The sequence below is a fragment of the Loxodonta africana genome, chromosome 24, assembly GCF_030014295.1.
Source record: "Loxodonta africana isolate mLoxAfr1 chromosome 24, mLoxAfr1.hap2, whole genome shotgun sequence".
Lineage (NCBI taxonomy): Eukaryota > Metazoa > Chordata > Mammalia > Proboscidea > Elephantidae > Loxodonta > Loxodonta africana.
In genome coordinates, this window is record NC_087365.1 from 42,922,068 (window position 1) to 43,052,076 (window position 130,009).

The 130,009-nt window shown below is 45.5% G+C and overlaps 3 protein-coding genes and 1 long non-coding RNA gene across 7 annotated transcripts; 3 read left to right on the forward strand and 1 right to left on the reverse strand.

Moving 5' to 3' along the window:
- Positions 1 to 1,415: 1,415 nt before the first annotated feature.
- Positions 1,416 to 42,792, forward strand: L3MBTL1 (L3MBTL histone methyl-lysine binding protein 1). 2 transcript variants are annotated; one of them, XM_064276100.1, is made up of 21 exons: positions 1,416 to 5,316; positions 5,476 to 5,702; positions 7,831 to 7,972; positions 8,277 to 8,427; positions 8,563 to 8,686; positions 9,354 to 9,438; positions 14,956 to 14,961; positions 19,248 to 19,330; positions 19,844 to 19,948; positions 20,915 to 21,050; positions 21,404 to 21,495; positions 22,986 to 23,137; positions 23,521 to 23,597; positions 24,189 to 24,274; positions 24,448 to 24,558; positions 25,025 to 25,139; positions 26,147 to 26,246; positions 26,420 to 26,617; positions 26,729 to 26,778; positions 32,992 to 33,149; positions 39,955 to 42,792. In XM_064276100.1, exons 1-21 carry the CDS (start codon positions 5,181 to 5,183, stop codon positions 40,087 to 40,089), a joined length of 2,469 nt encoding a protein of 822 aa, XP_064132170.1. In that variant the 5' UTR covers positions 1,416 to 5,180; the 3' UTR covers positions 40,090 to 42,792. The 2 variants fall into 2 exon arrangements, with proteins under 2 accessions (XP_064132170.1, XP_064132171.1); XM_064276101.1 differs by lacking the exons at positions 1,416 to 5,316; positions 5,476 to 5,702 and adding an exon at positions 33,586 to 33,648 and having other exon boundaries at positions 7,438 to 7,972.
- A 10,406-nt stretch (positions 42,793 to 53,198) lies between these two features.
- On the forward strand, positions 53,199 to 68,744 carry SGK2 (serum/glucocorticoid regulated kinase 2). Its single transcript, XM_023550262.2, has 12 exons — positions 53,199 to 53,256; positions 53,884 to 53,933; positions 54,622 to 54,679; positions 54,914 to 54,997; positions 55,965 to 56,096; positions 57,383 to 57,495; positions 57,782 to 57,818; positions 58,828 to 58,914; positions 60,958 to 61,053; positions 62,247 to 62,402; positions 64,668 to 64,757; positions 68,473 to 68,744. The coding sequence occupies exons 1-12, from the start codon at positions 53,221 to 53,223 to the stop codon at positions 68,635 to 68,637; spliced, it is 1,104 nt and encodes a 367-aa protein (XP_023406030.2). The 5' UTR covers positions 53,199 to 53,220; the 3' UTR covers positions 68,638 to 68,744.
- Positions 68,726 to 72,468, reverse strand: LOC104846051 (uncharacterized). Its single transcript, XR_002786209.2, has 2 exons — positions 69,548 to 72,468; positions 68,726 to 68,913 (listed from the first exon to the last, which is right to left on the reverse strand). It is a non-coding gene; the product is annotated as an uncharacterized LOC104846051 (long non-coding RNA).
- IFT52 (intraflagellar transport 52) lies at positions 72,466 to 119,132 on the forward strand. Of its 3 annotated transcripts, XM_003411718.4 has the most exons (14): positions 72,467 to 72,606; positions 75,812 to 75,936; positions 76,401 to 76,488; positions 81,819 to 81,948; positions 82,240 to 82,315; positions 85,414 to 85,485; positions 87,247 to 87,373; positions 93,038 to 93,124; positions 94,354 to 94,422; positions 106,421 to 106,575; positions 111,261 to 111,348; positions 114,169 to 114,277; positions 116,331 to 116,476; positions 118,858 to 119,132. In XM_003411718.4, exons 1-14 carry the CDS (start codon positions 72,586 to 72,588, stop codon positions 118,903 to 118,905), a joined length of 1,341 nt encoding a protein of 446 aa, XP_003411766.2. In that variant the 5' UTR covers positions 72,467 to 72,585; the 3' UTR covers positions 118,906 to 119,132. The 3 variants fall into 3 exon arrangements, with proteins under 3 accessions (XP_010589993.1, XP_010589994.1, XP_003411766.2); XM_010591691.2 differs by lacking the exon at positions 111,261 to 111,348 and having other exon boundaries at positions 72,466 to 72,606; positions 106,421 to 106,567; XM_010591692.2 differs by lacking the exons at positions 106,421 to 106,575; positions 111,261 to 111,348 and having other exon boundaries at positions 72,466 to 72,606.
- The last annotated feature ends 10,877 nt before the right edge of the window (positions 119,133 to 130,009 follow it).

A 130,009-nucleotide genomic window follows, 5' to 3' on the forward strand; every position in this document is an offset into this window, starting at 1 on the left:
TCGTGGTCCCCTAACTTCTTGAATTACATAAATCCATGTGAAGGTACAGCTGTGATGTGTCTAATAAAGACAGGGGTATTTTGTGTACGAGAACCAGTAACAAGATTTAGGTACTCAGAAAGCCATGTTGAGGCAGTGAGATTAAGGAAATTGAAGCACAGGGTACCAGGGACTTGCTCAAGGCAGCACCAAAATAGGAGCCGTTATTAAAAACAAGCCATTTGCCATGAAGCAAAGTGATAGTCACTTCCAGTTTACAAACGGAGAAATGGAGAACCAGAAGAATAAAACGAAGAGCCCAGGCTACACCACCAGCTAGTCGTAGCGGAGTCCCGGAACCCAAAAAAAACCCCACTGCCTTCCAGTCGATTCCGACTCATAGCGACCCTATAGGACAGAGTAGAACCGCCCCATAGAGTTTCCAAGTAGCGCCTGGTGGATTCGAACCGCATAGAGTTTCCAAGGAGCGCCTGGTGGATTTGAACTGGCAATATTTAGGTTAGCAGCTGTAGCACTTAACCACTAGGCCACCAGAGTTCCCTCCCGGAACCCAGGGGTGGCTAATGCAGCTCTTTATGGCAGGAAGGGCCAGGACCAGAACCTACACCGCGCTGGGCCTGGTTTCCTCTGGTCGCAAGTGCCCTTCAGCCTTTTATAAGGCAGGTTTCTAACCCTTCTCAGCTCTCCTTTTCCAGGTGGGGCCAGGCGCGGTGGAAAGGCGCTTGACGGCGCAACCACCTAGCTGGGGCGTGTACGGAGGTGCAAGCCACGTCTTTAGTCATTCACCACTCAGCTGTGGGGGACGGGGTCCCACGGGGCTCTCTCCAGCCTCGGTGGTTCCCGCGCCTCACTGCGCGCTGGTGGCTGTGATGCAAGGGGTAGAGGGCAAGAACAATCTCGATCCCCCTCGGCCGCGGAGCAAACCGGCCCCAGGAGAAGGTGGGGAATTGGCCCCACGCGGCAGTGACCTGATAGGAAGGCAAGGGGACGCAGGCGCCGCAGAACTCCCGGGCCTGCGACCCCCAAATCTGCTCCGCGCCAGCTCCGCGCTGAAGAGTTCCGCAGGGAGGCGGGTCCGCCCCCCTGTGCGCGCAGGCGCGCGCCGTGCAGGGCTCGGACCACTGCTCAGCGCGGGGCAGCCACGGACTGGCATTGCAGGTAAGGATCACTGGGCGAGTGGACTCGGATCCTGGGCCAGGACGCCGTGGCACCCGGCCCCGCCAAGCGCGGCGAGTGCTCGAGTCCTTGGTCCCGGTGTCTCCCTCCTTCGGAGCGCCTCCGCGGGTAGGGTGTTCAAGAAAACCGGAGTGGAGGGGTCTGGGCGGAGCGCGGAGGGGGCCAGGCGGGTGCGAGGCTCCGGGAGAACGGATCTGGCCGAGTTGCTGCTGACCGCGCTCTGAAGGGGTGGAGGGGGAGGAGGCTGCTGCCTTTTTTCTTTTCTAAGAGAAATGCAGTCAATTAAGAGTTTTTCATTAATGGAGGGGAGGGTGTCGAGGGCGGGATTTTGGTTTCCTTAAGAAGTGGATCATTTGGCAAACTTTTTCTTTCCCATTTTTATTTTTACAACGAAAAATGAGATTTTTTTCCCCCATAAAGGGAAAGAATAAAAAAAATTCCGCCATTTTGGCGTTTTAAAAAGTAACCGCTTTGCGGAGCTGAGGGATCAGTGGCCACCGCGCCCGCCCAGGTCTTTGCCAGTCCCGGGAGGACTCCCGAAGGCTGGCGGCGGATCTAGATCCTCGAACCCCGTGCGCTGGGCCGCAGTACGGCTCCCGGGTCTCGGCCGGCGCTGCGGGGGGCTGGAGGGGTGAGGCCGCAAGTTTGTGCCTCTCAGTCTCACTGCGGCTGCGTGTGTGTTGGGGTTGCCGGAGTATATGTCTGGAGCGCTACCTCTCCACCCAGAACCTAAACAGAGGGCATTTATCAGGCAGCAGTTGTGTACAAGGCTTTGAGGGGCACGGAATGCGGGGGCGGGGGTACCTTGGCAAACTAGAAAAAATACACATGGACGTATCCATTCGAGAAATATTTATTGAGCACCTATTATGTGCCAGACACGGTGCTGAGCATGCAGTGGTTGTTTTAGGTCGGGTTCCCTGGAAAGACTCAGAAATTGACTGTAGGAGGTTTGTTGGCAAGTGCCCTCAGGAATGTCACCTGTAGGGGAGTGACGACAGCAGGCCTGGGCAGAGGGAGAAGTTGAACTGCTGGTGTAGTCTCAATAGAGCCTGCAGCCTGTCCCAAGAGGAGTTCTGGAGCTGGGATGGCGGCTCTTCCTGGAACAGCCAACCCGCTGTCGTGGAGTCGATTCCGACTCATACCGACCCGATAGGACAGAGTAGAACTGCCCCCATAGGGCTTGCAAGGGTGCAATCTTTAGGACAGTAGACTGCCACATGTTTCTCCCTAGGAGCAGCTGGTGGGTTCGAACTACAGACCTTTTGGTTAGCAGCCGAGCACTTAACCACTGCACCACCAGGGCTCCTTCATGGCCCTTCCGATGTCTCATTTTGAGGCGAGGGGGCAGGCCTTTGTACCCTATATCAACTAGTCTTTGGATGGTTGTCCCCAGAAGAGGGCACTAGGGCAGGGCAGCTCTCTTGGCTGAGGGCAACTCCAAGAGAACAGGGAACACTGAGGGCTGCCACTGACAACCTCCCCAGTAGTGGGGGGTGGGGGGCTTCCCACTTTATCCCCTCTTGCCCCCAGCCTCTGAATAGAAGGGGGAAATAATGTTCTTGCCCTAAAAGCAAACGTGGCTAAGCCACTTATGGCTTTCAATACCATTTGTGTCTTCTTATATTATTGATCATTCTCTTCTCTCAACTGTCTGATTCATTCATTGAGTGACTGTTGAGTGCAATCTCTAGATCAGACTCTTTGCATGCTGGGTGCTTTGGCCACAGGCCTGCAAGGTACTTGCAGCCTCAAGTAAGTGCAAGGTTAGATTGTGGTGGAATGTAGCAATAAATGAATACCACAAGAACACAGAGGGAAGGAGACAATGCAAGAGGGCAAGAGAGAGACAGCAACCACTGCAAGCCAGTTTTTCAAGCAAGCAGCTTACATGTTTTTTCAGAAGCTGCCAACCAAGCTCCCTGGAATTTCTGTTAAGAGGGAGCGGATTGGTATTTGATGAGGGCCTGCTGGTGTCAAAATTTTACATGCATTTTCTATTTATTCTTTACCCTAGCCCTTTGAGGTAGATAGACACCATTACTACCTCTATGTTACACATGAGGAAGCCGAGGCTCAGAGTCACATAGGTATTAAGTGGGGAGCTGAGATTCAAACTCATGTCTGCTGTAAGCCTAGGCCTATGTTGTTTTCTTTAACCTGTATGCCAGAAGTCATTGTCAAGTAGTGCTAATACCTTCAAGCAACCAAATATCAATCACTCATGAAGTGCTTTTTTAGTAATGGAGGGAACGGTGTCAAGGGCGGGATTTTGGTCTTTTTAGGGTATGGGTCATTTGGCAAACTTTTTTAAGCTTGAATTACTGAAATCCAACACAAATATTTATTGAACACCTACTGTGTGCCAGCCTGTTCTAGGTGCTGGGATATAGGTGCTGAACAGGTCTTTGCTCTCATGGAACTTACATTCATGTGGAGATGACTGACAAACACAGAAACTGATAAATGAAGATCAGTGCTGATCATGGTAGAGGATGTGAAGGAAATAAACACAGTAATGAGATAGAGAGTGATGGGGCGTAGTGGACGGTGTGTTGCTTTAAATTAATGGTCAAGAAATACCTCTCTGAGGAGGTGGCCATTGAGCTGAGCATAGATGATGGGAAAGAGCCAGCCAAGCAGAGAGTTTGGGGAAGAGCATTCCAGGAAGAGGGAACAGCAAGGGCAAAGGCTCTGAGGTGGGATTGCTGGTCAAGCCACAGAAGGAAAGCAGAGTCTGTGGCGGGTGTGGTCAGAGAGGAAGACAGGTCAGATTCTGTAGGGTAAAGCATTGCAATTTCATTCTAATGGCAATGCAGAGCCCTTGAAGAATTTTACTAATGCTTTAAATGGGGAAAAGATGTGATTTGGTTTATGTTTTTGAAGCTGTGACTGGAGAATAGACTGTAGGAGGGCAGAGGAGGAAGAGGGAGATGGGCTAGGAGGCAATATCAGAAATCCAGGGAGAGCTGATAGTGGTTGGGACTAGCATGGTGGCAGTGGAGATACAGAGAAGTCAGACAGAGATGTGTTTTGGAGATAGTAAGTATAAAGCTGTGTTGTCCAATACGGTAGCCACTGTGGCTATTAAAATTAAATAAAAATTCAGTTCCTCAGGCTATTGGCCATATTTTAAGTTCTCAGTAGCCACATGTGGCTAGTGGCTACTGTATTGAACAGCATAGGCATAGGACATTTCCATCATCACAGAAAATTCTATTGGACAGTGCTAGTGAGGCATCTAGCACAGTGGCTGAGACATTTGAGGAGCTGAGTAAATGGTAGATATTAAATATATTTGATACGTCATTAAGCCATTTTTTCCATATATTTACCTGTTCAACCAATTCTATTAAATGCCTCTACTGTCCCTGCTTTACTAAAGCAAAATCACGTACTTCCTGGGTTCTCATACACTACCTCGTTGCCCTTCAAATGCATACATTCGTTCAACAGATGTTTGAATGCTTGCTTGGTGTTGGAGGGAGTGGTGGGCAAAGAGTGTAAAAGAACAGGATCTGAAAAGATCCCAATTCCCAGGAAGATAAATTACGCACAGGTGGGGGAGAACCTGATACTTGAAATGCTCTGAATCCCCAGAGGGAGAAGGAAATGATTCTAGTGGGGGTGGGGATCCAGAAGGAGGTGAGTTTGGACTTCGCCTGGGCAGTGTCATGAGGACAGCTGGCCAGACAGAACCGTGTCCTGAGCCACGCTTCCTAGAGTGAGTTCTGTACATCCGGGTTTACTAAGCACCCTCACATATACCACTGCAACCATCTTAAAGAGGAGGGTGGGGGAGACGTGCAGGCCTAGCTGGAGACCTCCCAGTGACCACGAGCCAGACATGATGCTGGTCTCCTGAGACACCCTACCCCCTCGGGGCTGAGGTGTTTCTCTGCAGGTTGCTGGCATGGGGGTGGCCAGCTCCCCCTCAAAGAAGCCCTCTTATTCTACACTTTCTGATTCCCCTGGGGCTGTGTTCGGTTTGTAGGCTTTCCAGGATGGAAGGGCATGCTGAAATGGAGATGCTGAGGACGCTGAAGGGGCCCTCCACAGGGGAAGTCAGCGTCCACTTGGTGGCCAGAGACAGCCCAGGTTCCGGCTCTCGCCTGCCGGCTACTGCCTTCATCATCCCAGGTGGGCTAAGCCAGGGCTCTAGGGAGGAGGAGCATACTTGCTCAAGCAGGTGTGGATCCTGGGGAGGGGATGACTCTTTTCACCTCCCCAGATATGCATGGCAGGATTGGGGCAAGGCCACCAGGCTTACCTGTGTCGTGTCTGCCCACGTATCTGCAGCCAGCTCGGCCACCCTCGGCCTGCCCACCAGTGCCCTGGATGTGTCCTGCTTCCCTCGAGAGTCAATCCATGTGGGCGCCCCGGAGCGGGCGGCCGGCAACGAACCGGTCACGGCCACCGTGCTGCCTCAGCTAGGTGCGAGGCCAGCAACCAGCTCCAGCGTCGGCACCGGGCGGTTACTGGAGTGGACCGAGGCTGCGGCCCAGCCTCCTGGGAGTGGCCTGCGGGTCAGTGTCTGCGGGGATGGACTAGGTCCCCAGAGCGGCATGTACGGGGCGGGGCCTGAGGTGGAGCGGGGAAGCTGGCTGAGACAAGGAACCTGGGAGTGGGCCTTTAGCGGGGTACTCCAGGGGCGTGGCTTATGGATGAGGCACTGTGGGACCGAGGGTCTCTGGGGGCGTGGCTTGGAGGGAGGTAGTTTGGGGTTGGGACCTGAGGCGCTATAGGGGACCAACCAGGCACTTGAGGCCCTAAGCGTGTGGTTGGGGGCATGGCTTCGGGTGGGGCGCCCAGGAGAGAAGGCTTGAGGGCTGCTGGGGCCGTGACTTGGAGTGAGGTGCTCTGGGGACCTCGCGCTTGGGACCCTAAGGATGCGGTTGGGGAATAAGGTCTGCGGCGCTCTACGGGCGTGGCTTGGAGTGAGGCGCTCCGGACCAGGACTCGGGACTGGGGGCGTGGCATAGAGTGAGGCGCTCTGGGACCTGGTATGTAGCGGCTCTGGGGTGCTGGGTGTCTTGGCGTGAGGGGCTATAGGACCAAGGCCTGAGGGGTCCTGGGGGTGTGGATTGGAGTGAAGCACTCTGAGACCAAGGCCTGCGAGACTCTGGGGGTGTGGCTTAGATCGAGGGGCTCTGGGGACAAGGCCTGCGGGACCCTGGGGGTGTGGCTTAGATCGAGGGGCTCTGGGGACGAGGCCCGCGGGACCCTGGGGACGAGGCTTGGAGCGAGGCGCTCTGGGGATGAGGCTTGGAGCGAGGCGCTCTGAGACCGAAGCCCGCGGGACCGTGGGGGTGTGGCTTAGATCGAGGAGCTCTGGGGACGAGGCTTGGAGCGATGCGCTCTGGGACCGAAGCCCGCGGGACCCTGGGGGTATGGCTTAGATCGAGGGGCTCTGGGACCGAAGCCCGCGGGACCCTGGGGACGAGGCTTGGAGCGAGGCGCTCTGGGGATGAGGCTTGGAGCGAGGCGCTCTGAGACCGAAGCCCGCGGGACCGTGGGGGTGTGGCTTAGATCGAGGAGCTCTGGGGACGAGGCTTGGAGCGAGGCGCTCTGAGACCGAAGCCCGCGGGACCGTGGGGGTGTGGCTTAGATCGCGGGGCTCTGGGGACGAGGCTTGGAGAGAGGCGCTCTGAGACCAAAGCCCGCGGGACCCTGGGGACGAGGCTTGGAGCGAGGTGCTCTGGGACCGAAGCCCGCGGGACCCTGGGGACGAGGCTTGGAGCGAGGCGCTCTGAGACCGAAGCCCGCGGGACCGTGGGGGTGTGGCTTAGATCGAGGGGCTCTGGGGACGAGGCTTGGAGCGAGGCGCTCTGAGACCAAAGCCCGCGGGACCCTGGGGACGAGGCTTGGAGCGAGGTGCTCTGGGACCGAAGCCCGCGGGACCCTGGGGGTATGGCTTAGATCGAGGGGCTCTGGGGACGAGGCCCGCGGGACCCTGGGGGTGTGGCTTGGAGCGAGGTGCTCTGGGACCGAAGCCCGCGGGACCCTGGGGGTATGGCTTAGATCGAGGGGCTCTGGGACCGAAGCCCGCGGGACCCTGGGGACGAGGCTTGGAGCGAGGCGCTCTGGGACCGAAGCCCGCGGGACCCTGGGGGTATGGCTTAGACCGAGGGGCTCTGGGACCGAAGCCCGCGGGACCCTGGGGACGAGGCTTGGAGCGAGGCGCTCTGGGGATGAGGCTTGGAGCGAGGCGCTCTGAGACCGAAGCCCGCGGGACCGTGGGGGTGTGGCTTAGATCGAGGGGCTCTGGGGACGAGGCTTGGAGCGAGGCGCTCTGAGACCGAAGCCCGCGGGACCCTGGGGACGAGGCTTGGAGCGAGGCGCTCTGAGACCGAAGCCCGCGGGACCGTGGGGGTGTGGCTTAGATCGAGGGGCTCTGGGGACGAGGCTTGGAGCAAGGCGCTCTGGGACCGAAGCCCGCGGGACCCTGGGAGTGTGGCTTGGAGCGAGGCGCTCTGAGACCCAAGCCCGCGGCACCCTGGGGACGAGGCTTGGAGCGAGGCGCTCTGGGACCGAAGCCTACGGGACCCTGGGGGTGTGGCTTGGAGTGAGGCGGCGAGAGGGGACCGGTGTCGGTTCAGCGGTGCTCCAGGGCGGGTCTGGGAGTCAGCGTCCTCAGACCCTCCTGCGCTCCAGTTCCGGATAAGCGAGTACGCGCCGCTGACCATGGTGGGAGCAGAACAGCCACCGAGCCCGGAGCTGCGGCGGGAAGGCATGGCTGAATACGAAGATGGCGAGGCCTCGGCGGGAGGTGGCGAGGCGGGCACCCAACAGCCGGGTAGGAGCCCCTCTCCCCAGGTCCTGAGCTGGGCCCCTACACGCTTGTATGTCGGGGCCTGAGCTCCCTGAGGAGCCTTGGGCAGGGAGCAGGGCGTGAGGGGGCGGGGCCGGAGGTGTTCCTGCAGGTGTGTCCTGGGGGTAGGTCCTGAGGTGGGGAAGGCTTTGGGGGCCTGGCGGGCTCAGAGCCTGAGGAGGTGGGACCAAGGTGGAGGCAGAACCTGAGGGGACACGGCTCCAAGGTGAGCGGAGCCAGAGTGCGGTTGTGATGTGTGAGAGGCCTGAGGTCACTTTGGCCCCCACAGCGGACCTCCCTCAGGACCCTCCAGAAGATAACTCTCAGGACCCCCCAGAGGATGGCGTCACCTGTCAGTGCCAGGCGTGCGGGGCTCAGCCTGGCCCTGCCCCAAACCTTGATTCCTCCAGTGATGACTGCCCCCAGCTGTTCCAGGAACGGTAAGGGGGAGAGGATTGCGGCCCTACTTGCCCTCCTTTTAGTTCCCCAAAGCCCCATTTCTGTTCAGGGCTTAAGAGGTGGGGCTGGGTGGTACAGGGCAGGTGGTTCTTTCCCTCAGGCTGCCCCTCCCTCAGGTCAGTCATTGTGGAGAGCTCCTCAGGAGGCACCAGAGCTTCTGAACTGCTCAAACCTATGAAGAAGCGGAAGTGCAGGGAATACCAGAGCCCATCAGAGGAAGAGTCAGAGCCAGAGGTTATGGTAGGAAGAGGGCAGTGAGGAGGGAGGGGGGTGGCAGAGGATATTCCTCAATTCCCACTGCTCCTTCCATCAGTCCAGGTCATCTGAGGGACAGGACCAGATAAGACAGCCACAATGATTCATTCATCTTATTTTGGGGGCCCATCCTGAGTCAAATCCTGTTCCTGGTTGGAGAGAAAGTAATAAATCACTCCCCTGCTTTTTGGGCACTCTCATCTCAGTGTTGTATCAGAGCTAAACCACAGTCACATGAACTGGCACCCAAGGTAGATCGTGTGGACAAGGTGGAAGTCTTCATCACTAGAGCCCAGAAGCCAGGTAGCACAGGGCTCTAGCTGCAGAAAGGCTGGAGGAGATAGTGCATGAAGGTTCCAGTGGGCAGGTAAAGTCAGAGGGCAGGTGTTTGTGTCCTCAGTTTCCCTACCTGGGAGTGAGAAGAGTTGTAGGCAGACTGTATAACTAGGGTGTGTGTGTTTTTGTGAGTCTGGGCCCAGATGTTAGGGGGTTGTCTCCTGCAGCTGTGTTCCTGCCAAGGACCTAGGAGAAATTCCACCCATTCAGGACAGAACACCATATGGCCAGAGAGCCAGACAGGAGCCAGAATCAGACCAGGGCTTCACTTCAGCCTTCAAGGGCAGGAAGCTGAGATCAACCTTGCCCTCTGCAGGAGAAGCAAGAAGGAGAGAAGCATCCAGAGGGACAACCCATCCCTAGCACCCCAGAGAGTGAGGAGTGGAGCAGCAGCCAGTCTGGTATGTTGGCCTGTGTGCATATATTCATGTGAGGTGTGTATATATCTAATGATGTGAGGCTGGGAGTATGGCTAATGGCTGTGATGGTATGTTGTGTATGTATAGATAAGCATGGGTTAGTGCATGAGAAGCAGAAAGGGGCAGCGTTTCTAGTTTGTGCATTAGTACATGTATGTTCATGGGTTTATATATGTGTTTGTGTATCCCCTTTTGTCAAGTTGTGAGTAGGCCCCATTGCCAAGAAGGTCACGGCTCAGGATCTGAAGACTTGATCAGCCTTTCCTGGAACCATATGCATTACCTCCCTTTGGTGGTGTGAACAAGCCTTCAGTGGTCTGACCTTCCTATTTGAGCCCCCATTCTGACCCTTTAGTTCTAATCAGAATGAAATGGAGGTCATTCATAGTCAGCTCTGGCCATCCAGCCTTCTCCATTGCTTTCTCCACATTCCCATGTGACAGCAATCAGCTGGAGCTATGTAGCATTTATCATAGTTATAATCACCTAGATACTACGTAGCAATTTGTTTATTGTTTGTCTTTCACTTTTAAGACAAACTCCATGAACACAGGGATGGAAACCATTTTATTAATTATTATATTCTTTGTGCTTAGCACAGAACACGTGGAGAGTAGGCATTTAGTAAACACTGTTCAATAGATGAATGGATGAGTTGAATGTTGATGGTTCCCCTTGGACCCTGACTCAGCTGCACTATCTTTTCTGTCCCAGAGAGAACCAGAGGAAAGATCAGTTCTTAGGGCATCGTCCTCAAATGGATGGCTTGATACCATCCAGTGGAGCCAAATGAAACCAGTGCCAACCAGAAGAGCCCAGTCTGCACCCTGGGCTCAGAACTTTATAGCGCCTCTTCCACCATCTGCCCATCACAGCCAAACAAGACTTGCATTGCTCTTTCTCTATCCCAAGACTATCATATGAGAAGTTAAGGGTTTAGCCCTCATTGATTTATGGCTTCTTAGGACTTGGCAGAGGAACACTCACAATGACTCTGGGAAGTAGTCATTATTATACCCATGTTATCTCCACTTTGTTGTAGTTAGATGCCATAGAGTTAACTACTAGTGGTTCAACTTCACTATATTAACTTAGGGAAATAGATTCATAAATCAACATTCTCTTAGCTAGGTCCTGTTGACCAATACAAAGTTATCTTTTGATTCGTGTCACTGGCTTCAACTGTGGACATTAGTATGGTGTTGGTTTTTTGTTCTTTTTTTTCCCCTCCCCAAGGGAAGAGAAATTATCAGTGGACAGAAGAAGGTTGCATTTATGGCTAAAATTTTTTCACACATTTTCCATGGGTCATTTGAGCAGAAGACTCTGGAATGTGTCAGAGTTGCTTGAGTTCCCTGTGTGTGTGGAGAATCTGTGTTTTATCTACACTCTATTTGGCAGTTTGATGGCTTTCTATTGGATTCACATATCTAGTCATGGTGGAGTGTTCCAGTTTTTGTAGAAACATGTACCACTGGGGTACTTTTTTTTATTTCTTAGGGAAATGTATAGAAAATGCTCAGCAAAGTGGTATCCTGTACTCAGTGAAGTCCTTGTTTTATCATTTGGTCAATGATAGAAACCTCATACATTCATTCAAGCCTTCTCCCTTATTTAACTCCATCTTGTCAACAGCCTTTTGTTTGAATGATCAATTTCTTGCAAAAATTGTTACAATTTATTTGTTAATAGCTGTTCTGGTCATTTAAAGAGTTACCAATATTCTCATGTCCTCTCTCATTCTGCCCATATCCAGATCAAGGATCTATAGTGGCACTCTTCAGGATCAACTTGCTATAGTCTTTTCAGATTCAGAGTAATCCTACAAGAATCCTGTTCTGTTCTTGTTAAGTTATTTTAGGTAAACATTGTTGCCCACTTTTATTTGGGTTGTTTGTCTTCTTAATTTTTTGTTGCCTTAGTTATCTAGTGCTGCTATAACAGAAATGCCACAAGTGGATGGCTTTAACAGAGATTTATTCTCTCAGTCTAGGATGCTAGAAGTCCAGATTCAGGGCACCAGCCACAGGGGTAACCATTCTTTCTTTGTCGGCTCTGGGGGAAGGTCCTTGGCATCAATCTTCTCGTGGTTTAAGAGCTTCTCAGTCCAGGAACCCCGGGTTAAAAGGATATGCTCCACTCCCAGCTCTTCTTGCTTGGTGGTATGAGGTACCTCTCCTCGCTTCTTTTGTATCTCAAAAAGATTGACTGAAGATACAACCTAATCCTGTAGATTGAGTCCTGCCTCATTAAGGTAACTACCTCTAATCCCGCCTCATTAACATCATAGAGGTTAGGATTTATAGCACATAAGATAATCACATCAGATCACAAAATGGTAGAAAGCTACATAGTACTGGGAATCATGGCCTAGCCAAGTTGACACACGTTTTTGGGGGACACAATTCAATCCATAACATTTATATATTTTAAATACAAGTCTTTTGTCAAATATTTATATTGAAAATATTTTCTCCCAGTGTATGCTGGTCCCCCATCACTCCACACTAAACAATTCTTTTGAAGAGCATAAAGGTTTAATTTTTGGTTGTGTCCTATTAAATTTGTTATAATTAGTGCTTTACATGCATAGTTTTATAGGGCACAGATTTTATATTAAAAGAGGAGAGCTATATGGAGTTAGGGAACAAGTTGAGAATGAGTGTGTAATTCCATTCAAGAGGAGGTAGTATGCCTCTGACAGCAAAACTTTCTTAAGTGAGGTCCATGAATCTAAATATACGTGCAAAATTTTATTAATTGTTTATTTTTCTGTGGAGATGGACTGAATTTCATTAGATGTTCAAAAAAGCCCACTTATACTTCCTAGAAGCTGTGATAGCAGCTTTAATGGGTTTCACCAGGTAAACAATAAACCAATGCGTACGGAGCCCAGCCTTTTCAGTTGGTGATTCCCAGGCATGGAACCCTGTGAGATATAGGCTCTAGATCAAACTTTTGTGTATTAAAATGAACTGATTATGAATATAAGAGATAAACAAAAATACCGAGATTTATTTCTTTAGCAAATTTAAAACAACCAACATACTGTGGCACCTTTATGATTGTTTGTAATCCGTTATTCTTGAATCTTGGCATTCTGTTCTTTTCTTTACAATGTCTTTTTCTCCTGTAGACCTTGTAGTGAAAGGTCTGAACTAGAGACGTTATTTTGCCAATTATCTGTACTGAAATGACCAAAGCTATACTAAAGGAGCCTCTTGAGGGAGGAGAACAGAAAAAAGAGAAGATGAGAGAAAAGTAATGTATTGGTTTTGGGAATCCACCATTGAGGAGCAGGGTTGGAATGGGAGGAAGAAGAATCAGTAATGGAAATAGAAGAGGAAGAAGAGAGCTAAGAGAGTGCAGTGAGAAGGAAATTTTAAGATGGAATGGTGGTTGGTGGTACATGGAGGTCAAGAAGGTTGAGGAATGAGGAAAAGTCTTTGCATTTAGACACTGGTGACTCAAAAGAGCAATTTCAGTAGTGCATAGAGGTAGGCATGGGATTGGATGATAAAGAAGGGTATTTGTCAAATGAGAGTAGTTATTCATAATATCCTCTTGTATTTTTAGTGTCTGCAGGATATGTAGTGATATCCCCTTTTTTATTTCTCTTACTTTTATGAGTGCCTTCTTTTTCTTTATCAATCTGTCAGTCTTGCCAAGGCTTGTAAATTTTGTCTTTCCTTCTTGTTTCCTTTCTTCTGTTTTCTTTGAGTTTATTTTGTTTTTCTTCTTCTTACATCATGGGACAGATGTTTAGTTCATTAATTTCAGAAGACAGCTTAGCTTTCTTCTTTTCTAATATGTTCATTTAACACTATTATTTCCCTCTAAATACTGCTTTAGATGCATCCCACTGTTGTTTTTTTTTTAATTAATTTTTATTAAGCTTCAAGTGAACATTTACCATTCCAATCAGTCTGTCACATGTAGGTTTACATACGTCTTACTCCCTTCTCCCACTTGCTCTCCCCCTATTGAGTCAGCCCTTTCAGTCTCTCGTTGCGTGCCAATTTTGCCATCTTCCCTCTCTCTCTATCTTCCCATCCCCCCTCCAGTCAAGAGTTGTCAACACACTCTCCAGTGTCCACCTGATTTAATTAGCTCACTCTTCATCAGCATCTCTCTCCCCCCGACTGACCAGTCCTTTTCATGCCTGATGAGTTGTCTTCGGGGATGGTTCCTGTCCTGTGGCATCAGAAGTTCTGGGGAGCATTGTCTCTGGGATTCCTCTAGTCGCAGTCATACCATTAGTTATGGTCTTTTTATGAGAATTTTTTTTTTTTATCCCATTGGTCTCCTGCTCCCTCAGGAGTTGTCTGTTGTGCTCCCTGACAGGGCAGACATCGATTGTGGCCGGGCACCAACTAGTTCTTCTGGTCTCAGGATAATGTAGGTCTCTGGTTCATGTGGCCCTTTCTGTCTCTTGGGTTCTTAGTTGTCGTGTGACCTTGGTGTTCTTCCTTTGCCTTTGCTCCAGGTGGGTTGAGACCAATTGATGCATCCCACTGTTTTTGATATGTAGTATTTCCATTATGGTTCTTTCCTTTAACAAACACTAAGTGCCTCCTGTGTACCAGGCACTGAGCTAGATGCTAAGAGTTAAGGTTAAGCGAAGCACAATACCAGCCCTTAAGGAGTTCAAAGTCTAGTTGCAGAATTGATAAGTAAATAGGTAGTTATTATATAATAGTGTAATTAATGTTGCAATTGAGCTGTGTAGATACAAGGAACTGTTACAGGACACTCTGCCTCACAGAGTCAGGGAAGGCTCCTTGGGGGAGGTGGGATGACATTCCTTCTGTCCGTTCACTCATTTTTTCTGTCATTCATCTAACAAACATTTGTTGAGCACCTATTCTGTGTAAAGCCCTATGCTAGGTGCTGGCGCTTGAAGGATGATGACATGGATAGTCAGGAGGATGGGACAGGGTGGGGGCAGGATCTCTGAGGAAGTGGGATCAGCATGTGCAAAGGCACAGAAACACAGGAGCGTGAGAATGCATGATGAGGCTGGAGTGATAGGGAGTGGCTAGTTCACAGAGGACTTTGTGTGCTGTGGAAAGGTGTTTGGATTTTTTGTCTTGGTTGGAAATGAGAAACCAATCTGGAACTTAAAGCAGAGAAATTACTAGCAAGGTTTTTTTTTTTTTTTTAGAAACATTCTGAAAGTATATTTTGATCAAAGAGATTAATGAAGAGGCTGTTGAATGAGGTTCAAAGCAAGAAGGATGGTGAACATGGAGAGGTGGAGATAGATTCAAGAGATATCTGGGAGTTAGAATCAGCAGGACTCAGTAACTGTAGTATCCTGGAGAATAAAAAAGAGGAATCAAGAACTGCTGCCAAGTTTCTGGCTTATATGACTGAGCAGATGGATGGTGGTGCCATTGACTTTGATAGTAATACCAAAAGGAGAACAGGCTTTGGCAGAGAAGTTACCAGTTTGGTTTTGGATAGAGTGATTTTGCCAAAGACAGTGCTAGCCAAGAGCATCTGGTTTAAGCAAACAGGAATAAGCAAAGGAGCATTTCTAGAAGTCAGGAGAGGATCAGTGCCATAGCTAGCCTATGTTGTGCCTTTGTACAAGTTGTAAAAAGGTGCCTCTACTGAGTAGACCAAGTAGAAAAAGGCAACCTTTCCTCATAATAGACTCAAACACATTGCTTGGCAAGCATTTCAGCCCCAACTTTCCCCATTGGTTGGGCATCTGTGTTGTTGTTGTTGTTAGGTGCCATCAAGTCACTTCTGACTCACAGCAACCCTATGTACAACAGAATGAAACACTGGCCAGTCCTGTGCTATCTTCACAATCGTTGCTATGTTTGAGCCCATTGTTGCAGCCACTGTGTCAATCCATCTTGTTGAGGGTGTTCCTCTTTTCACTGACCTACTACTTTACCAAGAATGATGCCCTTCTAGAGGGACTGGTCCCTCTCAATAACATGTCCAAAGTACATAAGATGACATCTTGCCATTCTCCCTTCTGAGGAGCATTCTGGCTGTACAGTAAATTCCCAGATTGCCAAGTTACAAACAACATGTACTTGCCCTTTAACGTTATATAAATTTGCCCTCACTTGGAAATGATTGAACAAGCCCCACCTGGCAACAAATTCATCACAATCACCTTCACTTGCTTCATGTGCAGCTTTTAAATCATTGAAAAGGTTTCAGGCCGTTTCTTGCACTAAAGTAAGGCTAAACAAGAACCTTATGGACCTGTTCTGGTTTACTTACAATTCAACTTAAAGACAGGAACAGGTCTTGTTTGTAACCCGGACACTGCCTGTACTTCTTCCAAGACAGATGGTTCTTCTGGCAGTCCATGGTATTATATTCAGTATTCTTCGTCAACACCATACTTCAAAGGCATCAGTTCTTCAGTCTTCCTTATTCATTGTCCAGCCTTTGCATGCATGTGAGGCAATTGAAAATACCGTTGCTTGGGTCATGTGCACCTTAGTCCTCAAAGTGACATCTTTGCTTTTTAACACGTTAAAGAGGTCTTTTGCAGCAGATTTGCCCAAAGCAATTTGATTTCTTGACCGCTGTTTCCGTGGGCATTGATTGTGAATCCAGGTAAAGTGAAATCCTTTACAATTTCAGTATTTTCTCAGTGTATCATGATACTGCTTAGTGGTTCATGTCTTACTCATCTACTGCTGCTGTAACAGAAATACCACAAGTGGATGACTTTAACAAACAGAAATTTATTCTCTCACAGTCTGGTAGGCTAGAAGTCCAAATTCAGGGTGTCAGCTCTGGGGGAAGGCTTTCTCTGTCAGCTCTGGAGGAAGGTCCTTGTCATCAGTCTTACCCTGGACTAGGAGCTTCTGTGTGCAGGAACCCTGGGTCCAAAGGACACACTCTGCTCCTAGAGCTGCTTTCTTGGTAGTATGAGGTTCCCCTGTCTCTCTGCTAGTTTCTCCCCTTTATATCTCAAAAAAGACTGGCTCAAGACACAATCCAATCTTGTAGATTGAGTCCTGCCTCATTAACATAACTGCCGCGTATCCTACCTCATTAACATCTAGAGGTAGGATGTACAACATACAGGAAAATCACATCAGATGACAAAATGGTAGACAATCACACAATACTGGGAATCATGTCCTAGCCACATTGACCCATATTTTGGGGGGACACAATTCAATCCATGACAGTTGTGAGGATTTTTGTTTTTTTTATGTTGAGGTATAATCCATATTGAAGGCCGTGGTCTTTGATCTTCATCAGTAAGCATTTCAAGTTCTCTTCACTTTCAGCAAGCAAGGTTGTGTCATCTGCATAATGCAGGTTGTTAAGCAGTCTTCCTCTGGTCCTGATGCCCTGTTCTTCTTCATATAGTCCACCTTCTCGGATTATTTGCTCAGCATACAGATTGAATAGGTATGGTGAAAGGATACAACCCTGATGCACACCTTTCCTAATTTTAAAACACGCCATATCCCCATGTTCTGTTCAAATGACTGAGTATGTCTAATGGGAGGTAAACTTGGAGTTGAAGAGCCGATGGTACCTGAGATGAGTAGTCTAGCAAGCATTCAGCCTTTAGCTTATGTTATAGCTTGGGAAAAGTGAGGCAAAAAGAAAATCATCATTCAGGGAGGAAGAAATGGTTATTGTGAAGGGCTTGGTAATTGTAGCAGTGATTTGAAGAAAGTATATTTTTTTTATAGGTATTAGGAGGGATAATGTGGAATTCTATTGTCAAGAAACATAAAGATGATAAGCCCGGCATCCTGAAGTCTTCCCTGTCTTCCCTTTCCCTACTCAGTAAGCCTAGATGAAGATTGAGTAGAAGTGGAGGTTTTTTTGAGGGAACATAGTAGTTGATGTGTTTTAAGGGATAATTTAGATTTCATTCAGGACAAAGGATAGAAGGAAGAGATGTGCCATAAGTTAGTGTGTCAATGTATGTCTCAGAGATTTGATGGCTCAGTTGATCAGTTGGTGAAGAAAACCCTTGCTTTGGCCTAACTACATCAGATGGTTGGGATTTCAAGGTGCTGTACAGTGACTGGGGAATTCAGGCACCTCAAGATGGCATGCTCCTAGTCACTTAGATTCCAACTAAGAAAAAAAGCTTCTTTCCATGTGACGAATCATTTCAAGCCTGAATGATCCAAAGCAGTGGCCAAGTGAGCTAGAATTCAAATTAGAAAGACTTAATAGAGACTTAGAACCAGTAACATAAGTCCAGCACTTTGTATTTCGTAAGGATCTTTTATACACAGCATCTTGCTTAAATCTTACAATGACCCTGTGTGGTAGATAAAGTTACCTACATTTTACAGATGACAAAATTGAGCCAAAGAAGTTTCTAGCAGAAACTGGAGCTATTCACCCAAGAGATATGAATTGATTCTTGCGAGTTGTTATCTCTTTAGTTGTCTGTGGTTGGCTGTAGCCTTCAATTGAAGGCAGTTCAGGCTGACTGGTCAGCCTAATTCACATGTAGCCAGCTCTAGCCTTTAACAGGTTTTTCTTCTCTGGGTTGGAGGCTAGGCCTCCATCTCAGGCTAAATTGAAGGTCCTGCAGGGGACTTCATCTCCCCTTCCCCAGGACCCTGAGACTCCACGATATGCACAGGACCCAGGCTATAGGGCACTGATCATAGCGTATGCGTGCAAGTGTGTGTGTGCAGTGTGAATGTCTAGGAGGGCTGTGGAATCAGTCTGTGTACTCTGTGGACACAGCTAGTACACGTATGCACATTTGTGTGTCTGTGGGCCTATAAATGTTCAGGGGATAAAAAACTGAAAAAGTGTTTTTTTTAATCTCTGTGTGTCCCCTCTCCCATTTCTTCCTTCCTGTTTTCCTTCTCGCTTCTTTTTATCCTGTTCGTTCCCTGTGAGCTTGGGTGGAGGTCTTAGTTTTTTAGTGCTCCTATAACAGAAATACCACAAGTGGATAGCTTTAACGAACAAATGTATTTTCCCACAGTTTGGGAGGCTAGAAGTTTGAATTCAGGGTGCCAGCTCTAGCGGAAGGCTTTCTCCCTCTGTTGGCTCTGGAAGAAGTCCTTGTCTCTTTGAGCTTCTGCTCCTGGGCGGTCTTCATGTGACGTGGCATCTCTCTTTCCCCATCTCTGCATCTTTAGCTTGCTTGTTTTAATCTCTGTGATTTAAGACACACCCTATGTTAATTATGTCTCGTTAACATAACAAAGACAACCCATTCCCAAATGGGATTATAACCACAGGCACAGAGGTTAGAATTTACAACATTTATTTTTGGAGGACAAAATTCAATTCATAACAGTGGCATTGCAAGTTAGTCACCTGGCTCACTACCCCCGTGGCTGAAATTTTAACCTCAGATCATACCGAGCAGGAGTTAACCAAACCAGACGAAGCCCGTTCCCGTCAAGTCCATAGTGACCCTATAGAGATGATATACGACAGAGTAGAACTGCCCCATAGAGTTTCCAAGGAGCAGCAGGTAGATATGAACTGCTGACCTTTTCATCAGCAGCTGTAGCTCCCGGTAGCTTCTAACCACTCTACCACCAGGGCTACGAGCAGTAGTTAGTTGCTATATAATCCAAAGTACTTCTGCTGATAGTGGCCTGGGGGTGGGGGTGGGGCTGATAGAGTTTGGTGTAACCTCAGGTCAGAGCCCCCTGTGTCTGGCACCATCATGACTGGATGGGGCTGGGGGCACCATGTGAGTACAGACAAAGGCTTGTTTCAGGAGCTGGATCAGGGGAGGCAGAAGAAAGTAGTACATCAGGAGCAGCCCGAGGGTCAGCATTTCTGTCTCCTCTTTATTGCGTCAGGTGAGAAGAAGGAAGGATGGTCGTGGGAGTCCTACCTAGAAGAGCAGAAGGCCGTTACTGCCCCTGTCGGCCTCTTCCAGGACGTGAGTTGGACAATTTCCACCTAGGAAGAACTTGTCTTCCCAGCACAGGGACCGTGCACCAAACTCAGGTCTTCCGGGGTTTTCTGTGCCTGACATCCCTCATGGACTGCCAGTATGGAAAGGGGGCAGATTGTTTAAGGGCCCAGAGTAGAGAAGGGCACACTGTAAGGGGCTTCCAGGGTAGGAAGAATCACAGAGGTGGAACCCAGACGTACCAATATCACTGGATCTTTTGAATTCCGGGGCCTTCTACTCAACTCTGTACACTGATCTTCCCATTACTTGGGAAAGAGGGCACCCTTAAGTCCATCCTTGACTCAGCCCACATTTTTCAAGGGATCTGGGAGCTGTTCTGTCCCTCTCTGCATCCCTGCATTAAAGGTCCCCAAATAAGCTAACCCCTTGGCAGTACCAGGCGGGGTGGGGCCTAAAGGCAGCTCCTTCACCCTAAGCCCACTAGGCAAGGATAAGACTGGATGGAAGCTGTGTCCTCTCCAATCTGTGCGTTGACAGTACCAAGCAGTCACTCATAACAAGAATGGCTTCAAACTGGGCATGAAGTTGGAAGGCATTGACCCTCAACACCCGTCCATGTACTTCATCCTCACTGTGGCTGAGGTGAGCTGAGGGTTGGTACCTCCATGGTAGCCTCTCTGAAACTTTGCAACCTCAGATCATACTGTATATGATAGATGATGGTGTCTGTTGGGGCCATGGAGAGCATGGACTCAGATAAGGGAGACACTGCCCTGTCCTCCAAAAGCATAGTCTAGTAGGGGATTAAGCTGGTGACACACAGAAAACTAAAAAATAAAGAACAGTTGAAGTGTTGTGGGGTTGTGATATTACTGAATGAGTATATATTAGTGCTGGGGGAGACTGAGGCGGAGAGAGCCCAAGAGCTGGGAATGTTGGTGTGAGCTGAACAAGGTCTTCGCCCTCTAAGAGCTCACAGTTATGTAAGAAATCAGCCAGATAAACACATAGGTGATGTACCACAGGGGTGGTGACAGATGTGAGCAGGGAGGCACAGGGGAAAGTGGTTAGTTCTGCCTGAGGGGTCAGGAAAGGCTTCATAAAAGAAGAGCCTCCTTTAGAGTCTTGAGAGTTAAATTGGGAATGAGCAAGGCATTCTGGGCAGAAGCAGCAAAGGGGGCTCTGAGGAGTAGAACAGGCCGCCATGTTCAAGGAACTGCCGTTAGTTTAGTGAATACAATGTATGCATGGGAAGCAGAGAGAGAAGGTAGCAGAAGGTAAGGTTGTCAGGGGCCCTGAGCAGCCTCGAGATCTAGTTGGTGCCCTTGAGGTTCTGTCCAGGGCTGAAGGATGTTATAGAGAGTCTTGTACCTAGAACTCAGGGCTCACAAGTATGTGAACAGTTGGGTGCTGTCTTCATTGTAAGAAGGGAGAGAGTGGGGCAAAGTTCAGGATAGGGGAAACCTGGGAGTGAAGAAATGTGGAGATGGGGGAGCCTGCTAGCTTTAGAGCCCCTCAGGCCACCAGGCTGGGCCAGGAGAGGTGAGGGCTAGGGAGTGGGGCGTCTGCTGGCATTGGAGTCCTTGTGATTCCCCCTCATGGGGCCAGGTGTGTGGCTACCGCCTACGTCTGCACTTTGATGGGTATTCTGAGTGCCATGACTTCTGGATCAATGCCAACTCCCCTGACATTCATCCTGCTGGCTGGTTTGAGAAGACTGGGCACAAGCTGCAGCCCCCCAAAGGTAAGGCCTAGCTGGAGTTGGTCATGGTGAGGCAGTGAGTCCTCAGATCCCATCCTAGGTCCCCCTCCTTCCAGCTCTGTTTTCTGATCCCTTTTGCCCAATCCAAAGCCAGCCTTTTCTTCATCGTATCCTGATAGGACCTTGCCCCAGGGCCGCGTTGACCAGAAGTCTCAGGGCTTCTGCTTTGGCCTTGCCTTTTGAGTGTCCACCCAGGTCCTGTCCTGCATCTGCAGGGGGTTTCTGGGAAGGCTCTTGAGGGGTTATAGGGTCCTCAGGACTGCCTGATTCTGCTACTTCAGTGTGGGGTACCCTCTATCTGCACGGCGCTTTGTTTGTCCCCCCGAGGGGCCTAGGTTACAAGGAGGAGGAGTTCAGCTGGAGCCAGTACCTGCGCAGCACAAGAGCTGAGGCTGCCCCCAAGCACCTGTTTGTGAGCCAGAGCCACGTGAGTGCCCCTGAGCGAAAGTGACATCAACCGCCCCGGACTGAGTCACTGCAGCCGGCCCGGCCCAGAGTGTCCAACTCATCAGATGGGAGCTCATCTTTTGGTGCTCTCAGCTTTTTTATGGTCTCTCATATCAAATGGGAGACCAGCTAGGCAGGAGCTGGCCACAGGGAGGAAGCTGGTTACAGGTTTTTCCCGTTTGTCCTTCCTTCCCTACTGCAGAAATCCTCTCCTCAACATATCTTTTCAGTATCCCTTGCCTACTCTCTCAGCCGGGCATGGAGATGTCATTGTTCACATATTCTTGCTTTGCTTTGTTCTACCATTCTGTGGTGTAAGGTCAAAGCCTCTTTTCTGGAGGCTTCTTTTTCCTTCCTCCTGACCAACACTGAAGCTTTTCCGTTCATTCCCAATAACTCACCTCATTTGTTTCTCTGTTCAAGACAGCTGGCAGCTTTTTCCAGCAGTTAAGTTATCCCCCATTAGAAATATTAACATATCAGAAGTCCACCACCCCCTCAGGCCAGGGACTCCACCACGCTGTTGAGGCAGGGCCAATCACTTCCCCACCCCAAACCAGCCCAGAGGTCACACTTGTAGGTTCCCAGGTGGCTGGTGGGGTTCCACCCACTGTTGTGACAGGGAATACAGACTTTCAAGTCAAACTGTTCAAACCCTGTCTGTACCACTGACTAGCATGTGATCCTGGGCAAGTTAATTAACTTATAAAATGGTGGTGATAACACCTGTCTCAGAGTGTTGTTACAAAGATCAAGTAAGGTGATGTCTCTTGAACCTTATGCCTGGTACATGGAGATGCCCAGTTATCACCATTCTTCTACGCCTGCCCTGCTGCACACTTCGGCCTTCCTTGCCCCCCACCCACTATTGACCTGATTGCCTCAGGCCAGGGTAGGCGAGGCTTGTCCAGGTGGGGGAAGACTTGTGCTCGGCCTCCCAGATTCTTTGGGTAAATAAGTAGCTGTCTGCCTGTGGCTTTTCTTCTGTCACAAGTAAGGCTTCCTCAGAGTGCACCTTGGTGGCCATAAGTTTCTGAGTGGTTCAGGATTATAATCCTGCCCTGAAGGGACCCTCTCTTCCCAGCCTATTCTCACCTCCCTCCTCTCCCACCCCCACTCCATCCCCCAGTCATGGCTTCTGGAAAACTCTTTGCTTTGCCAGGTGAGGTCTGAGCTAGCACTAGCCAACCTGGCACTGGCCGTGGCAACCCCTCTTCTTTTTTTTTTTAATTTTACTTACATATCTTTAAAATTTTATTTTGTTGTTATTGTCGAGACTGTACATAGCAAAACATACACCAGTTCAACAGTTTCTGTGTTTACAAGTCAGTGACATTGATTACATTCTTCTAGTTATACAACCATTCTTACCCTCCTTTTCCAAATTGTTTCTCCTCCATTAACATAACTCACTGCCCCCTAAGGTTCCTGTCTAATCTTTCGAGTTGCAGCCCCTCTTCTTGCCCCCAGAGTCCCCCACCCCTGGGCTTCCAGGTGGGCATGAAGCTGGAGGCTGTCGACCGGATGAACCCATCCCTCATCTGTGTGGCCAGCGTGACCGACGTGGTGGACAGCCGCTTTCTAGTGCATTTTGACAACTGGGACGATACTTACGACTACTGGTAGTGAGAGGGCCCAGTCTTGAGCTAGAGGGTGAGGGATGGCAGGGGCGGGGCAGCTACTTTCAAACCTCAAATACCCTGTGTCCCCGGCCCAGTCTTGACATTCATATCTTGTGGGGAGAGTTGGGAGCATAGTTGACTGTTCTATGGACTTGATCTATATCATAAGAAACACAGCTTGGTATTAGATGTTTCATCTACAAATAGAAAGGTTAAGATGAGCAAACCCCTGTGACTCACGAGTTTCCCTTAGGTATTATAGTAGTGTCAGAGTTTTCAGTTAATGCTGAAACTTTCTTGTCAGTCATCTCAGTCTGTCATAGGATGGCAGGCCCGGGGCCTCGGAGTTTCACCTGGGTCAGTGAGATATTCTTGGGTTTCAGGTGTGATCCCAGCAGCCCTTACATCCACCCGGTGGGCTGGTGCCAGAAGCAAGGAAAGCCCCTCACCCCTCCACAAGGTGACACTGAAGCCTGAGCAGACGCCCTTTTCCAGGCTTGGCCCCACCATCTCTCTCTCCTGATATTTCATTACCTGGGGGTTTACAGTTAGGACGAGGGGACAAGTATGTCCTGGAGCCTGAGCTTCTTTGCCTGGGAGTTGAGAACCCCTTATATATTGAGGGACTATTTTAGGAAAGTCCTGTCAAACCCAGGCCTCATTGAGGTTTAGGGGAAGAAAGATGATGACTTCAGCAAGGAAGCTGAGAGTCCACAGCTAAGAAAGGTGTATCCTTCCCTACAGGAGTGTTACACTGACTCCAGAATAACAGGTTCAGATGGGGCTAGGGCTGGAGTGGGAGCAAGAAGGATAATGGGAGCCAGGGTTCCCAGATGGCCCTTTGAACTGTTGGGGTAGTGATGCTGCTCGTCTCTGATTAGTGCCCATCAGGAGCCCAGTGCAAGGAGCTGGCTGTGGTGATAGGAAAGGGGGAAAGTACTCCAAGGGCCTCTGTCCATCCTTGCTCCTGGTGTTACTTGGAGGCACAGAGCTCCCCCAGCAGCACAGTAGCACCGGGGTGGCTAGACATTATTCTCATCCTTTCCTCCAGACTACCCAGACCCTGATAGCTTCTGTTGGGAGAAGTATCTGGAAGAAACCGGGGCCTCTGCTGTGCCCACTTGGGCCTTCAAGGTGGTGAGTCGGCTCTCTCTGCAGCTAGACCTGAGCTCCAGAAGGCATGGTGCACTGAGGCAGCCAGGATGGGACCCTGGGCTCCCCCTTTGGGCAGACCAGTTTCCCTAGGCAGAACGTGTGGGCTCCTCCCCTTTTGATCTGGCATTGGCCTGAAGACAACTGTTTCCCTGCAGCGACCTCCCCACAGCTTCCTGGTCAACATGAAGCTGGAGGCTGTGGACCGCAGGAACCCAACCCTGATTCGTGTGGCCAGCGTAGAGGATGTGGAGGATCACCGGATAAAGGTGGCCCTGGGGCAGGAGTGGACAGGCCAGTTGGGAAGGAAGCTTGTAGACTTGTTAGAGAGGAAGGACTAGCATGAGGCAGACATAAGAGAGGCAGTACATTTGTGGGGGAAAGAGCTTTAAACTGGAGGCCGAAGATCCTGGCTCTTGTGCTAGCCTCATCTCTTATTGACCTTTGTGGGCGGAGGCAAATCATTTCCCACTTTCACTTCTGTAAAATGGGGCAAATAATCCTTGCCCTGCTCAAGAATTAATGGGAGATGCCAGTAACTTAATGAGTGAAACCCGTAGAAAACATAGTGGCCAAGAGGGGTTATTGTGGGGTGGGCCCCTTGGTTCTTCCAGTCCAGGGTCTTGCTTCTGACAGGCCCCAGGGATGGGGAGAGCCTCCTGGAGCCTGAAGGTGCTCCTGGCTGAGCTAGGCTCCACAAGGAACACCTGATCTCCAAGGGCCTTTCTTCCCTAGCTCCACTTTGATGGCTGGAGCCATACCTATGACTTCTGGATTGATGCTGACCACCCAGACATCCACCCCGCAGGCTGGTGCTCCAAGACAGGACATCCCCTGCAGCCTCCTCTCCGTGTGTACCCCTAGGGCACTCTGACCTCTTTACCACTGAGGTCTGGCACCCCACCCCTCCCAGCACTGATCACCCCTCTCCCTTTCTATAGCTTTCCAAGGGGGTCATGCCCAGGTCTGAGAGAAGGCTATGGTGCCCACAGTGAGCTCGGGCACACCCCATCCTCCTCCCGCTAGGGAAGCTTCTGTCTCCCCCGGTTGTTGGGTTTGGGGAGTTGAGGTATGAACGGGCAAGCTCATTGAGAGCATATGCTTAGGGGAGGTAGTTATACACCAGGGAGTTCCCTCAGCATCTAGCAGAGCCACACAGACCATGTATTGTGTTTGCTAGGAAATGCTGGCTCCCTTAAATCAGTTCTGGTCCTCTCCTTAGGCAGGGATTAGAGTTCACATTACTGGACTGTTCAACCCCAGTTCTCACCCTCAGGATTCCCCTTCCTTATTTCCCACCTGCCGCCATGTTTGTCTCACATGGGGTATTGTTCTTTCTCTGATGTTCTCCTCCAAACATGGGCAGAGCCTAAAGAAAATTTAACAAAGTTTTGGGAGTGAAAATAGGAAACAAGCACAGAATAATATGAATCTGCCAGATACAGCTTCTAAGGTACAGATGTGCTCATACCAGCTTTGGGTTGTTCTCTCTGAGGACTCTCTTCCTCTCAGAGACCAAAGGCATGGCCTGTGTATAAGAACCAAGCCCTCATTCCTAAAAGAGGGGCAGATATCTAGTAGCAGGAAATGGTGCACAGCCTAGCACAGGACCCCTGTACCTGGAGAACTAATTCCTGGGGCTGACCTTTCCCTTAGAAGCTTCCTTCCTTGCCCCTCTATTCTCCCCACCCTAAGAACCCAGAGCCCATTGTGAGTTCTGGTACATCGCATCCTCCCACCCTAGGGGAGCTTCTGTCTTCCCCAATTGTTGGTTTTGGGGGATTGAGGAGTGAGCGGGCAAGCTCATTGGGGTCATCATATGCTTAGGAGGTGACTCTTTGCTTTCTGCTTCTCCAGGACCCAGAGAGCTCAGCTCTGCCTCCCCTGGAGGCTGTCCCCTTCTCAGCTGTAAGAGCCTGCCACACACTAGGACCTCCAAGTACAGCTTTCATCATCGGTGAGTGAAGGTCTCCCTCAGGTATTGTTTAGGGAGGGTCTGTCTGACATATGCTTTGTGCTAGCTGATCAGGGTTCATTCACCAGGACACCTTGAGTGGGGCCAGGATGAGGGAGGGAGGGCTCAGTGGGGAAGAATGTATCCAGCCCAACTGATGAATTATTCTTCTCCAGGAAGTGCCCTACTCCTGGTTGTGATGGCTCTGGCCATGTCACAGGCAAGTTCACAGCTCACCATTGCCTCTCAGGCTGCCCACTGGCTGAGAGGAACCAGAGCCGGCTGAAAGCAGAGCTGTCTGACTCAGAGGCTTCAGCCCGTAAGAGGAACCTCTCCAGCTTCTCCCCAAGGAAGAAGCCTCGTCATCATGGCCGGTGCAGAGGGCGGGGAGTCAGGGCTTGGGCTACCTTGGGCTCAGGGTCATGTCTTCTTGGGAAAGACCAGGCACTTATACCCTGCCATGGACCTGGTCCCTCTCTTTCCAGAACTGGACGCCCTCCAAAGTATCAGAAGATCCCACAGGAAGATTTCCAGAGTAAGTCCCTGGTCATCTCCTCACATACTGGGTGCACGGTAATTGATGGGATGAGTGATCAGGGATGCCCAGAGGGGGAGAGGATAGATAGGGAGCTGCCTCTTCGTTTGAGATACGTTGGGAAATAGAACAATGGCAAGAGCATGGCTTCTAAGGTACAGCCATGCCCATACCAGCTCTCTGGATCTCCCTCAGGATTCTGTTTCTCTCAGAGGCCAAGGGCATGGCCTGTGGATTTCAACAAAGCATGTGAAAACCAAGTTCATCTCTGGCCTTGCTGTGAGACTGTGGGAAGTACGCAGAACCTGTATGGGCTTCTGGTTCTCCAGTGTGAAGCAGGGTGATACCTCCTGGCAATGCTTTTCTCTGATTCTAGGATTCCTGGGAGGGAGGCCATGGCTGGTACTTCCTAGCTGTGTGACCTTGGGCAAGTCACTTAACATCTCTGAGCCCTAGTTTCCTCATTTGAAAACATAGATAATACCTGCCTTTCAAGTGGCAACTACCTGAAATAATAGTAGGTACTGCTACCATTTACCAAGCACTTACGATAGATAGGCCAGGCACTGTGCGAGGTGCTTTATGTATACTCTGTCTGACTCTCAAAAGCATCCTGTAATGTGGATATTATTCTTTCCAACTTCTTGATGAAGAATGTGAGGCTCAGCAGGTGAAGTCACTTGCCCAAGGTCATTCAGCTTGTAAAGGGCAGAGCTGGTATGCAAACTCAGATCTGACTTCTCATGCTACGTGTTACTTGTATATTAGACATAAAGCACCTAACCCAAATTTCAGTTCACTTCTCATCCCCGTTTAAGGGAAGGGGCAGAGTGATTCCTCCCCAGGCTGGTGACCTCATCATGTGTCTTCTGCTGCTTAGCATAGGACCTAACAAGAAGCAGGGACTCTAGGAATCCTGCCTCAGTTGAATTGAATGCAGATACTTTAAGGCTAGAAGGGAAAACACCTGGCCCATTGCACAGTTTCTGGGCAGGACCCAAGCTGTTCCATTTGTTGTTGTTAGGTGCCATCGAGTCGGTTCTGACTCTGTGTATAACAGAATGAAACACTGCCTGGTCCTGTGCCATCCTCACAATTGTTGCTATGTTTGAGCCCATTGTTGTAGCCACAGTGTCAATCCATCTTGTTGAAGGTCTTCCTTTTTTTCACTTACCAAGCATGATGTCCTTCTCCAAGGACGGTTCCTCCTAATAACATGTCCGAAGTATGTGAGACGAAGTCTTGCTGTCCTTGCTTCTAAGGAGCACTCTGGCTGTACTTCTTCCAAGACAGATTTATTTGTTCTTCTGGCAGTCCATGGTATATTCAGTATTCTTCACCAATACCATGATTCAAATACATCAATTCTTCAGTCTTTTCTTATCCATCGTCCAGCTTTTATGCATATGAGGCAATTGAAAATACCATGGCTTGGGTCAGGTGTACCTTAGTCCTCAAGATGATATCTTTGCTTTTTAACACTTTATAAAGAAGTCTTTTGTAGTGGATTTGCTCGATGCACTATGTCCCTTGATTTTGTGACTGCTGCTGTCATGATCGTTGATTGTGGTTTCAAGTAAAATGAAATCCTTGACAACTTCAGTCTTTTCTCCATTTATCATGATGTTGCTTATTGGTCTAGTTGTGAGGATTTTTGTTTTCTTTATGTTGAGATGAAATTGAAATCCATACTGAAGGCTGTGATCTTTGATCTTCATCAGTAAGTGCTTCAAATCCTCTTCAATTTCAGCTTGCAAGGATGTGTCATCTGTATAACACAGGTTGTTAATGAGACTTCCTGCGACCTTGATGCCACGTTCTTCGTATAGTTCAGTTTCTCAGATTATTTACTCAGCATACAGATTGAATAGGTATGGTGAAAGGATGCAACATTGGTCCACACCTTTCCTGATTTTAAAGCATGTAGTATCTCCTTGTTCTGTTTGAATGACTGCCTCCTGGCCTATGTACAGGTTCTACATGAGCACAATTAAGTGTTCGGGAATTCCCATTCTCTGAAATGTTACCTATAATTTGTTATGATCCACACAGTCGAATGCCTTTACATAGTCAATAAAACAGAAGTAAATATCTTTCTGGCATTCTCTGCTCTCAGCCAAGATCTATCTGATATCAGCAATGGTATCCCTCATTTCCTGTCTCTTCTGAATCTGGTTTGAATTTCTGGCAACTCCATGTTGATATACTGCTGCAACTGTTTTTGAATTATCTTCAGCAAAATTTTACTCACGTGTGACATTAATGATAGTATTCGATAATTTCCACATTCTGTGGTATCACCTTTCTTCAGAATGGATAAAAATATGGATCTCTTCCAGCGAATTGGCCAGGTAGCTGTCTTCCAAATTTCTTGGCATAGACGAGTGAGCACTTCCAGCACTGCATCCGTTTGTTGAAACATCTCAGTTGATATTCTGTCAATTCCTGGAACCTTGTTTTTCACCAGTGCCTCCAGTGCAGCTTCTTCCTTCGGTACTGTCAGTTCCTGATCATATCAAAAAAACCAAAACCAAGCCCACTGCCTTCAAGTCAATTCTGACTCATAATGACCCTATAACACAGAGTAGAACTGCCGCATAGAGTTTCCAGGGAGCGCCTGGCAGGTTTGAACTGCTGACCCTTTGGTTAACAGCCGTAGCACTTAGCCACTATGCCGTACTACTTCTTAAAATGGTTAAATGTTGACCAATTCTTTGTGGTACAGTGACTGTGTATTCCTTCCATCTTCTGTTGGTGCTTCCTGTGCTGTTCAGTATTTTGCCTGTAGAAATGGTACTGAGCTTCTCCATCGTCTCTTTCCACAGATGTAGACAATTTTATTCTTGGGTATTCCATCTGGCAAGGTCCACGTGCATAGTTGCCTTTATGTTGTTGAAAAAGGTATTTCCAATAAATAGTTTTTGGTCTTACAAAATTCTGTCATACAATCTCTAGCGTTGCTTCTATCACCAAGGCTGTATTTTCCAACTATTGATCCTTCTTTTTTGTTTCCAACTTTCACATCCACATTTCGCCAGCAATTATCAATGCATCTTGGTTGCAGGTTTGATCAATTTCAGACTGCAGAAGTTGGTAAAAATCTTCAATTTCTTCATCTTTGGCATTAGTAATTAGTGTGTAAATTTGAATAATAGTCATATTACCGGTCTTTCTTGTAGACATGTCGATATTATCCTATCACTGGCAGCATTGTACTTCAGGATAAAAAAAAAATCAAACCCATTGCTGTCGAGTCAGTTCAGACTCATAGCAACCCTAGAGGACAGAACTGAACTGCCCCATACAGTTTCCAAGGAGTGCCTGGTGGATTCGAACTGCCAACGTTTTGGTTAGCAGCCGGAGCTCTTAACCACTATGCTACCAGGGTTTCCGAATGTCAGGTTAGATCTTAAAATGTTCTTTTCGACAGTGAATGTGATGCTGCTCCTCTTCAAGTCGTCACTCCCGTCATAGTAGAACGTACGATTGTCCAATTCACAGTAGCCAATCCCAGTCCATTTCGGCTCACTGATGCCTAGGGTGTCTATCTTCAAGCATTCTATTTCATTTTTGATAGCTTCCAATTTTCCTAGATTCATACTTCGTACATTCCATGTTCCAATTATTAACGGACATTTACAGCTATATCTTCTCATGTTGAGTCGTGCCACATCAGCAAATGAAGGTCCCAAAAGCTTGACTCCATGTATGGCATTAAGGTCCACTCTACTCTGAGGAGGCAGCTCTTCCCCAGTCATATTGTGAGTGCCTTCCAACCTGAGGGGCTCATCTTCTGGCACTATATCAGACATGTTCCACTGCTATCCATAAGGTTTTCGCTGGCTAATTTTTTTAGAAGTAGATCCACCAGGTCCTCCTTCCTGGTCTGTCTTAATCTGGAAGCTCTACTGAAATGTGTCCACCATAGGTGACCCTGTTGGTATTTGAAATACTGGTGGCATAGCTTCCAGCATCACAGCGACACACAAGCCACCACAGTACGACAAACTGACAGGTGAGCTATTCCAGTAATCTTGGTATATAGTGTAGTGATCGAGAGCATGGCCTACCTTTTACAGGCTGTGAGACCTTGGGCAGGTGACTCCATCTCTCAGGCCTTATCTTCCTCATCAGTAAAATATGGATAATGATAGTACCTACTTCATAAGGTGGTGGGAGTGTTACATGGGACAATCCACGAAAAGCGCTTAGCATAGCTACCAGCAGAATTATTTTTATTCCTAATCTCTTGCCTGACTCCTCTTTCTGCAGTTCCATATTATTTCGTCTTGGTAGAATTAGGCAATTCCTGCAGCCTTAGGCCTGAGTGATGAGGGTCTTAGCCTGATTGCAGGCCCTTCAAAGTGAGGATTCCTGGTACCTCTCCTATGTGACCTTGGTACTCCTGGTTGGCTTCCACATTGCAGAACAAAGTTCTGACCACCAGAGGGCGCTTGTCTACTGTTAATTCCAGAATCATGCCGTGGAACCGTTGGGAAGTCTTTCCAGAGAATGAGGTCTTGAGGCACTTCAGGGTTAGAGCAGGGGAAAGAGTGCAGGTCTGTCAGGGCTCTCCTCCACTAGCTTACCTCTCACACAGAGGGAACACCGGTCACTCTGGGTTCTGTTCCGCAGGCATCTTCTCACACATCCAGGGTAGACCTCCTCAGTATAGGCCCAGGGTTTGTTGGTAAACAGCGTCATAGGGAAGATTGCCGGGAGAGGACAGGGCTTGGTTATTCTCACCCTGCTCATAGGCCCATTCAAACCACATGAGAGTCAGCTGTTTGAAAGAACAGGGGATGTTCTGACCTGTAGCTAGATGGTTTGCGGTTAGGTAAGAGACTGCCTGTGAGAGCTCCTGGCCTGTACCCTGGGGAAGAAAGATAAGGTGGGAAACTGCTGTTCCTCAGCAGCCCAAACCGCACACCAAGGTACGTGATGGACCAGATTACAGGGCTTCAAAGGGGGAGCAGCTGGGTGGACAGAAAGCCAAAGTTGTGACCAGGTAGATGAAAAGTGTTAATGACGGTGACTCTCACAGGAGATCCTGGATACTCCCCAAACTGGCCGTGGAGGAGCTGGCCTGAGCTGTGCAGAGGAGGCAACCTCCTTGGTGGTATTGAAGGTGGAACTCTTGGGTTGGGGACAGGATCTCAGGTTTGGGGTGATGAGCAGGTGGAGTTGGTAATGGGATTCCAGAAGTTCTGCATATGATTGTGAGGTGTGGAAGAGTTGAGGTAAAAGGCTGAAGCTGAGTGGAAAGAGAGAAGGTCAATGCATAATGAGCGGGAAGGGCCTCTGAGAAGAGGGTAATGGAGGTGCTGTATTCACCAGTATCTAGAATTAGCACCAAGTGAACAGAAAAGAACCAGCTCTCCTCGACTATGGTCAGAGGCTAGGCAAGTCCCAGGGGACAGTGGCCACATTGTAGTGTAACCACACTGTAGTCTCTACCAAAGCTGGTAGAGTGGATGGGGCCAGGTTTTTCAGAACAGCTAGAGGTAACTGTAGTCCAAGTGGGCAAGTGCCAGGTCTGGCTAAGGAGCAATCCAGGCAGAGCAGCATCTATCACCAGATCCATAGAGCAACTGTGAAGCTGGTGGCCAGGGCCGAGGATTCTAGGAACAGATCTGGAAGCAAAGTTACAGGCACTGAGGAGTTGGCGAGTAGGCCAGGGATCATCTTCTAGGTGCCTGAGTAGACAAGTACGGAACTAGACCAGGCTGATGGAGTAGGGGGGAGAAACTGGGGCTTGAGGCCAGTAGAGTGGGTTTCAGACTGGGTAGGCTCCCAAAAGGACTTAGGAAAAGAAGGACAAACAGAATGGACTTCTGATGTCACAGCTGAGCTTGCTTGGATGTTGGGGACCATTTTAATGCAAGCTATTTAGAGAATGGTGCCTTCTGGGATGGTGTGGGTCCCAGGTGATGGGAGCTTTTCTCCGGAAGCCCGTAGAGACAGAGGTAGGGTCACTTCACCCAGCTGACCTGAGAGTCTATAAAGTGAGGGGTCCACCACCAGAAGGAGTAAAGGAGTGGATCAGGAGTGAGCAGATACAGACAACCCTCCTGGCTCTGTAACGATCTCAGAAGGGACCCTGGTCCTGTCTGCTCTGCCAGTCAGTCTTCCCAGTGGAATGGGTATGAGCAGGCCTCAGTGACCAGATTACTCCTCTGTGTCAGCTTGCCAGCCTGTGCCTCTGCATTCCAGCACTCACCAGTGATGTCATGCACCAGTCCCTTTTCATGTCGGCCTTGTCAGCCCACCCAGACCGTTCACTCTCTGTGTGCTGGGAGCAGCACTGCAAGCTCCTGCCTGGAGTGGCAGGCATTTCAGCCTCGACAGTCACCAAGTGGACCATCGATGAGGTGAGGCGTGAGGGGCCCTTTCTCTTCCCCTTCTTCTTCCTTCTCGCCGACTTCTCCCTCTCACCACACCCTGGTGGGAGGACTTAGGAGAGCCCCTCTGGCAGAGCCTGATACTACCTCCTGCTCATCTCTGCTGTCCACACTTCCTTCTAGCTTCCCAGTGTGGGATGATGGGTCCATTCTGGTGGGTGGCGAGTGGGATGTGCTAATAGTCTGGCTGGAAATCCGGCAGAGAGATAAGCTTCAGTTCCTGAGTCTGAGGATCAGGGACCTCACCGCGCACACCCAGCAGCACAGAGACCCAGAATCCTCCTAGGCTGATAAGAAAAAGCAACAGTGTCTCAGCTCAGAAGGCACCAAGGTCATGTAGACCAGTCTTTCCCCTATACCCACAAACCCCCACCCCCTTGTCAACATGTCTTCTTTGGTTTCCAAGGTCTTTGGCTTCGTTCAGACCCTGACAGGTTGTGAGGATCAAGCACGGCTCTTCAAAGATGAGGTAAGGTGCACATGCAGAGTGGGAGACAGAGAAGGGGTCCCTGTGCGCCATCGCACTGTCCCCAGCTAGGGAGCAGGATGAGACTAGGCATAGTGACCCACATTTCTGGGAGAAAGTCTGGTATGGACTGTAGCTCAGGTTGCTGAGGAACCCTCTAGGTTCAGACCATCCTCAGGAAGGGAAAGCATCACGGAGACAGAATCTATTCACTCCTCAGCTCTCTGGCCCAATCTTTTGTTTTCCAAACTTAGCTTCTCCAGTGACAGTCACGAAATTAAAGTGTATTTTCAATGGCACAGAGATTGCTGTTTACTGCAAGGATACCAACACACACTTAAAATCAAGACCCAAGAGCTTACCAAAGATAAGAAGCAGCGAGTTTGAAGGGTATGGGTTTAAATCCTAGCTCTGCCAGTTTTGGCTGTTTACTTTCTCTGAGGCTGAGCATGTTCTTATCCGTAAAGTGGAGATATAAGGAGCCCTGGTGGTGCAGTGTTTCAGCATTCAGCTGCTAACCAAAAGGTTGGTGTTTCGAACCCACCCAGCAGCTCCTTGGGAGAAAGACCTGATGATCTGCTTCTGTAAAGATTACAGCCAAGAAAATCACACGGGCAGTTCTACTCTGTCACATGAGTTGCTCTAAGTTGAAATCAACTCTATGGCCGCTAACAACAATAAAGGGGAGATAAAATGGGTATAATAATGACTACCATCCAGAGCCATTGTAAGTACTGAAAATGATGAATGTATCATTATACCAGAATGTCTAGTATAATTATATCACTACTATATATATTAATATAGTTATTAATATATGTAGTCAATATAACAACATATCATTATATCGCTATATGGTAATATTTATCATGTCACATAATAAATCCTGTCACTATACCCGAATGTCTGATAGTGGGAGCTCAGTAAATGGTAGCTGTAGTTTTTTTTTTTTTTTAATAATTTTTATTGTGCTTTAAGTGAAAGTTTACAAATCAAGTCAGTCTCTCACACAAAAACCCATATACACCTTGCTACACACTCCCAATTACTCTCCCCCTAATGAGACAGCCTGCTCTCTCCTTCCACTCTGTCTTTTCGTGTCCTTTTTGCCAGCTTCTAACCCCTCCACCCTCTCATCTCCCCTCCAGGCAGGAGATGCCAACATAGTCTCAAGTGTCCACCTGATCCAAGAAGCTCACTCCTTACCAGCATCCCTCTCCAACCCCTTGTCCAGTCCAATCCCTGTCTGAAGAATTGTCTTCGGGAATGGTTCCTGTCCTGGGGCAACAGAAGATCTGGGGGCCATGACCACCGGGGTCCTTCCAGTCTCAGTCAGACCATTAAGTCTGGTCTTATGAGAATTTGGGGTCTGCATTCCACTGCTCTCCTGCTCCCTCAGGGGTTTTCTGTTGTGTTCCCTGTCAGGGCAGTCATCGGTTGTAGCAGTAGCTGTAGCTTCCAATGCACACCCATTGCCATTGGGTTGATTCTGGCTCAGCAACCCTACAGAGGACACAGTAAAACTGCCCCATAGGTTTTCCAAGGCTGTAAATCTTTATGAAAGCAGACTGCCACATCTTTCTCCCATAGAGCAGTTGGTGGGTTTGAACTGTCAACTTTTCAGGTAGCAGCTGATCGATTAAGCACTGCACCACCAGGGCTCTTCTTTTTAATGCATAATAGTCCTTAAATAAAGAAGAACTTTATCATGACTCTTCAGATTTATAGAGTTTGAAGCTGGAAGGGACCTTTTAGGTTTGACTAGGGCTTTCTTCCAAAGAAAACAAACATTCCTCCTGTGCACCCCCTTCACCCAGGCAGGGAAAGTGTGGTCTCAGCTGCCCATAGCTGTCCAGTCCAGGTCAGATGCCAGTAAGAAAGAAGTCTGTTCCCCCTTCCCTGGAAGAATCTCTTTATCCAGGATGATACAGCCAGTTTTCTCACCCAATCCTCCTCCCATGATGGAGCTTCCAAACTCCTCCCCATTCCTGGGTACTTTCGTTGCCTTCTGGACTGGAGATTTCCTTATCGAAGCGTGTGTGTCCAGGGTTTAATCCTGTGTTCCAGATCCTTCTGACCAACACAGAACACACTGGGCTGCTGCTTCTTAGATGTTTTAAATTGAGGTAAAATATACATACAGTGAAATGCACACATCTTAAAAGTATAATTCCATAAGTTTTGTCAGACATATACACCCTGAACCCAGCACCTCTATCAAGATATAAAATGTTTCCATTATGCCAGAAAGTTCTTTCTCGATGCGTTCTAGTCAGTCCTCAGCCGCATAGGCAGCTGCTGTTCTAGTCTCTAACACCATAGATTAGTTTTGCTTATTCTTGAACTCTTATAAATAGAATCATACAGCATGTACTATTTTTGTGTCATGTCTCTTTTTGCCCAATATTTTTGAGGTTCATCCATGTTGTTGTGTATTCAGTAGTTGGTTCTTACTGCTGAGTAGTGTTTCATTTTATGAGTATGTCACAGTTCTCTTCTTAATAGACATTTAGGTTGTTCTCTCTTTCCCTAAATTTGAACCCTATGTTTTTGTTATCAAAATATGAGTTTGCATTAGCTTTATTATAGCCATGTTACAGCAGTTTGGAGTTCATGAAGGCCCCCAAGTGCTTTTGACGTCAACTGTAGTCAAACCAAGTTTTCCAGTGTGTACTCGTACCACTGGGTTTTCCTTTTTAAACTTAATGTAAAACTCTACATTTATTCCTATTAAATGCTATCTTGTTAGTTTCATAGTCTCATTGTTTTAAATCTTGATTCTGTCATCTGTGATATTAATAAGGCTTTTGGGTTTTCATCCAAGTCTTTAACATACATATTTAATAAGACAGAACAGAGCTGTGTGGCACCTATTAGAGCGCTTCCTTTAGACTGCTAACAGGCCATAAATCAAGTCTCTTTGAATGCAATTTGTTCAGCCAGCTGCATAGCCACTGAAGAGCTTGGTCTTCCAGCCCATGCTTGGCTTTGCATTCTCCCTTGTTTGGCGAAGGGCTGTATCTCCCAAGAACATCTGCTGCTTGTGTTGGTTCAGCATGGTCTGTGATACAAATAAGCAACAACTAGAAAGGGCAGATGGGGGCATGGTGGACTGCCAGCACCACAGAGGGTCTCAGAATGGAGCAGGACCTTAGTGAGGGCTGAGGATTACCTTTCTCCTAGGACCTGGTCCACTGAGTGGGCTCATTCTGGCTGAACTGATGACTGGGCCTTCAGGGACACTAGTCAAGATGCTTTCCAGCTGAGGTCAGACCAGTCATCAGAGGATTGCTTCACGAGCAAAGTGGATGCGTGGTTTTATAGGTAGTCTGTCCAGTCTTCTCCTAGTCTTCTTTATTGCAGCCCTTATATATTTAAGTCATTCAGCAAATAATTATTGGTATCTGCTCTGTGCCTGGCCCATATAAGGTGATGAGGGTAGAGGTAAATAAGAACAGATTCCTGTTTTCAAGAATCTCTGCATAGTAGGAGAGACAGAATTATACATTGTTGCTTCTCGTAGTGTGGTAAGGGCTATGAGAGATGTAGGTGCCAGGTGTAATGGGAGCTCAGAGGAGGAGGTGGACAGAAAAGGGCCTGCAGTGCAGCTGGATAAACACTGGAAACTTCCTGCTCCTTGAATGTTCCTTTTTCTTGGGCTCCTTTTGGACCACACCTCTGTGTTATGATAGCATGGAAGTCTCTTCCATCAGGTTTTGACAGTACTGATTAGATTATAGCTTGGCCTGTGTTAAACATTCCATGTGTGTGTTTTTAAGGCTCTATCCAGGTTATTTCAGTTTGGGAAATGCTCTGTTCTGTCCTATCCACAACACTTTGGGCCATTCCCTAGGGTGGGTTATTGTATTTGGCTCATGCTATTTATTTTCCTCTTGATTTCTTCTGCCTTCTAGTTCAGGACATGGCCTTTTTTCTGATTTTATGTCTCAAAACTCCCCACTCACACCACCACACAAACATTTATAATTCTTCTATGTCCTGAGATAATCCCAGTGTTTTCTTACGTGTGTCCCAAACTGCCAGACTCTCCAGTCTTTGAGGAATCCAGAATCTGGGCTTCTGCAATGGCTATGGTAAGAAATCTCCAGATGATGCACAAAGCACCATACCCATGGGCTCTCTGAATAATAATGAATGAACTCCTGTAAAAATCCATGATACATACTTAACTATGCCTAGGGCTCCTTTCCTTCATATTCTGAACTTTTAGTTGTCAAGGCCTTTGGTCTATGGGTAGTGGCCCCAGCTCTTCTTGCACCAGGGTGTGTGACTCAGTGGGACCACTGAGAGAGAGCCCCAGAGCCTGACCAGCACAGGATATCTGAGACTGGGTGTGTCCGCAGCAACACATCTGCCCAGGGTCAACAAGGCAGGTAGCAGCCTGCTGGTGCTTCTGGATGACAAATGAGCAAACTGATACAATTAATGGAGCTTGTTGATCTGTGAGAGCTCTGTGCAGGATAGAAGCCACCATAGGAGTAGTGGGCAGCTCTGAACATCAGGAGAAGCAATGGGTTCAGCACACTGGCAGTGGGAATCGCCTGCAGCCAGGGGTGGCAGAGTGAGTCAAAGCCAAAGGCAAAAAACACCGAACGATTGGGAAAGATCTGTAGTTCAGTCTGGTGGAGCTGGGTGCGAGGAGGGCTCATGTGAAGTGGACAGAGCCAGTCTTGAGGTACAGCACCCACCGAGCTGCATAAATTGTCTACCCAGCATTCATCGCAGTTAAGAGCACGGCTCTAGAATCACAGTTCTAGCACTCATAAGCTGAATGTACCTTGGGCAAATTCCTTAGCCCCTCTGCCTCAATTTCATCATTTGTAAAATGGGGGTACTACCAGTGGTGAGGAGTAAATGAGTCAATATATGAAAAGTGCATAGGGCAAGTGCTTGAGTACATAAGAAATGCAGTAGAAGTGTTTTATTTGCTATGATTCTTGAGAATTGATCATAGGAACGATGGCACTCTCCTCAAAAATGGGGTTCCAGGTCTTAGAGTAGGGGGTTCTTCACGCCAAACAGTGAGACCAGCAGCCGTATGGTCTTCCTGCCCAGAGGCTCCCCAGCCCAGCCAAGCACACCTTCTGAGAGGCACAGCCCTGTTTACCCTCCATACAGTGTCTCTAGCTCCCTGCACACCTTCCCCACCAGCTCTCTTCACCTCCTTCCCTCCTCTATAACAGGCTTCTTCCCTCCTTCTCCCTACCCATATGCCTATCCCCTAGAATTCATAATTATCAACATTTTCCACACTTGCTTCACCTATTTTGGGATGAAGAATTTTTAAGTAAGTTACAGACATAGTGATGTTTCACCTCTGAGTACTTTAGCATGCATCTGTAAAAACCAAGGACTTTCACTACATAGTCACAATATACCATACACAATACACCACCTAACAAATTGATCATAAGCCCTTTATATCATCTAATAGTCTGTATTCAGATTTCCCCAATAGGCCCCAGAATATCTTTTGCAGTTGGTGTTTTTGAACTAGAATCAAAACAAGGCCCATATATTGTTTCATATTTTTAAATATCTTCTAGTCTAGAAAAGTCTCCTCTCTTTTTTCATGATGTTGAAAAAGGTCTTACAAAATGTGTCTTTTTGGTCTGTCTTATTGCTTCCTTGTGGTGTTGCTTAACTTGTTCCTCCACCCTCTCTATCTGTATTTCCTGTAAACCAGAAGATGGATACAAAGGCTTAGTTAGACTGCATTTTCTCTCTCTTTTGGCAAGATGAATAGCTCGTAGGTAATACCGTGTACTTTATATTGCATCTCATCGGAATGTGCATGATGTCTGCGTGTCTCACTGTTAGCAGCACTAAGATTGACCTCTGGGTTCATGTGGGGACAGCAGTGGCGGGTTTCTTGAAGCTACTGTCAGTGAGGACTCAAAAGACATTTTGCAAATAGAAAACAAAAAAAACCCAAACCCATTGCCATCAAGTTGATTCCAACTCATAGTGACCCTATAGGACAGAATAGAACCGCTGAAATTCAGACCAGTTGGCAGGAAGAAAGAAAGAGAGTCCAAGTGTGTGAACAAGGGGAAACCAGTGGATATCTTTCTTTCCTTCTCTATCCGCATTGCTGTCTTCCTTTTTTCCTTTCTCCTTCCCTTCTCCTTTCTCCTTTTCCTTCCTCTTCCCTTCCCCCATATATCCTTTACTCCAATTATCTTTCTCCCCCGCCACTCCCCATGTATATCCCGCCTTTCCTTCGCCCCTTCCCCTTGACCCTTTCCACCTTCTCCGATTTCTGCCTTCCCTCCCCCAATCCCTCAGATGATTGACGGCGAGGCCTTCCTTTTGCTGACACAGGCGGACATTGTGAAGATCATGAGCATCAAGCTGGGCCCAGCCTTGAAGATCTATAACTCCATTCTCATGTTCAAAAATGCCGATGACACCTTAAAGTGACTGGCTCAGGGCTAGGCCCTCCTCCAGCCCTCCCTGGGCGTTTTCTCTCCAGCTGATGGCTTCCTTCCTGACTCAGGTTCCTCATATCACCACCTGAGTCTTCTCCCCCTTTCCCCACTTCAATATCTGACTAGGGTTGGTCCTTCTTCTCGCCAGGGCTGCTTCCTAGAAGGTGCATAGGAGAGAGGGGCCCTGGGGAAGGTGGAGTCCTAGCCCCTGAGTCTTGCAGCTGGTTTGCCACCAGGCCTAGTGGTGAGGGTGTAACTGGGCATAGGGAGCATTACGGATGGAGGTGCCCTGCCTGTGGCAGCCCTACATCTCCAGCTGACTTGTTTTATCACCAAAGGGTCTTTTTCTTAGCAGTTAAGAATGACCTGGTAGAGTGGGAGTCCTCCATCTGAGGCTCTTTTCTCTTTTTGGCATCTTTATGCGTGTTCTCTCCTTTCTCTCTCCCAAGATATGACCCTACTGCAAACATATTTAATCATAAAAACAACTTCCTCCTTTCTGTCACTGGTTTTGCTCCCCTTATTCTGCCTGGTTCCCTGGGCAGTGCCCTCAGCCAGACCCCTCAGGAACATGTTTTCCTAGGATCTATTGGGAGTTTCTGGCTGGGCTAACATGCTTTCTTGAACATGCCCAGTTCTGGACCACTTGACAGTTTAGTTCCCATGCCAAATCTCAGTTCCAGGCAGAGTGAGTAAGTGGTTAGAGTCTGTTTACAGCTGGCAGAAGTTGAGATTCCACTGATGATCCCTGCACATCCTTCCTGTGTTGGGTCAGGAAGAGGGCCCTGATAAGTCACTAGGCCAGGAAGCCAGCCCAAGGATACATCAGACATTCTCTGAGTCTTTGGCCAAAGGGACAGCTCCAGTAGGCATAGTTGCCCCCAAAGCTAGGCATAGCCTCCTCCCCACCTGTGAATCTAAACCAAGGTGCTCCCCATGCAGGGTTGAGGGCCCCGTGCTGGCTGGCCATCCTGTCATGGGAATGTGGAACTCTGTCTAGCAGGCACACACCAGGAGGCCACATTCGACCTGTCCCTTAAATGTCTTGTGCTTATTCCTGAGGAATCTTACAAAGACAATTTGAAGTTGGGAGTTGGGAAGGTGAACTTTTCTATCTTTGAATTTCCAGGATCCCTTACAGCCTTTCTTAACTACTCTCCATCTGTCTTACACTGCCAGCCAGGTCCCTGCTGAGATCTGGGACTTTGACTTCTCTGTCCAGGTAGAGCCCTAGCCTCCACTGAGTAACTGCCAAACCTGCCTCCCAGGTTCCTATTTCTGAGAAGCAGCCTGGGTGGGAAGGGCCAGAGCCCCTGGCAGGAGCCAGCCCCATATGGAGGTGAGGAGCAACTGCCAAGCTGCTGTGCCCCAGGTGCTGAGATGGGCCTGTGGTGCAGGGCCACATGGTCCTTCCCTAGACCCCTTCTGTCAGTCATGTGTTGTATGTTTGTGTGGGTGTGTGTGGAGGACACTGTTAGAAGTGTTGGACAGAGTGCAGATATGAGGCATGAGGCTTGGTGATGGGAATATGTCAAGGGCTATTCTTGGTAAAAGATGAAACTTTAATTTTCCCTTAGAAATGAGAAATCGGAAGCTGTGCTGATTTCCTGCCTCAGCCCAGTAGGGCTCCTCTCTCGCATAGGCCCGGACAGGTCTGCCAGGGCAGCTATTTAACCCCCAGCTGAACTGCCACAAGGCTTCAGATGTTCCTCCCCTCTCAGCCCTTGGAGGCAGCACTGAGCACAACCTTCCTAAAAGGAAACTAGGCAAGCCACAGGGTGAGGGTTGGGTTTATAGAGGTTACACTGGTGCCCCTTTGGTCAAGTGTAAAGAGGAGCTTCTCTCTTATCTCAGTTGCTTGGGCAGCAGCAAATTCATCAGCTCCCTGCCCTCAGTGTGCTTCTCTACAAAAAAAAGGAGAGATACTCACCTACTTTGTGATATGAGCAGACGGCAGCAGATAGAGCTGGTGCTGTGGGACCTCGCCAGCTTCTAAGGAGATGGGCTTTGGCACATGGATTTGCCAACAACACTTCCTGATGCTTGCCTAAGAGAAAGACAAGATGGACCAATGACCTTAGAGGAAAGGGCCCCAGGCCTCAGAACTTTGGGACATCAGCACTTTTTACATGAATGTCAACCTCTTTGGAAAAAACCAAATCGCAAAAAGTGGAACGAGATCTGTCTTCTCTTCACCCCTCTCCCCGCTTCACCCCCAGTCTGTCTCCAAATGGAATCATTGCACCTTGACCTGAGGAGAGCAGTGAAGGAGGGAGTTGGTGGCGGTTCCTGATGCTTGTGTGCCGTCTGCCCTGCTCTCCAAACTTACACTTTGGCCCCCTTCAGCCTCACCCACCCCTTGCCCAGCCCAGCCCTGTCCTAGGGCAGAAAGGATCTTTGTTTAATTTCTGAAGCTGAAGGAATGATCCCAGAGTTGGAAAAATGAAGCCTCTTTGCACTTTCATTCACATGCACTTTGGCGGGGTTACATTTTTTGTATTGGCTTATGTGTGCGTGCGTGTGTGTGTGTGTGTGAGAGCACGTGTTCTTTAAGAGAATCCTCTGGTTTAAGCTAAATCAACTCTTGTGAATCTGTATCTTAGGTACACAGAAGAAAAGACAGTTATAAACAAGATGTGGTGTGTTTTGTCAGTGTTTTGAAGCAACATAAATAAACTTGAACAACTCAACTGGATGATATGTAGCCAGAGTCTGTTTCTATTTCCATAGTGAAAACATCCAGAAAATGAAAAATGGTTATCACTAGTGTCGTTACTGAAGAGACTGAAGTGTTCTTTTTGCTATTAATTAAAGGTCCCAAAGGATCTAATTTTTTAATACCGTTTTAAAGATAGGAAACAAAGGATAAATGGGTATGCTTGTCTGGGTTGAGAAGTGTAAGCAATGGGAACCCACAGGATCCATGTGAAATGACCATTTTTATAAATGTTCAAGGGCATACAATTCAATGAAGTCTCTAGTTTTTTAAACATCAGGCTTTCAAGTGGAGAACTATCAAGCTGAATCAATAGAATTCATGAAGTTTCCCAAAGACCATGTGAGCAGGCAGAAAAGTGGCAGAAATTGGTGTTCGATGACTTCAACTCTTAATTCGTTTGCCGTGCTGCCCTTGCAGACTACTTGGCTAGAAGAATACCAACCATGGCTGTTCAAGAGCCCATTTTTTCACACTTTTACCAGAAACTTATAGGACAGAGCAAATTGGCACCATGGTATACTGATGGTCTCTAGCTTTAATGTGAACCCTCAGGCCTGTCCAGGAACCAGCTGTTTCCATGGTCAGCTCTGACATCCTTTTTAATACTCCTCAAGCCTCTACCCCACTACTTCCCCTGTCATCTCAATAGATGTTCTCATGATCTGTCAGAAAGAAAATGGAAGTCATCAGAAAGAACACCCCCACCTTCCTGCCACCACATCTGCAAGTCTACTCCTACCCATATCCATCCTTCCCTCATCCTTCCTGTTATAGCAGAAGAGTTGACCCTCCTACTTGTCAGAAGCTAATCTACTATCAACTGTGCCTGCTATAAAAATAAAAGGAACATTATGAGACAAGAAAGGGCTCTTGGAAATTTAAAATGTGATTGCAGAGATAAAATTCAACACAGGTTGAAAGATAGTGTTGAAGATATCACCTAGAAAGTAGAAAAAAAGACAAAGAAATGAAAAGTAGGAAAGAATAGAGGAGTAATCCACAACTAATAGGAATTCTAATAAGAGAGAAGAAAGAAATTACATAAAACAAAAACATTTAAAAATAAATTTCCCAGAGTCAAGAAATACTAATCTCTTAAGTTGAAAGGTTCTGCTGAATGCCCAGCACAATGGGTGCAAAAGGAATGACACCAAGCTACGTTATTTGTGAAATATCAGAATAATGAGAGCAAAGAGAAGATCCTAAAAGCTTCCAGAGAGAAGAAAACAGGTGTCATCCAAAGAAATGGGAATCAGAATAGCATTGTACTTTTCAATAGAAATACTGGAAATAATAGAGAAAGTCTTCACAATTCCAAAGGAAAATTATTTCCACATCAGAATTCTGTACCCAGCCAAATTATCAATCAAGTATGAAGGTATAACATTTTCAAACACACATGGTCTTAACATTTTACTTCCCATGCACCTTTCCTGAGAGAACAACTGGAGGATGCACTCCATCAAAATGAAAGAGTAAATCAAAGAAGAACACAGGATCCAGGAAACAGGAGAACCAGTAAAGACACAAAAAGACTTTACAGTGTGATAGGGAAAGGAAAGGCCAGCTTGACACCTGGGCAGTTGGACAGGTGAGAACAGGAGGTTGGGAGGCTGGATGAAGGCTGAGTGAAAGGAAGGATGAAAAAAAAAAGATACATTGGTACACCCAGTGCCGTCGATAAGAGATTATTATTGGAGTTTTTCAGAGAGTTTAAAAGAACTGTATATATCAAACTATTTAATGAGACAATTATTAATTAAATTCAGGAAAAGAAAAAGGTTATACAAGTATGCGTTTGAATGGGTGAGAGCTAAATATTCATATTCCATAGTAGGAAGGAAGCCATTTGGTAATTTTTAAAACAAGGATTGAGGAATAGCTGTATAATCATGCTATTTAAACACACGGAGACAAATATGAAACGAAACAGCTGAAAGAGTTGAAGAATGAAACAAGGGACTGATCTTTTTTATTATCCTCCTGGTAGTCCTATTTGATTTTTAAAATTTTGTACATTTACCACTTTCTAAAAATACTTGTTTTCTAAAAGGAAACTGGGAACCTATGTCTGGCCAATATGTGAACTCTGTTGGCCCAGGGGCCCTGCTTTCAGCTCATGAGAGTGATAGACTTTTCTGCAGTGCCCCTATGCCTCTTGTTTCTTCTGGCTATGTGTGAATCTGCAGGTGTGAGAGGACGTGTACAGGCTGGGGTAGTGGTAGGATCAGGGGTGGGGGCCCAGACAGTGGACAGAAGAGGACCGAGGAAGGTCAAAGTAGAGGAAACATTCATGAAGATAGGTTCCCATTGGTTCAGTTTCTTGCTGTACTCCCCATCCCTGAGAATGTTTCTTTGACCTTCATACCTCTGCTGACGGTTTCACATTTTATTTCACGTGTATGTTGGAATTCTTTGATACAGCTTATGCAATATCATTTGTGTGTGTGTGTATGTTTTAAACTGGCTTTAGGAGCACAAGGGAGGAGGAGCCTGGTGGAGCAGCAGAGCAGCTCTGGAAAGGGGCAAGGCCCTGGGCTCTGCCCTGATTTGCTCTGGGCACTTGGGCCAACCGCCTCCCATCTCTGGGCCAGGCGCAGACACATACTGATGTGTGTGTTGGCAGAGGAGAGGAATGTGACGATATAGGGATTCTCTAGAGCACATGAGAGCAGCCAGTTTTTACGGCACTAGAACAATTGGAATATCATGGAAATTGTAATGAAAAGGTGATAGAGGAAGCAGTGTGAAAGCTAGACTCTGAGTTGCCTACTGAGGACAGGTCACTGGGGAGGGGCCTTCCTCACCTGTCCCCAAGGCCAGGCCCTGTCCCTGCCTTGAGTTAGAACCCTTAGCCTGGACAGCTTTGGGTCATCCACAAAAAATCCTTCTTCCAGGCGATCCGGAGAGAGCTGAGCCCTGGTTCCTGAGCCTCATGTTTCCAGGGAGCCGAAGGGGCCCAAGTCTAGATTCAGCAGTGATTCTCCTGCCAGGGCAGGGCCAGAGCAGGTGCACTCTTGGTGGCAGGCTTTGGTTCCAACCAAGAGTGTGCCAAAGGTGTCAGGCAATGGGGCTGGCTCAGGAGGAGCCGATCTGCCCATCCCTGGAGGTGTCTATGGAAGGGCTAAACACAGTCCAGTGATCCCCATCAGGGAGGGGACAGGGGAAAGCTATGTGAGAAGAAGCCTCTCATTCTTAGTTCTGTGAGAAAGGGAAAGTGGCTCCGCTGATGGGATCAGGGAGGGCTACGTGGAGGAGTCAGCATTTGAGCTGGACCTTGAGGGGAAGATGGAATTTCAGAGAATGGAGACATGCAACGGTCTTGAAAGAGACCTCAGAGACCTTCCCTTGGAGGCAGGACACATGCCATCATCAGCAATTTACATAAAACTCAGAGCTGAAGTCGCTTGTGCAAGGGCACACAACTTAAGTTGTGCAATAGCTTTTAATGTTCAGAGGGTTCCCAGGGCAGAGCCTACCCATCCAGGAGCCATTGGGCACAGCCAGCATAATAATTCAGATCCAGTGGTTAATTAGTAACCCAGGAGGCCCCAAAGCCAACTCCTAACTGGCAGTGCTGGGAGGGGGAGCTTGAAGCTGGTTTGGAAGCCCAGGCCAGTGGGTGACAGGTTGCTCCTGACTGAGAAGGTTGCTCAGCAAGTCAGGACTGGGTTTCAGATCAGAAGGACCATGCCGAGGACGGCAGAGCTGTGCTCAGGGTTGCTCCCCTGGACCTGAGCTGGGATCCAGAGTTTTCAGGTGAGAAGCTCAGCAATGAACAGGATACATGCCTGCCAGCCTGGTCTCTCGGTTTGCTGAATCGACTAACTAGTTACCTTGCTAACTTCCTTCCAGCTCCCTACTTGCCTTCTTTCCTCTGTCCTTCCTAACTCCCTTCCTTCCATGTTTTCTTCCTAACTTCTCCCTTCTTTCCTAATTTTCTTTCTCTTTTCCTAACTTCTTTCTTCTCCCTCTGCTTTCTTCCTTCTTTCCCTCCCAACTAATGCTCTGAATTCATGGCTGCCTATTTTTCTTCCTCCCTAACTAAATGATTTACATTCTCACTTCCTTCCCACTAACTTCCTTCCTTCCTGACTTTTTCCTGGGCTTTGGAATCAGACTGCCTGGAATCCAGTTCCAGTTATATGATTTATTAGCTGTGTCTTGATGAAGTTATTTCACCTCTTTGTGCTTCAGTTTCCTCTTCCTTCAAACAGGGATGATAATTCCTAACTCATGAAGCTGTGAGAATAAAATCAGGTCAAGCTGGCATTTGAACTTGGTCGGCAGTGGTCTACATTGGGCACCAGCAGGCATGTAAATGAATAAATTACAGTAGCGTGAAAACAAGTGCAACAACAAAAACAGGCACAAAGGAGGGAGTGAGGGCTCATAAAGCCAGGAGGGGGTCTGGCAAGGTTTCTGGGGAAGGCAAACGAGGACAGCTGAAAAGCATTAGCCTGACGGGTCTGATGGGAGGGAGTGTTGGAAGGAGAGAGAATTGTTTAGAAGGCCTGTGGAGATGTAAGCGTGTCCATGGAGAAAGGAAGCGGGGGTATTCAAGTCTAGACCCCACAAGTTAGGGGGAGAGACAGCCTTGGGGGCTCATGGAGGGGCTTAGACCACCCCTTGGGAGATCACAGCCCTGAGCAAAAGTATCAGAAGACAGCGGAGCAGGAGAAAATGAAGGCTTAGGAGCTGAGAGCTGCTCAGGTGTGGGGCCACAGTCAAGGTGATGGGGTCAGTTGGTAGTAGACACCGGGCAAGTCAAAGTTTCCACCAGGGCCTTAGTCCCTAAGTGTTTCCTGAACAGCAACATCCTAAGAAATTTCACCCAACAGTACAAAGATAAAAATAACCTAGGATACCCACTGTTAACTCGGGTCATGGCCGTCCAGTCTTTTTTTGTGTCTATACACAAGTGAAGGAGCCCTGATGGCACAATAGTTAAGCTCTCGGCTGCTAACCGAGGCTAAAGGTTAAAGGTTCAAACCCACTCGGCTTCATGGGAAAAAGACCTGGCAATCTGCTTCTGTAAATATCATAGCCTGAAAAATCCTATGGGACAGTTCTACTCTATCACATGGGGTTGCTATGGGTTGAAATTGACTCGATGGCATCTAACAACATCAACAGTTACACAAATGTACATGTATGTCTTTCTTTTCCTTTTACAAAAACGTACCCTAGTATACCTACTGTTTTGAAATCCCTTCTTGACAGTGTATCATGTGTGTGTTGCCATTTTAATTACATAGGCTTATCTATCATTTTTTGGTCATGTAATATTCTGTTTCATAAATGTATGGTAATTACCTTATCAATTCATTTCTTGATTCATTAATCAAATATCTACTGAGCACCTAATATTATCTCAGGTCCTGCCAGGGATTCAATGATGAACACAAAAATCACGAGAAAATCCCTGCCCTCATGAAGCTGACATTTTAGTTAGGGGAAACAGAAAATAAATAAACATTTCATGATAAGGTGCCAGAGAGTCACAGGTACTAGTACTATGAAGGAAAATATAAAGCAGAGAAAATGAACAGGGAACGAGAAGGGCTAATATTGTCCGGTGTGCCCAGGACTGTCCTGGTTTTAGCAATGAAAGTTCCGCTTCCCGGAAACCCCAGAGTCCCAAGAAAACTGGAACATTGGTCACCTGTAGTCAGGAAAAGTCTCTGAGAGGTGACATTTGAGCAGAGGCTTCTGTGGCGATAGTGGAAGCCAGCCATGCAGATTCTGGGGGAGAGTGTTCTAGGCAGAGGGAAAAGTAAGTGCAAGGGGCCAAAGGCTAGTGGGCATTTGGTGCGTTTGAGTTGTGGGCAAGACAGTCAGAATGGCTGGAGGGCAGTAAGTGAAGGCGAGGGCGACAGGTGACCAAGGCACAGGAGCCAGATCAGATGGACTCTCCTAGATTGTGGTAAAGACTGGATTTTATTCCGTGTGTGATGGGGGAGCCCCTGGAGTGTTTTGAGCAGCAAAGTCACATGGTCTGATTTACATTTTGAAAGACTCATTCCGGCTTTTAGTGGAGAGATTGTGGTGGATAGAAGTGGAAGCAGGGAGACAGTAGTGTCTTGAGTTTCCTGTGGCTGCTGTAACAAAATTGTGACCAACTTGGTGGCTTAAAGCAACAGAAATTTATTCTCTTACAATTTTGGAGGCTAGAGGTCAGTTTCACTGGGTAGAAATCAAGGCGTCAGCAGGGGTGTACTCCCTCTGGAGTCCCTGGGGGACAAGCTATTCTTTGCCTCTTCCAGCTTCAGATGGCTGCCAGCAGTCATTGGCTTGTGGCCACGTTACTCCAGGCTCTACCTCCTTGGTCTCATTGCCTTCTCCTGTTTCACATCTAATCTTTCTCTGCCTGTCTCTTATAAGGACACCCGTGATTGCATTTAGGGTCCACTCTAATAATCTAGGACAATCTTCCCATCTCAAGATCTTTTATCACATCTGCAAAGTCCTTTTGTGCTACGTAGGTTCCAGGGATTAGGATGTAGATATCTTTTGGGGCAGGAGGCGTTCTTCAACCTACCACAGAAGAGACACTATTGCAATAACACACGCAAGTGATGATGGTGGCTCCAGCAGGGTGGTTGCAGCAGGGCAAGGGAGCAGCAGTGACTTCTGGATATATTTTCGCACTGGAGTGGAGGTGAGGTGAAGGGAGAAGCAAGGTTTCTAGAATGATCTCAAGGTGCTGGCTTGAACTTTTGAGTAGGTGGGAGTGCCATTTACTGAGACTAGGAAGACTGAGGAAGGGTCAGTCTAGGGCAGAGTAGGAGGAAGGCAAATCAAGATTCTTTTGTAGGCATCTCAAGGTCGAAATGGTTGTAGACATATAACTAGTGAATTGTTGAAGAGGTAGTTAGATATATGAGTCCAGAGTTTGGCAGAGAATCAGAACTAGAGAGAGAAATTGGGGGATTGTTGAGTGTAGGTGGTACTTAAAGCCATTAAACTGGTTGAGACCACCTAGGGAACAAGTATAGATAGAGGTCCAAGGATTGGGCTTGGGACAGGCCAGTGTTAAAGGATGGAAAGAGGAGGAAATCTCACATAGGAGTCTGGGACAGAGCATTCAGCAAGGTAGAAGGAAAGCCAAGAGGTCACAAAGCCAAGTGGGAAAAGTGACTGTCAAATCCTTCAGAGAAATGGAGTAGGATAAGGGCGAAGAATTCATCATTGGATTTGGTACATGGAGGTCACTGACCTGCTGTTTCAATGTTGAGTGTTGGGATGAAAGCCTGATTGGAATGGGTTCAAGAGAGAGAAGGAGAAGAGGGAGTGGAGACAAGTCCAGACAGTTTTCTAGAAGTTTAATGGAAAAGGGAACAGAGAAATGGGACATTATCTGGAGGAGGGATATAAGGTCAAGGGAGGAGCTTTTACAGCCCATCGGTACTCTGAAGTGCCCCACAGTGGGACACTTATGTTGTTATTATCACTATTATTTTGCTGTCATAGACACCACTACTGAACGGAGGCCCCATCAGGGTCTTGTTAATGAAAGAAAGGTCCTTGTTCTGGGTGTGTGTTTTGTCAACATGACATCTTGCCAATCTGTGCATTGGTTCAAACATTTCTATTTTGTTGAAATATGAACAGTTGTGATACTGTTCACTTGGGTTTTCTTTGGCCAACACCCCCCAGACCCTTACATTTCAGAGCCCTCAGAGACCCCAGAGGCCACTGGAGTCACTTTCCTCTCTGACCCACCCCCTCTGCTTTAGTCCCTGAGCCACTCATCTGTGGGGTGTGCCAGCCACAAAGAAAGCTCCAGGAGGATAGAGCTGAGCCCAACCTGTCAATGCCTTCATTCTTCAGAACAACTCATTACCCCATTAGGCAGCAAGGTCTTCATGACCCAGGGTTGAGGTTGGGACTCTTTTTCCTTCCCCTTACACAGCAGGATTGCTGTCACCCAATGAGGCCTGCTTCCTTGAGGGGCCAGTAAGGAAAGATCCAACAGGCTAAGCCAGAAACCAGGGACAGCTAGACAGAGCCGGGTGCCCGGGCTCTAGGCTCCTCTGAAAACATCTGCAGGCTCTTGGAAGGTGGAGAGGTCTCAGCTGTCATGGCTGAGATCTCTGAGACCTCATTTTCAGCCTAGGATGGTCCACACGGGGCCTGGGCAGGCCCTGGAAATAATATCTTCTTACAGGCAGGCCTGCTTCAATCTCTCTCCTTGTCTCTCTCTCTCTCTCTCACACACACACACACAGAATGCACTGCTATACACTAGTATATGCACAGACACACAGTGGCCTACATATACACGTGGTTACACTGTCGTACATGTGTATTAATAAACACCTATAGTCGTATGCAGACACACATGCAGGCATCCACACACAGACTCACACACAAGCACACTGACAAGGCACATTTAATATATGTAAAAATACACGACACATAGCCACATACTACACAGAAACACTGAAACCCATTCCTCTACTCGCCACCTGCATACACATCACACATACGCTGAGAATGCACGGGTGCACACCAACCAACAGAAACATACAGATGTGATCACGCTGACGTACAGACATGCTTTGGTAAACAACTATACTTATAAGCGGTCGTCTACATACATTCTCACACACACTGACACAAATTCTTTAGCATACAGGCACACTGACACCAGACCAACAGACACACTGAAGCACATCTGTGCATGAACCATGTGCACACATGTTACTCCCTGCTCCCCAGCACCCTGGCCCACACGGTCACAGATACATCCTAACAAGCCCCAAGGGTCTCTAGCCCTTGGCTCTCCTAGGGCTGCCCTGGGGACCTTGCACTGGGACATGGAGAGACCCTTTTCCCACCACCCCCAGGGGGAGGTGATGTCCCCAAGGGAACAGAGGTCTCCAGTGCCATCTTCAGCTCTGCTGGATCCCGTGTGACATCGACCAGCCCCCAGCCCCCTCGCTATTGCTGCGGGGAGCTCTGAGCTCTGCGCTGAGGCGGGCTGGTGGCCAGGCACAGACACATCGCCCTTGTTGGGAGAACAGAGAGCAGCTCTCTTGTCCACTGCCCATCCTCCGGCTCCAGCTGCTGGTCCAGTGCGCCGCCTCTTCTCGGGCTTTGGGCTTCACAGGTATGTGGGGCCAGGAGGCTGGGGCCTGGCAGAGGAGTGTTGGGGTCAGCCTGGGAGAGGGTGTGCAGAGTGTTGTGGGCTGTCTGTGGGAACACAGACCAGTGGCCTTGGCTAAGCCAGGAGGCACTCCCTACTGGGCAGTTCTGCAGCTCCCTCCCTTAGGGCTTGACAGGGCTGGGCCTCTCAGCAGCCCAGGCTGGGGGATTGCCTCCCGCCCCCTGTGGTCACTTCCTCAGCTCCCAAGAAGATCACAGGGTGAGGCTAGCAGGATGCTCTTATAAAGATGTGCATTCCTGCCTAGTGAGACCAGGGCGCAGCTGGGCCCCACAGTGGGCCATGGCTGCGGTCTTGGGATATGTAGTGCCCAGCAGCCCCTCAAGCAGCTGGTCTCCCAGGTGAGGCCTTGATTTTTGGCCTTGACGTTCCAAGCAGGGGTGGGGCCCTGGGGCTCTGAGCATCCTGAGCCAGGGGTTGTACAGCCAGACCTCCTCCACCCTACAGGGCAGGGCAGGGCAGGGGCAGGGAAGATACTGTGTTCCTGGCTGCATAAACCAGCTGGTCACACCCTCTGATGTTTGACCTCAGACACTGACCAGCCTTGGGTCTCTCCATGGCCCAGCCAAGGTCCCCAGGACAGCTGCCATTCCTGGAGTGCTGAGTGGAGGTCCTTCATTGAGGCAGGGAGATGATAGTCAGCAAAGGGCCCAGCCTGGGGCTGTCCACAGGAATTACAAAGCCTCCAACATACCTGTATGGAGTCTGGGGAGCTCAAACTGCCCCTCACAAGCTATGTGGCCCTAGGCAAGCCCCCTCCCCTTTCTAGGCCTAAGGCTCCCTACCTGTGAAATGGTAGGGATGGAGATGGGAGTGTTTCAGACTTTGTATTCTGCAAGGGTCTTTCCAGCCTTGGCCACCTGGATTTCTGGAGCTGCCCTGCATGACAGGGGTCTTGTTGCCCTGGCTGTCTCCCCACCCTTGACTCCCTGAAAAGGCTAGAAGGGGTCACCCTAGACCATCCTCCCTCCATTCCCGCTGAGATGTAGTTAGAAAGACTAGGCCCAGTAGTTGTAATTTCTTGCCCCATGCAGGGATTGCTGGCCTCTGGGGTAGGAGATACTCAGGCTATGGTGGATGCATGGAGTTGGGGAGCAGTGGAGAGGGTGCCAGTGGGCAAGGAGGGGAGAGCAGCAGCACCCAAAGCCTTAGATGGGTGAAGTTAACCCCTCAATACCAGCTCTCATGCCTGCTCCTCGCTATGCCCACAGAGCCCACCTGATCACTGATACAAAATGGACTCTAGCTCAGCCAGGACCCCCAGTCCACAGGTGAGTGGCTCTGGGTCCCCCACCCACCACCACGGGGTTTACCTTCTCTCAATGTTGATGAAATCTGTGGAGGCACTGGCCAACCCTGTGGGCCATCCCAGACCAGACCTGGAACTGATGAGGGTCACTGGGCTATTTGCAAGATAACAGACAAGAGATTTCGACAAGAGCTTCAAGAAGTAGATGGGGTGCAAAAACCATGAGATTGGTTGTGAGGACATCTGGGCTCTAATCCCAGCCCAGCTGCCTGTAAAACCTTGGACAACTCCTCTCTGGGTCTCAGCTTCTCACCCTTAAAATGGGCACAACAACCAGTAGCCTCCCAAGACTGTTGGGAGAACAGATGAGATGGTGGATGGGTGAGTGGATGGTTGGTTGGTTGAGTGGGTGGGTGGATAGGAGGGTAGGTAGATGGGTAGATGCGTGGGTAGGTGAGTAGCTGGGTGGGTAGGTAAGGAAATGAATGGAAGGGAAGAAGGAAGGAGGGAGGGAGGACACAAGCAAGCAAGTAAGCTAGCCTCATGGAGATGTTGGAAAAGGGAATCAGAGCTTGGGCCTGGGGACAGGGCGGGGCTAAGAAGTTAGAACCTGCTGATCTTAATCATGTCTTTCTTTAAATGCCTTTAGCCCCCGAGGGCCAATGGAAACATCAGCCTGGGGCCTTCAGCCAACCCAAAGTGAGTTCTGGTCTCTCAAGCAGCTGTCCTACCTGACTTCCCTTGCTTTGAGAATAAAATCGAAGTTCTGTGGTCTGGCATTCAAGGCCCCCTGCCAACTAGGTCCAGGACTCTTTCCCAACTTTATCTCCTACTGTTTCCTCAGCCTATGCCCATGCTGAACCCTCTGCCTTGAATGCCCCCACCACCACGGGCTTCACCTCCTCTCAAGGCTGATTAAACCCCTGGAGGTAGCGGCCAACCCTGTGGGCCATCGCAGACCAGAACTGGGGGCTGACAGGGGTCACTGGGCCATTTGGAAGATAACAGAGAAGAGATTTCAACGGGAGCTTCAAGAAGTAGATGGAATGGAAAAATCATGGGATTAGTTGCATTGTTAGCAACAACCCACTCTTCAGGGCACCCTGAGAGACTCCTGCACCAGATCCCATATCCTATGCAGTTGTGTCTGGTTTTATCTTTGCTTTATCTGTTGTTAACTTGATGGTGAGCTCTCCAGGGGGCAGAGCCGAGCCTTATAAGCCCTCTCTTAGCTGTGAGAACAGGGCATTATTCTTCAGCAGCAAGGAACCTAGGAAGCTCCCTGTATTTCCCAGCTTCAAAGTTACAAAGAAGCTAGGGTTTGGTCTCAGACACCAGGTTTCCTGAGCTCACCAATGCTGAACTATGTTCTTCCCTCTTCCCCCAGTGCCCGGCCCACTGACTTCGACTTCCTCAAAGTCATTGGCAAAGGGAACTATGGGAAGGTGAGTGATAGGGGTGAGGGTGAGAGATCTGGGCCTTACCTTCTCCAGCTCTCCATCTCCTGCCTGTCACTTGCATGGGCCAAGAGCGAAAGGGGACTCAACATTCCTGCAGAATCATGGAACCAGGGCTGGGGCTAGAGGTCCTGTGCAGCCATTGGGGCATCTGAAGTTTGGATGGGGGGTGATGGGCCCCATCACCCACAGGGCCTTCCAACTAACTGTACTTCTGCTCAGGTCCTACTGGCCAAGCACAAGTCTGACGGGACATTCTACGCAGTGAAGGTGCTACAAAAAAAGTCCATCTTAAAGAAGAAAGAGGTACCAGAGCCCTTCTCCTGCCCCTCAGGCCCCAGCCTAGGGTGGCCTCCAGAGATGGGCTCCAACTCTGAGGGGTCCATGGGGCTGGGTGAAGAGGGTACAGAGGTGGTCACAGCCAGGGGCCAGATGGTGCCCAGGATGCTGCCGCTTCTCAAGGAGGCAGGCCAAGCCTCCTTGCCCATAGGGGCTTCAGGAGAACCCAGTCCTGGCCTTCTGCTGTTCCCTGGGAGATATAGGTCTCCACGATGAGCAAGACTCATAGGTACCAGGCCCCCCATCCATGCAATGCTAGGGTCACACTGTATACTCTCCAAGGGACTGCCAGGCCCTGGGCTTCTAGATACTCCAGCTGACTTGAGTCTCTTTAGTACCCAGCCCCATTAGGAGGACAGAGCAGACCCTGAGAGAGGACTGAATAACAAGTCAGCCAACTCAGGAAAGGAAGTGGTCTATGTTAATAAGGATATCTCAGGAGTAGGGCGGGGAGTTCTTCCCAAGGGAAGCAGCCTTGCAGCTGGCCTTGAAGGTGTGATTCTAATGGTCTGGAAAGAAGGTGGGGCCATCCACGCAGGAGAAGCAATAAGAGCAAAGGTGTAAATGTGAGTAATGCGTATATGATGCATGGCTCTTCTTTTCTCTTAAAGGCTTTCCTGGGGACACATTTATGTAACTAGTCATCACGTGTGCTTTGCTTATCACTTCCAGGGCAGGGGCTTCTGATCCAGGGGCTGGAGCTGTCACTACCTAGACTGGCTGGGGATGAGACTGACCATGCTGAACCCTGAATACCAGGCAGGGAGCTTGAGACTGGCTCTGAGGGCAATAGGGAGCCACAGAGGGTCTTTGAGAAGGTGCATGAGGCGGTTCTGGGCAGGGCAACCCCCACCAGCAAGGCCATGTGGGCTGTGCCAGTGTAAAAGGGGCTGTGGTGGGCTGTGACATGGACCCCTATCTGTGTCACCCACAGCAGAGCCACATTATGGCGGAGCGCAGTGTGCTTCTGAAGAATGTGCAGCACCCCTTCCTCGTGGGCCTGCGCTACTCCTTCCAGACACCCGAGAAGCTCTACTTTGTGCTGGACTATGTCAACGGGGGAGAGGTGGGTGGGCCCACAGGGAGGCTCCTGGGCCGGTTTTTCGGCAGGGAGCTCTCTACTCCACATACTCACTGTGTCCCAGGAGCTGGAATGACCTCACCTTATCCTTACAACAGATCCATTTTGTAGCTGAAGAAACTGAGGCTCAGGGAGATGACTCACTTGGTCAAGGCCACCAGTTGATACCTGGCAGAGCTAGGATTTGAACGCAGGTCTGTCTGGCTTCCAGCCATAATGCTTTCATGCCTTCCCCAGAGGGAGCTGCCCACAAACTCACTTTGATGAACCTGGGAAAGGTCAATGCTAAGAGGAGCTCTCTGATCAAGATTTCCAGTGTCCCCATTTTATACCAGAGCCCTGGTGGCTCATGGTTAAGAGTTTGGCTGCTCACCAAAAGGTCGGCAGTTCAAATCTCCCAGCCGCTCCTTGGAAATCCTATGGGGCAATTCTGCTCTGTCCTGTAGGTCGCTACGACTTGGAATTGACTTGACGGCAATGGGTTTTTGGTCATTTTATGCCATAGGCCACAAGGGTAGCAGTGACCAGGTCACTGTGGTAGACACATGGTGACCCAGAGGTGCAGCTAGGACAAGCCAGGTTTGTCCCTCCTGGACTTCATTCTGTCCCTGAACAAGATGACAGAGTATAGCAACTCCAGACTTAACCTGGGTGATCTCATGCCTTTCAGCCTAATGCTCAGAGGGGAGTTTTTGTCCTTTGTGCCCCTAAGACCCCCCCAAGGGGGATGAAGGCCCTTCCATGCCAGCAAAATAGACCCAACTGATTGTCCCATGGGCAGATCTAACCTGGGCTCAGTTTGACCACGATAATCACGTCATTGCCTGGGCTGGAAGAAAAACACATCTTTGAACCGCCCAGGTGTAAATTCCAGCTCTGCCCATTATAAGCTCTGTGACCTTGGGCAAGTCACTTAACTGCTCTGACCCTCCCAGTTTCCTCTTATATGAAACTGGCTTAATATTTGATACTTTGAGGGTTGTCCTAACAATTAAATGAGAATGTGTGACAGAGCTTGGCTTGGAGCCTGGCACACAGTTGGTACTCAATAAATGCTATTTAGTCTTTCTTCCTGCTGACACTTGGGACACCTGCAATTGTTCCGTGGGGTGGGGTGGGGGCTGGCATGCTCTTTTTTGGTCTGAGTACACCCCAGCTCAGAGAGGAGGTGACCTGGCCACTGCACAGGGTGAGGATCATGTGGACCCCACCTGTACCCTAGAAGCTTGGAGCACCCCAGGAAAACCTCTCACATGTGCCTCCTCCTCCAGCTCTTCTTCCATCTGCAACGGGAGCGCCGGTTCCTGGAGCCACGGGCCCGGTTCTACGCTGCAGAGGTGGCCAGCGCCATTGGCTACCTGCACTCTCTCAACATCATTTACAGGTGAGGCCTGCGTGTGGCTCCGAGCCAGGCCCACGCCTTCCTGCCTCAACAGCAAGAGGTTGTGTGAGCCCCTAAATCCTGATGAAATCCTGGTGATGGACTTGATCCCTTGTCAGAGGAGGAGGACCTACCAGCTGATGTGGGGTTGGAGGCCCCTCTCCCCAGACCTAAATGCCTGTCCTCCTTGGGCCTCCATGAATGGTCCTCCTGCCAGAACCCTGGGTCCCCAGTTGTCTGCACTGAATGACTGAGGCACCACAGGGCTCTTGTCTCTTATTTTCTGCAGGGATCTGAAGCCAGAGAACATTCTCTTGGACTGCCAGGTTAGTGTATGTGTGTATGTGGGCATGGCTGTTCGTGTGTGCTGCGTGTCATGAGTATGTATGTGTACGTGTGTGTGCATATGTGTACGTGTGTGTGTGTATGTGCACATTGTACATGCCTGCATATAGGTAAGGGAGGTATTCAAGCATGTGTGTGCACGTGTGCCCACATATGTATACATGCATGAACATGTGCATTGAGTGCACATGAGACTGTATTACATGGATATGTATGTACACGTGTGTAAAGAGGCCTGTGTGGGGCAGGGGCAGAGCCAGGGGGAGGTTAGTAGATTTTTTAGTCCCTCCGTATCTTAGATTGGCTTCCTTGGAAGCAGACTCAGAGATGGAAAGTTGAGTACAGAAGGTTTATTGGGGAATGCTCAAGAGATTTACCTTTAAGATGGTGAAGAAGGCAAAACTGGGCAGAGGAAGCAGCTCACCTGCGTTGTGGCTGCAAGCGAGACCTCGGCTGGCCTCATAGGGGTTGGGAAGGCCTGGAGCAGGGATGACTCTTTAGAGTTATCCCAAACTGAGGCAGGGAGGCTGGACCTTTGTGCCCCAGCATCAACCAGTTGTTGGATATGGATTGCCTGTAGGGAGGGTATAATGTTGCTTGTCCCAGCAGTAGGGGGAGGATGGGCATGTCAGCCCCAGAAGGGCTCTGGGCAGAGGTCTGCAGTATCCTCTAACTCCATTACCTCCATCAGCCACCTTCCCGCCAAGTTCCTAAGTCCCCAGGCATCTGTCAGAGAAGTTGCTGCCACCGGGTTCCTCTAGCAAAAACAGTCTGAAGCTGTTGATGTCATAGCCGGTGGGTCTGAGTCTGTGATAAGCTGGGGGCAGCCCACGGAATGCCATATGATGCTCCCCGTGGCGCTCCTAGCATCCAATCCTGGGTCTCTATGCCTGGAGCATCAGGCCCCCTAGCCCCTGCTCTGGGGTATAGTGTCTGGGCTTTAGGGTTAGGCCTGGCCATACCCTTGGCCAGCTCCTCCCTCATCCTCAGGGACACGTGGTACTGACCGATTTCGGCCTCTGCAAGGAAGGTGTAGAGCCTGAGGAGACCACATCCACGTTCTGTGGCACCCCTGAGGTAAGTGAAGTCTTCTAGGACACATCGGGTAGTTGAAGCCACAGCTCCTTTTCAGAGCCGACAGATTAAGGCTGAGAGGGCTCACTCCTTCCACCCAAGTACTTCCGTAGAGGTGGCTGTGCCCTGGGCCTCAGTTTCCTCATCCGTGTAATGGGGACACTGGCTCTAGGGGCTGCTGGGACCAGCTGCTGGTGATGCTCTGCAGCAGTGTTGCAAATAGAAATGTAAGCCACATACGCAGTTTTAAATTTTTTAGCAGCCACATTTAAAAAGTAAAAAGAAACAAGTGAAATTAATTCCATAATTAATTAATAACGCAATACATTTAACCCAATATATCCAAATATTATTATTTCAACATATAATCAATATAAAATTATTGAGATATTTGATATTCTTTTTCTCTAACCTAAGTCTTAGAAATTGGGTGTGTATTTTACATTTCATCTCAGTTTGGGCTGGGCACTTTTCAAATGTTGGACAGCCACACGTGGCTCCTGTCTGCTCTATCAGACAGCACTGCTCTACAGGGTGAAGTCCATATGGCCTGGCCTGAGAGTTCAAATCAAGGCCTGCAAGTGTGAAACCCTGGTCTACCCCTCTGAGGGTTAATATTTGTGGGTCAGCAGTAATTCACACCTGTCTGTCTGTTCTGTCAGTGCCTGCCCACAGCCTAGGGCTAAAACCTTTCCTTGAATTCTCACCAGTGCTGGACCTTGGACCGGAAGGGGTTCCTAGTGGCTTGGACAGACGTCAGGGTGACCAGAGTTGCTGAGGCTGTAGAACTGGGACATTCCTCCCAATCTGACATGGGGCAGGACTTCAGCTGATCTGCTTCTCCCCATGTGATTGAAAAGCTGTGTCTGGGATCTCAGTTGGGCCTCCTCAGTTTGGTTCCAGGCTAGCTGATGGACAGATGATTTCTCTGAGCAGGAGCCAGTGTCTGTGTTTGCATATGGACACAACTGGCCCCACAAAGCCTGACAGCCCAGCCATCCCTTCCTAGCACGCTGCCAGGGGTAGGGAGCAGGGAACAAGCAACCTTGCCTCCTGCAAGTCCCAACACATTACCTCTCCCATGACTCAGCCACTGCTGTGGTGCCAGAGAGCACAGACAAGAGGAACCACAGCTGCTCCCATTGTTTGAAGGCTGGCACATATATTAGGACATAGTCTTAAAACAGCCCCCCTGGATGGATTATGTACCCCACTTTATGGACGAGGAAACCAAAGCCCTGGAAGGTTAAGTGACTGGCCTAGGATCACACACCAAACAGGGCCCACGTCTGTGAGACTCTGCCCTCACCCAGACAACACACCACACAGTCTCTCAGGGTGGCTCTGTCTGTTGCTGAGACACCTCTAAGAGGTCACCAAGCCCTTGGGTTTGGCAGAAAGTATAAGCTCTGCCTCAGGTCCTCTCCTCTTCCAAGACATAGACGCACGGTGTCTATTCATCTGCCAGTACGAACTCAAGTGTCACTGCCTCTCTCCTGACCCTGCTCTATCCCTCTGTTGCTAAGATTTCCCATACAAGTAAGTGCCACATAAGCTTTACCTGTCAGTCTCCCCACTGCACTGAGTGCTCCCAGGGCTCCTATTCCCAGGGCATGGAAAGCCCAGTGGATGCCTTTGTACAAATTAACAAGTCACCCTCTCTGGGTAGACTAATTAGAAAAAGTGCCCCTTTAAGCAAAAATAAAGTCAGCTGATGTAGCCCTGCACTGGGGGTCATGGCTTGGTGAATAGGTCACAGCCAGGATTTCAGCCCCCTTTGCCCCTTTGGCTGGTACTTTTGTGCAGTGCACAACATGTAGAACTGTACAGAGCAGCCCTACCGGATCTCCTCTATATCCCCAGCACGTGGCAAAGGGCCCTGCACAAAGCAGGCCTTTGGCAAGTGGATGCTGAATGAACACATGCACAGTCAAGTGACTGTCACAGCAGGATCAACCCTTGTGATCTTCTCCTCCAAGTGCCTTGTTTACAGATGGGAAAACTGAGGCTGGGGGTCTTTCAAATATGTGTGTTTGCCCCCAACAGTACTTGGCTCCTGAAGTGCTTCGGAAGGAGCCTTACGATCGGGCAGTGGACTGGTGGTGCTTGGGGGCAGTCCTCTATGAGATGTTACACGGCCTGGTGAGTGGGGTATAGCTATCTGCGAGGGACACCTCACTCTGAGGAGACTTGGGGGTGGGTCTCTCCTTCATGTGGCCTGCTCAGGCTCTGCTCAGGGAACCAAATGAGCCATCTCTCCACTCCAGGCTAAAAAAGATGATGCCGAAGTGAATACAAGGTTTTATTTTTATTTTCAAAAATCCTCACAGTTTAGAACACACCATCTAATGTATTGTTTCTTTGGTGCCTCAAACAGCCTTTGGGCAAATGCATAGAGACAAACGTTGATCAGTGGCTACCCAGAACTGGAAGAAGGGGGACATGGGAGCTATGACATAAGGGATACCGAGTTTCTGTTCAGGGGGATGAAAAATATTTGGAAATGGATAGTGGTGTTGGCTGCATAACATGGTGAGTGGAATTAATGTCACTGAATTATATACTTCAAAATGGTTAAAATGACAAATGTTATATATCTTTTACCACAATTTATTTTTTTAAGCCTTTGGAGGCTGCCATTGCAGGAAATAGAGTTGTTCGTATTTTACTGAGAGGGAAATCGAGGCTTGGCGAGGTCACAGCCCTGGTAGTTTGTAGAACCAGCCCCTAGGCCCAATCCTAACTGCCTGCTTAGGTCTTAGATTCACCCCAGGCCATGCTTTACTCTGGGGTGGTTTTGCTTACATAGCTTGATGGAGATGAAGGAAAAGCATTGCAGAGCGAGGAAGAGTAGCTGGCAAAGGTGGCATGAGGAAGAATGTCAGGAGAGAGAAGTGAGCCTTGAACAAGGTTTGGGGCCTGGCTCTCTTCCTACCTGCCTGACTTGACCCCTCTGGGCCTCAGTTTTCTCATCTGAAGATTACAACCCGTCTTGGGGGTGGTTGTGAGGCTGGGCTGTGATGACGGAGGTCATGGTGTAAGCTCGCAAAGTGCAGTGCCCAAGCTGGTATCATATTAAGAGAGGTGGGACAGGAGAAGCTCCTGGGAGCCACACACCTAACCTGGTGGGAGAGACTTCCTGGTCTTCCTAGCAGCCATCTCAGCTGTGCCGGAAGTCTGGGGGTCTCTGTCTCTTTCAATCTGCCCTGCGAACCAGTGCCCAAGACTTGGGTCTGGCTGAGACCCCCAGCTACCTACCTTTGTTTCAGGACTCCCTGAGACCTATGTCCACATCGGCATGAATGATCCTCTAGCCTCTCTCCCTGTCTCACCAGCCACCCTTCTATAGCCGAGATGTGTCCGAAATGTACGAGAACATTCTGCACCAGCCACTACAGATCCCCGGGGGCCGGACAGTGGCTGCCTGCGACCTCCTGCAAGGCCTTCTCCACAAGGACCAGAGGCAGCGGCTGGGCTCCAAAGCAGACTTTGTAGGTAACCTGTCCGGAGAGCACTGTCCCTTTGTGGGGCTCTCGGCCCACATGCGTGTTAACAGGCATCCAGTTGTCCTCTAAAACCAGGCCCTGCTATCTTGTTCATTTGGAAATTCACTGCTGTGGCTAGTTGACTGCTTTCTTTGATCAATCAATTCTTGTATTCAACCAATACTTACTGAGCATCTATTATGTGTTTGGCATTGAGCTAAGTGCTAGGAATTCAGTAGACTGGGTCTCTTAATCGCATGGCAGACAAACAGCATTATATACAATTATTATGAAGTGTGACAAGTGTCAGGAAGGAAAGGAACAATGAGCTGAGACAGACAATAATGGGGCGGCTTCACACTAAAAAAAAAAAAATTTTTTTTTCTTCGCACTGGCATGGTCAAGGAGGTCCTCTCTGAGGGGGTGACAGTTAACTTGAGTCTTAAAGGGATGAGAAGGAACCACTCATGCAGAGAGCTGGGAGAAGGCATCCCAGACAGCAGGGATGTGCCAACGTCCTGTGGTGGGAACAAGGAAGGGAGTGGTAAGCTGTTGAGTGTTTTGAGTAGGGACGTGGCATGACCTGACTTAAATTTTAAGAAGATTCCTCTGGCTTCTGTGCAGAGTGGCTCAACTTGACTTGCTTTATGTATTTTTTTTACAAGTGTCTGTGCTCTTACTCCTTGCTAGTCCCCAGGCCGGGCACTTAGAATATAGAGATGAATAATTCATAGTCTGTTCCCTTAACAAGTCCGTGATTTTTTTTTTTTTTAGTTCGTGACATTTTTAAAGTAGCTCTTTAAAAATAATCTTATGTTCTTTCTCCCCAAAAGATAATTTGGATTTAGAAAAAGATCACAGTACTTTTCTCCTTAGAAGTTTCTTTTCTTTTTAGTATAGTAGTTAAGATGCATGGACAGTGAGGCCAAACGACCACGGTTCAAATCCTTGCTCCCCTACTTGCTAGTTGTAGGACCTTGGGCAAATTGCTTAATTTCTCTCTGTGAGCCTCAGTTTCCCTATCTGTAATAACAGTACCTATCTCATACAGCTGTTTTGAAGAGCAGATGAATTAATACATGCAAAGCACTTAGAACAGTGCCTGGCACATGGTAAGTGCTTTCTGTTTGTATCAACAGCCCTACATGCCAGAGACTGGGAGGTTTAACAGCATTTAGGGCATTTGCCCACTCATCCCTCTCCAGGTTAAAGAATGGGTGTGGCCTTCCCTGAAGATAATCCCCCTCCTTCTAAGCAGAAATTTGCATCTTAAAGTAATATATGACTTTTAAAATAAGTTATATATTTACATAGATCAAAATTTAGAAACTATCCAGAATAAGTCCCTCTAGCTACCCAGTTGCTCAATTTAGAGACAGTCAGTGTTAGCAATTTCTGGGGTATCCTTCTAGAGATATTTTTGCTTTTTAACAAGTCCGCTGGTACAGGGGTCAGGGAAGCTCTCTTTGACAGGCACAGATAGAGGGAGAGTCCCCTGGGATGGGAGGGTATTGGTGCCAATTGTGGTTTTGATTAGGAAAAAGTGAGTCAAGCCCAGGGATGAGTCCTAAATTCTGGGTCTCAGGATCTGGAGCTTTGCTTGAGACTTCATTTCCCTAACCTTCCTTGGAGAGTTGATTGGGTCTGTTTCTCTGGCTTGCATTCTGGAAGACTCAAGATGCACTGAGGCGGTGTTGGGAGAAGGAGTCCCCAAGCTACCCTGGGACCCCCCCCTCCAGGCAGATTCTACTGTCTTGTTCTGACATACCTCCAAAGCCTAGCACGGTGCTGGCACAGAGTCCTGCTGCAATTGAGTGGATTCCAACTCACAGCAACCCTATAGGGCAGAGTAGAACTGCCCCATAGGGTTTCCAAGGCTGTAACCTTTATGGAAGCAGACTGCCACATCTTTCTCCCACAGAGTGGCTGGTGGGTTTGAACCACAGACCTTTCAGTTAGCAGCCAAATGCTTTAACCACTGCACCACCAGGGCTCCTTGGCACAGAATAGGTGCTCAGTAAACAGCCACGGAAAGAACAAATGGTATGGGAGAAGGGTTTGGATTCTAGATGATGGCACAGAGGAGAGAACTGGCTGCGGAATGTCCTCTTGTCCTAGGAAACCAGCCAGAACTGCAAGTACCTTTTTCCCAGTAAAGGTTCTAGGGCTTGACAGCTAGTTGTGGGTAGAGTTGGGACTCTGTGGAGTATGGGGGTAGGGCAGGGACATTTATGGGGCGGGCTACTTCTGATCTGCATCTTCTTCCTACAGCTTGAGATAAAGAACCATGTATTCTTCAGTCCCATAAACTGGGATGACTTGTACCATAAGAGGCTGACTCCACCCTTCAACCCAAACGTGGTAAGAGGTCATGACATCTGGATCCTGGATTCCCAGGGCTGGTGGGAGCTGGGAGGGTATCTGGGCTGGCCCTCTTTGTACAGACAGGGACCGAGAGGCTTGCTGATTGTCCATGGCCACACAGTAAGTTAGAGGCAGAGCTGGGTCTGGGGCCCAGAAGGCCTGGCTGTCAGTTCAGCTCTGTGTGAGGAACCACGCTTTCATTCCTTTATCCTTAGCACCAATAACTCCCCTTGTAGAGCACTTTACAGTTTTTAAAGTGTCACGTAGCACACCCACACAGAGCCAACCCCTGTAAAGTATTTTTATCTTTTTTTCCTAAAAAAAAAAAAAAAAAAAAGTTTAAAGCAGCGGGGAAAAATGCTTATTGCCTCACTTTCCAGGGGAAACCACCGTTAGCATATTTCCTTCCAGTCTTTTTTCTTCGTGTTTTTTACGTACTTAGGTCATATTTATAGATCTATATCTGTATCTACCCCCCTTTTATATTTTGCTAAAAACTATGTCATTATTTCCCCGTGTCTTATAAAACTTTATAATTTTTGTTGGCTGCGTATTTCAGTCTTATTTTGATTACGTAATTGACTCAACTGTGCGTATTTCAGTCTTATTTTGATTACGTAATTGACTCAATGGTGGACTTCAGGTTGTTACTATTTTTTTCCTCTGTCATAATATGCTGGAGGACTTCTTTGAACATATATCTTTGCCCAGAGTTCTGATTATTTCCTTAAGATGGATTCTCAGTGGAAACTTACTAGGTCAAAGAATGAACATTTTTAGGTTCTCAGTTCATACTGCCTGTCCACTCTGTGTAAGGGAGTCCAATCTACTTTCTACTAGCAGGATCTGCTGGAGAGTTTATTCTTACCCCACCTTCAGCAGCATGTACCATTGTTCATTGTTTTCTACTTTGCAAATTTGATAAGTAAAAAATGTTATCTCATATTGTCTTAATTTATATAGCTTTGATTTATGGTGAAGGTGGTTATTTTTTAATAATAGTTTGTGTCTATGGTGAAGGTTTACACAGCAGTTTAGGTTCCCATTCAACATATCTACACAAATTGTTCAGTGACATTGGTTACATTCTTCATGGCACGTGAACATTCTCATTATTCCCATTCTTTTGTTTTGTTTCCATTAATCTAGTTTCCCACCCCCTTACATTCTCATCTTTGTTTTAAAGTAATTGTTGACCATTTGGATGGTGAAGGTGGTTATTTTTAAGTGTTGATTAGCAGTGGTAGTACGAGTGAAAGGATCCCCATTGAGGTGGACATTTGAGGTTCCCTCAGCCATCTGCAGGGGGTAGTATCAAGCCTCCTGCCTCCAAGCAGTCTGCACGCTAAACACTGCCAGTGTTAATTAGCTTTTTGCATTCGTTCTTTGATGAATTACCTGCTCCTGAACATGTCCTTGAGCACCAGATTCTTGACTATAGTCAGATAGGGTACACTCAGTCCGTATATCTGAAAAGCCTCTTTACTTTGAGATTTTTAAAAAGATTTTTAAAAAGTGAGGATAATATTGAACATACACATTGGAGAGAGAATGATACACAGGATACTAGATAGGGAAGCAATATAATGCGATGCCTGGACTTCAGAGTGAGGCATACCAAACCCATTGCCATCAAGTTGATTCCGACTCATAGCGACCCCAGAGGACAAAGTAGAGCTGCTCCATAGGGTTTCTAAGGCAGTAATCTTTATGGCAGCAGACTGCCACATCTTTCTCCTGCAGAGTGACTGGTAAGTTTGAACTGCCAACCTGCAGCGAGCGCTTAATCACTACTCCACCAGGCCTCCTTGCCTTTTAAGATTAAAAACAAAACAAAACAAAAATGTTGCTTTCGAGTCAATTCTGATTCATAGCGACCCTATAGGACAGAGTAGAACTGCCCCACAGGGTTTCTAAGGCTGTAATCTTTACTGAAGCAGAATGCCTCATCTTTCTCCTGTGGAGGGGATGGTAGGTTCCTTTTGGTTAGCAACCAAGCACTTAACCACTGTGCCACCAGGACTCCCTAAAGTGAGACATACTGGGAGTAAATTCCTGGTTCCTACACTGACCCGTTGAGTGACCTTTAGTAAGTTTCTTTGGCATCAGTTTCTTCGTTTGTAAAACGTAGAAAATACCTACCTTGTCTAGGGCCACAAAGCTGACAAGGGCCAGGGCCAGGACTCATATTTTGGTTTTGGAACTCTGAGCTGTGAACTGGCACCACTGCACCTCACCGCCTTTTTGAGAAGCTGGAAACTATGTCTGTTGGTTCCACAGCTCAGGACTGCCATGCTAAAGCACTTCTGCAGACCCTTCCTCCGGCTACCTGCTTACAGATCTCAGGGTTGCAAGTGCAGCAAGAGAGGACAAGCTCCAATATGCAAGCCCTCTCCCCCTTTTTTTTTAATCAGGCTTTAGGTGAAAGTTTACGGAGCAAATTAGTTTCCCTTTCGATAATTTATACACGAAGCGTTCTGTGACATTGTTTGCAATCCCGGCAACATGTCAGCACTTTCCCCATTTCCACACTGAGTTCCTTGTTTTCCTGCCCTTCCTGCCTTCTCACCTTTGCGTTTGGGCAAATGTTGTCCTTTTGGTCTTCTATATATAGTTGATTGTTCTAAGGAGCGCTTTCCTCACAGGTGTTATTGCTTTATAGGCCTGTCTATTATTTGGCTGAAACACGATCTCTGGGAGTGGCTTCAAATCCACTCAGAAGGGTGACTAAGGGCCACAGTCTTGGGAGTTCCTCCAGTCTTTATCAGATCAGTATGTCTGGTCTTTTTTATGAATTTGGATTTTGTTCTATATTTTTCTCCCACTTTGTCTGGGACCCTCTATTGTGATCTTGGTCAGAGTGGTCAGTAGTGTGCAAGCCTTTTTCAAGCCTCTGCTTGTGTTTCATTTGGTCATGTGCACTGGCGTAAGCAAGTCACATGGCTAACACATATTCAAGGGATGTTTTGATGGGAGATGAAGAATTTGTGGCCATTTTTGTAGTCTCTCACATAGGTCTTCTCCAGAGCTAAAGCAGCCTCAGTCCCTCTCTTGTCATATTTTATCTTCTTCATATCACCCATCAGCACCCTAAATTATGTCTTTATCTATTCGATCACGTGCTTATCATCAATCTCCCTGTTGTTTTTAGTTGCCATTGAGTAGGCACCGACTCATGTCCACCTTATGTAACACAGGACAAAATGTTGCCCAGTCCTGTGTCATCCTCATGATGTTTGATATGTTTGAGCCCATTGTTGCGGCTATTGTGTCAATCCATCTCATCGAGGGTTTCCCTAGTTTTCACTGACCCTTAATGTCCTTTTCTAGCGATTGATCTTTCCTGATGACTTGTCCAAAGTAAGTGAGCCAAAGTCTCCCTGCATAATGTAAGCTCCGTAAGGACTCACTATATTTTGTATTCCCAGTGCCATGGACAGTGCCTATTAGGCATTCAGTAACCATCTGTTGACTGAATGACTTGCCTGAGGATTGGTGTGGAGAAGGCAAATTAGCAAGGGGTTAGAGGAATGGATGTGAGATTAGTGGACCATGTGGAATAAAATGACTAATGTAAATCCACGGGTGACACTTAAGTAAGGGTGTCCAGGAGGTAGTCAGAGGGAAGGCCTGCCATTCCTCTCCAAGGCATGTGTGCTCTTTTGGCAGCTCTGACTTGTGTCCCCTTCTCATCATTGGCTTATATTCACAGGCAGGACCTGCTGACTTGAAACACTTTGACCCAGAGTTTACCCAGGAAGCCGTGTCAAAGTCTATTGGCTGCACTCCAGACGCTATGGCCAGCAGCTCCGGGGCCTCAAGTGCATTCCTGGGATTTTCCTATGCCCCAGATGATGATGACATCTTGTATAGCTAGAAGGCACCTGCGAAACCACTGAAGACAGCTGGAATCAGTAAGGAGTTACCTTCAGCAGCTAGTAACAGAGACTCAAAGTAACAATGGCTTAAAGGAGAAACAGGTTTATTTTTTTTCCCCACCACATAAGAAGAGTGATGTTAGGTGGTCCAGGGCAGGTATAACAGGTCCATGGTCATCAGGTACTGAGGCTTTTCTGCTCTGCCACCCTGGGCAAATGGCTTCCAATATTAGGGTTTCTTGATTATCACAAAATGGTTGCTGGAGCCCTGTGTTCTGGGCAGGGAAAAAAGAGGAAAGGGAGGGGAGAAAGCAAAAGGGCACTTTTAAAGAGCTTTCCTGGAACCCTTAAATAATGACTTCTGCTTCCATGTCATTAGTCACCCAACCCTACCTGTAACGAATGCTGTGCTATGCAGTTTATTAGCTGGGCACATTGCTACCCCAAATAACATAAGGGTTCTGACACTAGGGGAGAGGGGAATGATGTTGAGTAGGCAGTCAACACTCTTTACCAGAGGGTATCCTGATGTCTGGATTTTGATCTCTATGTGTAAAATAAGAGAGATTTAACAAGCCTATAGGGTATTGCCCAAGATTTCCTTATTAGTCTATGTTGATATTTTTGCTGTGGGTAGTGTTGGACATTTGTTATTTTCTTTGGTTGCCCAACATCTGAACCCCTTCCTATATTCCGGGAATTCTCTACTTTATGACCCTTGATAAAGGGCACTAACTTTATATAGCTGGAAATGCTAGATACTGACTTTCCCAGCCTCCCCTGCAGCTAGGGCCAGGCATGTGGCCCAGGGATGCACCTGTGTGGGACTTTGACTCAAGAGCTAGTGACACAGGAAGGAAGGGACTAAGGAGCTCTCTTTCACACCACAGTAGTGGTAACAGTACCCACCAAACTGAGTTCCTGGTGTAGAAGTGGCAACAATGAACATTGTAGCAATCTACTCAGGGGCAGCAACAGCAGCAATTTCCCCATCAGACCAGTGCTGTGGTGTCATTCCTGGAGGTGTAGTCTTAAGCCTGATTCTCCAGCTTTCCCAATGATGTAGAGAACTTCTGATCTTTTTAACACACTCCTTTTTATTTGGCCAAAGTCAGCTTTGTCACCTGCCATTCAGAACAGAACATCTGCCTATGCCAAGCCATCTGACTGTCAAATCACTAATGAGGGCCAAGTCAAGAACTGGCTACAACAAACTAGGTGGTTGGAAACTGGCGTCTTGAAGAGGAAATGTTCAACTGGATGCTCACGGCCTGAGCTTCACTGCCAAGTTCATGCTGTGCTCCACTTCACATGCCCTTGTATGCCTGGCTGGTCCAAGGCCATGGGGAACATGGGGCTTGGACAGAGCTGGAGGCAGGTACAGGTTTGGTGACTAGTACTTCCTGGCCAGCTATGGAACTCCATGTTTCAAGATTAGTCATTTCTATAGGTAATCCCACAGGACAGAACATGAGCATGTTTAAGATCTCATGAATTCAGGACACCCTACACATGTGGGATGGATCATGGTACCTTATTTCAGTGGAGAAGTAGTTTCTTTTTCACAAAGCTGTGGCTCATCATCTACTTCATGGTGGCCTTATTGCCTTTTAGGTTTGGGGACATACGGAGGATTTTCTTAGAGGATCAATGTGTGCCAGTAATTTTTACTGCCTTTCATCCTCACTCAGTCCCACTCAATTTCCCTTCCGTTTTTTGTGTACCCTGCTCCCCCCACCCCAGGAATTACAGGGGGTGAGGCTAGGAGACCATGGAACTGACCTATCAGAGATCAAAGCTGGGTCAGGAAGAGCTAGTGTTAACCTTTGACATGTGCTGAGAACTCTGAAAGAAACATCCTGATTTCCATTTTAATAGCACCTCTTGATTTTTGAGGGGGAAGACAAAATCCTTCATAAAAGGCATTAAAAAAAAAAGTAACTGTCGGAAACATGAAAATACAAAGTACACAATCAGCTGTGGGTTGTGAAACGCCTAATGGTTCCATCTGCCCTAAGACTGTAAAATCACGACATTTTCACCAAGATAGAAAATAAAAACAAAGAAAAACCATGTTACTGAATTGATCATACCATGGCTATGTGTACTGAGCACATTCTGAGTTTCATATGCATTGTCTACAATCCTACTAACCCAGCACTTCGGGAAATTACTAACATCGCTTTATAGATAAGAAACAAGACTCTCTCAATCGGAGAGATTATGCAACTTGACCAAAGCCACCCAGCTGGACAAGGCACAGCCAGGGACTGAACTTGGTGGCAGCTGATTTTAAAAAGCTTGCTCTTTCTTGGACCTCCAACAGTGGGAGAAGAGTTCTGGGCAGATACTCTTTTGGTTTTCTAGCAAGAATCCCAAGACCTGTCCCAATTTTCAACCCTTCATTTTTATCCCTAACTACAGTGTGTATTCACCCAATTTTGCACCAAAGTACAACACCCCCAGGAGTAGAATTCTCAATCACCCTGCTCTCTACTTTTTAACTTTGCAGTGACAGGCAACAAGAGTTTCATGTATTTTAGTATTTTAAAACTCCTACTACCATGGACATGTTGAAGAGTGTAACACACATAAATGTAAATCAAAATGGTCAAATGCCTCTGTTCTCAGACGCTGCAGTGGCACCGCACCCAAGTCCACAGCCTGTCAGGGCTGGCACAGAGGACTCCCCCGTGGAGAACGGTGGCCTGTTTGTGATCACAGACGTCCGGGTCCTCATTTTGACGGCTATGACAGGACAACCCGTATGTGGCCATGGCTCTTTTCACAAGGATTTTCCTCCTCCTGGAACGTCCTTCCCCAGCTCTTGCCTAATGAATAGCACTCCTCTTCAGATCTTTGCTCGAGGTGCGCCTTTCCTGGCCAGCTCCCGGCTCTCCACACCAAAAAACCCCACATCCTTAGTCGATTTGGACGCAAAGCGACCTTAGACCTTACAGGACAGAATAGAACTGTCCCGTAGGGTTTCCAAGGCTGTATATCTTTCTTTATGGAAGCAGACTGACACATCCTCCCGCGGAGAAGGGTTCCAACGGCGGACCGTCGGTTGGCAGCCAAGCGCTCTAATCACTGCGCTGCCAGGGCTTCTTTGAGGCCCTCCAAACCCGTTGCCGTCGAGTCAATTTCGACTCATAGCGAGGCCCTCACGGCTCCCTTAATACAGTTAGTGTTTTTACATGTTTGCAGGATCTGGCCAAGGTCTAACACCCCACCTGTTGACGCCTAGAGGGCAAGTTCACCGCAAACTCCCTGCGCTCAGACTAGGACATGACGCTGTGGGCGCTCAATGATGCGGGACTAATAAAAAAGAAGGAACTTGCTCGTGCCACCATTGTCACCACTAAAGCCGCCCATCCTCTTCCTCCTCCGCATCCTCCGGGAAGCCTTCCCTGGCCTCCTAAAGCGCCGATCTCCTCCGGGGACAACAATTCGGCCGCCGGCCCAGCGCCGTCCAGCGCGCGCCACCACTCTGCGCCTGCGCTCTTCGGCACGCGGCTGGGCGTTCCCTTCCTCCTCCCCGCCCCCCGCCGGAAGTCTTCACTATCCTCGGAGTGGAGCGAAGTTTGGGCCTTTGGGGTTTACTGTTTTTATAAGTTTGCAAAAAGCATTAGTATTAAAGAACAAAATGAAATGGGTTTACATATGGAGAAAATACAAATCCATCTCCTTGTGAGATTTACTGTCACCCAAAATAATGGTATAGTCCCACATTAGCCCCGCCCCCTACCACACGCTCACCTCGTGACGCACTTTCCCAGCGCCAAAGCCCGAGGCGACTCGGCGCCTTTCTTCCTGACGTCATCACGTCTCTCCGGAGGTGGGTCCACGTCCCGATCCACGCCCTTCCAGCGCTTCTGAGCGCTTACACCGTTGCTAAGCGTCCTTTGGGTACCTGGTGTTAGGATGCTGGGTGGCGTCAGGTGAAGATGGTGGTCACTGTGTCTCAGGTGAGGAGGCCTCCGACTGCGATGGGCCGGCCGGAGGGTTGGGCGGCCTTGGAGCTGGCGAGCGCCTCGCCAAACTGCCCTCGAGGCCTCTGGGCCGGTGTTAAGGAAAGTTCGGAGTCGGGAAGGGTAAAGTAAGCTGGGGCGCCGATGTAGGCCCGGATCCTAGACAGGGGACTGGGTCAGAATTTCCGTCGTTTCAGGCTGTGCTGAGTTTCAGCCCTGCTGCTGAGTGTGAACGAGCAGTGGATGAGGAATCCTAAGATTTTAGTCTGTGCTAGTGAGACTAGCCACATTGCTACGACCCATGGGCTTCCCATTCATCTTCTGGAAAAATAAACTTTTGATCCTCAAGGCTACTGAAGAGAAAATGACTGGACAGTGCTAGGCAAATATTGATCTTTTTTTTTTTCCCGACACTTCTAAAAAAAAAAAAAAAACCCCATTGCTGTCAAGTCGATTCCGACTCATGGTGACCCTATAGAACGGAGTAGAGCTGCCCCATAGGGTATACAAGGAGCAGCTGGTGGATTCCAACTGCTCTTAACCACTAGACCACCAGGATTTCCAGGAGCTATGAGTCGGAATCGACTCGATGGCACTGGGTTTTTTTGTTTCTAGGGCTAAGGAAACTAAGTTCTGATTCATTCTGACGCCGGGAATCCAGATCTGCTGCTCTCACCAGAAGGCTAAGATGTTGACTTGAAGTGTGGTTTTTATTACTCCCTGCCATTAAGAACCAGACAACGACAAAAGGAGTTCTTCACCTTTTCCTAGGAAGCATGGTCCTAGGAATCTGTCCTACAGGAATAATGTATCAGTGGCAAAAGCAGAAATAAGTAAATTCCAGTAGAATCTATGATGGCAGAAATTTGAAAAGATGCCCAGTGAAGGCAGTAGTAGTTTATTATGGCACAACCATGCATGCCATAGATCATGTACCCCCTAAGCTAATCATGGAGACCTTCTTTCAGGAAACTGGCAAAAGCGGAGTACAGCGTTACATGTTATATGCATGTGGGTGGAATAGAGCATCAGAAGATAGCTGTCACAGTAGTGAGACCATAGACGGATTTTTTTTTCTCAACCTGATGAAAAGATTTTAAAGTTCAGCTGGAGGAATAAATATTTGAGATGAACCAGGAAAATTCTAAAAGTTAAGGATGATAGGGGGATTAGCTCTCCAGCACCACCATGTATTATAACATAAAACTATAGTAATTAAAATAGTATGGATCTGAGCAGGAACTTACAGACAGATAATAGAGTTCTGGATAAGACAAATACAGTAAAACCTGTGAAAGCTGGAGCCTCTGTAAGGTGGAAACCTGTCAGAGAAGGAAAACGCAAAACTTTTTGCACTAATGGCAATAGTAAAGCGGTAAGACTACACGCTGTTCAAGGCGGAAAACTTGCAAGACCTAAAAAAACAAGGCTGTCGCATCAAGTTCCCGTTCTCACAGGTTTCACTGTATATATGGGAATTTGTTATGTAGTCAAGATGGTACCTCAGATCAGCATTGAAAAGGTAGAGTGGTGTTGGGCAGCTTTTTAGTAATTCTGGGGGGGTGGGAGACTTATTTTAACCATCAGAATAAGTTCCAAAAAACAAAACAAAACCAGTTGCCGTCAAGTGGATTCTGACTCATGGTGACCCCATGTGTTACAGACTAAAACTGTGCTCCATTGGGTTTGTTTTCAAGGTTGTGACCTTCAGAAGCAGTTTGCCAGGCTTTTCTGAGGTGCCTCTGAGTGGGTTCAAACTGTGAACCACCAACTTTTTGGTTAGTAGTGAAGTGCTTAGCCACTTGCACCATACAGTACTCCAAATAAATTCTAGATAGGCGAAAATTCAAATGCTAAAAATTATGAAAGTACTGGAAAAAAGTAATGTTGGGTATATGTATAACCTTAGCATGTAAAAGTCTTTCTAAATATGCAGTCCAGAAGCCAGAAAAAAAAATGTTAATACTTTTGATTATAAAATTTAAAACCTTGTATATGGCTCAGAAAAAAATCAACCAGACCAAACAAGCTACCAGAAGGTAAGTCTGAAGACTGACAGAAGTACTTGTTTAAAGATCAGTTACAAAGATATGAAACCCAGTAGAAAAATGAGCAGAGTACATGAACAAGAAACTCAGAAGAGATACGGGTGGCCAATAAACATAGTGAAAGATGGCCATCTCAGTAATTTAAAAGTGAAAATTAAAACAATAATAGTTTGAGGTTTTCGTTGTTTTTTTTTTTTTTTAACTGTTTTATTGGCAAAGATGGCATAGGTTGGGAATAGGATTGTGTGGAAACATACCTAGTGTTAATGGAAATATAAGTACAGTTTTTTTCAGGGCAATTTGAAAATAATTTTCTCAGCTGTTCAACACGTAGAAATTTATTCTCTAGCTATACAGGGTGCACAAAAACTTGTCCAAGAATAATGTTTTTAGCATTGCTCTACTAGCAAAAATTTGGAAAGAAAAAAGATGTCAATCAGTATATAACTGATTAAATAAATTGTGGTGCATTCATACTGTGCAGCTGTTGAAATGAATGTGGTGGATACATAACATATGTACTGGCAAGGAGAGACATCAGAGATACAAGGCTAGGTGAAAAAAGTGTGTTGCAGAACAGCGCATATGGGAAAAAAAAACTCGTTGCTGTTAGGTGAGTTCCAACTCAATAGTCACCCTATAGGACAGCGTAGAACTGGCCCGTGGAGTTTCCAAGGAGTAGCTGGTGGATTTGACCTGCCAGCCTTTAGGTCAGCAGCTGAACTCTTAACCACTGTGCTATCAGGGCTTGTAAATTAATATATGTATGAAAAGAATCTAGAAGGCTATTTCCCAGACTTAATGGTAGTTGCCCATTGTGGTCAGCAGTGAGGAATCCGATTGGAAACATGGCCTGAGGGAACAAGGGTAGGATGATAGTGGGGAGAGCCCTAGGGGTAGGAAAGTGGGAACCCCAGCATGAGAGACAGGAGGCAGAAGCCAGGGTGGACTGGGTTTGGCCTTAGGTTTCTGCATTATGATTATGTGTGTCACTGTCAACCTTTGAGAATTCTAGGGATTTCATAGCTAGGTTGCAGCTGTATACTCTTTCTTGATAGATTAGAGCAAGTGAAGGCAACTATTCCTTCGGAGGTCTTTCCTTTGGAATAGTGTGTATTGTTCTCCGTTTTCATATCCCTTATTTTTTCCTTAAGGTAACCATGGACAGAGAGCTTCGCAGCACGATTCTTTTCAATGCATCCAAAAAGGAGATATTTACCACCAACAATGGTTATAAATCTATGCAGAAAAGACTTCGGAGTAATTGGAAGATTCAGAGGTGACTGTATTGTTTTTTTTTCTAAGTTTCAACAGTAGTCTGCTGGTAACACTGAAACATCTAAACACTTCAGATGACAGGAGCTCAGTTTAAAGATTGTTCAAAGTAAATAAATTATTATTAAAATTTCTCTTTTGTAAATTGGCAGTCAACGTACTAAGTTGTCTTCCAAAATGCAAACCAAAAGATTATTCTAATTACATCTGTAAATTTTTTTTTAATGGTTAAAGCTCTCTTAGGGGCTTTTGGTAAGTGTTAAAGCTGTGCAGTTATTTTAATGTGGGTTAACACTTCAGATTAGGGAAAGGAAAAATGCAAATAAGATGAGAACGTTTCTCTGTTTGTGTATACATTTCCTTTTTAATGGTAAGGCTGTATAATCATATGAGCTAATTGTAGAGCTGAATTGTAATTGGTTTAAATCATGGATCTAACAGTTGCTTTTAAAATCCCCATATCTCTAGCTTAAAAGATGAAATCACATCTGAGAAGCTAATTGGGGTGAAACTGTGGATTACGGCTGGGCCAAGGGAAAAATTTACTGCAGCTGAGGTAAGAAATAAAGAGGTACAGTGAGATGATTAAGAGTTGGGCTCGGAAATCAGAGGTCCTGGATTCAAATCCCATTTCAGCACGTGCTAACTATACACCCTAAAGGGAGTCATTTTACCTCTCTTAGCCTGTTTCCTCGTTTGTAAAAATAGGATATTAATTGTAAATATATTGTAGGGTTTTTGTGATGATTAACTGAGATGATCCTTCCAAAGAGTTAGCAAAGTGCTAGACACGTACCCGTTGCTGTCTAGTCGATTGCAACTCATTGTGACCCTATAGGACAGAATAGAACTGCCCCATACTGTTTCTAAGGAGTGGGTGGTGGATTCGGACTGTCAGACTTTTGGTTAACAGCCCAGCTCTTAACCACTGTACCACCAGGGCTCTGCCAGACCACCAGGGCTCTGCCAGACCATAAAAAAAAAAAAAAAAAAAAAAAAAAATTTTTTTTTTTTTTTTGGTCTGGGAGGTCTAATTAAATATTACCTAGACTTAGCTACTATATTTTTGCTCTGAAGGTAGGAAAATTCCACTTACAATTAAGCTGTTTATTGTTTTATTTCATGAAACAGACGAGGAATGATAAAGCAAAACCCAGAATACAGCAAGAGTCTTTCTCACAGAGACTTGTAGGAAGTGCCTTGGTGTTCAGGAAGGCTGTGGGGAGTAGGGAGAGTGAGGTGGGACAGGGCCAGTGTGGTCCCTAGACTGAGGCAGGCCAAGGTCTCCTGCCTTTAGGATCTTTCAAAGAACTAGCATTCCCTTGCTTTTTATTCTTCCACTTGGCCTATCTCAGTGGCTAATAGAGGTCTTCTGGAAGGGAGGAGATCACTGGTTCCCTGGTCATTGCTTCTGGTCTCCTAGGACCAATAAAGGGATCAGTTCATCCTTCTTGGACTATATGATGCCAGTTAGGTGTTGTCCTGCAGAAGCTTCTGTGATGGGACAGACATTATCTATCTGACACTAAACACTTAATCAATCTCTATGTCATCGCATTGCTTTCTTGCCTTCATGGTTTCTGTTGAGTAGTCCAAGGTTAGTCTTATTGACTCTCCTTTGTAGTTGACTTTTGGTTTATCCCTAGCTGCTCTTAAAATTTTCTCTTTATTTTTGGTTTTGGCAAGTTCGATTATAATATGTATTGATGACTTTCTCTTGGGATCTACCTTATGGGGTTCATTGAGCTTCTTGGATAGATACCTTCTCATCTTTTATGATAAAGGGAAGTTTTCTGCCAACAAATCTTCAACAATTCTCTCTGTATTTTCTGTTATCCACGTCTATTCTGTTACTTCAGTCACTCGTAGGTTATTCCTCTTGATAGAACCCCACATAATTCTTAGGGTTTCTTTATTTTTTTTTATCTGATTTTTCCTCAGATAAGTGGTGGCAAGTGCATTATCTTCAGTCTCACTAATTCTGACTTCCATTGCCTCAGTTCTGCTCCTATGACTTTCTATTGAGTTGTCGAATTCTGAGATTTTATTGTTAATCTTTTGGATTTCTGTTTGCCGTCTCTTTATGGATTTTTGCAGCCTATTAAATTTGTCATTATGGTCTTGTATAATCTTTTTAAGTTCCTCTATTCCTTTGTCTATGTGTTCCTTGGCTTGTTCTGCATTTTGCCTGATGTCCTTCCTGATCTCTTGAAGAGCTCTGTATATTAATCTTAATCCTACCTCCAGTAATTCCAAGAAGCTCTCTTCCTTCAGAAGGTTTCTTGATCCTTTATTTTGGGCACTTACCGAAGCCATCATGGTCTGCCTCTGTGTGATTTGATATTGACTGTTGGCTCTGAGCCATCAATAAGTTACTGTATTTTTTTAATGTTTGCTTACTGTGTCCTAGCTTCTTGTTTTGTTTTGATATGCTCAAATATGCTGGTCATGTGAACTGGTTTGATTATTGGTGCCTTCAAAGCTCTCATATCCTGTCACCAGGTGATTAGAGCTGTTACAAGGTACATGAGCCCAGGAGTCCGATTACTTTTCTAACATGGATTCAGCTCAGGTGTCTAGGTAGTCAGTTACCAGATGTGTGGTGCAGGCTCTCACCTACAATCCTAGATGGACAGGAGTGATTGGAGTAGGCACAGGTATCTAGCTGCAGTAGGGTGTCATGCACTGAGCAAGGCAGGGGGCTGATGGCTGCCCCTGAGTGTCTGGGAGGAAAGCATGTCCCTGTTCCCTAGAGCGCATAGGTGGATGGGTTTTGCAGCTGGACTATGGGCAGCCAGTGCTGTTGGCTGTAAGGACTGGGAGGCACCACTTATTCTTGGACTCCTGTTGCAGGTGGCTAGGTGGCATGGGTGGGGCCACCAGTCCTCAGGCCCCTGATGTGGGTAGGTGAGGACCCTGCTTAATGGTTAGAATGGTGTCAAATGTCATGAACCTGTCACTCCATCTTATAGCCAATATAGTTGAACTTAGGCTTCAGGTATATACCCTGTTGTAAATACTTGTGGGTCAGTTCTGCACTGTGTGGCACTGTTCTAGACACTAGGCTAAAGAATCTTTCTCTGTCTTGCAGCTCAGTTACATTGGTTCATCAGACTTGCTTGGCGGTGGTGTTCATTTACCACTAGATGATCAAGTGACCCAAACCATTGCCTCCCAACTGTATCAGACCAACATCCACCTTCGTTATAAATACTGCCTTTATTCTGAATTGAAACACATAGATAATATAACCCGCTACCATTTAAAAAAAAAAAAAGTCAATATAATGTCCTAACTGTAAAGAAATGGAAGATGATTTATGAAAGAATATTGTCTTAATGTGGATTCTCTAGAGGAGCAAAACCAGTGAAGTGGATATATAAATATATAGAGAGAGAGATTTGCTTCAAGGAAATGGCTCACGCAATTGTGAGGGCTGGCAAGTCCCACATTCATGGGTCAGGAAGCAGGCCGAAGATTCCTCCTGGCTCATGTGGTTGCAAGGTTTGAAGAACCCGAAATCTGCAGGTCAGGTGGCAGGCTAAAGACTTCCCAAGAACCAGAGGTCAGGTGACAAGAAGAATGCTGGGTAGAGAGAGAGAGCAGGTGCGAGAGTGAGCCTTACCTGAATATCCATTTATACACTGGAGGCAGCCCACATCCTCAAGGAAACTCCCTTTTCAACTGATTGGCTGATCACATCAGATCCCATCATGGAGGTGATTGCATTATATTACTTATGGAAGTCTGCCAAACCACTGAGAATCATAACCTAGTTGACATATAACATTAACCATCACAAATATACATACTTCAGATTATAAGTGTTTGAGCATACATACTCTGGAAGAATATGTGTATTTCAGTTTGTCAATACTTGAGCATACATACACTAGAACACTTTTCTTTATATTTGACATTTTGAAATAAGGGCTAAAAAGCACATAAAAACACCAAGAATGGGACAGGTACAAATGCAGGCTGATGCAGGTGTGTTGTACTGGTGACTCAGATCATGAGCTGCGCTGCCATCGGTGACATGATTTTCCAAAATACTGAACAACTCTTGTAAAGTTCTGAACAAAAGAAAGTATAGTCTTCCCTCAATTTACATGGTAGCTGTATACCTGGAAATTTGGCGTATACTAAAACCATGTAAAAAGTCTTTGTATTTATATGTAAATTGGAGTTAGATTCTAGATACGTTTTTTGCTAGTTTAATTTTCCCTGCATGACTATCTGGCACAGCATTCAAAGGTTGTGGGTCAGTTATGCACTATGTGGCACTGTTCTGAACATGGCAGGACCTTTAGTATCCCTGATCCCCGCCCACTAAGATGCCCCTAAATATTAATGTTTGACAATCCAGAACACCTACTAGATGGCTTAACTGCCTCCAGTGCGAGCCAGTGGCTTGAATAATACAGTGTCAGAATATAAAATACCCCAAGTTTGCTGTCCTAGTACATAAAATCTAATGGTGTGAATGCATTCCTCGTATGAAGTCAGCCTCCAAAATGTGTAAGTCTGCAAAATTACTCTTCCTTCCTGTTTTTGCCGTGGAGAAATAAGGAGCTATTAATTCAAACCGAATATCTGTTCTTTAACCAGAAGGGTTTCACGTAGATGTCTAGGTGAAGCCTGTGGGAACTCCTTCAACATCTGAAAAAGTGTCATTACGCACCGAATCCTTGGTGTGGCTCTTTTTCCCATACTGCCAAATGGACCAACACCATGTTCACCATGCTTAGAAAACAGGCAAATCCCAGAATAGCACAGTCATAAGTGCCAAGTCCCAGTAGACTTTCCCAAGCAAAAGCTATGTTCTGAGAACATATATGCTGCATACTAGACCTGATTTGCTGTTCCCTGTTGAGCTCGGTAAGAGCTCAGCTACTAACCAAAAGGTTGGCAGTTCAGATCCAATGGTCGCCCCTTGGAGACCCTATGGGGCAGTTCCACTTTGTCCTGTAGGGTCCCTATAAGTCGAAATTAATTCAGTGCAAACAGGTTTGTTTGTTTGTTTTTAGTCATAGAACACAGCAGACATTTAGGATTATGTAGGAAAAGAAGTTCAACCAAGTCGGGAGAAAAAGAATTCAGTCTGTTGCGCAGAGCTCGGGATTCATGAAGTTCCACTTCATTTGGGAGAAAGTCCCCTTGGTGATGTTAATTGTAGCACTGTGCTTTCTGTATCCTGGGGGAAATCTAGGGAGTATGGAAGAGCAAGAGGCGCATGTTCACAGCAGAGCTGGTCAAGGCCAGTGGTTTCCAAAATGGGCTGCATGTGACGAACCACTGGGTTACCAGAATGAAATTTATTTGTAATTTTTTTATCTTTAAAAATTTCATTTTGGGGAGTACATTTTGTAATTATAAGTTATTACAGTATTCCATCTATACACTTTATATACATGGACCACCCACCCCAGGTTTTCCCAGAACGGGTCAGCAAGGGGCAGCCCTAAACTTTTCTCCCCTCCCTGGCTTTGTGAAGCAAGAAAGAGCTACCAGGAGAGATGCAGACAACATGCATAACTCACTAAGGCTTGGTCAGTCCGTGACTTTGAACAGAGTTCCTCCCTTAGGGTGGTATGCAGTGATTTCATCCTGACCTCCTTGGGGTTGGGGGAGCAGTAAGGAGAAGGCAAAACTGTGAGCTTCCTTTAGCTAATAGTTTTCCACTTTTGGTTTGCTCTTCAGAGAGTCAACTTTGAAAATAGCAATTCAATTTGAACATTTTGGAGCTTTATGCATTTAAATTTGAGTGCCATGTAGGTTTAAAATGTTTACTTTTTAGTTACCTAAAAGGTCTTATTTATAGTACTTTGGCCAAATGTCTTTTGGGTATATTCATAGTTTGTTTTTTTTTTTTCCTTCGTGTAGTTCGAAGTCTTGAAGAAATATCTTGATAGTGGTGGAGATATCCTTGTGATGCTAGGAGAAGGTGGAGAGTCCAGATTTGACACCAATATTAACTTTCTACTAGAAGAATATGGAATCATGGTTAATAATGGTAATTTTTTTTTTTTTTTTTAAATACAGGCAGTAATTCCCTATTTACTACCCACATCATAGCCCTCTGGGCCCAGTGGTACAGTGGAAAAGGCCCTGGGCGGAGGGTACATGATCTTGGATTATGATCTGAGCAGCAATCTGAGCCTTCTGGGCCTAGGCTTCTTCTACTTATAAAATGGGAGGGATTGAAACAGAGATTCAGAGGTCCTTCCAGGGCAAAGTTTATGAGTTTATAAAATCAAACTTATTTCTAATCTAAAATGCACCTTTCCCTTTTTTCTCCTTAAAGATGCTGTGGTTAGAAATGTATATTACAAGTATTTTCATCCTAAAGAAGCCCTAGTTTCCAATGGAGTCTTGAACAGGTAAGCATGTTGAAAGCAGAAATGTTTTTACAAATGACTCATCTTTCTTACGTGATTCTTCCCTCATCTCCTCTCATATTCTCTTCACTGCCCCTTCCGCCTTTCTCATCTTTTAATTTTATGATTGTATTAATTCTTTCCATTTATCAATTATATTCCTCCCAGTTTTTGAAATCATATACAACATTTACCTTTTTTGTCAGAGTACTTTTAGTTGCAAGTAACAGAAAACCTATTCAAATGGAATTAAACGATAAACGACTTACTGATTGATGTAATTGGAAAGCCTAGAAATAGGCCAGAATTAGGGTGTGGATTGATGGAAAGATATGATGTCATCAGGGCTCCAGCTCTGTTTCTGTGCCGTTCTCTTGGCTCTGCTCTCCTGTGTGTGTAGGCTTCATCCTCAAGATGGAGAAATAGTTTTAACAGTTCTCAGATTCCCCTCTTTGTGCCACAACATCTAGGACGAGAGAGCATGCCTTGGTTCCAGCATTTCCAGCAAGAGTGGTCCTGAGATTTCACTCTCTTTGAGCTGGCCAAGGCCATATGTCTATTCTAAACCCATCACTGTGGCAGAGGGCATAGAATGCCCTGATGGTGTAGCTAGGCCTTGTCTCCCCCACTCCCCCAAAGGCTGGGGTGGAGTCAGCTTTCTCTGATCCCCTGGATCCCTAAACATAAATAGGGGCTCTTGGGAAGTGGGAGATGAATGCAAGAAGAGGGTAACATCAGATGCCCTCTGGGAACTCTTCTCCATGTCCAAAATTATTCATAACACACTTAAACTTCTGTATGCCTGGCATTCTACTCGGTGTGAAGATACAAAAATAACTAGAATATGGACTCTGCTGTTAGGACTCAACAAAGAAGAACTGATTCTCATATTTTAACGTTCACACCTGTGGGTTGGATGTGTTTGTTAGTGTCATCAAGTTGGTTCAGACTCATAATGACCCTGTGTACAACAGAAACACTGCCCAGTCCTGTGCCATCCTCATAATTATTACTATGCTTGAGCCCATTGTTGCAGGCACTGTATCAGTCCATCTCATTGAGGGTCTTCTGCTTTTTTGCTGACCCTCAAATTTACCAAGCAAGATGTTCTTCTCCAGGGACTGGTCCCACCTGATAACATGTCCAAAGTATGTGAGACATAGTCTCGCTGTCCTTGCTTCCAAGGAGCATTCTGGTTGTACTTCTCCTAAGATAGATTTGTTTATTCTTTTGGCAATCCATGGTATATTAAATAGTCTTTGCCAGCACCAAAGTTCAAAAGCATCAATTCTTTTTTGGTATTCCTTATTCATTGTCCAGCTTTCCATGCGTATGAGGCAGTTGAAAACACCATGGCTTGGGTCAGGCGCACCTTAGTCCTCAAGGAGACATCTTTACTTTTTAACACTTTGAAAGGATGTTTCCCAGCAGATTTGCCCAATGCAGTGCATCTTTTGATTTCTTGACTGCTGCTTCCCTGGGTTTTGATTGAGGATCCAAGTAAAATGAAATCCTCAACAACTTCAGTCTTTTCTCCATTTATTATAATGTTGCTTATTGGTTCAATTGTGAGGATTTTTCTTTATGTTGAGGTGTAATCCATACTGAAGACTGTGGTCTTTGATCATCATCAGTAAGTGCTTCAAGTCCTCTTCACTTTGAGCGAGCAAGGTTGTGTCATCTGCCTAATGCAGGTTGTTAATGCTTCTTCCTCCAATCCTGATGCTCCGTTCTTCTTCATATAGTCCAGCTTCTTGAATTAGTTCCTCAGCATACAGATTGAATAAGTATGGTGAAAAGATACAACCCTGATACACACCCTTCCTGACTTTAAATCACCCGGTATCCCCTTGTTCTGTTCGAACGACTGTCTTATGGTCTACGTACAGGTTCCTTATGAGCACAATTAAGTGTTCTGGAATTTCCATTCTTTGCAGTGTTTTCCATAATTTATTATGATCCACACAGTCAAATGCCTTTGCACAGTCAATAAAACACAGGTAAACATCTCTTTGGTATTCTTTGTCTTCAGCCAGGATCCATCTAACATCAGCAATGGTATCCCTGGTTCCGCGTGCCCTTCTGAATCTGACATGAATTTCTGGCAGTTCCCTGTCGATATACTGCCGCAGCCGCTTTCGAATGATCTTCAGCAGAGTTTTATGTGTGTGTGATATTAATGACATTGTCTGATTATTTCCACATTTAGTTGGATCACCTTTCTTGGGAATAGGCATAAATATGGAGCTCTTCCAGTTGGTTGGCCAGGTAGTCATCTTCCAGATTTCTTGGCATAGATGAGTGAGCGCTTCCACTGCTGCATCCATTTGTTGAAAATCTCAATTGATAGTCCATGAATTCCTAGAGCCTTGTTTTTTGCCAATGCCTTCAGTGCAGGTTGCACTTCTTCCTTCAGTACTGTTGGTTCTGGAATATATGCTACCTCCTGAAATGGTTGAACATCAACCAATTCTTTTTTGGTACAGTGACTCGGTGTATTCCTTTCATCTTCTCTTGATGCTTCCTGCGTTGTTTAGTATTTTTCCCATAGACTCCTTTACCGTCGCAACTGGAGGCTTGAATTTTTTGTTCAGTTCTTTCAGCTTGAGAAATGCTGAGCATGTTCTTCCTTTTTGGTTTTCTAACTCCACATATTTGTACATGTCATTATAATACTTTGTCTTCTCAGGCTACCCTCTGATATCTCCCGTTCACCTCTTTTACTTCATCATTTATTCCATTTGCTTTAGCTACTCGACATTCAAGAGCAACTTTCAGAGTCTTCTTAGGCATCCATTCTGGTCTTTTCTTTTTTTCATGTCTTTTTAATTACCTCTTGTTTTCTTCATGTATGATGTCCTTTGATGTCATTCCACAACTTGTCTGGTCTTCAGACGTTAGTGTTCAACGCATCAAATCTATTCTTAAGATGGTCTCTAAATTCAGGTGGGAATTTAGAGCTGAGGGTGTACCTTTATTTAATTTTAAAAAGTTGTACCTTGAAAACTGCAAAGTCCTTGCATCTAGTTCATGCTTACTATTAATGAATGCATTGTAAAACTCTGCAATTTTTTAAATAGATTTTTATTTTTCTCTTCAAGGGAGATTAGCCGAGCTGCCGGGAAGGCTGTGCCTGGCATCATTGATGAGGAGAGTAGTGGAAACAATGCCCAGTGAGTATGTTTTCTGAGGCCTGACGAGGATTTATTTGTCATTTTTAGGAATTGGGTTGTTTTTCTCTCTCTTTTTCAAAATGAAGAGTCTTCTTTTCTGATTACAAAAGTAATTCTCATGAAAGAAACAGTTTAAACAGTTCAAAAGATAGAAAGTATAAGTCCTCCATTGTGAATCCATGCTCCTTCCATCAAAAAATAACCAGTCTTAACTGTATGGTGTTTAGATTTCTAGATTTTTTCATATATAACAACCTATACAGATCCTTGTTCTGTTTGACGACGGGATTAAATTGGATGTATCCTAGTTTATCCAACCAGTCCCGTATTACTGAACATTTAAGTGGTTTATAATATTTTGCTTTACTGATAACACTCTCTAACATTTACTGAAGGAGCCCTAGTGGCACAGTAGTCAAGCGCTCAGCTGCTAACTGACAGGTTCACGGTTCTAACCTACCGGCAGCTCTGTGGGTGAAAGACGTGGCAGTCTGCTTCCATAAAGATTACAACCTGGGAAACCCTGTGGAGCAGTTCTGCTCTGTCCTATAAGGTTACTATGAGTTGGAATTGACTCGATGACAGCAGGTTTTTGGTTTAACGTTTATTGGGCACTTACTTTGTGTCAGGCAGATAATAGCACATTTAATTCTCACAGTAACCCTAAAATGTTATAGATGAGATACAGAAAGGTTAGTTGCCCAAGCTCATACGACTAAGTGTCAAAATTAGATTCAAACCTAGGCAGTCTGCTCTGGAGCCTGTATTCTTAACCTCCGTTCTGTGTTATTGTAAACAAATCAGACTGATTTGTGTAGATACCCTGGGTCTTTGCTGCGACAGTGGAAAGTAGATGGACTTCAAGGCAGGTTTGCATGGAAGCGTCCCCACCAAAGTGGGATAAATATATGCCTCTTTATTTATGTAAGCATTCAACTGGTAACATACCCTTCCAATGACTGACATTACTTCTTAGAGACAGCACCAGCCAAATCTATGAGGAGGGGAGACTATTTACCTCTAAGACCTTATTTTAGGGCAGTGGTGGTTCTGTGGTAGATTCCTTGCCTTCCATGTGGGAGACCCAGGTTCAGTTCTTGACCAGTGCACATCAAGCATGGCTACTCCTCATCTGTCAGTGGGGGCTTGTGTGTGGCTGTGGTGATGAGCAGGTTTCAGTACAGCTGGAAACTAAGATAGACTAGGAAGAAAGGCCTGGCAGTCTGCTTCTGAAAATCAGCTAGTGTAAACCCTAGGGGTCACAACACTCCAATCCAATTGTGCACAGGGTCGCCATAAGTTGGGGGCTGACTCAATGGCAGCTAACAACAACAGCAAGACTTATTGTTCAGAGCAGCTAAAGTTCTTTTATTTTCTCCCTACCCACCTCACCTTTTCTTTTCCTTCACCAAAATGTGGCTGTGGGACCAGCTAGGGATAAGAAGCTGAAACCCTGAAATTCCTGCTCATATATAGTTCTGGTTCAGTTCTCAGAAGAGGCCCCATCTTCTTCCTCTCCCACCACACGGGCTGGCTTAGTTATTCTAATTACAATCATGTATGCTTCCCTGTTAATTTATATCGGCATTTTTCAAAATGCCTTTTTAAACTTGCAGCTAGACTTGTCCTAGGTTTTGAGTTATAAAACTGAAGCTTAGAGGAAATTTTGTTTGATGATGAATTGTTCAAAATATGTTCGGATTATCTACAGAATTTTTAAATATATTTAAAAAAATTTTGTGTGTTTTTAATTTCTTACAGGGCTCTCACCTTTGTCTATCCTTTTGGTGCCACATTGAGTGTCATGAAACCAGCAGTGGCTGTTCTGTCCACAGGCTCTGTCTGCTTCCCACTTAACAGACCCATTCTGGCTTTCTATCACTCTAAGGTACAGCCTTTCTTAGATACGAGGATATATGCAATTTTTATTATTGGAATAGTAAGAACTACTTTACCATTTCCAAAGAGGTTTCATCTATTTTCTCATTGTTCTTCATGACAATCCCATGAAGAAGTGTTTAATTATCCACATTTTACTTACTCAGTGGAGTCAGGGCTTAAACCTAGCTTGTGTATTTCTAAATCCAAAGCTTTTCCACTCTCACATAGGACTGCCTATATTGTAACTTTTTTTTAATTGTAGTAAAATATATATAACAAAACATTTGCCATTTCAACTTTTTTTATGGGTATGCATCAGTGACGTTAGTTACATTCATCATGTTGTACAGCCATCGCCACTATCCGTTTCCAGATTTTTCCATCACCCTTAACAGAAGCTTAATAACCCTCTAATCGTTGATTCCCCTTGTACTGTGACTCTGTGGAATGCAAAAGTTGGAAACAAAGAAGAAAGATCAGTAGTTGGGAAATATGGCCTTGGTGACAGAAATGATGCCGGAGATCACATGATAGAATTTTGCAAGACCAACAACTTCTTCATTGCAAATACCTTTTCTCACCAACATAAACAGTGACTATACACATGGACCTCTCCAGATGGAATACATAGGAATCAAATCGACTACATCTGTGGAAAGAGACAATAGAAAAGCTCAGTATCATTAGTCAGAACAAGGCTGGGGCCAACTGTGAAACAGACCATCAGTTGTTCGTATGCAATTTGAAGTCGAAAAAAAGGAAAATTAGAACAAGTTGACGAGAGCCAAAGTATGACCGTGAGGATATCGCACCTGAATTTAAAGACCGTCTCAAGAATAGATTTGACGCGTTGACCACTGATGTCCAAAGACCAGACGAGTTGTGGAGTGACATAAAGGACATCATACGTGACGAAAGCAAGAGGTCATTAAAAAGACAGGAAAGAAAGAAAAGATCTAAACGGATGTCAGAAGAGACTCTGAAACTTGGCTCTTGAATGTTGAGTAGCTAAAGCAAAAGGAAGAAATGATGAAGTCAAAAACATGAACAGATTTCAAAGGTGGCTCGAGAAGAGAAAGTACTATAATGACATGTGCAAAGACCTGATGATAGAAAACCAAAAAGGAAGAACATGCTTAGCATTTCTCAAGCCGAAAGAACTGAAGAAAAAATTCATGTCTCTGGTTGCAATATTGAAGACATCGATGGAGAAAATGGGATGATGAAAATATTAAACGATGCAGGAAGCATCAAAAAAAGATGTAAGGAGTCACTGTACCAAATAGAATTGGTCAATGTTCAACCATTTGAGGAGGCAGCATATGATCAGGAACCAATGGTATTGAAGGAAGAAGTCCAAGCTGCACTTGGACTTGGCAAAAAACAAGGCTCCAGGAATTGACAGAATACCAATTGAGATGTTCCAGCAAATGGATGCAGTTCTAGAAGTGCTCGCTCATCTGTGCCAAGAAATTTGGAAAACAGCTACCTGGCCAGCCGACTGGAAAAGATCCATATTTACCCCTGTTCCCAAGAAAAGTGATCCAACTGAATGTGGAAATAATCGAACAATATCATTAATATCACACACAAGTAAAATTTTGCTGAAGATCATTCAAAAGCGGCTACAGCAGTGTACCAACAGGGAACTGCCAGAAATTCAAGACAGATTCAGAAGAGGATGTGGAACCAGGGATATCATTGCTGATGTTAGGTGGATCCTGGTTGAAAGCAGAGAATATCAGAAAGATGTTTACCTGTGCTTTATTGACTATGCAAAGGCATCTGACTGTGTGGATCATAACATATTATGGGTAACATTGCGAAGAATGGGAATTTCAGAACACTTAGTTGTGCTCATGAAGAACCTGTACGTAGATCAAAAGGCAATCATTCAAACAGAACAAGAGGATACCAGGTAGTTTAAAGTCAGGAAAGATGTGAGTCAGGGCCATATCCTTTGACCATACTTATTCAGTCTGTATGCTGAGCAAATAATCCAGGAAGCTGGATTATATGAAGAAGAACAGGGCATCAGGATTGGAAGAAGATGCATTAACAACCTGGGTTATACAGATGACACAACCTTGCTCGCTGAAAGTGAAGAGGACTTGAAGCACTTACTGATGAAGATCAAAGACCGCAGCCTTCAGTATGGATTACAGCTAACATAAAGGAGACAAAAATCTTCGCAAATGGATTAGTAAGCAACATTTTGATAAATGGAGAAAATAAAAAAGTTGTCAAGGATTTCATTTTACTTAGATCCACAATCAACTCTGATAGAAACAGCAGTCAGGAAATCGAAAGACACATTGCATTGGACAAATCTGCTGCAAAAGATGTCTTTAAAGTGTTAAAAAGCAAAGAGAATTACCTTGAAGACTAAGGTGTGCCTGACTCAAGCCATGGTGTTTTCAGTTGCTTCAATTGCATGTAAAAACTGGATGATGAATAAGGAAGACAGAAGAATTGAATTGTAGTGTTGGAGAAGAATACTGAATATTGAACATACCATGGACTGCCAAAAAAACAAACAATGCTTCTTAGAAGCAAGAATGGCGAGACTGTGTCTCATGTACTTCGGACATGTTGCGAGGAGGGATCAATTCCTGGAGAAGGACCTCATGCTTGGTAAAGTAGAGGGTCATCAAAAAAGCGGAAGACCCTCAGTGAGATGGATTGATTCAGTGGCTGCAGCAATGGGCTTAAGCATAACAAAGATTGTGAAGATGGCGCAGGACCAGGCGGTTTTTTGTTCTGTTGTACATAAGGGTCGCTCTGAGTTTGGATGGACTCCGTGGCAGCTAACAATAACAACAACAAAATAATGTCATCCTGTGCATGACTACAGGGTCTCACTGTCGATGTAAAGAGAACCCTTTCAGTGAAGTTTTGAGATAAACTACACCAAATGGCACAGAATCTTGCTGCTATTAAAACATATCAGAAGATCAGTTGTCCAGTTCTCATCTTAGAGGCCCTCAGAAATGTGGGAACAGGTGGTCCTAGAGGACACAGCCTCATTCCAAAAAAACTAAACCAGTTGCTTTTGAGTCAGTTTCAACTCATGGCAACCCCATTTGTGTCGAGTGGAACTGCGTTCCATAGGGTTTTCATGGCTGTGACTTTTCAGAAGCAGATCACCTGGCCTTTCTTCCTAGGCACCTCTCAGTGGGTTTGAACGGACAACCTTGTGGTTAGTAGCCTAGTGCTTAACTGTTTGTGCCACCCAGGGACTCCGACAGCCTCATTACGACCCCACGTTTCCACTGCCTATTAATTTATTTTATTTTATTAATTAGTGTTTTACTGAGTTTAATTCATAGAATTCCCCAGCTGACCTCCAGTCTTTCCCCCAGGGACCTAGATGCTCCTAATTCCTTACAATTCCTTTTTTTTTTTTTTTTTTTGGTGGGACCTAAGTATTCATTTCCCTCTCATTTAAAAGCTCTACACTCATTTCATAAGGGACTGAATAAATGTCTACATTGTGTTTAAAAGATGATATTCAAACGTAATTCACATAGCCATTATGGTAGTTAGCCTCTCCCAAACAGCTGGAATTGTTGTTTTAAAATTAAAGTATTAGCAAATGATTTAAGATGTAGAAATAATCATTGTTTACATAAACTATCAATTTATTGGCACAAAAGTAATGAGATACTATTTTAAGGGTCCTCAGGTAGTTTAATTCTAGAACTATGATTATCTGATTTCTTAACTGTGCACAAGAGATTTCAACTGGCTGAAGAGTGGATTTTTATAGAACTTTAACTGAGCACAGAATGTGGTGATTCTTTTAGAACTCATAAGATCATCACCCGGCCATTTCCTAGCCATTTTCTCCTCCTGGTGGGCTTTAAGTCCTGCCCTGTAAACACAGTCTCTGAGAGAGGTTGTTGCCTGTCACTCTTAAGTTTGTGAGGTAAGCCAATGATGCCAGGGAGGGAGGCCACTCCCTGTCCTCCTGGAAGCCATGAGCAGGGCCAGGCTAGCACTCAGGGGTTCTGTCTCCTTGCCCACTGCCATTGCCTTCATGAGCTTATCTTGTTTCTTTCTGAGCCTCTGATTTACTGCAGTAGACTCGTTAATATTGAAGGAGAAAATTGGTCCTTGAGTAGATATACTCTGATGTAAATGGAACAAATTATAGACAGTTTCTGGGAAAGGAAGCTGAAAATAGTGATAGAATTTCTACCAAGGCAGAATAAATGGATTAAAGAAAAACCTGTACTCTTTTTGAAATAAATGAGTTAGGGAAAAGAAAACAATATAAAGGAAAGGATATAAGCCTAACTTAGCAGTAGTAGATTCGCATCGCATCACAGCACAGTTCATCTGGTCACTTCCCCTTTCTTTCTGCAGAATTCTACCAAATTGACTTCCTGTACTAGGTATAACTGATCTGTTTTCAGTGGTTATGATATAGCAATAATATTGTTGTTATTTTTCCTATGAATCATTTGCTTTTAATGTGGTGCAAGTCAAAGATTTTTTAAGTAATGGAATTTGTATATTTACATCTTTGGCATCTCTGGCTTTGGTGTAATTCTTTTCCTAGTGCCATTATAGCTGTGCCTGTTCCTTCTATGTGACGTAGCTAGAAGAACTTGGATTTTGGATATTGTACTACTTTTTCTCATTACAAAAGAAGCATATATTCATTATAGAAAGACTGGAAATACAGAGACAGCGAGGAGGAACGGAATGCTCCCATAGCACTGTTCCAAGGGAGTCCAGACTGACAGTTTGATGATTTTCTCCCACTTTTGCTTGTGCCTCATTTTTGTTTGCTCTACAGCCTTTAAACTAGGGTAACTCTACAAATTATGGTGTCCTGATGTTATGGTAGAAGCATTTTCCAGTGTTACTGTAAGCCCTTTTAAAATATATAATTTTACAACTGAAAGAGGCTGCATTATTCTTAATCGTTTTTCTGTGGTTGAACTTTGAATTTATTTCAAAATTTTTGTGATTATAAATGCAAAATCGTGCATAGTGTTTTTTGTATGTTTCAGATTTCTTTGATGCGTATGTTGACAGCTTCAGCAACAGTGTATAAAATAATTTATTGTACTGAATTCTAACCAACAGTGTTTATAATAGCTTTTTTTCACATTAATCTGATAGGCAAAAAAATACTTTATGTTAATTTATTTAAATTTGTTAATAATAATTGAAAATTTTTCTTACTAACCAGCTCTTTCTTTTGTGACATTTTCATGCTTGTGACCTAGTACTAGTATTCTGGTTGACTCTTGTTAAAACATTGTTTCTGGTATTCATAAACGTCTCTATGATCTCTCTGTATAGTTTTATAATGGATCTTAACTCAGGACAGAGTATCTTGGATTTTTTTTCTTTTAAGATTGTGATCTTCATCCATAAGATAACCAACAAGGGAAAAATGCTGTAGCACACAATTCACGTTCCTTTTTGTTAAAGTCAAACAGAAAAATACAGAAGTGTCTAAAATGAGAGGCAGGTTAGAATGTAGTTGTTAGCATAGTTGACATTTCTGCTGTTAAAACCTTGATGTGAACTGGCACTCAATTTGTATAGAAGATAGTTGCTCCCAGGATTCTGATTACACGTGTTTGGGGAGTAGGATGCATGTGGCACATTGTGGGATCTGAGTATCTGACGCTGCTTTGGTTGTCATTGCTAGAACCAAGGTGGGAAGCTGGCGGTGCTTGGCTCATGTCATATGTTCAGTGACCAATATTTGGATAAAGAAGAAAACAGCAAAATCATGGTGAGCTTTTTCCTTTAATCATACTAATGTATAATGTCGTAGATATGATTTTAATGTCGTTGATACATTTCAGTCATTTAAAAAATACTGATACATTCACTTATTCATTCAAAACCAGCTATTCAGAGTCCAGCTATTCATATACCAGTCACTAAGGATACAACATTGAGTCAGATGTAGTCCCTGCCTTGAAAGTTTATAGTACATTGAGACAGGTAAGTCCAGAAAGATGTGGTGAGCACTTCTAAGCATGCCAGGTTGGGGTGAGAGCTGACCCTGGAAAGACGGTGAGGAACAAGCTCAACAAGGGCCTCACATGCAAAGCTGAGGAGCTTCAGCCGTATGCCAAAAGCAACCAGAAGCCCTTCTGGGTTTTCCGCAGGCATGGGCATATCTGGGCCCCTCTGTTAGCTGTGTGCAAGGCAGGATGAAGGAGGCAGCTTAGGGCCAGTTAAGAGGCTAGTGAGGTCAGCCAGACAGGAAGGGATGAGCACCTGAATAAAGGTAGTGAAGGTGAGACTAGAGAGAAGGGGCTGGTGTGCATGAGTGGTATTTAAGAGAGGTTACATAGAGGACTGGTCACTGATTTATGTAGGGAATGAGCTAAAGGAATTGCAGTTGCTCTGTCAGAATTAGTGCAAAGGAAGCACGTCAGGTGAAGGATGATAGAGCGGGGAAGCAGACATCTGCATCATGCGCAAAGCTCTACGTTGAAGTGATTCTGGTGAATTGCTGCCGAAAGAAGAGGTTCCCGCCGCATATTTCATTAATGAAGTACATCCTTCAGTCTTAGGAACTAACTGTTTTAGGAGATCGATTAGAATCTTGTTTCTGTGGAATCAGTGTGAAGAATGTCTCCAGATGCATTCTGAAGGAATCTATATATAATACTCTACCTTTTAAAGTTTTACTTTTAAGTTCAGACTGTCCTCAGCACATTAAACAGGGATTGCTTCAGGACTGTGAACAAGGTTTAATAAATTTTGGGTTGTGGTTAGAGTGTCCTAAGATAACTTATAAATTTCTGATGATAAAAGTTGCACTAGAATGAGGAAAACCTTTTACATTTTCATCTGATTTAACCAAGAGAAGGCTGGACTATACTTTTTCAGATCACTGGATCTGGTCTTTTTACCTTTAGCATTTTTTCTTGATTGATTTAAATCTGTGGTTCTGACCCTCTGCATTCTCAAGTAACTGAGTGTCTAATTCTGTACCTTTTAATCCAGGATGTTGTTTTCCAATGGCTTACAACAGGGGACATCCACCTAAACCAGATTGACGCTGAGGACCCAGAGGTAGGAGATGGTGTGTCAGTAAAGAACTCTTAAATGAAAAATGGGTCCAGCCTGTCAGCACCACTTTTAACAGTTCCAAGGGAATATATATCTGTCTTATCTTGTCTATAAGACAGGGGGAAAGAAATGATGCTTTTGGGGAATGAAGGTCCTGTTGGGAAAAAATCATAAAACAGTAAGCAAGTTATATAATTAATTAGTTGGCCTAAACTAAACTCAGTATTTGTACAGAAATAATTCTTTCAGAAATATGAAAGAACAAATAATTTTTTTTTTTTTAAATTTTTATTAAGCTTCAAGTGAACATTTACCATTCCAATCAGTCTGTCACATGTAGGTTTACATACATCTTACTCCCTTCTCCCACTTGCTCTCCCCCTATTGAGTCAGCCCTTACAGTCTCTCGTTTCGTGCCAATTTTACCTTCTTCCATCTCTCTCTATCTTCCCATCCCCCCTCCAGTCAAGAGTTGCCAACACACTCTCCCGTGTCCACCTGATTTAATTAGCTCGCTCTTCATCAGTATCTCTCTCCCCCCCACTGACCAGTCCTTTTCATGCCTGATGATTTGTCTTCGGGGTTGGTTCCTGTCCTGTGCCATCAGAAGTTCTGGGGAGCATTGTCTCTGGGATTCCTCTAGTCGCAATCATACCATTAGGTGTGGTCTTTTAATGAGAATTTGGGGTCTGTATCCCATTGGTCTCCTGCTCCCTCAGGAGTTGTCTCTTGTGCTCCCTGACAGGGCAGACATCGATTGTGGCCGGGCACCAACTTGTTCTTCTGGTCTCAGGATATTGTAGGTCTCTGGTTCAAGTGGCCCTTTCTGTCTCTTGGGTTCTTAGTTGTCGTGTGACCTTGGTGTTCTTCCTTTGCCTTTGCTCCCGGTGGGTTGAGACCAATTAATGTATTTTAGATGGCTGCTTGTTGGCATTTAGGACCCCAGGTGCCACAATTCAAAGTGGGATGCAGAGTGTTTTCATAATAGAATTGTTTTGCCCATTGATTTAGAAGTCCTCTCAAACCAAGTTCCCCAGACCCCAGCCCCTGCTTCGCTATCCTTTGAAGCTTTCATTTTATCTCGGAAACCTCTTTACTTTTAATCCTGTCCAATTAGGCTGACCTTCCTTGTTTTGAGTGTTGTCTTTCCCTTCACCCAAAGCAGTTCCCATCTACAGATTGATCAATAAAAAGCCCTCTCCCTCCCTCCCTCCCTCCCTCCCCCCTTTGTAACCACAAAAGTATGTGTTCTTTTCCGTTTTTTCTATTCCTCAAGATCTTATAATAGTGGTCTTATACAATATTTGTCCTTTTGCAACTGACTCATTTCGCTCAGCATAATGCCTTCCAGATTCCTCCATGTTATGAAATGTTTCAGAGATTCGTCACTGTTCTTTATCGATGCGTAGTATTCCATTGTGTGAATATACCACAATTTATTTACCCATTCGTCCGTTGATGGACATCTTGGTTGCTTCCAGCTTTTTGCTATTGTAAACAGAGCTGCAATAAACATGGGTGTGCATATATCTGTTTGTGTGAAGGGTCTTGTATTTTTAGGGTATATTCCGAGGAGTGGGATTTCTGGTTTGTATGGTAGTTCTATTTCTAACTGTTTAAGATAACGCCAGATGGATTTCCACAGTGGTTGTACCATTTTACAATCCCACCAGCAGTGTATGAGAGTTCCAGTCTCTCCGCAGCCTCTCCAACATTTATTATTTTGTGATTTTTGAATTAATGCCAGTCTAGTTGGTGTCAGATGGAATCTCATCGTAGTTTTAATTTGCATTTCTCTAATGACTAATGATCGAGAGCATTTTCTCATGTATCTGTTGGCTGCCTGAATATCTTCTTTAGTGAAATGTGTGTTCATATCCTTTGCCCACTTCTTGATTGGGTTGTTTGTCTTTTTGTGGTTGAGTTTTGACAGAATCATGTAGATTTTAGAGATCAGGCGCTGGTCTGAGATGTCATAGCTGAATATTCTTTCCCAGTCTGTAGGTGGTCTTTTTACTCTTTTGGTGAAGTCTTTAGATGAGCATAGGTGTTTGATTTTTAGGAGCTCCCAGTTATTGTGTTTCTCTTCATCATTTTTGGTAATGTTTTGTATTCTGTTTATGCCCTGTATTAGGGCTCCTAGGGTAGATCCTATTTTTTCTTCCAAGATTTTTATCGTTTTAGTCTTTATGTTTAGGTCTTTGATCCACTTGGAGTTAGTTTTTGTGCATGGTGTGAGGTATGGGTCCTGTTTCATTCTTTTGCAAATGGATATCCAGGTATGCCAGCACCATTTGTTAAAAAGACTATTATTTCCCCAATTGACTGACACTGGTCCTTTGTCAAATATCAGCTGCTCATACGTGGATGGATTTATATCTGGATTCTCAATTCTGTTCCATTGGTCTATGTGCCTGTTGTTGTACCAGTACCAGGCTGTTTTGACTACTGTAGCTATATAATAGGTTCTGAAATCAGGTAGGGTGAGGCCTCCCACTTTCCTCTTCTTTTTCAGTAATGTTTTGCTTATCCGGGGATTCTTTCCTTTCCATATGAAGTTAGTGATTTGTTTCTCTATTCCCTTAAAGTATGACATTGGTATTTGGATTGGAAGTGCGTTGTATGTATAAATGGCTTTTGGTAGAACAGACATTTTTACTATGTTGAGTCTTCCTATCCATGAGCAGGGTATGTTTTTCCATTTAAGCGTGTCCTTTTGAATTTCTTGTAGCAGAGTTTTATAGTTTTCTTTGTATAGGTCTTTTACTTCCTTGGTAAGATTTATTCCTAAGTATTTTATCTTCTTGGGGGCTACTGTGAATGGTATTGATTTGGTTATTTCCTCTTCGGTGTTCTTTTTGTTGGTGTAGAGGAATCCAAGTGATTTTTGTATGTTTATTTTATATCCTGAGACTCTTCCAAACTCTTCTATTAGTTTCAGTAGTTTTCTGGAGGATTTCTTAGGGTTTTCCATGTATACGATCATGTCATCTGCAAATAGTGATAGCTTTACTTCCTCCTTACCAATCTGAGTACCCTTTATTTCTTTGTCTAGCCTAATTGCCCTGGCTAGGACTTCAAGTACGATGTTGAATAAGAGCGGTGATAAAGGGCATCCTTGTCTGGTTCCCGTTCTCAAGGGAAATGCTTTCAGGTTCTCTCCATTTAGAGTGATATTGGCTGTTGGCTTTGCATATATGCCCTTTATTATGTTGAGGAATTTTCCTTCAATTCCTATTTTGGTGAGAGTTTTTATCATAAATGGGTGTTGGACTTTGTCAAATGCCTTTTCTGCATCAATTGATAAGATCATGTGGTTTTTGTCTTTTGTTTTATTTATGTGATGGATTACATTAATGGTTTTTCTGATATTAAACCAGCCTTGCATACCTGGTATAAATCCCACTTGATCAGGGTGAATTATTTTTTTGATGTGTTGTTGGATTCTATTGGCTAGAATTTTATTAAGGATTTTTGCATCTATGTTCATGAGGGATATAGGTCTAAAATTTTCTTTTTTTGTAATGTCTTTACCTGGTTTTGGTATCAGGGAGATGGTGGCTTCATAGAATGAGTTGGGTAGTATTCCGTCTTTTTCTATACTTTGAAATACCTTCAATAGTAATGGTGTTAAGTCTTCTCTGAAGGTTTGGTAGAACTCTGCAGTGAAGCCATCTGGGCCAGGACTTTTTTTTGTTGGGAGTTTTTTGATTACCATTTCAATCTCTTTTTTTGTTATGGGTCTATTTAGTTGTTCTACTTCTGTATGTGTTAGTTTAGGTAAGTAGTGTTGTTCCAAGAATTTATCCATTTCTTCTAGGTTTTCAAATTTGTTAGAGTACAATTTTATGTAGTAATCTGATATGATTCTTTTGATTTCATTTGGTTCTGTTGTGATGTGGTCCTTCTCGTTTCTTATTCGGGTTATTTGTTTCCTTTCCTGTTTTTCTTTAGTCAGTCTAGCCAATGGTTTATCAATTTTGTTAATTTTTTCAAAGAACCAGCTTTTGGCTTTGTTAATTCTTTCAATTGTTTTTCTGTTCTCTAATTCATTTAGTTCAGCTCTAATTTTTATTATTTGTTTTCTTCGGGTGCCTGATGGATTCTTTTGTTGCTCACTTTCTATTTGCTCAAGTTGTCGGGACAGTTCTCTGATTTTGTCTCTTTCTTCTTTTTGTATGTGTGCATTTATCGATATAAATTGGCCTCTGAGCACTGCTTTTGCTGTGTCCCAGAGGTTTTGATAGGAAGTATTTTCATTCTCGTTGTTTTCTAAGAATTTCCTTATTCCCTCCTTGATGTCTTCTATAACCCAGTCTTTTTTCAGGAGGGTATTGTTCATTTTCCAAGTATTTGATTTCTTTTCCCTAGTTTTTCTGTTATTGATTTCTAGCTTCATTGCCTTGTGGTCTGAGAAGATGCTTTGTAATATTTCGATGTTTTGGATTCTGCAAAGATTTGTTTTATGCCCTAATATGTGGTCTATTCTAGAGAATGTTCCATGTGCGCTAGAAAAAAAAGTATATTTTGCAGCAGTTGGGTGGAGAGTTCTGTATAAGTCAATGAGGTCAAGTTGGTTGATTGTTGTAAGTAGGTCTTCCGTGTCTCTATTGAGCTTCTTACTGGATGTCCTGTCCTTCTCCGAAAGTGGTGTGTTGAAGTCTCCTACTATATATGTGGAGGTGTCTATCTCACTTTTCAATTCTGTTAAAATTTGATTTATGTATCTTGCAGCCCTGTCATTAGGTGCGTAAATATTTAATATGGTTATGTCTTCCTGATCAATTGTCCCTTTTATCATTATATAGTGTCCTTCTTTATCCTTTGTGGTGGATTTAAGTCTAAAGTCTATTTTGTCAGAAATTAATATTGCTACTCCTCTTCTTTTTTGCTTATTGTTTGCTTGATATACTTTTTTCCATCCTTTGAGTTTTAGTTTGTTTGTGTCTCTAAGTCTAAGGTGTGTCTCTTGTAGGCAGCATATAGATGGATCGTGTTTTTTTATCCAGTCCGTGACTCTCTGTCTCTTTATTGGTGCATTTAGTCCATTTACATTCAGCGTAATTATAGATAAGTAAGTTTTTAGTGCTGTCATTTTGATGCCTTTTTATGTGTGTTGTTGGCCATTTCATTTTTCCACATGCTTTTTTGTGCTGAGACGTTTTTCTTAGTAGCTTGTGAGATCCTCATTTTCATAATGTTTAACTTTGTGTTTATTGAGTCGTTACGTTTTTCTTGGCTTTTTTCTTGAGTTATGGAATTGATATTCCTTTTTGTGGTTACCTTTTTATTTACCCCTATTTTTCTAAGTAAAACCCTAACTTGTATCCTTCTATTTCGCCTTGTATCACTCTCCATCTGGCAGTTCAATGCCTCCTATATTTAGTCCCTCTTTTTGATTATTTTGATCGTTTAGCTATTGATTTCCATGATTTCCTGTTGTGTGTATTATTTTGTTTATTTATTTATTTTTTAGAATTAGTCTTAATTTGTTTGTTTTTGTGCTTTCTCTGTTTGAGTTGCGTTGATATCAGGACGTTCTGTTTTGTGACCTTGTATTGTGCTGGTACCTGATATTATTGGTCATCAGGCCAAACAATCTCCTTTAGCATTTCTTGCAGTCTTGGTTTAGTTTTTGCAAATTCTCTAAACTTGTGTTTATCTGTAAATATCTTAATTTCTCCTTCATATTTCAGAGAGAGTTTTGCTGGATATATGATCCTTGGTTGGCAGTTTTTCTCGTTTAGTGCTCTGTATATGTCGTCCCATTCCCTTCTTGCCTGCATAGTTTCTGCTGAGTAGTCTGAACTTATTCTTATTGATTCTCCCTTGAAGGAAACCTTTCTTTTCTCCCTGGCTGCTTTTAAAATTTTCTGTTTGTCTTTGGTTTTGGCAAGTTTGATGATGATATGTCTTGGTGTTTTTCTTTTTGGATCAATCTTAAATGGGGTTCGATGAGCATCTTGGATAGATATCCTTTCTTCTTTCATGATGTCAGGGAAGTTTTGTGTCAGGAGTTCTTCAACTATTTTCTCTGTGTTTTCTGTCCCCCCTCCCTGTTCTGGGACTCCAATCACTCGCAAGTTATCCTTCTTGATAGAGTCCCACATGATTCTTAGGGTTTCTTCATTTTTTTTAATTCTTTTATCTGATTTTTTTCCAGCTATGTTGGTGTTGTTTCCCTGGTCCTCCAGAAGTCCCAGTCTACATTCTAATTGCTCGAGTCTGCTCCTCTGACTTTCTATTGCGTTGTCAAATTCTGTAATTTTATTGTTAATCTTTTGGATTTCTACATGCTGTCTCTCTATGGATTCTTGCAACTTGTTAATTTTTCCACTATGTTCTTGAATAATCTTTTTGAGTTCTTCAACAGTTTTATCAGTGTGTTCCTTGGCTTTTTCTGCATTTATCCTAATTTCATTCGTGATATCTTTAAGCATTTTGTAAATTAGTTTTTTATATTCTGTATCTGATAATTCCAGGATTGTATCTTCATTTGGGAAAGATTTTGATTCTTTTGTTTGGGGGGTTGGAGAAGCTGTCATGGTCTGTTTCTTTATGTGGTTTGATATGGACTGCTGTCTCCGAGCCATCACTGGGAAACTAGATTTTCCAAGTAGTCAGCTAAAAAAAATGCAGTCAGATCCCTATCTGAATTCTCTCTCTGGCTCCGGGTATTCGGATGTTAATGGGCTCGCCTGGGGAGGGTGAGGGAGGGATCTGAGAGCTAGGAGTGTAGCACCACAGAATATAGAGCTGAACACCACGTTCACGCTCCGCCCCCGTTTGCCAAAATCCGGGCTGGACGGGTCCCTGGCTAGGACACTGCTTTCCTTGCTCGGAAACCAGTCCCTTCCTCCTGGGGACTTCCTCCGGTGCGCGGCACCGCTCGTGGGCACTGGGTGGGCGTTTCCCGCACGAACGGGTGGGCCCGCCCCCAGGGTCTATTCAGGGCAATAAAAATGGACTCCGTGCTCACGCCCCGCTCGTGCGCGCGCCCAAGCCCCAGCAGGACGGAACCCCGTCTGGGACGCTACTTTCTGCGCTTCGGGACCAATCAGTTCCTCCGCACGGCCAGGTGGGCCCGCCCCCTGGGTCAATTCAGGGCGATAAAAATGGACTCCGCGCTCACGCCCCGCCCGCGCGCGCCCAAGCCCCAGCAGGGTGGCACTCTGTCTGGGATGCTACTTTCTGCGCTTTGGGACCAATCAGTTCCTCCGCACGGCCAGGTGGGCCTGCCCCCTGGGTCAATTCAGGGCAATAAAAATGGACTCCGCGCTCACGGCCCGCTCGTGCGCGCGCCCAAGCCCCAGCAGGGCGGCACTTTGTCTGGGATGCTACTTTCTGCGCTTTGGGACCAATCAGTTCCTCCCGGGGACTTCTCCTTCCAGTGTGCCGCACCTCTCGCGCAAACTGGGAGGGCGTCACTCGCACGACCAGGTGTTCCCGCCCTCTGGGTCAATTCAGGGTAATAAAAATGGACCCCGCGCTCATGCCCCGCCCGCGCGCGCGCGCGTGCCCAGATCGCAGCGGAATGGCTCCCCGTCTGGGATGCTGCTTTCCCTGTTTTGAGACCAGACACCTCCGGGGATTTCTCCCTCTGGTGTGCCGTGCCACACGCGCGGACTGGGTGCGCGTCCTCCCGCACGAACGCGTGGGCCCCGCCCTGGGGTCACCCCAGGGAAACACAGCTGACCCCCCCCCGCGCGCGCCCCGTCGGCTTCTCGCCTAACTCCCGGCGGACAGCAGGGCACCCCAGCTGGGACGCTGTTCTCCCCCCTCTCAGATCAGTCACTGCCTCCCGGGTGTTTCTCCCTCCGGCTGCGCCCCTACGCCGCCCGCGCCAACCTGCTAGGCTTCCTCCCGGGATGGGTTCGGGGGGGAAGGGGTGGGCCCCCTTTCTGTGCCGTCTGCCCCCCTGGGCTCTGCCCCAGATCGAGCTCCGAAGGTCACCTGCCTGGTGCGCTGGCTCCTAGTTCTGAAAACAGTCGCTGTCTGCCCGTATTTGTTCGTCCTCCGTCTCTAAGTCTGTGCTTGTTGTTCAGAGTTCATAGATTGTTATGTATGTGATCGATTCCCTTGTTTTTCCGAGTCTTTGTTGCAAGAGGGATCCGCGGGAGCGTCCACCTAGTCCGCCATCTTGGCCCCCCTCCACAAATAATTTTTTATGAAGAAACAAAGATGATTAGAATTTAAGCTTTCAACTCGAGTTTTGTTGCCTTTAGAACTATTCTAAAGGCATTATGATAATATTTAGCAGACAAGGGAGAATGGCAAAGCTAGCGTTGGAATAGGAGCCTAATAACCTGCGTTCTAGGTCTGGCTCCATCACTAGCTCTCTGACCTTAAGCTTCTGTTCACCTTTTTTCGTCCTGGTTTTCTCATTTGTGAAATGAGACTAATACACCAAGACCTGTGCTGTCTGCCTCACAGGATAACTGTGTGGCCTAAATAATAGATGTGAATGTACTTACTAAATGAAAAGGTGTAAAAAACACTCTATGCCTGTGAAAATTTCTGTTAACATTTATACTTACCAGGCACTGTATGTTACGTGTCACCACATAAATCATCCTATTTAATCATCACAATAGCACTATGATGTAGGTGGTCTTATTCCCATTTTCTAGAGGAAGAAACTGATATTCTGCAAGATTGCAGTGTGCTCAAATAGCAAGTAAGTGCAGAGCCAGAACCCAAACCCAAGACTCCCTATTCAAAGTCTACTTATTCTACAGCTGCTGCTTTGTTTCTTAAATTCCGAAATGTCAGGAAAAGGATTTCCTAGCCATGGATGGATGGAGACGGGTGAGAAGGCAATCTGAAATGGCTTATCCGATGACTGCTTCTTCCTGCAGCTGAGGATGTGATCTCCCAGAGGCTGATTTGTGTTCGGAAGCAGGAAAGCCCCAAGTCTACAGATACCTTCTATGGAAACATCAAACAAATGGATATTTTGCTTAAATTCCTCCTGAAAAGTGATAAAAGCCCCAAGAATAAAAGAAATGCAATACAGTGGGGAATTCGCTTTTCAGATCTCATAGGACCCAACTCTGAGTGGATGCATCTTTGGCAGCTGGCAGTCCTAGTTAGAGTGTCATGAGTCGAGGAAAGCAGCACTAAGGGATGTTTTGTGTGGCTGCCTCTATCATTCCTGCTTTCTAGTTGAGGAAACTGAAGTAAGTAAATTCTTCAAGGACCCTGTTTAAAGAAATACGCGGCCGAGCCATTATTAACAGCCACCTACCCAAGTCAGGCTGATTCCTGAGCCTGTGCCTGTTCTACAACTCTGTTGCTCACTGTCTGCTGCACATGACACTGGACTAGGTCAGGAGGAAAGCACTAATGGAAATCCAGTGGATGTTAACTAAGGCCTTTCTGTAAAACGGTACAGTTTCACATATATACCAGATTGGAGACCTACTGAAAAATGTACTTTGAATCTTAAGGCTTTGGAAAGTGGAATGCTAGATCCAGTAACACTGCAAAGTAAGAAATTCTGAAATCCTGAACTTCCCAAGTTTGATTTCAGATCAAATCTTGTTATACGGAATGGTTTTCAAACCCAGCCAATGGCTCAATTTCAAATAGTATTTAATAAAAGAAAATGGTTGCTCAATAGAGGTTAAGAATTTGCGTTACAAGTTTTAACCTCAAAATCTGTCAGGAAGTCATGAAAACCGGTGGTTCTTGGAACATGCTTTTGTTTTTGTCCAGTCATCTAAGGCCCTGGTACTTTTCTGAACCAGGACTTTGTAGAAGGCCTCTGTGCAGAAAGATAAGAGAATCAGCCTTGGGATTTCTGGGGTTGCTGGCCCGTTACTGAGCTCTGTGTTGTCTTCTGGGTGTGTGGCCTAGTGCAGTCAGTGCCCTGCTACTTGTCCTCACCTACAATTCACTGTCATATGAGAGGGAAAACAAGCAGATGTTGCTGAGAAGGGCATTTGTTTGTTTATGTGCCTTCATTGTTTCTTGTCTTAAAAAAGAGCTTGAGGATTGGGGACTTTCTGACCCATGGGATAAAGAAATAAGTTAGCCTGTTTGTCTTGACTTTGTATTATTCTTGTGTTGCCCAGGTATGTCTCCTCAGATGCTGGAACTAGAGAATGTAGAACAGTATGTTGCAGGTGACTTCAGAAGACCTATTTTTTTTGGTGCTTTAGGTGAAAGTTTACAGCTCAAGTTAGTTTCTCATACAAAAATATATACACACATTGTTATGTGACCCTCGTTGCTCTCCCTATAATGTGACTGCACATTCCTCCTTTCCACCCCGGATTTCCCGTGTCCATTCATCCAGCTTCTGTCCCTTCCTGCCTTCTCATCTTGCCTCTGGACAGGAGCTTCCCATTTATCTACTTGAACTAAGAAGTACACTCTTCACGAGTATCATTTTATGTCTTATAGTCCAGTCTATTCTTTGTCTGAAGAGTTGGCTTTGGGAGTGGTTTTAGTTCTGGGTTAACAGACAGTCCAGGGGCCATATCTTCTGGGGTTCCTCCAGTCTCAGTCAGACCATTAAGTTTGGTCTTTTTACTAGAATTTGAGTTCTGCAGCCCACTTTTCTCCTGCTCTGTCAGCGACTCTGTTGTGTTCCCTCTCAGGGCGGTCATTGATGGTAACTGAGCACCATCTGGTTCTTCTGGTCTTAGGCTGATGGAGTCTCTGGTTTATGTGGCCCATTTTGTCTCTTGGGCTAATATTTTCCTTGTGTCTTTGGTGTTCGTCATTCTCCTTTGCTCCAGGTGGGTTGGAATCAATTGACGCATCTTAGATGGCCGCTCACTAGCTTTTAAGACCCCAGATGCCACTCACCAAAGTGGGATGCAGAACATTGTAATAAACTTTCTTATGCTAGTTGACCTATATGTCCCCCAAAACCATGGCCTCCAGACCCCCACCTCTGCTACACTGTCCCTCAAAGTGTCTGGAAACTTCCTAGCTTTTGAGAAGACCTATTTTTAAACTACTACCAAGTTGGCCTTATTGGAAACAAGGCTAAATGCAATTCATAGAGCCAATTAGAAATAAACTTCTTGTGAGCATGCACTTATTAAATTTAATATATTTCTTGAGTAGGTAATACATTCACATAGTTCAGCAGTCAAAAGCTCACAGTGACGTTTTCTATCTTTGCCCAGCTACTTTGTTCCCCACTCCAGTGACAACAATCTTAGCAGTTTCTTGTATATTCTTTCAGAGTTATTTTATACATATATAAGCAAATGTGTGTTTTAAGACTGTATATTCACTGTTTGAATGTACTGTACTGTGTTTGACCAGTCTTCTGTTGATGGACACTTGGTTTTCCTGTCTTTTACTATTACCAGCACACAGCATATATCAGCAGGGGCTCTCGGCAATGCTGGACTTATGTCCTGGGCTAGGTGAGAAGTGTTGGGAGGGGCTATCTGTGCTGGGGTCACAGGCAGGTCAGACATATAGTAGAAGAGAAAGAAGAGTATGTGGGCCAGATGCTGGTGGGTGGGTAGATACTGTAGTGGGAGCTTATGGACTTCACGATTGCCTCGATTTTCTCAGCGAAATAGAAAATAAGGTCTCCAGCTAAAACTGAGGAAGGGAAAATTGTTTCAGATATGTGAAATGACAAAAGGAAATTATTGCCTAGGAAAGCAGGGGAGTAAATGGGTTAGGGAAGTACGATGTGATTGCAGAGCACCCTCAAGATCATGGTCATGAAATGAGGGGAAGACCATTCAGCGTGGCTGTGTGTTTCCTCAGCTGTGTCGAGTTGTGTGTATGCAGTTATGGGGTAATTGGAGAGTTGGATTTAGCCAGCACGGGGGTTTATCCAAGTGAGTTCTGTCCGTCTTTCCACATAAGGTTGGTTATTTAAAGTTTCGTTGCCAACGATCAGGAACAGTGAAATCTCTTGGCAAGAGAGTGTAAATACTGTGGATTTAGACCTGAGACAGTGGAGATGTAACAGAATAAATTCTTAATCCTGCCCTGCTGAAAGGAACCCTCTTGTGGCTTTCAGATTTCCGACTACATGATGCTGCCCGACACAGCCACCCTGTCAGAGCGGCTTCGAGTGTGTCTGCAGGAGGGCGATGAGAACCCACGGGACTTTACCACCCTCTTCGACCTGTCCATTTACCAGCTGGATACCACCTCCCTCCCCAAGGTCATCAAGTCAGTACCCCTGGCTCTTGAGCAGCACTGCACTCCGTTCTGATTGTTTGGTTTGAAAACATGAGCCTGGGGATAGGAGTTAGGGTCACATCAGATGTGGCATGCAAAACATTAATCAGACCTTTGATGAGGTCAACAAAGACCGCTGATAAAATGGGAGGACCAGGGAATTCATGCAGAGGAAACAGGTGGCAGTTATTAGCCCCAGCTAAGTTCTAGGCTCTGTATCAGGCATTTGCTCCTTCCTATTTGCCTGAGACTTTCATGGTTTTAGAACAGAAGGTTTCACATTCCAGGAACCTCCTCAGTAAGCTGCGATGGTTGGTCACCCTACAGGGGCTCCACATTGTTGTTCATTTATTACATTCACTAGTCCTCTGAGTTACTAGCCTCATCTCAGATGGGGAAACTGAGGTGTAAAGAAGAGACTTCCAAGCCAGTGCTTTCCTTTGTTTTATTGCCTGCATTGTTGTTGATGTTTCCCATCCCTAATGACAGGGACAGTAAGTACCATTTTTGAGCCCCTTTGACCTGACATAAGATCTCCATCATCTGGATAAACCAAAGGCTGAGGCACAGCTGCAGATGACTCACTTTCTACCCCTGCATTTACATTCAGGTTCAAGACTTAGTGAGCATCTGTCATGCCAGATAACTCTGCCTGAAGTTTATGGTTTCATGGAGAAAACAGACAAAAGTTGTGAAACAAAGTTATTATATAAATGCTGAATGTGAAGTATAAACTAGAGGCCATGGGCATAATGAAGAAAGAGAATTTGATTCTTACTGGGGTGGGCAGAGAAGGCTTTATGGAAAAGGTGCGTTTTAGCTGAGCATTGATTATTTCATTGTTTCTTAGGGGCCTTTTGTCTGCTTGGCATCACGCTGGCTGCTGAGCTTTGAGGGGTGAGAAGGATTTCAGGAGCTGGGTGGGGACACTGAGAGAGAGCATTTGCAATGAGGTCACTGCCTGAGCAAGTCCCAGACAGTTGCATATGCAAGGCGGGTCCCAGCAAGGGCACAGCCTGAGGATCAGGGCCAAGGCCAGACCTCTGGAGGGGGACTTGACTGAATCTGTGTTTCAGAAAAGCAACCACAACCATTTCTTTTTTTCACAGCCATTTCTTACAGCAGTTCATAGAATTAACTGGAATAAGGAAAAAATAGTGGTGAAGAAACCAGCTGGGAGACTATTGCTGCAGACCAAGAGGGTGGAAAAGGTGGATCTAGTAAGGGTAGTAGCATGGTTCTGAGACATGTCTTGGGGGAAAGGATCTACAGGGCCTGAGCGACGGGAAGCTGTGGAGACGTCAGGGAGGCAACCAGTGATGCTGTTAGCTGGCACTGAGAATGCAGGAAGAGGGAAGATAGATGAGTTCTGTTCTGGGCAGTCTTAGTCTAATGTGGCTGACATTTCCCTGTGAGGATGTGCAGCTGGAACTACAGGTTCAGAGGTGAAGACTAGGTAAAGCAGTTAGTGAAGCTCTGGCAAGGACTGGGGCGATACAGGGACCACACTAGAGACAGCCCTGACAGCTGCCGGTACCTGAAAGGCAGGAGAAAGAGGAGGCCTGGGACAGAAACAGGGAAAGCAGCTAGGCACAGGACGGTGCCTGTGGGGGAGAAATGGCCAGAAGCCAAGGGAGGAGAGCTGACACAGAAGCAGGGTGGCCCAGAGAGGAGGGGCCGCAGGGTTCATCTTCCCCTTTTCTAACTGTTAGATTTCACTAGAGTTTGTTTAGCTTGTCTTCCTTTCCCACTACACTGTAAACCTGAGGGCGGAAACCATGTCTCGTTCACTGTTGAATCCTCAGTGCCTAAGGCAGGGCCCAGCACTTATGGCAGTCAGTAAAGATGCGTGGAATTAACGAACATGCTGCCACTCTCCCTTTGCACTGCTTACCCATCCATCCATCCATTCATGTGCCAAGGACTGTTTCAGGCTCTTGGGATACTTCAGGGAACTAAGCAGCACAGTTCTGTCCCATTTCGGAGCTTATTTTCTAGGAAGGAGATAAATGGTTTCCTTATAGGGTTGCTATGAGTCGGGATCAACTCGATGGCAATGGGGTTTATGTGGTGCTCTTAGGTATTTTTATTTGCTAGTAACATCATTTGAAAGCAGTTTCTCTTTTTTTTTTTTTGAGTAAAAATTTAGTTAGGCTTTAAATATTTGTCAGCTATAGGGTGTTGCTCTGAAGTAACAGAATTTCTTATCAATACCTGCTGGGTGTCAAGTAGAGATAGACAGTATAGGTCCCCTGCCCTGAGTTCATGGTCTGGTGGATTGGAGGTTGATGTATAGGGTGATGAAAATGCAGTGCCAGAGTGTTCTGGAAATATATAGCTTAGCCCCATTTCACAGATTTGTATTTTGCTTTGGCATTTATTCTCATTCTCCAAACAGATCCACCTCCTAAATTAAATTTTGCTGGGTTTTAAGATTAGTTTCTCCACCCACTTCCCACCCCCATCAGGCACCTGTTGGCTACTGGTAGGAGGAAGATTTGATGGTGAGCTGAGTGGAGGAAGGGAAGACTTACTGGAGTAAAGCATTTGTTTCAAACATTCAGCTCCATGTGGGGGCACAAAGCAGAAAATCACCATGGGGATGGCCTCAGCAGCAGAGTTCTGTGTGTGCAGGTGGTGGGGAACTCTAGTCTGAAACTGCTTCTAATGACATTCTGCCTTCCAGGTAGACTGAGTCATGAAACTTCTGGTTGGCAGGGATTGGTCAGGTCTGAGTTCTGATTATGGCTCTGTCACCTCTTAGCCATTTGATCTTGGGAAGCTACCAGAGTCTCTACACCTCAGTTTCCTCTTCTGTAAGAGAGTATACTCATTTTCTAGGGTTGTTTTGAGGATTAAATAAGTATGAGTGCCTAGCACAGAGTCGGCACAACATGTGGCAGATAGTAGGTACTTGATAAAAGTTATCTCTTCCCTCCTTGGGAATCTTCCATTCATTGCTAGGAAATAGTCTCCCCAAGTATCTGGGAACAGTGGAGGAGATGACAGCAATAAGCTCAGCAAATAGCCTTTCTGTAGTCACAGTCCTCACTCCTGTCTTTCTTTTTCCCTCACTTCTTTCTGAAATCATTCATACATAGAAGCTGGTATGAACTTTGTCCACACCCACTGGCATTTGCTTTTTCTGCTTAATTTTGAAAGATGACAGTTTATATAAAATTTTAGTTGGGTGAGTATATTTTAATTCACTCACTCAATTAGATGTGTTGCATTGGAAAAATATGCTGCAAAAGACCCCTTTAAAGTGTTAAAAAGCAAAGATGTTACTTGGAGGACTGAGGTGCACCTGACCCAAGCCATGCTATTTTCAGTCACCTCACATGCATGTGAAAGCTGGATAATGAATATGAAAGACTGAAAAATTGATGCCTTTGAATTATGGTGTTGGCGAAGAATGTAGAATACACCATGGGCTGCCAGAAGAACGTACAAGTCTGTCTTGGAAGAAGTACAGCCAGAATGCTCCTTAGAAGAAAGGATGGCGAGACTTCGTCTCATGTACTTTGGACATGTTATCAGGAGGGATCAGTCCCTGGAGAAGGACATCATGCTTGGTAAAGTAGAGGGTCAGTGAAAAAGATGAAGACCCTTGAGATGGATTGACACAGTGGCTGCAATGATGGGCTCAAACATAGCAATGATTGTGAGGATGTCACAGGACTAAGCAGTGTTTTGTTATATTGTACATAGGGTCGCTATGACCCAGAATAGACTTGATGGCATCTAACAATACCATATTTTAATTTGTCCCATTCCCAGAGGAGTTCAGCCAGCTTATAAAAATAAGTACAATGCAAAAGGATAAAATGACTATCTGAGAGAATGGAGGCAAAAGGAAAGCCAGAGTAGAACAGTAGCAGGGGTAAGATTAGCATTTAACTCTGTAACCTCATTGCTGCAGCCACTCTGGCTGCCCTGCTGTTCTTTGACCCTTCTGCCTGTTCTCCTTGCTCTTGCCCCTGCCTGGAGCACTTTTGTAGATAACAGCATGGCTTGCTCCCTCCCTGTATTCAGGGTTTCTCTGACCAGCAACACTTCCTTTGCCCTCCCTGTCTCCTGATTTGTTTTTCCTCTTAGTACTTATTGATACCTGGCATCTTGTTTTTTGTTCCTTCGTTTATTGTGTCTCTCCTCCACTAGAAAGTAAATTCCACCAGGGCAGGGACTTGGTCTCTTTTTGTCACTGCTGCTGCACTCCTGGTGGGTAAAACTACCTGGTACCTAGTAGACATTTGGTAAATATTGGTTGTGTGCATGAGCACAGAGAAGTGCATATCATATAGATCTGTTCAATTGCCAGAAGCCGACTTCAGATTAACTCCTATTTCTTGATGGTGGGAACAAATACAGAAACACAGTGAGTTACAAGATTTAGTGTGCCATTGGGTAAGACAACAAACCTATTTAGGAGAAGCCTGATATGAAACTTGAAATTTTTCCTTTGACGTCCCGATAAGTAATACTGTGTGATACAGTGGAAAGGATCCCTGATAGGACCACTACATTATCTATAACAGCACATTTTTGTAAATTTTTCTGTCTAATAGTGCTGAATCACATTATTTGATGGAGAACCACACTGTGTGGTCAGTTAGACATGCTTTGTCACTATGTCTCATCTTGATCCCTTCTTTACTGTTTAATTATTAACACAGGGCTCATGAACAGCTAAATGTGAAGCATGAACCTCTGCAGCTCATCCAACCTCAGTTTGAGACACCGCTACCAGCCCTGCAGCCAGCTGTGAGTAGGTGTGCTCGAGGGACTGTTACTGCAGAACGCTTCTGTTTGCCCTTCCCTTGCTAGCTGGGCCCTTCACTGTGGATCCGCCCCTATAGAGAGCTTAGATTTGTGATAGAGTCACATTTCATGTACTTGCCCAAAGGCTAACTTTGGACTTTAGTCTCAGTTTAAGCTGCCACTGATATCTTAACACTGACTAAATTTAGAAACTTATTTTAAAACAAAATGGCACAAACCCTGGAGGTAAACAAGCATCTCCACCCTTTCTTCACTCACTGTTGGGGTCTAGGTAGTTACCTAGGTGGTTTGAGTGCCCAGGCCTCTTGGGTTTCCTTTTGTCCTCTTACATAAGAGATAGGTGGTTCTCAGACTTTAGTGTGCACAAGGATTATGTTTCAAGGTTGTAAATGTAAAACTATGTTTTTTTTGTAATTTTATAGATTATTTAAAGGGTTTTTCAAAAGTAATTTTGATGATTCATGATTTGCACTTTTTGTACTGAGTAGATCAGAAACTCCGGGAAAGAGGAGACTCTACTGATCTGTGAATAGTTGCTGGGTTGGATGGATGAGTGGGCGGGGCTCCCAGTCTCAGCAGAGTGCACCAGTTGCCTGTGGCGCTCATGTGACAGCACCATTCAGGGCCCTGCATTTTAAACTGAGCTGCAGAGCAGCAGTGAGTGTGGAAATCCTGTGTATGAACTAGCCTGCTTTTTTTCTGTGATAGAACCTGCTGACATTTACACTGAAAATTATTTTATTTTTTGGCTTTTAAAAAAATTTTTATTGTGCTTTAAGTGAAAGTTTACAAATCAAGTCAGTCTCTCATACAAAAATTTATATACACTTTGCTATACACTCCTAGTTGCTCTCCCTCTAACGAGACAGCGCACTCCTCTCCACCCTGTATTTCCGTGTCCGTTCAGCCAGCTTCTGTCCCCCTCTGCTTTCACATCTCCTCTCCAGGCAGGAGCTACCCACATAGTCTCACGTGTCTACTTGATCCAGTAGGCTCATTCCTCACCAGTATCATTTGCTATCTTATAATCCAGTCCAATCCCTGTCTGAAGAGTTGGCTTTGGGAATAGTTCCTGTCTTGGGCTAAGAGAAGGTCTGGGGACCATGGCCTCCAGGGCCCTTCTAGTCTCAGACAGACCATTAAGTCTGGTCTTTTTATGAGAATTTGAGGTCTGCATCCCACTTGTTCTCCTGCGCCTTCAGGGATTCTCTGTTGTGTTCCCTGTCATGGCAGTCATTGGTTGTAGCCGGGCACCATCTAGTTCTGGTCTCAGGCTGACGTAGTCTCTGATTGATGTGGCCGTTTCTGTCTCTGGGGCTCATAATTACCTTGTGTCTTTGGTGTTCTTCATTTTCCTTTGCTCCATGTGGGTTGAGACCAATTGATGCATCTTAGATGGCTGCTTGCTAGCTTTTAAGACCCCAGACGCCACTCTCCAAAACGGGATGCAGAATGTTTTCTGAATAGATTTTATTATGCTAGTTGACCTAGATGTCCCATGAAACCATGGACCCCAAACCCCTGCCTCTGCTACGCCGGCCTTTGAAGTGTTTGGTTTATTCAGGAAACTTCTTTGCTTTTGGTTTAGTCCAGTTGTGCTGACCTCTCCTGTATTGTATGTTGTCTTTCCCTTTACCCTAAATTAGTTCTTGTCTACTATCTAATCAGTGAATCTCCCTTTCCTTCCCTCCTTCCCTCCCCCGTCTCGTAACCATCAAAGAATATTTTCTTCTCTGTTTAAACTATTTCTCAAGTTCTTATTATAGTGGTCTCATACAATATTTGCACTTTTGCAACTGACTAATTTCACTCAGCATAATGTCTTCCAGATTCCTCCATGTTATGAAATGTTTCACAGATTCATTATTGTTCTTTATCGATGTGTAGTATTCCATTGTGTGAATATACCATAATTTATTTATCCGTTCATCCGTTGATGGGCACCTTGGTTGCTTCCATCTTTTTACGCTGTGAAAATTATTGATGATTAGGGGACATGTGAAGATTTTACAGGCGAACAGTGTTAACATTTATTTCATGCTGTACAGGTTATTGGGAGTTTTCATGTTACTATATTTACTCTTCACAGTAAGCTTGTAGTTATTATCCCCATTTTACTGACAGAGAAACCATTTGCCTATTGTCACATACAGCTCGTAAGTGGTAGAACTGGTTTCATACTAGTGATGTACCGAAGCCAGTTTACCCTGGTTTATAAGAGCTGATTGTTAAATTTTCAGGAATGTTATGAGCCAGGTGGCTTCATCTTGGTAGTTTGAAATTGGCCATGGTAGGAGTGTTTGTAACACAGAAACTGGCAAATGCTACAGATCAGGCCTTTTGTTTTCTTTTGAGGGCTGGTGGTAATAAAACATGTACCAGCACTATTGGGTCACACTGTGAATTCAGACTCCCAAGTTTAGCACCTTCTACACTAATCTACATCTGCCTCCCCAGATAATTTCTGTACCTAAGGAATTCATGATTAAATAAGAAACAAGTTGTATAATCAGATATTACACAAACCTAAGTCCTAAGCTTTGCACCCTTGAGTTAATTGGCATTGATACGTCAGTCCAGTCGGTATAGTGATGTAGTTAGAGCTGGTTCTGCTTGGTTGCTTACAAAGGGCTAGTAGTCTTCTTGGTGTGGGTCTAATGAGAAAGCTGGAGGAGCTGATGGGAGTTCAGGCTGGTTTGTCCCAGGGAAGCCCTGAGTTTGGTCTGTCATTTCCCTTGTCTTCCCTCACTGTCAGTTTTGGCCTTAGATGGCTCTTTTATATAAGATCCTATTTCTTTTTAGGTTTTCCCTCCAAGTTTTAGGGAATTACCACCTCCTCCTCTGGAGCTGTTTGACTTAGACGAGACGTTCTCCTCTGAGAAGGCACGGCTTGCTCAGATTACCAATAAGTGTAAGTTTGGCCAATTTTTCTGTCTATTTGATTTGAAGAGTTTTACCTATTTGTGAACTTATGAACAGGAGTATAAAATTACAACTTTTGTTTATTTCATGTAAATGACGCTGCTTGTTTTTCTTGAGGATACTTAGCTCACTGGGTTAGAGCATGGTGCTGAGCAGAAGCCAAAGATCTCAGCTTTGGTCCCTGGAAATCTTTACTTCTAATCTGTTGAGAGACCATAGGATGAATTCTGAGCACTGCTTGGCCACCTAGCAAATCTGGGGTCATTGGTCATAGAAGGAGTTAAATTAAAAAAATTAGTCAGAGCCAGAAGAATGATAGACTCTGAATTGGAGGGGATCTTACAGAGGGCCGAGGCACCTCACCATGAAGCGTGAATGGGGAAATGAGGCCTCAAGCCACATAACTACATGGTGACTGGTGCTCTTGACTCTTGGCCCAGTGTTCTTCCTGCCGTGCACTGCCTCCAGCACAGCAGATGAACCCGCACACATATAACCAGAGGCCTGACACTAACCATCCACCCTGAGGCAGTGATCCCACTCCTGGGAGTCTGTTCTAAGGAGATGAATGAAGGCACAAAGACAATGACTACATTATTTAATAAAAAATAAAGCTGGAAATAGCCTTAGTGTCCACTAGCAGGGGAATGGTAGTAAATTGTGTCAGAATCAGTTGGATAATATGTAGTCATTATAAGAATCATAAATGAAGAACGCACGATCTCAAACTCCATGCACAGGAGGATCCCAACTAGGTAAACCACCGCTGCATGTGGCCACCAGAATGGACTGTGCAGAAGGGAAAAGAGCTCAGTGTGAAAAACCTTTACTGAATCGATTCTGTGCCAGGCATGGTGGTAGGTGCTGGTTAGCAAGACAATATGGCTAGTCCAGCAGGGTAAGAGGTCTTGTGAAGAACCAGATGCTTTACCCAGCATTCCTAGCAAATTATCCTACAGAAATCCTTGTAGAAATGTTAAAAAAAAAAAAAAGATATTATAGCATGCAAAAAGTTGGAAACAGCCTAATGGTTCATCTGTCAGTTGAGGGGGACTGGTTAAAAAATTATGAAATAAGTATCATTATATATGTGTTAAAAGAAGAACACAGAACATAAGCTTTGACATGGAATGGTGTCCATGATACATTGTTAAATGTTGAAGGCAGCTTACTGAAATATTATTATTTGACTCCCCCCACCCCCCAAAAAAACACATTGCCATCAAGTCGATTGCAACTCATAGCGAACCTGTAGGACAGAATAGAACTGCCCCATAGAGTTTCCAGGGAGCGCCTGGTGGATTCGAACTGCTGACCTTTTGGTTAGTAGCTCTAGCTCTTAACCATTACGCCACCAGGGTTTCCTATTTGATCCCATTTTGACAAAAACTTTTTTTTTTTTTTTTAACACGTGTATAAAAGAGGGTAGGATTTGGTGGGGATGGAGCTAGGTGAGAGACTGTTGCATCTATATGGTTTGAATATCTTACTAAATAACTCGTATTTCTGTTACAGAATACGAGTTTTTTAAAGAATGCAAATCAGAGGGGAGAAAAAAGAAACTGCAGGGTAGTCTAAGAAGACGTAATGACTGTCCATCCTAGATACAGGGCTGCTGGGGGCGGCTTCGCAGAGGTGTGTTAGAATTACCTATACTGTTATTACAATGCTTTAAAAAAAAAAAAGCCCACGTGCTTCTGGTAGTAGTCCTTGTTGCATTCAGAGCACAGTAAATTGATTTCCTACTGGCTGCTCCTGTTCTTTGTAATGTAGGAATGCTGGGTCTGGGAACAGGAAAGCTGACCCAGTTCAGCTTTATTCCCATTAGTAGTGTTAACACTTTTCATTTGTGTCCTGATTTACAAAAATAGCCTATCAGAAGTCTCTAGAGTTTGTCACTGTTTAAGTCCTGTGGTCACATTATCCTAGGAAGAGGTGAGTGATCTTGAGTGACTTGTCAGAGGCTACTTAAAACACAGTAAATCTGTACTTTGGGAAAAGTAGAAGGCAAGGGTTAATCTAACTGCCCCAACTGTGCTTAGGTACTGAAGAAGACCTGGAATTCTATGTCAGGAAATGTGGTGACATTCTTGGAGTGACCAGTAAACTACCAAAGGATCAACAAGATGCCAAACACATCCTTGAGCACATCTTCTTCCAGGTGGTGGAGTTCAAGAAACTGAATCAGGTACACAGCCAAGAAGGCCCACTGCAGCGGTGGTATCATCCGTAAACTGTACTCCTCATGTTTTATGCCATTCGTTCTGCAGCTGCTTAGTGAGCATCTACTGTGTGAACTAACCAGACCATGATCCCTGCCCTTATGGATCTCACTTTCTAGCTGGAGGAGACAGAGTAAACAACAAACAGAGTCTAGAAGTATAATCACATAGTATACTAGAAGGTAATAAGGGCTATGGCATAAAGACAGTAGAGCAGGGCTGAGGGATCAGGTATGCTAAGTGTGGCAGTGATTGGGGAGTTGTACAGAGTGTGGTATTAAAGGGACTGGTCAGGGTAGGCCTCTGTGAAGTTGATAACTGGAGCAAAGACTTGAAGGTGTTGAGGAACTTGGCTATACAGATAGCTGGGGGAGGAGTGTTCCGGACAGAGGGAAGACCCATGCAAATTCCCTAAGGCTGGATGGTCTATGCCTGGAGGGTCTGAGGAGCAGCTGTGATGCCAGTGTGGCTGGAGAAGTGAGCAGAGGATAGAGCGACGGAGCATGAAGTCAGCATCTTATGTTAGAAATCCTCTTTCTCTAGACCAAGGACCAAACCAAAAACCAAACCCATTGCCGTCGAGTCAATTCCAACTCATAGCGACTCTATAGGACAGAGTAGAACTGCCCCATAGAGTTTCCAAGGAGCACCTGGCAGATTCAAACTGCCGACCTCTTGGTTAGCGGCGGTAGCACTTAACCACTACGCCACCAGGGTTTCCGACCAAGGACCAGGAACTTTGAAATTATGCCTGGCATGCCTTCTTTCCATCCCTTTACAGGTTTTCTAAAATTAAATGCCCAGCCAGTGTTGGTAAATGGGCACTCATACACTACTGATGGAAGAATAAATTGGTTCCACTTTTCTGGGGATTTTTTGTAATATTATTCAAAAGCCCTAAAAAATGTATATACTTTTGACTCAGCAATTATAATCCTCAGAATGTGTTTTAACAATATAATCCTAAATGTATGCAGTTTTATCAACCAGGATGCTAGCTACAGCATTGTTTTAAAAGAAAAGTCTTTATCACTGGGGAACTGTACAGAAGAATGTACCTTAAGTAATTTAAGGTACATCTATAACATTACAAATATTTTAGAAGAATATTCAAGGACTTAGGAAGACAATATAGTAAATGGAGGGGGCTATAAAACAGTATATAAAGAGATCCCATTTTTCTTTACAATATGCATGTATGTATTTGCATAGTAAAGAACAAAGATAATCATTCAAACGTGCAGCATGTGCAGTGATTTTTTTTCTCTATTAAAATTTCTATAGTAAATATTGTGTCACTTTGGTAGGAAAAAGTTTTTTGCTTTTATTTATTTATTTTTAACACAAGCAAGCAAAATATAAGCTTAGGATTTTCAAAGCTGAGTGGAAAGACCAGTTAGCATATTATCCTCTGCTGGAAGGGGCTGGCTTTGCTGGGTCCTCATTGGCCAATGTTTACTGTATACCTCTTATGTGCCAGGAATGTTTTTGGGCTACAGCAGTGAACAGGGTGAATGCAGTCTGTGCTCTCTTGGAGCTGTGTCCAGGAGGGCAGACGGAAGTATACAGGCAGTTACAGTGCCCTGAGATAAGTGTCCTGAGGACCTGTTCAGGGGCTGTGGAAACCCAGAGGCGAGGTATTAGTTTGGCTGCTCTGCACTGAAACGTGGAATAGTGGCTTGGGTAGATTCCCACCAGGTCCAACCCTGGTGGCATGGCAGGATAGGCCCCCAAGGCCAGGGTGAGAAGTCTGGTATGGTCCTTGCACCAGTGCCTTCAGCTGTATTTGCTACTGACTTACCATGGGAGATTGTCTATATACTTTTGTGTGTAAGCCTTGGAAAGTCTGTGCATTTTTTGTAGTACTCAGATAAAAAGGTACAAGATTTCTAACTTTGAAAATCTTTATGTAAGTCCTCCCCCCCACCTTTTTTAAATTAAACCTATGATTAAATCTGTACATTTATTATTTAGGAGCCTTGGTGGCTCAGTGGTTTAGAGTTACGGCGAGCTACAAGAGCTATGGCTGCTAACCAAGAGGTCAGCAGTTTGAATCCACCAGCTGCTCCTTGGAAACCCTATGGAGCAATTCTGCTCTGTCCTAGAGGGTTGCTCTGAGTCAGAACCGACTTGACGGCAACTTTTTTGTTGTTGTTGTTGTTATCATGGTTGGTGGTGGTCAAAGCCCTGTCCTGGTAGGAAACACTGAATTCAGTCTTAGAGCCAGAGATCACCTGTGTACTCCAGTTAATGGTGATTCAGAATCTCTAGTCAAAGTCAAAAACACAAGTTCACATCTTAGGCTCTGTATTGAAACCCTAAAATTCTGTCTTATTCCCTCCTCCAGGAACATGACATCGACACAAGCGAAACAGCACTCCAGCGCGACTTCTGAGGGCCACGCCTCTTGGAGCATTTTCTTCCTCCTGATTCTCTCTGTAAACTATTTTTTAATTTTTCCTCAACTCCTTATCAAAATTGTCTGTATACTTTCTTCTATAAGCCTCGGAAGGTCTGTGCATTTTTGTAATGCTCAGATAGGTATACAGTTTCTAACTTTCAAAATCTTTATGTAAGTTCCTTTTTAATTAAACTTACGATTAAATCTACTTTTCTAATTCATGAGAGTCTTTCATTGAAGTATTTTCTTTCAACACTAGCTCTGGATTTGAGTTTCTTTCATCAAAGACATAAATAATTCTCAATCCTGGTGTCAGCACTGCACAGCTTTTGGTATTGTTAAAAAGGATGTCATGGGAATGCACAGCAATAGACTGGGGTACACTGGGAATCAACTTTGGGGAACCCTGAGAGCCACTGAAGATGTGTAAGGGATGTAGCACAATGTGAAGAGTTCAGCAGGTGGGTTCTGTAAGTATGGGAATGATGGAAGGAGGCCATTTAGGGGGAGAGAGGGATGTAACTCCATGAGGAAGTAATGAGGATGTGGACTAAGGTGCTGTTGTAGGAGTGGTAGCATTTTGAAACAGGTCTGGTCTGGGGTTAAGGTCATATTGGCAAGACTTCCAGCCTGGCTGCTTAGGGGAGCGGTGAAGCTGTTGCAGGCAGGGGCCTTCCAGAAGGTAAGCTGTTTGGGAGGTAAGAGTCCAATTATGCATTTGTTTGAGACAAAGACAATTCATACTAGTTGAAATAATTGGAAATGCCTGAGGATTAAAAAAGATGTCAGGTCTCAAGATCTGAGTTTTTCACATGGAGTTAACTGAAGCCATGAGAATAGTTTGTCAAGGAGTAACACTTAAAACCTTAGGAAGAAAGGCTCATGTTAAATCCTGAACTTCAAATGATTTATTCACCTTAAAGCTCTGTTCGTAGGCTTCCATTCTCTCACACACTCAAGCCCTATCCAGAGTCACTGGCCAGGCCAGAGTGTTGGGGGAAGAAGGAGGCCCCTTTGCTCAGGGGGCAGTCTGGGGGTCAGATGAGAGACGAACGGCTATAGAACTGAACTTTGGGGAATACTGTGGAACACTGTACTGTCCAAAATGGATTCAATAATTCTCTTTCAACCCACATGCTCTTCTCTTACAATGTGAGTTTGATGCTCCTCCCATTGAGAGTTGGGGTCTGTATTCTCTCCCCCAGAATCAGTGTGATACCGTGTAGCTTCTAAGGCTAGATCACAAAAGGCTTACAGCTTTTATCTGGTTCTCTGGGGACACTCACCGTTATAGACATAAACCTCCACATAAGAGTCCAAGGCCATGTGGAGACGCCATGTGTAGGTGTTCTCGCCAATGGCTATAGGTCCCAACATACACCAACACCACCCACCAAACATTCATGCCCCCAGCCACAAAGCTGTCCCATCCTTTGAGTGAGTTCAGCGAGGCCTAGACATAAAGGAGCAGAGACAAGCTATCCCTGCTGCATCCTTTCTGAGTTCCTGACACAGACTCCACAAACATAATAATTTGTTATGCAACAATAACTAGAATACCCACAATCTTAGAAGGAGCTTTTTGGATCTGTATGAATCTAGTTTAACATCACTTTCCAAAGGGGAAACAGACCTAGAGGCAGAGAAGCACTGACAGCCTGCCTGCTAACCCAGAACTTCTCCCACTACTCTCTCCTGACTGGAGAAGGTACATTGTAGGAGGCAAGGCCTGTCCCACCACAGAGGGCAGCTGGCTTTTCCCCATAACCCATGGAGGCAAGGATGTATTTTTCTTTCCAACTTCTTAACAAAAATTTCGAAGCACACAGAAGAGTTGAAAGAATACTGGAATAAACACCAGGGTACTACCTACTTTTAGCAGTTGTTAACATATTGTCATATATGCTTTATGTACGGGTTTGATTTTGTTAATGTTTGAAATTACATTGTAGCCATAACATTCACCCTTAAATACTTTATTAAATAACCATACTATCATCGTTACTCCTAATAATACCTAATATTTATTGTAAATCAGATGTCCCCAAAGTGTTTTTACAAATTTTTTTTCTAAGCCAGGATCCAATCAAGGTCCACACAGTGCATTTGATTGCTTTTTTTTTTTTTTAGTTTCTTAATCCACAACAGTCCCCCTACTTTGTTTTTTTCTTTTTTTAAGTGAAGTTGACTTTTTGAAGAGCCCAAATGAGGCATATTGCAGAGTATCTCACATTCTGGATTGATCAGATTGTTCCATCATGATGTCTATTGTTCCTTTATCTCCTTTACTTCCTGTAAATTGGACGTTAGGTCTAAGGCTTGACTAGCTTTTTGGCAAGAATATTTCATTGGTGATGCTCTGTATGTCAGATTGGCCCTCTACTAGTGAAATTAAGTTTAATTGCTTGGTTAAGGTGGTGAATAGGAGTGTTTTTAAATTCAAACATAAGGTAAAAGAATGCCTCTTTATCCTAGTTGCTCTTCATGTAAGTGCACAAACTTTTTCTGGCACCTAAGCCACTTGAGATGAAGTTAACAGACTTAAGTGTGTTTCAATGCCACTTTCTAAAAAAAAAAATTAAAAGGTCATAGTACCGGTCCCAGCAGGTAAATGCACAAAAAATAACCCTGAGAGGATTTTATTTGTAGGGTGCAAATAAGTCTCTGGTTAGAGAAACTTTAGATACTGTCAAAATGAAGAGGAGGTAACAGACAGTGGGAAGGGCAGGAACCTCTCTTCTCACCCAAAACAGGGAGGAATACGTGGCATTTAATGATTCAATGATCTACTGTGGTTCTTGCTAAATTAGTTCCCATTTATAGAACTAAATATTAGGTTTTCAAACCTTTATTCCCTAAAACGCCCTGGGGCTCTACATATGCCCTTACTAAAATTTATTTATTTATTTTTTAGCTCGGTAATACTTGAGCACGTAACTAAAGGATGCTGAGGGACGAGTCCCACCCCTTTCAGCCATCAGTTCCCTTCTACGCAACCAATGTTAACAATTTCCTCCTGTCTTAAAGAGATAAGAAAATATATTTAAACCAAAAAGAATAATAAATCTCGCTTATGCGCTACATACCAACTTTTAACATAAGCCTACTAATAATGTATTACACTACAGCTGTCTTCCTGCAGCTCACAATCTAATGGGGAAGAGAGATTAACCTAAGAGTCGCGAACGGTGGCAAATAACATGAAAGAAACTTGCAGCGTTAGGAGCTTGTCCAGGGCCTCTCTGATTCACCACAATAGACAGTCCGGCGGTTTGACGGAGGAGGTCAACAGGGCTCAAGACTCGGGGAGCCTGCTGACCGCGAACACCGTGAGCGACGTGAAGTCGGAAACGGACGATGTTATTCCTCCTTGCTTCCTCTCATCCGGTCCTCCGCGGCTCCAAGGGCGCGGGGCTGGCCTGAGCGGAGAGCCAAGCGGCAGCGCAGAGCCCGAGCCCCGGAGCCCAGGGCCAGGAGCCCATCCCGACACCGAGCGCAGGCGCCATCTCATGACGTCAGGCGCGCTGCGCTTTCGTCAGCAGGCGCGACTCCCGCGATGCCTTGCACGGCGCCGGAGCCAGAGCGCGGGCTTTTAACTAGGAGCTCTTCGCGCCGGGGCGCAGGCGAGTGGGTGCTGTCCCTGAGAGTGCGGAGAGGCGGCCCAGGAGAGTTGGGACCTGCAGTTAGACAGCTTGGGACGTTTGGCCTCCATTTACACGCGAGGCGCCTGCAAACAAGTCGTGTCACTTGCCCGGGGTCCCCCAGAGGGCAGGGACAGACTGCCAGCTTGACTTAGGTTGGCTGGCCCTCTACCTTCAGAGAAGAGTGAGGATTCCGTTAAGTGCAGCCGAGGGTCTTTGCTGTGCAGTTTATTTCCACTGGCCTCTGAACTAGGCCTTGACGTCCACGAGGCGGTTCCCTCTCTGACTGCCCAGACCGCGCACCCTGCGAGTCCTTCCCTGCTTGCTTGCTGAACTGAACGTGACCATGTTAAAGAAAAAGAACTAAGTGTTTGCGAAAGTTGATATGCCAGAAGGCGCAAGGTAGAGGTCAGGGGTAGGGGTTGGACTTGGTGTGTGTATAAAGCAGCCCAGGTCTCCACACTCCTCTCTGGACCTCATCTGACTCATCAAGAAGGCAAGGGATTTGGGTTAGATAATTCCTAAGAGTTCAGTTCTCACTTTCCAATTACATCAGTGAGGGTACAACTCCAGCTGGCACAGCAGGGTTGATTGTTCTGAATTTTGGTCAATGGCCCCACATTTCTCCCAGTGATTCAGGAGGAACCCCTAGAGGCATGCAAACTGAACATAGCCATCACCTCCCAAAACTTCCTTGTGTCCATTTGTAATCCCTTTCCTCCCCCACAACCATTGTAATTTTAGAGCGGCTTCTGTCACTGTAGACTGATTTACAACGCCTAGAATTTTATATAAATGGAAATCCAGATTCCTGGATTTCATGAAGGTGGGACCCATCCAGACCATTGCCCTGAGGTGATCTTTTGACCCTTGAGCCTCTTCTATTGTAGGAGAAAAAAACACCACAAAGTTTAGTAAAGCAAAAAGAAAGTTTTATTTGGCATATATTCAAAAAGGCAAATGTGGGAGGTGGACAAGCACACTGCCAGAGCTAATGTCTGCCCGAATCCAAGGAAGGTTACAGAATCATCAGTATATATTATCGCAAAAATGGGTAGAATCACTGAAAGCTTCACCTTCTCACAGATTGGCTAGAAACTGTGACCTTAAATTTTTTATTGCCTTTTTAACAATAATTGGTATAGCTTTCAGTAACTGACAATCAGGAGGGCCTTTATTGGTCCAACAAACTTCTATTTACTAAATGTTAATAGAAAAAGATAAGAGTGGAAAGAAAATCATTCCTGTTGTTTGATTGGCTTTACATGAAAAGTTCCCTAAAATATATTTTTTTCTTCCCTAAAAGATAATTTCTGAGACTGTCCCACCTATTGTCTTTATCTCTGTGTCCTTGTGAGTCCTTGTGGACCCAGCTTCAGCTGGGTTACGTTCTCTGCGCTCAAGGACAGGGAATAATGATTCCAATATTATTTTCTAAATATCCCTTTTAAGTCCAGCAATAGTCTTATTAATTAGTAAAGACCATTTTGACTTGGGCATTGTGCTCTTCTGAAGAATTATCTGTATGCAGTCAGTTTTGAGAAGCAAATTCCGGGGTTGGGCTGGCAGCTGTGTTTTAGAGTAAATGGTTATGAAAATACTTTTCAGGCCTATTTCCATGACAATGGTAATACGGTGGGGTATAAGAGTCTTTAGACTTTCTCTTATCTTTGGGACACTTTAGTCTGAAGTGTGTGCCGATTTGCAAAGGTGGTTAAAAGCTCAGCTGCTAAATGGAAAGGTCTTCAGTTCGAATCCACAAGCCACTCCCTGGAAACCCTATGAGGTGGTTCTACTCTATCCTATAAGTTCGCTGTGAGTAGGAATCGACTAGATAGCAGTGGTTTGGTTTTTGCTTTTTTTGGATATGAAAGAAACTTCAAATCAATTTATATTACTGGTTTAATATGATTTTTGTTTTAACACAATATGTACTCTTTGGCTTCCTTCACTCAGCATAATTATTTTGAGATTGGTTTATATCAATAACTTGCTCCATTTTATTGCTGAGTAGTATTTCATTGTATGAATTACACTAGTTTGTTCAATCACCTGTTGAACATTTGAGTTGTTTCCAGTTTTGGTCTATTACAAATAAAGCTATGTAAACATCTTTGTGAAGGTACATTCTTTCATTTCTCTTGGATAAATATTTAGGAGGTGAATGGCTGGGTCATATAGTAGGTGTATTTTTTTTTTTAAGAAATTGCTAAATTGTTTTCTAAAGTGGTTTTTGAAAAGTAGCTAAACTGTTTTCAAAGTGGTTGCACAATTATACATCCCACCAGAAGTATTTGAGAATTCTAATTGCTTCCCATTTTCAATGACTTTTAATATGATTATTCTTTTTAATTTTAGTCATTCTAATAGGTATGTAAGGAGCTCTGGTTGCACAGTGGTTAAGCACTCGGCTGCTAACCAAAAGGGGATTCAAACTCACCAGCTCCTTCACAGGAGAAAGATGTGGCAGTCTGCTTCCCTGAAGACTGAAAAAACTACTGCTGTCAAGTCAATTCATAGCAATCCTATAGGACAGAGTAGAACCGTCCCATAGGGTTTCCACGGGATGGGAAAGCAGACAATCACATCTTTCTCCCGTGGAGCAGCTGGTGGGGCACTTTAACCACTGCTGCACCCTAAAGATTTACAGCCTTGGAAACCCTGCGGGGCAGTTCTACCCTGTCCTAGAGGGTCATACTCTGAGGCGGGAACAACTCAAGGGCAATGGGTGGTAGGTATGTAGATCTCATTGTGGTTTAATTTGCATTTCCCTAATGATTAATGATATTGAACACCTTTGCCTGTTTTTGCCACTGGATATATTTTAAAGGTACAGTTTGAGGGTAGAGGGAATAGAATTTGCAGATCAGATTAAGTGGTGTAAGAAGAAACATCAAGAATGACCTCAGCTTCTTCCCAGTCCCTAAATACTTCCTAATCTTCCTTGTCCCTTCTCCCTGAAGTGCCATTCTCCAGGTTGTCAAATTCCTAAGTTATCCAGCTCTGAAGAACCTTTAGTGACCCCCCTTGGGTGGGTACCCATAGCTCCTGCAGTTTATCCTCACCTTTATTGAGCTAATTTTCTGCTTACACCTTGTCTCCTTTACTAGCTGGTGAACTTCTGGAAAGTATGGGCGGTTGGATTTGCTCAGTATGCCCAGCCCCCAGCTGCAGCCCAGCCTCAACCATTTTAGCATATTTTTACAAACTATTCTCCAAGTTTACATTTCAATTGTGGGTGCTTAGTGTTTTAAGTGTTCAGCTACCGACCTACTAGCTGTGTGATCCTCACAACTTAATATCATCATGCCTCAGTTTTCTTTAAAATGGGGAAAAAAATGAAAAAATAAGTAGTGTTTTGGAAACCCTGGTTGCCTAATGGTTAAGAGCTACAGCTGCTAACTAAAAGGTTGGCAGTTCGAATCCACGAGATGCTGCTTGGAAACCCTATGGGGCAGTTCTACTCTCTGTCCCTTAGAGTTGCTATGAGTTGGAATCGACTCATCGGCAACAGGTTAATGGGTAATGGTACCTGCCTCACGTTGTGGTGAAGATTAAATGCAAAATGGATGTAAAACTCTTAGTGTGGTGACTGGCAGACTCATGGAGTGTCCCCCAGTAAAATGAGGTATTATTTTATGACCTGAATACTTTATTGGTCCTTTTCTCAAACTCAAATGTAAGTGCTTTTCAAATAGTTATTCACATAAACCTCAATCTTTTCATAAGTAAATGGGGGCATTTTCTCCCTAGAGCTCTGATTCCTTGAATCAGGTAATTGAATTGCTTTCCTTCCTTTGGAATCCACTCTTTTGTACAAAGTGCCACATTTCCTGTCCTGGTCCTTGGCGTCTCATGCCAGTGCCCACTTGGCTTCTGTGAGTCCATCCACTATACTGATCCCCCAAGGTGGAGGGTGTAATGGTTAAGGTTGTGTGTCAACCTGGCTAGACCATGATTCTCAGTGGTTTGGCAGTTATGTAATGATGTAGTTATCCTCCATTTTGTGATATAATGTAATTATCTTCCTGATGTGATCTGATGTGATCGGCCAGTGAGTTGTAAGGGAAGTTTCTTTGGGGGTGTGGCCTGCATCCTGGAGAAGGTCACCGGCTTTTGCTTCACTTTGGGTCCTGCATCTGGCACATCATCATCTGACCTCTGGTTCTTGGGACTTGAGCCGGTGGCCTGCTGTATTGCCTGCCAACCTTAGGATTCATCAGCCTCTGCAGCCCCTGAGCCAGCAGTCTGCTACCTGATCTGCTGATCTTGGGTTCCTCAGCCCCTGCAGCTACGTGAGTCTGTAGAAGCCTCCAATCTGACGCCTGACCCACGGACTTGGGACTTTCCAGCCTCTACAACTGCATAAGCCATTTCCTTGAGATAAATCTCTCTTTCTCTCTCTCTACATATATGTATATACATACATACATACATATATACTTCACTAGTTTGCTTCTCTAGAGAACCCAGCCTAAGACAGGGGGTTCAGAAGTATCCTGAAAATCATGCCTTTGTTTCAAAATCTCTCCTGATGTCCCATATCTTACAAGATACAGTTCAAACTCTACCATTCTAAATCCTCTCAGTTCTGGCCTGTGTCTTCCCAACTCTCCAGCCCAAATGTTAGCTTGATAACATTTCATTCATTCATTTTCTTGAAAATGTGTAAAACTCCTTTCTTGAGTACCTGCCAGGGGCCAAGCATTATGGTAAAGATCTGAAACTAAAAATACGAATGCGTGTTGCCCCTGTTCAAGACAGCAATAAAATTATGGGCGGAGGAAGTGCGATGGGTGGACAAAGATGAGAGTGCTTAGTAGTAGAGAGGGGATGAACCCAGGCTGAAGGGCCATGTGATACCACTTATCATTTACTTGTTATCAATCAGTGTTTATTTTGTGTACTGCCTGGTGCTGGGCCTGAGCATTTAAAAGTACATTTAATCCTTGACTTCCCAACGTGGGCAAGCTCTGGGTCTGGAGCCCAGGGTGGGGCAGATTGAGCCTCCAGGGGCACTGGGGAAAGATCAAATGGCTGAAGGCTCCCTGTCCAATAAGGGACTGTCCAGGAAAAGTTGCAGTCTGTTATCAGTCTGTTATCAGTCCCTGGCCCAGCCACCACTCCCAGGTGTGGCTGCACCCAGAACACTGGGAGTCCTCTCTCCAGGGAGTGTCTGTTGGTACAATGATAACTGGAGAGGACAGACTTGTGGAGATCACCAGATTCCATCTGGCATCAGGTGATCTCTCTGCTGCCTGACTCCCAGCACTGACTGCAGGCTCTTCAGCTCCTATGTACTAGTCAAGTGGCCCCAATTGCTTGTTCCAGGTTGACTCTGCAACTGCTCCCTGCCTCTTGCCTTGGGCAAATACCTTGTGGGAGCTGTCAGGTCCTGGCCCTCCCTGTCCATGTGAGAATGTGTGCTGTGTGCAAAAGGGCTTCCTGGACCTCAAAGGACAAGTGTGAGGGTAGCTGAAAAATCCTATTAATAATAATAACAGAAGTAACATACCAAAACCGCCACCATCCAGTTGATTCTAAGTCAATAGTGACCCTATAGGACAGAGTAGAACTGCCTTATAGGGCTTCCAAGGAACGGCTGGTAGATTTGAACTGCTGACCTTTTGGTTAGTAGCTGTAGCCCTTAACCACTGCACTACCAGGGCTCCAGAAGTAACACAAACAAACAAACAAACAAAACCCAGTTGCCTTCGAGTGGATTCCGACTCATAGTGACCCTATAGGACAGAGTAGGACTGTCCCATACAGCTTCCAAGGAGTACCTGGTGGGTTCAAACTACTGACCTTTTGGTTAGCAGCTATGGCTCTTAGCCATTATGCCACCAGGGTTTCCAGAAGTAACAGTACTTATTATATGTCAAGGACTGTTCTCAGTGATTTATGCATATTCATTTATTTAATCCTATAATAACCCTACAAAGTAGGTACCAGTGTAGTGATTAAGAGCATAGACTCTAGAGCTACATAGCCTATGTTTGAATCTCTGCTCTTCCATTTGCTAGCTGTGTGACCTTCAGGAAGTTTGTGCCTCAGTTTCCCCATATTCCAAAAGGTGACGATATTAATATTTACCTCATAGAGTTGTAATGATTAAATGAGTTAATATTTACAAAGCACACAGAACACTAGGTGGTACATCCTATAGAACTATCTAAATTTTTTGATAAATCCTGTTTTTATAGATGAGGAAACAGAGGCACAGAAGAGTTAAGTAATTTGGTAAATACACCTAGTAAGTAGTAGAGCTCCAGGAACTGGTAGAGGGCCTGCAAAAAAAGAGGAAGACTCCCAATGAGATGGATTGACACAGTGACTGCAACAGTGGGCTCAAGCATAACAACAATTGGGAGGATGGCACAGGCCTGGGCAGTGTTTCCTTCTGTTGTACATGGGGTCGCTATGAGTCGGAGCTGACTCAATGGCACCTAACAACGAGAAGCAGTGGAGCTGGGATTCAAACCTTAGGCAGTCTAGCTGCAGAGCTTACGCTCATAAATATCACGGTGTAGCAATGAAGAGGGGATACCCAAATAAATTACTTTATGAATTAAGTACTATGAAAGCTTCTAGTACTTAATATGTTTGGAAACCCTGGTGGCGTAGTGGTTAAGTGCTATGGCTGCTACCCAAAAGGTCATCAGTTCGAGTCCACCAGGTACTCCTTGGAAACTCTACGGGGCAGTTCTACTCAGTTCTATAGGGTCACTATGAATCGGAATCGACTCGCCGGGAACGGGTTTGGTTTTTGGTTTTAGTACTTAACATCCTTCTGCTGTGGTAAATGAAGTTTGCATCGGTTGGCTAGACTGTCCCCAGGTGGCCAGCAGTTTCTGGATGTGGGATCTGTGGCATAAGTAGGGACTGAGGCTGGGACTCAGCCAGGTCTCCCCAAGCTCCTGCCTCATAGTTGTTTCACCTTCATCTCAGCACATCTCCCAGGAAGCCCAGTGTGGGCATGATAAGAAGTTGGTTCTTGGTAAGCGTCAACTTAAAATGGAAAATTCTTGCTAAGCCTCTCGGAGTTTAAGCACTTCGTAAATAGAATTCAACTCAACAGACATACCTGGGACCTCCTATGCTAGGCCTTGTCTGGGCTCTGGAGATACTGGGGTGGATTCAGAGGCCTTTTGGACTCCAAGATGCTCAAAGTTTAAAGGAGGAAATGCACAAGTCAACAGCTGGTTATGGACAGCCGACTTCAAGGATAAGTAAGAATTAGGTGGGAGGGGTAATAGTGCAAGCAAAGGCAAGGAGGCAGGAAACTTCTTTCAGCGGGGGTGGGGTGGGGTGGGTGATGATTCAGGCAGAGGCTATGAGCCTGATTGTGTAGGAAGGAATTTATCCCGAGGGAGAGAAGAAAGGGTCTTAAGTTCAGGAGAGACTAAGTGAAGTTTGTATTTCAGAAGTGTCACTCGGGCCGCCAATTCGAGGCT

What these genes read in the sequence shown, in the direction of transcription:
- SGK2 (XM_023550262.2), top strand. Translation starts at nt 53,221, where the DNA reads ATGGACTCTAGCTCAGCCAGGACCCCCAGTCCACAG. An exon ending in CCAGGACCCCCAGTCCACAG is followed by an intron (nt 53,257 to 53,883) that starts GTGAGTGGCTCT and finishes AAATGCCTTTAG; the next exon opens with CCCCCGAGGGCCAATGGAAA. An exon ending in GCAAAGGGAACTATGGGAAG is followed by an intron (nt 54,680 to 54,913) that starts GTGAGTGATAGG and finishes ACTTCTGCTCAG; the next exon opens with GTCCTACTGGCCAAGCACAA.
- L3MBTL1 (XM_064276100.1), top strand. Translation starts at nt 5,181, where the DNA reads ATGGAAGGGCATGCTGAAATGGAGATGCTGAGGACGCTGAAGGGGCCC. An exon ending in GACGATACTTACGACTACTG is followed by an intron (nt 23,138 to 23,520) that starts GTAGTGAGAGGG and finishes CTTGGGTTTCAG; the next exon opens with GTGTGATCCCAGCAGCCCTT. An exon ending in AAGCCTCGTCATCATGGCCG is followed by an intron (nt 26,618 to 26,728) that starts GTGCAGAGGGCG and finishes CTCTCTTTCCAG; the next exon opens with AACTGGACGCCCTCCAAAGT.
- IFT52 (XM_003411718.4), top strand. Translation starts at nt 72,586, where the DNA reads ATGGTGGTCACTGTGTCTCAG. An exon ending in TCCAATGGAGTCTTGAACAG is followed by an intron (nt 82,316 to 85,413) that starts GTAAGCATGTTG and finishes TTTCTCTTCAAG; the next exon opens with GGAGATTAGCCGAGCTGCCG. An exon ending in AGTAGTGGAAACAATGCCCA is followed by an intron (nt 85,486 to 87,246) that starts GTGAGTATGTTT and finishes AATTTCTTACAG; the next exon opens with GGCTCTCACCTTTGTCTATC.